The sequence below is a fragment of the Apus apus genome, chromosome Z (genome assembly GCF_020740795.1).
Source record: "Apus apus isolate bApuApu2 chromosome Z, bApuApu2.pri.cur, whole genome shotgun sequence".
NCBI classification, from domain to species: Eukaryota; Metazoa; Chordata; class Aves; order Apodiformes; family Apodidae; genus Apus; species Apus apus.
The window spans coordinates 47,407,558-47,551,736 of record NC_067312.1 but is presented as its reverse complement, the minus strand read 5'-3'; the positions used below and the strand labels follow the sequence as shown (position 1 = coordinate 47,551,736).

At 41.2% G+C, this 144,179-nt stretch overlaps 1 protein-coding gene across 2 annotated transcripts; it reads left to right on the top strand.

Moving 5' to 3' along the window:
- The first annotated feature begins 27,358 nt into the window (after positions 1-27,358).
- Positions 27,359-130,776, top strand: DAPK1 (death associated protein kinase 1). Of its 2 annotated transcripts, XM_051643368.1 has the most exons (26): positions 27,359-27,405; positions 27,843-27,987; positions 78,312-78,533; positions 85,449-85,587; positions 87,225-87,354; positions 87,630-87,678; positions 87,808-87,834; positions 88,253-88,405; positions 88,554-88,599; positions 91,192-91,281; positions 92,550-92,642; positions 94,085-94,204; positions 95,339-95,437; positions 96,243-96,341; positions 97,473-97,571; positions 98,970-99,167; positions 100,705-100,902; positions 106,009-106,107; positions 117,600-117,677; positions 119,451-119,673; positions 121,228-121,416; positions 123,067-123,264; positions 125,745-125,883; positions 126,993-127,113; positions 127,598-127,786; positions 128,379-130,776. In XM_051643368.1, the coding sequence occupies exons 2-26, from the start codon at positions 27,926-27,928 to the stop codon at positions 129,609-129,611; spliced, it is 4,293 nt and encodes a 1,430-aa protein (XP_051499328.1). In that variant the 5' UTR covers positions 27,359-27,405; positions 27,843-27,925; the 3' UTR covers positions 129,612-130,776. The 2 variants fall into 2 exon arrangements, with proteins under 2 accessions (XP_051499328.1, XP_051499329.1); XM_051643369.1 differs by lacking the exons at positions 27,359-27,405; positions 27,843-27,987; positions 78,312-78,533 and adding exons at positions 83,312-83,451; positions 84,651-84,738.
- Positions 130,777-144,179: the final 13,403 nt, after the last annotated feature.

Sequence of the window (144,179 nt, the reverse complement as noted above, 5' to 3'; positions counted from 1 at the left end):
AAGGAAAATGTGTAAAATAATACATTGGTCAGTATCCTCTGATAACTCTGCAGGATGGTGGCTGAGGAAACAGGACATGGGAGAGTGATGCATACTGCAAGAATTCTTGGAATAGAAGGACAGCAATGGCAGGAGCACTGGTCTTGTCTTGTGCAATAACGTGCTACATTTGTCCGCATATATCTCTGGACCAGTAGTGTCTGCACAGCTGTTGACACACTTCTCTTCTTGAGCTTGCACAGAGAGCAAACTTGGCTTTTGGATTTCCATGACAGTAAGAAAAATATCTCTGTCTGCATTAATTGTGTATGTTAAAATAAGCTGATTCCCTTGATTATGATACAGGATATTGTTTCTAGGAGGGAAAAAATAAAATTTCTTGCCTGCTTTAAAATGGAAGAACTTTGATAGTAAGGAAATAGAAAAATCTCTAAGTGAGCCCTAATGCCATTGCCATCCATTAAAAAAAAAAAAAAAAAAAAAAAAAAAAACGTAGGAAATTCACTATCCTTTTAACTGCTGTCATTTTAACTGAGGGAAACTATGGGAAACTATTTTTCCTGACAGCAGCAACACTGTATGTACTTGCAGAGCAAAGAATACCCAGGCTTTGGTGTTCAAAGATTCTGCAAGCTTCATTTTTCATGCAGAGTTATTTTCCCTCAACCAACAAAAATAAATCTCTCAAATATATCTCTTTTTGCTATCAAACTGTGCTGAAAAATCTCAGTGGAAAATATCTGAACCTATGTAAAATGCCCCTACTAGGAATTTTGTAAAAAACAGTAACTTAGGCTTCCCTGTAGAGATTTACATGACACTAATCTTTAAAAAATAAATAAATAAATAAATGTCCCCAAATCAGATACAGTGCTGTTCTGTTTCTAGCATGACAACTAGGATGCCAGAATTAAAGTATTTACTTAATTTGATAGGGGTGTTGAATATATATGTGAAGTACACAACATAGGAAACAGAAGCAGCATTTGGATTAATCATTAACTCAGAATCTGAGAACTTCAATTGTTAAAATGTAAAATAACTCAGCCTCAGTCTCCTTTGGTTTTAGAAGCAAGTTTGACACAATTTATTAAATATTCACACTCCAAAGCAAGCACTTGTGAAAAGAGTTGAAGGAATGCGTGTCAAGGAACAGTAATGGAATTCAAAGCAGCATGTATCTCTTATAGAAACTGATAATCCTACCTTCTTTAATGGCAAAGTTATAATACAGAGACAGAATTGCACAGCTGATACCTTATAACAGCCAAACAGAATGGTGAGGGATCAGATAACCTCTATCCGCAGAAAGCCCAAAGGTGAAGTAAAAAGGTACCTGGTGTCTTTGTATTAATCAGGTTTTCAAAGGGAGGTCTTGAGGCTGGTGGTTGCACATACTCTTTGAACCCCAAAAGAGAATGTGCAGAGGGTTTATGCTACACATTATTTTCTTCTCTCTAACAAACAGTGTCCACAACATAGATAGGGATCAAAGGGCTCATTCTCTCCATTCATCATACTAGAAGGAAGCAGCAACAACTGTTTATTGGGAGCAAACAGGGAGTAGAAAGTACAGTAGGTCTAGATAGAAACAGCTCTTCCTTGGTTGCAGAAGTACTTTAAAGCATGAAACGAGGATTACTGAAGACCCCTAGTATTTTGCATTTTTTCTGCTTTTTAGTGTATGGAGGTTAGCACTGTTTTATAAAAGCAAATCCTCCATCTCCAGTGAGCTCTGGTTCAGGCAAAATCTCAAAATCTATTAGAAGGATTTTCTGAATGCAAACAATATAAAATAAATCTCTACTTCTATAAGAGTTTTCCAGTTTTACATTCAGCTTAACTAAATGCGGCAATTATAGGGCAATAATCCCCAGTTAGTATAGATCAACCTTCCTTTGTCCTTGAATTTCCTTTCTATTAATTTGCTCTGACTTCCACTCAGGAAAAAGTGTGAAAACTTTCTTATTTCAGGTACCCATTTTCTTCAAATCAAGTATTTATATAATGAAATGCTTAGAAATACAGTATTTGAAAAATTAGTTTCTTGTAAATAATATTCGGTGCCTTTAGGAAGATATCAGGTAAACACATAATAACCAATAATAGCTGTCTAGATTATTACATTAATCTACTAGTCATTTTATTCTGACAGTTTGCAGACTATCAATTTATTTTCATTATACCTGAATTGAATTCTGATTCATTGTGAACTATTTCAGTCATATCTGCCAACCCTTGTTTTAGATTTTGGAAATAAAAATTCAGCGTTAAATTATAGCATTAAATAATCATACAAAGTTGCCACTTCATAATAGTCCAACCACTGTTTTCTAACCTTTACATCAACAGTACTGCAGATGTTTTGGACTTACTTTTTTTGTTTGTTTATTTCTTGTACTTTGAGAACAGCTGAACACCATTAATGTGTATCTTTTCACAATCCTGCACAACAAGCCAGAGAAGAAAATAACAGCTCTGAATTTCCAAGATAAATCCTCACTCAGGAATATCTGGGATTTGGCCTGGACAGTTTGTCCATGTATTTTGCTATCCAGCTATCCTTTTTTTTTGCCTGTTAAGTCTACAGTGGGTTCCATAGTTAACTTGTACTGCACTTTTTGTGACCTGCTCAGATAATCAGCCTTAAACCAACTGCCATATTTGGACTCATGAAAGAAGATGTTTTCTCTTGTCATTGGAAAGACCTTTGAGAATGTTACTTTCACTGCCATGTTTAGCTTCTTGGGCACTCTTGGGGTAACAAATGCCTCTTAGCATGCAACCAATAGGACGTGCAGGGCAGCAGTCTTGCTGTTGGAAGCAGTCACTCCCATCCCTTCCCTCCAGGAGGTTCAGGAATGCCTGTTTGCAAGTGTCAAGGAAACAACTTTTGACAGGAGGCCTCACTGACCTAGCAGTGCAGCTCTGCTGGTCAAGGTTTACCCTATATGATCAAACGTATAATAATTTGCAAAAAGCAAATCTTGTTCCACCTTTATTTGTGCCCTGAGCTATCAAACAAGAACTCATGCAGAGTCCTTTTTGAAACTGGGAACAGTTTTTCATAAAAGGCGTGCCTTGATATATCAGAGTATCTTAAAGAAAGCAGTAAGTGAGCCGTTTATTTCTGCCTGCCTACACAAAAGATCTGCACTCAGAGCTATGCCTTAAATTATTTCAGACCCCTACAAGAACAGTAGGTGTTTTTTCTTATCAAAGGAAGTACAAATTCAACAGCAGGTTTTAAGCTGTGAACTTTAGGCCATGACAATCTTTGAAACACACCGTGAATTGTAACAAAAAAAATGATGCCTTTTCCTCATGCAAACCTGAGTTCAAATCTTTCCCCATGCTACAAGTAAACTTGGACATGGGGTTCTGATCCTCTTTTTCCTCTTTTGCATACACTACAGAGCTGTTGCAAACCAGCATGACTTGCAACTTTTTTTAAAGGGACTAAATGCCAGAAAAGAGGGGCAGTTTATAAAGCACAGGATGCAGCCACAGTGAAATACCCTTGGTGAAAGGAATGTAAATGGGCAATGAGGGTGGAGGTACAGTGAGAGGGATGTAGAAAGTAAATTATTGTTCTGAGCCTTCCATAGTAAATGTTTAGACCGTTTCACCTGTGAATAACCAATTTCACATAGGGTTTATTTTTTAATACTTCAGTCAACATCCAAATAATCTATGCAAATACTGAAAACTGGTTCAGCTCACAGAAATCATAGAGAATTTCCTTTCAAATTCTGCCTGGTAGCTTTTAACATGAAGTCATGTGACCTTTCTGCATCTGGACACTAAACCAAGCTTGCTGGCAATTTGCCTGAGAGCATCAGTGCTTTGCCTTGGTCCCTTATATCCTGGGAAAATTATAGTATTAGGACTCTTGTCTGACTATCCAGAAGTTATGTATCCATCAAACTGCATGTGTGCTTCTTCATAAGTGACTGTAGCATTTTAAAAAGATAAGGAAAAAAAAGCTACTAGGTTCTGCATTCTACAGTTTATTTAACTCTTGGTTCCATGTTCTGGAAAGATGTAAACTTCAGACTATACATTTAGCTATTAGGCCAAATACCTCAGGCCTTTTCAGGTTCCCATCTCTCAGATTATTTCAGTTACACACCTGTAATGTGTTGGGAACCTCAAACCCACAAGAGTTCTGACAAGAAGTAAGTGGTATTTGGGTAAGGAATAAATGGTATTTGATGGGAAGTTTAGAGGGAAATAAAAATGCTACAATGAGCAATTTTGTGCCATCTGCCCAGCACCTAAATTTTCTCTCTCAGGTGGAGAACCGGCTGAGCTCCTGGGAAGGTCTGTTCTATTTATTTCTTACCCATCAAGGTGGATTAAAGGCTACTAGAAATATGTTCCACTTGTTTGTATCATTATGTTTCCAAGTAAGTACCTACTGGTGTTGCCACAGGGATGGTAAACAATGGTGAATGAGAAAAGAGATCCTTAGGTTTAGAAAGTAAAATATCTTAGTAACATAGCATTAACAAGTTTGAAGACCATGCTGCGCCTTTCCCCATAGCTACCACTTGCCTCTCTTTTCTATACAAGTGTGAAACAACTGCAGGGTTGCATCTTGTGTCAATAGCTAATGATCAAATATGCAAAATATTTTATTTAAAAGGCTGTTATTCTGAATTGAGTAAATGAACCTGACAGTGTAACACTAGGAGTGACTCAGAAGCAACAACTGGGAGCAGGATGACCCAGTTTCTGGAGAAACAACCGCCCTCTTTGTATTGCATAGTCTCATCAAGACACATCTGAAGTATACTTTCTTGGATAACAAAAGGACTACTGCTCATGATAGTCATAGAATCATAGAATCATAGAATCCTAGGGGTTGGAAGGGACCTCAAAAGATCATCTAGTCCAACCCCCCTGCCAGAGCAGGGTCATCTAGAGCACATCACACAGGAACGCATCCAGGTCGCTTTTGAATGTCTCCAGAGGAGACTCCACAACCTCTCTGGGCAGCCTGTTCCAGTGCTCTGTCACTCTCACAGTAAAAAATTTTTTTTGAATATTCACCTTGAACCTCCTGTGCTCCAATTTGATCCCATTACCCCTTGTCCTATCACTGGTCAACACTGAGAAAAGCCTAACTCCATCTCCCTGACACTCACCCCTTACATATTTGTAAACGTTGATGAGGTCACCCCTCAGTCTCCTTTTCTCCAAACTAAAGAGACCCAGCTCCCTCAGCCTTTCCTCATAAGGGAGATGATCCACTCCCTTCATCATCTTTGTAGCTCTGCGCTGGACTCTTTCAAGCAGTTCCCTGTCCTTCTTGAACTGAGGGGCCCAGAACTGGACACAGTACTCCAGATGTGGCCTCACCAATGCACAATAGAGGGGGAGGAGAACCTCTCTTGGCCGACTAACCACACCCTTTCTAATGCACCCCAGGATGCCATTTGCCTTCTTAGCCACAAGGGCACATTGCTGGCTCATGGTCATCCTCCTGTCCACCAGGACCCCCAGGTCCCTTTCACCTACACTGCTCTCCAGCAGGTCAGCCCCCAACCTGTACTGGTACATGGGGTTTCTCTTCCCCAAATGCAAAACTCTACACTTGCCCTTGTTGAACTTCATCAGATTTCTCCCCGCTCAACTCTCCAGCCTGTCCAAGTCCCTCTGAATGGCAGCACAGCCCTCCAGTGTGTCAGCCACTCCTCCCAGCTTTGTGTCATCAGCAAACTTGCTGAGGGTACATTCTGTACCCTCATCCAGGTCGTTGATGAAGATGTTGAACAACACCGGTCCCAGTACCGACCCCTGAGGGACTCCAATAGTCACAGGCCTCCAACTAGATTCCGCCCCATTGACTACAACTCTCTGCCTCCTTCCTTTCAACCAGTTCTTGATCCATCTCACTACCTGATCACCAAACCCATTCTTGATCAACTTATCTACAAGGATGCTGTGGGAGACGGTGTCAAATGCTTTGCTGAAATCAAGATAGACCACATCCACCGCTCTACCATCATCCATCCACCTAGTAATTTCCTCATAGAAGGCTATGAGGTTAGTCAAATATGACTTACCCTTGATAAAACCATGTTGACTGCTCTTGATGACCCCCATGTCCTTGATATGCCTAGAGATAGTGCCAAGGACAAGTTGTTCCATCACCTTTCCAGGGATGGAGGTGAGGCTGACCGGTCTATAGTTACCCGGGTCCTCCTTCTTGCCCTTCTTGTAGACTGGAGTGACATTTGCTATCCTCCAGTCCTCAGGCACCTCTCCTGTTACCCATGACTTACCGAAGATGATGGAGAGTGGACTAGCAATGACCTCCGCCAGCTCCCTCAGCACCCTTGGATGCATTCCATCTGGACCCATCGATTTATGGATGTCCAGATTACTCAACTGATCCCTAACCCAATCCTCATCTACCATGTCAAACTCCTCCTCTATCTTGACTTCTTCTGAGGCTATATGAATCTGGGACTCATGGGGAAATCCTGCAGGAGTAAAGACAGAGGCAAAGAAGGCATTCAGCACCTCTGCCTTCTTTATATCCTCTGTCACCAGGGCCCCCACCTCATTCAACAGTGGGCCAATATTGCCTCTAGTGTTAGTTTTGTTGGCTATGTATTTGAAAAAGCTCTTTCTATTATCCTTAACCTGGCTTGCAAGGTTAAGTTCCAAGGAGGCCTTAGCTTTCCTAATTGCCTCCCTACATTCTCTGACAACAGTCCTATATTCCTCCCAAGTGACCAGCCCCTCCTTCCATGATCTGTAGACTTTCTTTTTCCACTTAAGTTTGCCCAGCAGTTCCTTTTTTAACCATGCAGGTCTCCTAGCTCCCTTACTAGATTTTCTACCCATTGGGACGCTCTGATCCTGTGCTTGCAAGAAGTGGTCCCTGAATGTTGACCAGCTATCTTGAGCCCCTTTACCTTCTAGCACCTTGTCCCATGGGATTTCCCTTACCAGTTGATTGAGGAGGCCAAAGTTTGCCCTTCAGAAGTCCAGGGTTCTGGTCCTGCTGGGTATTCTGTCCTTCCACACAGGATCCTGAACTCCACCATCTCATGATCACTGCAGCCAAGGCTGCCATTGACCACTACTGGTCAATGGTTCAACAATGGTTCAATGCTTCAACAAGGCCCTCCTTGTTGGTAAGTACAAGATCCAGCAGTGCTCCTCTTCTAGTTGGCCTGTCCATCATTTGCATTAAGAAGTTATCATCAATGCACTGGAGGAACCTCCTAGACTGTGAAAGGCTGGCTGTGTAAGTCTTCCAGCAGATATCAGGGTAGTTAAAATCTCCCATAAGGACTAGGGACTGTAGTTGTGAGGCTGCTTTCAGCTGCCTGTAGAAAGCCTCATCAACTTCCTCGCCTTGATCAGGAGGTCTGTAGTAGACCCTCACAACTGTATCACCCACACCAGCCTGCCCCTTAATTCTTACCCACAGACTTTCAACTTGCCCCTCATCAGCCCCTGCACAAAACTCAATACATTCTAGCTGCTCTCTCACATAAAGAGCAACTCCACCACCTCGCTTCCCCACCCTATCTTTCCTAAAAAGCACATAACCATCCATGGCCACATTCCAGTCATGTGAGCTGTCCCACCATGTCTCTGTTATTGCTACCAGATCATAACCCTTAGCCCGCACACAGACCTCTAACTCTTCCTCCTTATTCCCCATGCTGCGTGCATTAGCGTACAGGCATTTCAGGAAGCAAACAGAGCATACTGATGGGACCAAAACTTCCTTAGACCACCTGTCTTCGGGCCCTGGTGTGTTCCTCTTGGGCTAGTCCCACGGGAAGAATGGGAATCATGCACCCCAAACCTGCACTGGCAAGTCTTTGTTAGCCTGGAGGCCAACTCCATGCACAAACACTTTAAATGGGGATCTCTCCTTCTCCTCTATTAGGTCTTCAGGCTGCATTGCTGCCTTGTTGCTTTTAACCTGGAAAAATAAATAACTCAGAAAAAGAAGAATACAGCATCTGGCAATACTCAGACATATGCAGGGATTTGAACAAACCTCCAAATTAAGTTGATATATCCACTGCCCCTACAGCCTGGGCAACCAATTGTGTTCTGATTTCCTATGTTGTTTTTCCATTTCACACATTTAAATAAGTCTTACACTTGCCTGTAGCAGAGATGTAGGCACTCCTCAGTCACTGATAATTTCCCCAACAGGAAGCAAAATCTTTGTGGCATACAGTTACCTGCGTTTACATGGTCACACAACTTAACTATGGACTATGACAGCATTTCTTACATGGATTCCTCCTCTCCAGCAGCACTGTATTGTGCTGGATATTACAAAGTCTTCTGCCAACTTGGGGCATAGGACTTCTTGAGCTTGGATAGTGAGAGGCTAATGAATGGACCACCATTTCTTAGGACTTCAGCTTCCTTTAAACTCCTTAGAAGCACATAGATATATTTCAAAGCATCTCAGTGTAAGACTGTTCCACTGCCCTTTCTCATTTCTCTTCTTCTTGTATCACATAGATTTCTTTGCACAGAATCACAGAATCCTAGGGGCTGGAAGGGATCTCAAAAGATCATCCAGTTCAACCTCCCTGCCAGAGCAGGATCACCTAGAGCACATCACACAGGAACGTGTCCAGGTGGGTTTTGAATGTCTCCAGCAAAGGAGACTCCACAACCTCTCTGGGCAGCCTGTTCCAGTGCTCTGTCACCCTCACAGGAAAGAAGGTTTTTCTGATGTTTATGTGGAACCTCCTGTGTTCCAGTTTGCACCCATTGTCCCTAGTCCTACCAATGGACATCACTGTAAAAAGCCTGGCTCCATCCTCCTGACACTCACCCTTAACATATTTGTAAACATTGATGAGGTCACCCCTCAGTCTCCTCTTCTCCAAGCTAAAGAGGCCCAGCTCCCTCAGCCTTTCCTCGTAAGGGAGATGATCCACTCCATCATCTCTGTGGCTCTGCACTGGTCTCTTTCAAGCAGTTCCCTGTCCTTCTTGAACTGAAGGACCCAGAACCTGACACAGTATTCCAGATGTGGCCTCCCCAAAGCAGAAGAGAGGGGAAGGAGAACCTCCCTTGACCTATTAACCACACTCCAGGATGCCATTGGCCTTCTTGGCTACAAGGGCACATTGCTGAGTCCTGGTCGTCCTCCTGTCCACCAGGACCTTCAAGTCCCTTTCTCTTATACTGCTCTCCAGCAGGCCAGCCCCCAACCTGTACTGGTCCATGGGGTTGTTATTCCCCAGATGCAAGAGTCTTATACCTGCCCTTGTTGAATTACATCAAGTTTCTCCCTGTCCAACTCTCCAGCCTGTCTAGGTCTCGCTGAATGGCAGCACAGCCTTCTCATGTGTCAGCCACACCTCCCAGTTTAGTGTCATCAGCAGACTTGCTGAGAGCACACTCTGTTCCCTCATCCAGGTCATTGATGAAGATATTGAATAGTACCAGTCCCAATACTGAGCCCTGAGGGACTCCACTAGTCTCAGACCTCCAACTAGATTCTGTCCCATTGACTGCAACTCTCTGACTTTTTCCTTTCAATGAGTTCACAATCCATCTCACTACCTGACCATCAAGAGCACACTTCCTCAGTTTATCTATGAGGATGCTGTGGGAGACAATGTCAAATGCTTTACTGAAATCAAGATAAACCACATCTAACACCCTACCATCATCTATCCACTTAGTTACTTCCTCATAGAAGGCTGTCAGGTTTGGTCAAACATGACTTTCCCTTGGTTAAACCATGCTGGCTGCTCTTAATGACTCAATCATCCTTGATATGCCTAGAGATAGTGCCAAGAATAAGTTTTTCCATCACCTTTCCAGGGATGGAGGTGAGGCTGACCAGTCTATAGTTACCTGGCTCCTCCTTCTTGCCCTTCTTGTAGACTCAAGTGACATTTGCTTTCTTCCAGTCCTCAGGCACCTCTCCTGTTGCCCACAACTTACCAAAGATGATGGAGAGTGGACTAGCAATGACCTCCGCCACTTCCCTCAGCACCCATGGGTGTATTCCATCTGGACCCATTGATTTATGGATATCCAGATTGCTTCACTGATCCCTAACCCAATCCTCATCTACCAAAGCAAACTCCTTTATCCTGACTTCTTCTGGGGCTTTAGGGATCTGGGGCTCCTAAGAAGAGTCTGCAGCACTAAAGACAGAGGCAAAGAAGGCATTCAGTACCTCTGCCTTATTTTTAACCTCTGTTACCAGGGCACCCACCTCTTTCAGCAGTGGGTCTATATTGTCTCTAGTGTTAGTTCTATCTGCAATGTATTTGAAGAAGCCCTTTCTATTGTCTTTGACCTCACTTGCAAGGTTTAGTTCCAAGGAGGCCTTAGCTTTCCTAATTGCCTCCCTACATCCTCTGACAACAGTCCTATATTCCTCCCAAGTGGCCAGCCCTTCCTTCCATGATCCATAGATTCTCTTTTTCCAGTTGAGTTTGCCCGGCAATTCCTTGTTTAACCATGTGGGTGTCCTGGCTCCATTACTTGATTTCCTACCCATTGGGATCCTCTGATCCTGAGCCTGCAAGAAGTGGTCCTTGAATGTTGACCAACCATCTTGAGCCCCTTTACCATCTAGTACCCTGTCCCATGGGTCTTCTCTTAATGATTGATTGAAGAGGCCGAATTTGGCCCTGTGGAAGGCCAGGGTTCTGGTCCTGCTAGGTATTCTGTTCCTCCCACACAGGATCCTGCACTCAAGGATGTGCAGGATCCTGCACTTGATACTTATGTATTAAGCCTAACTACAAGGAAAAGTGCTCTGTTTCAACAGCACTGTGAACAGGCATCAGGGATCTGTTACCAGCTAATCTTCTTCTACAGGCTAAAAGGCTTTCAGGTCTGGCAACAGCCATACTCTTATCCTTGAAGAGCATGACCTTTCCAGCTCCAACCTTTCTACTCCTTCACCTTACCTAATGAATGAAGGCAGATACTTGTTTTGGTGAGGCAAAGCTCTTTAGCTCTTTTCAGAAGTGTTGAAACAAGATTAATTATTTCTGTTGCTGCCACTGTCAGCTACACTCTCCACTATCAACCACTCACAGCAATCCAGAAGGGCAAACATCTAAAAAAGAAAGAGCTGGAGATGGACGTTACTGTGCTCTTTTCCTTACAGAAAGTCCACTGGGGCCTTCTAAGATGTATGTAGGAGGCTCTGCTGAGGAGCATGGTGTCTGAAGGAGCCCAGAGTTGAACCTGACAACCATGGACACTACTTTCGTTACCATGCTGTTTTATCCAGAACCTATACAGGAATGTACTCTCTCTTTTATGGTCTGCAAACTGGGACCATGTTTTGGAAACACCAGAGTAAATCTCTTATGTCAAGAACATTGTGTTAGCTGTTAATCTTTTATATTCTTATGTTGGAAGCACCAACTTTGTTCTCACATGAATGGTCACATGAAAACATGAGGCTCCATGTTCTGATTAATCTGCAAATGCTGAACTGAGGTTGTTCTTTGTGTCCATTACAACTACACCTGTGGCAAGAGATTTCCCATTCAAAATATATATAAGCATTATGGAAATAATTGTATGGATTTGTTTGGGGTTTTTTTACCAGCTTCCTGGATACCATATACTTTGTTCATGAGGCAACATTTTAACCATGGTCCCAGCTATTTGAACATCATTGTAAGCACCTGTTTGTCTGATTTCCACTTGTCTGTCAGCAATGTTGCTCCTGTGTTCCGTTTTAGGTCAATAAAAAGCAGGTGTAACAGTTTGCCCTCAATTTGTGGTCAAGGACACTAGCTTTACATGAGGCAAATATATTTTCAAGAGCTGCAAACAGACTATACCTTCAAAATGACTGTTATATGTCAGCGGAAAAAAAAAAAAGGTCAGGTATCTGGTACTGCCAAGCACTGCAACGTCATCAGAAATCAAGGAAATCAGAGATCAGGAATTCATCATTGTCTTCTGGAAATAATGACTGGAACAGCAGAATTAAAATAGGAATGGGCACAACACACTTTGTGTTAGGATTTTCACAGAAAATCCGGACAGACACCCTCAGTGTTCTTTCTAACATCTAGGATCACTGTGTCAAGGAAATGGATCACAGGCCAAGGCTCTGAGTTCCTTGATGCCAGATTTGATAGACCATGGGCAGTTCAAACCTGATGGTTTAAGGCCAGAGGAAGGAAGCACTGGGCTGTAGTGGGCTGCAGGTCTGTTTCTGATCTGTGGGGCCAGGGAGCTCACTGAGCTTCAGCTGCCTGGATGGAACCCAGGTGCTGGGAAATGGCTGAAGCAGAAAGAGCCTTTAGCAACGAAAAATAGAAAATGGAGCAAAATGAAGAGATATGAGAGGGATAAGACAAACAGTGAAAGGGAGATAATAACAAATATACTGTAGAAATAAAAGAGCAAAGTTTAAACTGAAGGAGAGTTACACAGCGTGAGGCTCCTACAAATAGTGCACCTGTAATTCCAGAGTGACAAAATTCCAGTGGAGTCAGGAAGGGCACATGTTCCTCCCTGGAAGACTTCTGCCAGTTCTTGAGGTTGCCCATACCTTGTTGAGAAAAAAGAAAGATAATTCAGACTGTAAGGCAGTTTACCTGCCACAGTTATCTAAAACATTTAATAAATATAACTGATGCAGCAGATATAACAGAGACCCCCATGTAGATATAATTGCCTGTGCCCTTTACCAGTTTCACATTGGCATGATGGGGAAAGAATTGCTAAAACAAGAGAGCTGTGACCACACCAGTGTTCAGCAGTGAAGTATGTTAGTACTTCCCGGGAAGCAAAACACTTGGTTCAGGCACAATCACCACATTACTCACATGTTTGGCCTCTCTGTTAACACCATAAATGAAAGTGTGAAGTGTGGAGGTGGTTTGCACATTGTATAATGCCAGGACTAATGTTTGACTTCCCACAGGCTAACTGGCCTGAAATCCTAGAACTGATGTTAATGCATACATACATGGAGCCACCACCTACTTCTGCACAAGAATGCACAGGAGAACCTTTCTTGTAGCACTAAGAAGAACATTTACATTTTGTCTTAGATTCTGTAGGTGTGATCTGAATATTTTTTTTTTCAACCTAGAATGATGTTTTATCTGATCTTCATGTTCACAGTTAACTTCTGAATTCCTGTAAATTAGTTCTACTGTCTGCTGTGTCAAATTTAGGTTATTGTCAAAAAGCTGTATTTTGAATCAAGTTTACAAATGTTCAGGTTACCAGCAACTGCAAAATACTCCTCATCCAGAAGAGTACGTACAAGTATCTCTCAGGTTTTTTTTGACATTTAGAGCATTTTTTGCCTGATAAGGTTATGCTCTTTTAAGTTAGCACTAGCTTTGTCTTTGCAGTAGTATCTCTGTTGCCACGTATCAGTAACTTAAGTTTAAAAAGGCTCTACTGGCTTATGAAAGTTTTTTGAGACATTTGATGTAATGCTCAAGACAGTCATTCAAGCCCCATTTTATTTTGCAGAAGTCAGTATGTTTTTATTACCCTATACAGAACTTCAAGAGTTTAATGGATGTTCTTCCTTTTCAGGTCAATACCATCTAACTGCAGGAACTTTCAGAACTGGTTATTTTCCATTTTGAAGAACTGCATGAACTAATACCAGTGACAGCAGAGAAAATTAAATAAGTAGAAACTTATGGCTAGCCAGTCTTTTTTCTGCTTGGTCACAGTGATGACTCACTATTTCTCTCTTTGTTCTCCTCTCCATGCAATGCTTGACACTGTGGTAGATTATCTTTTCATAGGGAAGCTGTTAATGAAAGCATTTTCTCTTGCACAGAAGTTACAGGGCCAAATGGAAAACATAGCTTGACTAAAAATCATAAGTCCAAGGACTTGAACTGCAATTATTCTTCTACATGGCGTTGTCCTTCTGTGCTCATACACAAGAGCAAATTCCAGCACCACCTTCTTTGATCTTACCTGCCACAGCAGAGACTAGAAGAGCCTCCCTATGTCGATGACACTGCTTTGCTTGTCTGGGGGGCCTGTTTTGAAGGTGAATCTCTGTTTCCTAATCCTACTGCAAGTGGTAGGCAAGGAGGAAGTGGAGTCTGGTGATAAGTGTGTGGACCTGAGGTTCCCTTCTGCAGCCTGAGAAGACATTGGTGAGCATAAGCAAACCAAATTGCTTCCTCTCAGGCAGTGCAGGAATTTGCTTTCTCCTGAGGCATGTCCTTCTCAGTGGTACGTGCAGCACAAAGAGGAAGGCCAGCCACTCATCATTACTCTGTGCAAGCATGATAACTCCTCAAATTCTTTCCTTTTCTTAGAAAAGCACATTTGGGAAGGATTGTTTTAAGTGGTATTTCCTTACTTTCTGTGCTATTGCAAAACTAAGTCTTTTCATTATTAAAAATGCATAATTGTTCAGAAAACTTAGTGGGTACTAATTCCTATACAGGCACCTAGCACAAAGTGATTCCCACCATGAAGAACTCAGTACAAAAGGAGATGATCCTTCCCTTATGATTCATGGTGAAGCCAGTGTGAGCACTTCTGCAATCCTTTTGTTCACTGCAGTGAAGAGTGGTAGGGCAGGCCCCATGCTAGCAGGTTTTTTTATATAAACAAGTCACAGAGAAACAAAGATCATGATTCATGGAGGTTGCTATGATACCTGGATCACGTAGACTTGGTGTCATTCATGGGAGTTCAATCCCTGAGTGTACAGTAGGATTTCCTTCTGCAGCTCACAGGCAGCCACAATTCCAGCACTTACACTGCAGTGTGTATTAAAACCCACCAATCTAATATGTTTGTTTGCTGACCCTGAAACAGTACCCAATGCTGCAGTAGTGTAGCCAGGCCATAAAATGTGGATTATATTGCTGATTTGGAGTTAAACATGAAAATGAATATCCCATTCCTCTTCTCCTTTCTACAAGGGTAGAGATGCAAAGAATGCTCCTCATTACAGCTGTGTTGCTGGGTAAGTGCACCATCATAATGGAATTCAGGTTTTGGATTGTCTTATGGTCTCAAAGGAATGACAGCTACCTACGGCAGATGAAATGATAACTTTAGGTAGTCCAAGAAATGGGTAATGCCTCCTGACCCTTAGGCTCTGTCTCTAATCCCAATATCTCAGCATTTATGGGAAATTCCTATGGAGCTTAATAGAGAATGACAAGCTTTTTACAGAATGCTTAGAAAAACCCAGAGAGTGCTGAAACAGGGGTTTAATTCTATATTCAAACCTCTTAGCTGCTAAATTTCAACGGAAACTTCTATGATTCTATTATTTCTTTCCTGTTGAATTCAGTAAGACTTTTTTTTAAAAAAAACAAAAACCTTCACCTTTACTGCAGCCTACACAGATACAAGGCAGAATAAATCTTTATTGTTTAACAGTTGGTAAAATTGCTACTTTTCTGTTATGTGTAAGGTGGGAAGTCCCTGCTGCATAAATTCCAAGCATTTGATATGCAACAAAAATCAGTTCATACTCAACACAGCTTGGTGAGTTAAACCAACTAAAAAGTTTAACTAACAGCAAACTAAAAGTACTCCACATTATTCAGAGGTCTGTCTAATAACTACCAGCCATTGAAAAATGGAGAGGGTGGATTTATGCCACGATAGGCAGTGCCAAGGCTCCAGCTCACTTCAGAGGCAACGAGGCTCCTGCCAGAGGGCCTGTCAGCAGGCCCTCCTAGTGTTGTTCTGAGAACAAGAAGATCAAATAAATACTAGAAGCAGATGCCAGGCCAAAAAGGTGCATGAGATTGCCCCTGTTCTTTATGCATCAAGAGCTCTGAAACAAAATTTCTTCTTTGGTGTAATGAAAATATAATTCAGTCACTCTCCATCCAGATAGAAGTGTTGCAGTTTCTGTGAGCAGTAGGCATGTGGTGCAACTTTTGTCTGCTGTACAGAGTCCTTTGATTGCAAATTCATAGTTTATAGGCAAGATACTTGAGAAGTGAAAACTGGTCTCAGGACACTTCTCAGCACCACTGCTGCTTACAGACGGTTCTGTCAGCTAAAGACTGATCCATCTCGATATGCCCTAAGAATACTTCCCTCTTTCCCCTGTCTTCTAATCTCAGGACAGCCAAAACATGCTAAGGCTTGTTTGCAGCCATGTTTGACAGCAGAGATGAGGAAGTGGGTACTCCAGAGATGTCTGAATAAGGTCAATGCCATCCACAGATTCCCATAAGCAACAGAGGTTCCCAGCCAGCTTCCCAAAATGGTCCAAAAGTGACCAATGCATGGCAATCTAATTTCCTAGATATGTATGCTATATATAGTGAAAGTATGAGACAACAGTATTCCAGCACCTACCAGCCTGATAAGTCCTTCTAAGCGGACTTTTAAACAGAATAGCATCCTTGTCTTGTCCTATCTGCACGTTGGGGAGAAAAGCCCTTAGGATCTCTTCTCTGTGTTTACCCTTGTCTTCTGTCGAAATTAATCACTGGTTGTCTTTTGTTTCTTCGTTTCGTGTTTTGAGTTTGGTTTGTTTGTGTTTTGTGTGAACTAGTCATACAGAGAGAAAATGCTTTGTTTGATTCAATGCCTCTTCATCAAATTTGTAATTTGACTACTGATGTTATTGATGTTTCCAGGGGCTATTTTCCATGGAGCTCAGGGTATCTCATAGCAGTAGAGATTGCTTTGGCAAGGTCTATGTCAGAAACAAGGTATGAAAAAAAGCATGTTAATATCATATGAAAAGTCTACAGATATTGTAAAATACATGATAAACATAATAAAAAAGTAATTATGCCTGCTGTAGAGGTAAAATAGTGTAAACATGAGTAAAGTTAACATCATGTCTGAGTAGAGAAACAACAAATGTGATTACCATAGTGCAAGTATTAAGAAAATGGAGTGAGATTAAACCTAAGAGAATGAAATGAAGATGCCTCAGGGAGAAACAAAGGAGCAGATCTTGGGTATGGGCTAATCCTTGGCTCACCTAGCTAGTAAATCATAATTCTCATTTAAATCCTGATGAAATGAAGAAACGCAGAACTGGTCACTCTTCCTCATTGCAGCAGCTTGTCTTCAGCAGACTCTAACTGGTGATCCCAGGGGCTGGGCAGGCAACACTGGCATGGAGTCACACAGTATTCATCTGGTTCCCTGGGTTTCTTTTTTGGCCTTCTGACAAGCCCCTTCTGCTTCCTGTAGAGGGGCAATTAGCACTACTCCTTCATTTAATGTTACTGCAGAGCTTAAACCTTTCTCACTAAGAAATTCTAGATTGCCTCTTCAAGCACCCACTCACCAGCCCAAGCCCCTACAGTTCCTGAAGAGAAATACTGCCAGTGGAGTGTCTTGTAATGGCCTCCAAAACCTGCTTCAGTGGTTTTAAGTAAAAGTAATTGTTCTCATTCATTCTTTATGTAGGCGGAATAGAAAATAGTGCAGGCAAAATCCTGACCTTAGTTACATCTCGTTCAATCTGGAGGAACCATTTCACAGCTGTAAATGGAACATAAACTGTAAGTGGTCTGTAGACCAAACACCATCAGGAACACCACAAGGATTTTTGCTGTGACTTCACATGTAAATAAAGCTAACACAACAATACTTTATTTCATTTAGGGAGGATTTCTGCTGGCCACAAACACATATTTTTCATCTTACAAAAGTTTCAGTAATTATACAAATGAATAAAATACAAGTAAAGAGGAAAAAAAGGTTTAAAACGTTATTACTGCTTCTGTGATGCTTTTGTATTGAATCCTATTTAAAAAAAAAAAAAAAAAATCTGTTGTTGCCATAGCAATAGATTTCCAGGATGAAATTATATCATACTGTCTTTCTTCTAGGTTTCTGCAATGTGCAATCACCACCCACTCTCCTTCATTACCGCCAATAATCAGCAAACCCTCCCTACCTCCAGCCTCTCTTCATCTCCGTATTTTGGGATGGAGGATGTAAGAGTTATTGTTTTGACAGGTGTAGAGAAGCCAAGAGAATTCTCGGCATGCTGAGGAAGCACAGGGCACGCTGTCTGAAATGTCTCCAATCCAGTCCCCTCTGACAACTCCTGTGAGGGCTGGTCCATCCGCAGCTCCATGCCCCTGCTGCACGTGAGCTGACTGCTTTTGTCAGCTCTACAACACTGCACCGTGACCTGCTGGGAGAGGTGGGAACAAGCACCTATGCCAGCCTGGCATTGCCAAAGCAATGTCAAGTTTGAAGCAGAAACCTGACTTCCTGAGGTAAAATGCTGTTAACTCAATGTGCCACCCCACAACAGCTTTTAAAATTAACACCTCTGTGGCAGATCAACAGGCCGAGCAGAGCTTACAAAACATGCACCACAGTCTGAAGATTAGAATATGATGTAATGTAATGTAACAGGCTTGTATGAGGAAAAAAAAAAAAAAAATCCTGGCCTCCACCTAATTATTCTGAAACAATGTACAGATGTCACTGTCTTGCTGAGTGCCTAGCTGTGCATTTTTCTCTATGGGTATTTCTCCAAGGCTAGAGCCACACAAGCTTTCTTAACACTAAATGTCCAAAATCAAAGGAAGTGGTTAAGTTAAACAGTTAATTCATGTTAAACACTGACATTGTTTAAGTTATCCTGGTCCCATTACTTTAGAGGACTAAGCCAATTTACTACATTGACTTACACTAGCTGAAGAACAAGCCCTGGGTACCTTTCTAACATTTAATATTACTGAACAGTTCTCTATTTTAAGTAGAGGCTAGTGTTCTCTAGTGTTTCTTCATGTTCTTCCTACTTAGAAAAAGCAATGCAGCTGCAGATTTACCTAGAGCACTGAACAGACATGAGCTTCTTTCTTCCTTCTCTTCTGTTCCCAGTCCTTTTCCATTAGGACTGCTTTCACTCCAGTATCAGAGGCCCTGGTCAAACAGCTGAGCCACCAACTCATCTTCCTCACTCAGATTCAGAAGTTCCTGTTGAACATTTACCTGGTTTTTGGTAGTAATTCTAGTTTTAAATCTGAATTTCTTTGTATGTTTTTGTTGTTCTTTCACATGTCCTGACTAGATTTTTCTCTCATTGGCCAGCTTGTAAAATGTTTTTGTTTTCTAAATATTGGCATTCTTTTGCAGAATAAAAATTTGTTTTCTAATTGAAAAAAAAAAAAAGTTTCTACTTGGCTAAATAGAATGTACTTGGCATCATAATGTGCATTAGGTCTTTGCAACAGCACAAGAGCTGAAAGTCAAAACAAGAAAAGAGCTGCATGAGAGAAGTCTTTCTTCTTGCCTATCAGTTAAATTAGCTACTAAATATGGTTTCAGGTACAAGACACATCCTTGTTAATGCATACCTTTGTTAGCTCAGGAACAAGATATTTTGAATGCTTATTGCCTATTTAGTAATTCCTTATAGATAAGATACTATCTATTTAAGCAATAAGCATGTAAATAATGTATCTTTTTTCTAATGTGAATATGAATTAATCAGAATGGTGCTTTTATGCCAAGAATACCAAAATAGCACTCTATATGTTAATGATGGACAAACCCATCTTATTCCCTATATCCTGAAGTCAGGTGGAGAGACTGGGTCTGAAAAACAGTTCATTTAAGCACGTAAGTAAGAATTTCACCCTTCTTTCTGCAGGGTGCTACATGCTCAGATGCTTAACCCACAGAGAGATTACAAACTCTCCAGCCTGTACCTATGTGAGCTACACCAGATTCAGAGTTTACAGCACTACGTCTAGCATCTAGACCTCCAGATCTGCTTTGCTGAATCTCAGATACAGATTCCTGCAAGAAATTTCAATCGTAAAGGGTAACTGTAGCAATCACTAAGAAAACAAATACTGGTTTTGGCAATGACAGCACTTGTCACACTTGTTCTATTTGTGACTGATGAGCTTCTAGGGTATTTGGACAAGGAAGGTCCTTAACTCAGCATTTGCAATCCTATTAAGACAGTTGAGTATGTAGGTACACGGCAGCCTGCTTAATTGCACAGCAAGCAAATACTCACCAAAACATAGAAAAAATAATCTATCCGTCCTAGTAGCTGAACTCATCAAATAACTTGCTCTGCTTTATCTGCAATACAAAACCAAATCAATTAAAGGGATAGAATACTAAATGACTTAAAGGCATGCTGGAAGAGACTAATTCAGCTGCGAAAAATGAATTCTACCCTCCTTTTAACACACTCTGCATCATATGATGTAGGAGGTCCTTGCTGCTTACCCTCTGTACCACAGTTGCATCCTGCCTTGCTTTGAAAATTACTGGTTTTGCCCAGAGACCTTCCTCCACCATGTTTGCTTACAGCTTACTCCCAGCAAAGATGCATTATCAGGGATACCATCGTTGACTCCCTGAGCCTCAGCAGGCTATCACAGTCATCCATAGCTAGGCAGAACATAATCAGGTTGTGTTACCTTGAGCTAACAATGTAAGGAGGGGAAATAAAAGGGACAGGGAGAGCCAGGGAATCCAAATTCAGCAGACAATGACTGGGCATCACAACCATTACTCTTTACACCAGGTGAAGTTAGTGATCAGTCTTACAAACTGCCATTTCATCAGGACAGATTTTTTTTCTATACCACAGGGAACTTCAACAGATGGGATTACAGTACTTGAACAATATACAGTATCTCTTAATCAGACAGCCAAGATTAAGTGTCACTGAGACAACAGAAGCCTCTTGTACTTCATCCCATAACCTTTTGCTTGGTGAATCCACTGGTTTGCAAAAGCTTAGTAGTGCTCCTACCTAGCTATCTGCATGGCACACGCATAAAAAGCACTCGGCAGGATCAGACAGGCAGTACCTGCGAAAAGGAATCACTTGCAAAGGAAACCAAGCATAAAATTCAAATTTCTCACTGCAGAAATTAAAGCATAAATGTTTCATTGCCTGCTGTTTATGTAGGCAAGATAGGCAGAAGGAATTTATGGGCACAAAACATGCTCAAATCCTGGACATCTAGATGATGACATCGTGCAGACATACTTGCAGATTCATCTTCCAGGATGTCTTGCTTTCAGAAATGCTCAAACACACTGAGGAAATGCTGCAAAAAAATCAAACAGACATTTTTTATATACTCATGATTTTACACAGGTGGAGAGTGCCACGGTCTTAACATTCCCTCTGTATCTATTCAGGATGCCATGCAGCTGTTAAATTCATCCCATTCCATGGTTTTCAGACTGCTGCCTTTGACTCCCCATTATTTTGAGGAAGCTGTATCCTGTACTAATTAAACAAAAGAAATCTCACACACATTTACTTTTAAATATAGCCTGCTCAATCTGTTCTGGTTTAGCACTGATCAAGTTTTGTGTTCCGAGCTGCTCTTCTACAAAAAATTATGATAGGCACATGCAAGCACCACTGTGAAGGTTTTGGATCAGCACAATATACAGATTTTGAGATTCCCATAGTAAACGTTCTTTCAGAACAGAATACACAATGATGCTAGCTATAATAATGAGGTATTTAATGTGGACTCTGCAGCAGTATATCTGTCATGCCAGACCTACTGAGACAGGAAAAATCTGAGGCAGCTGTTAAAAGCTGCCTTAGTGACTTCACAGCCAGATTTTCACAATGCATCCTCAAAGAGAACACCAACACACAGGTGTGTTGGCTCATGGGAGATGACAGAGGTAGTCTGAGGGCCTAAACAGAAGAAGGAGTTAAGCATTCGGGGAGCATCTTTTTTTCAGTCATCACCATTCACTTCAAGTGCGGTATTATGCAAGTCAGTCTGGTCCTACAGACATTCTGCATGTACAGTTTAGTCAGGTGTAGCTAGAAAGAAAAAAAAAAAATTACTTTAAGCAATTAAATACACAACCACGGTTTTGGGGTTAAACCCCATATCCAGCCTGCATTTGTAATGCCTTATCTGTAAAATGATTACAGGAAATTCTACTCAGCATTTATTTCTAAGGATAAGCCCATGACCGCCCTGTTACTGAACTATGCCAAAGGAATTTGAACCCACAAGTGGCTCTGCCAGGCAGTAAACCAAGGCCAAGTGTTAGCAAGCACATTCCCTTTTAACAGCTGACATAGGCAGGAAAGTGGTGTGAGAGCTTTGGCTGACTACAGCACCAAAATATACTGTCCTACTGACCTCCTCTGTGCTCCTCATGTATTTCTCTAAAGCTGGCTCTCATTCCTGGCAAATGCAGTGACTGCCTGTTCAGCATCTACAAGCATAATTACTTCACAACCCTTGCTCTTACAAGGTGTAGCAAAGGATAAATAAAGCAAACAATGCTTGCAAAGCATTTGGGGCTCACTGGATGAAAGTTGTAATATAATTTAATTACCCCTATCAACTTTTTTCCCCTTTTACACGTATGATTTGGTGTTGGATTTTCTTGTTGTCTTTCTCATGACTAGGACTGTAGATCCTCTTTTAGAAAAAGAAAAAATAAGAAATAGACATACAGACAGGACAGCAAGTGCTGCCTCATCCCATCATTCATTATCTCTGGAAGCTTACTGATCTGAGTAAATGTTTTAATGGTATCATATACTACTGGTAGCTCTGTTGAACTTTTACATTTCAAAACTCAGTGGCAGTTATTCTAGTGCGTATTGTACAAAAAGCTGATGCAAAGCCTATCAGTTTATGATAGTAAATGTTATAAATTATTATTAATATTAAACATGCATTTCTTAATAGTGAGATGTCAGTCAAGTTCAAGGTTTATAGTGCAATATACTGTACAAATAAGGCCAGAACTTCTAGCAAGTGCTTTCTTTACTTCTTCTTTCAAATGTATGTTTGGAATATTCTGTGGTATGACTGAAGGAAATTTACAAAAAAAGCTGTTACATATTTGATTGGTTTTTGTTTTGTAGGAAATCACATTCTTTGAGCCCAGAATTAAAAAAAAAAAAAATCCAAAGGACTTTCTCATGCTACTTTAGAATATGTATTTTGTCTCATGGAGTACGTAATGCTATATGCAACATAAAGATATATGATACTATTAAAAGTACTATTTTAACTAAACATAACAAATTACACACTAACCTTACTGAAATTACATGTTAAAAAAATCTTTGTCAAAATGTTTTGACTTGGAATAAACCTTCTTTTCAGAAAGAAATGGTTCTGCCAAAAATTTTATCATTTGCAATTTGTCTTCTATTAAATAAATATGCAGTAACACAAAGGCTAAATCTACACGGCATAATAGTTATAGGAAATCTAAGTCAAAGATGTAATTGCTATTTGGTTCATAGAATCATAGAATCATAGGGGTAGGAAGGGACCTCGAAAGATCATCTAGTCCAACCCCCCTGCCAGAGCAGGGTCATCTAGAGCACATCACACAGGAACGCATCCAGGTCGCTTTTGAATGTCTCCAGAGAAGGAGACTCCACAACCTCTCTGGGCAGCCTGTTCCAGTGCTCTGTCACTCTCACAGTAAAAAAAAAAATTCTGATATTCACCTTAAACCTTCTATGCTCCAATTTGTATCCATTACTCCTTGTCCTATCACTGGTCATCACTGAAAAAAGCTTAACTCCATCTTCTTGACACTCACCCTTTACGTATTTGTAAACACTGATGAGGTCACCCTTCAGTCTCCTTTTCTCCAAACTAAAGAGACCCAGCTCCCTCAGCCTTTCCTCATAAGGGAGATGTTCCACTCCCTTAATCATCTTTGTGGCTCTGCGCTGGACTCTTTCAAGCACTTCCCTGTCCTTCTTGAACTGAAGGGCCCAGAACTGGACACAATACTCCAGATGCGGCCTCACCAAGGCAGAATAGAGGGGGAGGAGAACCTCTCTTGACCTACTAACCACACCCTTTCTAATACAGCCCAGGATGCCATTGGCCTTCTTAGCCACAAGGGCACATTGCTGGCTCATGGTCATCCTCCTGTCCACCAGGACCCCCAGATCCCTTTCACCCACACCGCTCTCCAGCAGGTCAGCCCCCAACCTGTACTGGTGCATGACATTTTTCTTCCCCAAATGCAAAACTCTACACTTGCCCTTGTTAAACTTCATCAGGTTTTTCCCCGCCCAAGTCTCCAGCCTGTCTAAGTCTCTCTGAATGGCAGCACAGCCTTCTGGTGTGTCAGCCACTCCTCCCAGCTTGGTGTCATTAGCAAACTTGCTGAGGGTACATTCTGTACCCTCATCCAGGTCGTTGATGAAGATGCTGAACAACACCGGTCCCAGTACCGACCCCTGAGGGACTCCAATAGTCACAGGCCTCCAACTAGATTCTGCCCCATTGACTACAACTCTCTGACTTCTTCCTTTCAACCAGTTCTTGATCCACCTCACTGCCTGATCATCAAACCCATTCTTGATCAACTTATCTACAAGGATGCTGTGGGAGATGGTGTCAAATGCTTTGCTGAAATCAAGATAGACCACATCCACCGCTCTACCATCATCCATCCACCTAGTAATTTCCTCATAGAAGGCTATGAGGTTAGTCAAATATGACTTACCCTTGATAAAACCATGTTGACTGCTCTTGATGACCCCCATGTCCTTGATATGCCTAGAGATAGTGCCAAGGACAAGTTGTTCCATCACCTTTCCAGGGATGGAGGTGAGGCTGACCGGTCTATAGTTACCCAGGTCCTCCTTCTTGCCCTTCTTGTAGACTGGAGTGACATTTGCTATCCTCCAGTCCTCAGGCACCTCTCCTGTTACCCATGACTTATCAAAGATGATGGAGAGTGGACTAGCAATGACCTCCGCCAGCTCCCTCAGCACCCTTGGATGCATTTCATCCGGACCCATCGATTTATGGATGTCCAGATTACGCAACTGATCCCTAACCCAATCCTCATCTACCTGGGCAAACTCCTCCTTTATCTTGACTTCTACTGGGGCTATATGAAACTGGGGCTCATGGGGAAAGCCTGCAGGAGTAAAGACAGAGGCAAAGAAGGCATTCAGCACCTCTGCCTTCTTTATATCCTCTGTCACCAGGGCACCCACCTCATTCATTCGTTCTGATTGTGGTTAGCAGTTATTCTTAGGTCATTTGTCAGAAGCTTTCAAAATGTTAGTTCAGCTTCAGGGGCAGACCCATCCACCATAGACGTGAATCTTCCTTTTCTGTCAACAACTTGACTCTTCCAGTGGAGAAAAGCTGTCCTGCAAGGACATCATCATGGAAGGAATGGCATACAGCTTTGTAACCCAAACTCCAGAATTGCTTTGCCTGTGAGTCAGTTTGTGCTTTGTTTTAGCAAGATGCTGAAATACATGTATTTAAGGCCTCAAGTAGTTCAGATAATCTGTTGTTTGCTGGTCTAAGTCAAGCATTCAATTAATTGCCTTGCCAAATGGAGGCTCTGTTGGGGGATGTACATGATAAGCATCTCTGATGAATAAACACATGAATTAGCACATTCTAGATGAGCTGTAACTGTATTGGGAAATAAAACACCTGTTTTTATGAGGAATTGACATAAATACCTAGAGAATGTAAAAGGTACCAATCTGATGCTTTTAGAAGAGTAATACTGGTAATTTTCTATGAACTTGACTTCTGTGTGGCTCCCTGAACACAGCAATTAAATGAATTTTAGCAGTTTTTAACAAAATAGTGATTTGTTTTTTGTTTGAAATGCTAAGAAATTATTTTTTACAGCCTGCAAAACTTACTCTGCACTACTTAGTTGAGTCTAGTTATGGTGCTAAAGTATTGTGTCGTGAAGCTTCAGATTCTGCCTTCTTTATCAGCAGCTTTGGGCATTTGTCAAAGGAATCGAAGGATTCAGCCTACTTTCTGAGGTATGTGAAGCCTAATCACAAAAGTCACTGGCAAATCTGGAGCTCCCTTTGTAGAAAAAAATGCCTTGACTTTACCAAAACCAAGTGGTTTTGAGCCACCCTTCCATTTTTGGTGTAATCCTTGAGCAACTTTCAGTAACTAGTTTGCCTTGTGAGAAGTTAAAATAGGTATGAAAAATCTATGAATGAGCACTGAGGAACATCACACACACTGCAGGAAATTGCTTTTGTAGTCATGTCAAAAACACTTGCTGGTCTCTTAAAAAGAAAGCTATATGCAGAAGAAATAATATCCAGCCTAAGTAATTTGCATTCTTTGCTGTAATTAGTATCTTACATTATTAGGAGAACCACATAGAAGCACAGAGTATGATGAATTGGAAGGGACCTATCGGGATCAGTAAATCCAACTGCTGTGTCTACGTAGGGCACCCCAAGAATCACACCATGTGCCTGAGAGCATCATCCAAATGCTTCTTGAACTCAGGCAGCCTTGGTGCTGTGACCACTTCCCTAGGGAGCTGGTTCCAGTGCTCAGCCACCCTCTGGGTTAAAAATATCCAACCTAAACCTCCCCTGATTCAGTTTCCTGCCAATTCCCTGATCCTGTCATTGGTCAAAGGAGTGAAGAGATCAGTACCTGCCCCATCTCTTCCCCTCATGAGGAAGCCACAGACTGCAATGAGGTCACCCCTCAGCCTCCTCCAAGCTGAATAATCCAAGTGATCTCAGCCGCTCCTCATAAATCATCCCATCCAGACCCTTCACCACTCTCATGTCTCTCCTTTGGACACTCTTCAATAGCTTGATGTCCTTTTTACATTGTGGTGCCCAGAACTGCACACAGTACTCAAGGTGAGGCCTCACCAGTGTAGAGGAGATTGGGACAATCACCTGCCTTGATCAGCTGGCAGTGTTGTGCTTGATGCACCCCAGGACACAGCTGGCCCTCCTGGCTGCCAGAGCACACTGCTGGCTCATACTCAGTTCACCATCAACCAGGACCCCCAGGTCCCTCTCTGCCACACTGTTCTCCAGCCACTCATTCCCTAGTCTGTACATACCACCAGGGTTGCCCCGTCCCAGGTGCAGAATCCGATACTTGCCCTTGTTAAACTTCATGTAGTTGGTGACCATGTCAAGGTCTCTCTGCAGGGCCTGCCTGCCCTCCAGGGAGTCAACAGCTCCTCCTGGTTTTGCAACATCAGCAAACTTGCTTAGAATGCCTTCGTATCCTGCATTCCAGTCATTGATGAAGATGTTGAAGAGGACTGGGCCTAGGATGGAGCCCTGAAGGACCCCACTAGTGACTGGTTGCCAGCCTGATGTTACCCCATTCACTGTCACTCTTTGTGCTCCACCTGCGAGCCAGCTGCTCACCTGTCGTGCCATACACACACACACACACACACGCACGCAAACACGCACGCCGGGCGAGGCCCGCAGGCCGGTGGCCGGGCTGGGCGGAGCCGTGCGGCCGCCGGCTCCCGCGCGCGCGGGCGGGCGGGGCGCACCTGGCGCGGCAGAGGCGGGCAGGCCGCGGCGGAGGGCGGGGGGCGGCCCGCGGCCTCTCATTGGCTGGGCGGCGGCGTCGCTTGGTGCCAGCGCCGGTCGGGAGCGGCCGCGGCGCTGTCGCAGTCTCGCAGGTCGCGGAGCGGCAGCTGCAGCGGGTGAGGGGCGTGCCGGGGACCGGGAGGCCACTGGAGGGGGAGTAGGCGGCCACGGGGTCGGGGGAGGGCCCCGCTGGCCCCTGACAGGCGGCGGCGAGGGGATCCTCCGCCTCGCCCTCGGTCGGGGTGACGTGTGAGGATGCTGGGGGGGCTCCCACCTCAACCTTGGCGGCACGTTTCGGTTTACCGGGCAACGGAGCCCTAGAGGAATGCGGTGGGCGGGCCGCTGGGCTCCGGCAGCCGCCAGGGCAAGCTGGGCGGCGGTGCGGCTGCGGCTGCGGCGGCGGCTGCTGCTGCTGCGGCGGCGCCGCTTTCTTCTCCCGCCGCCCGGGCGGGGGCAGGAGAGGCGGCCTCTGGCCCGCGGGTGCTGCTTCCTTCGGGGGCGGGGAGGGCGGAGGAGGCTCCGTCCGGGCGTTCACCTTTGCGCTCTTCCGCAGGACGGGCGGCCGAGCGCGGGGCGGCTCTGGGGCGCTGGTGATGAGGGCGCCGAGCAGGGGCTGAAGCCGGCGAGGCGGCGACCATGACGGTGTTCAGGCAGGAGAACCTGGAGGATCACTACGAGACGGGCGAGGACCTCGGCAGGTGAGTGCGGGCGGGTGTGGGCATGGGAAGTCGCTACCGCTGAGCGAGGGGCGAGGGTAGTCGCGATGCCTGCCGCTTGGAATGCTCCCGCCTTGCCTTTCCACCCCTTCTGAGGTGCCCGAGGACTGGAAAGGGAGTTGGATTTTAAGCTAGGGCGTGTTTGAATTTCCAGTATGCGTCCGATGGCATGGTTGTCTCTGCGGTTCCTCATCGGTACCTTCCCGGCTGGGTGCCCATCGGGGGGCCGAGCGTAGCGTTGGGGTGCACCCGTTCGGGCCTGAGGGGCAGCCGTGGAGCGGTGAGCCTGCCCGGCGATAACGAGGAACATGGGGGGGTTGTAGGACAGAAGGTTGCATTGTGCTGGTAGTGAAGGGTTCCCTTGCTATTTCATGTCCGTTTTGCTTTAATAGTATTATTAAAGAAGTGAGATAAACTGTATTTCATCAACATTACTGCGGTGAAGATCACTCTGAGTATCACTGTTGGAGCTGGAAGTCAGATCAGGGGATTACGTAGCTGAGCGCTGCAGATGAAGCACTCACTGCTTGAGCCGTAGCTCTGGAATGCTGTGTTGTGATCTATCTCCGCTTGCCATGCTGTTTGTGTAAAGAGAGCAAGATATTAGTCATGCTGTGTTTTTTCAGTGCTTTCTATAGTTTAAAACTTTTAGTTTACACACTACTTTGCATTACGTGCTTTCAGCTTCCTTCCCCCTTCTCTAAGAGAGATTCTGATGGCATTTTAGCGTACCACTATGGCAGAATCCTTTTCTAGTGTTCACCTCATAGATTTCAAAGCTTAGGATTAAATACTACAGGGCAGTGTATGTGGGGCACATGATCTCATGTCTTCTGTGTATCTTTCCAGTGAAGGGTCCAGTAATAGCAAGTGTTGGCATAGGCAGGAACTTAAAGATTCAGCACTGTTTATTGAAAAAAGCATAACCAGGCAAGCAAAAAAGCCCCCATATTATTAGAAAGTTCATTTCACTGTATTTTAAATAAACTTCACCCTGTTTATGTACATGCTTGTTGCCATGACTTATACAGGTACAGGATGAATACATACTTTTATTTTCATGTAGTGTTCTGGGTTGGATTTTTCATACATCTAGAGTGGCAGACTGTTTTTGACAGTGATGTCATACTAACTTACTGGGTATCTTGTTAGACATGTTTTCTGCTAAACTATAAGTTTAGGTTGTGTGGTCTGAACATTTTGTTTGGACACATAAAACTCGTTGGTTGGATTTCCATTCTCTTTGGCAAGAACACAAGAAGTGTTCAAAAATTCAGGTTTAGGTTTCTGGACTATTAAAAGTAAAATTATACTTGTGCATACAGACACTGATGGATAGTTAACTTCTCAGAAGAAAATAAAAACTCAGATCTAGAAATTATCTATCATGTTTTCTCAAGGTTCTTCGAGGAAAGATGATGTCAGTATGCTGCCTCCAAAAGTGCTAAGGTTTATCTAACCTCTTGTATTATTTTTTTTAAGAGTGTCAACGTAACTTTTGGTCTCTGGTACATATTTATGTGCAAGAAATGTTTAAATAAATGGGGGGGTTTCAAAAAATACGTGTTCCAGAAGTCACATGTTGGCTCCAAAACAGCAGTGAACACCATGTATTTCATTTTTACAGTACAGGGAAGTGCAAACAGTGAATAATGTTATATAATAATAAAAAAAAAGAGTTTTCCAAATTGGCAGAATATTAGGTAAATGGAGTTCAGTAAAAAATTAATATATTCATATGACCAATTACAGAAAGCAAATCTCAGGAGAGTTATTTTAAGGTTTTGTACACTGGTGGTTGTAGCTTCTTTTTAAACTTAAATTTCTAGGGTTGCTTGAAATACTCTCATGTACATTCCACAGCTTTCCATTCCTCCTTTACCCCTTAGGTAGGTTTCTTGCTATCATGTTTGCATATAAATGTGGTTGCAAATTTCAACCCTGGGGCTCTAAACTTGGAAAGCAGTGTATGTTAAAAAACCTCTTTGACTTTAAAATTTCTTGTGTTCATTTGGGAACCAATTGTGATTTAATAATTGAGCTATGCAATGATAAGTGGTTCCATTTTTGCAAAATCAACCTATTTTTCAGCTTCTTAGGGAAAAAATATTTTATTTCGTTTTACTTAACCTCAGTCAAGTAGCAAACAGAGTGAATGAATGAGCAGATCAGTTTTTATTGACGGAGTTGCATTTGAATTAACAGATCCTGAAGTTCCGAGGCTAGCCTGGCTTTTGAGAAAGATCAGTGAAAATGCAAATACTTGGAAATTTTAATAATCATCTCTGCTTTCCTTCTAAGTTATTTAGCAGTCTTTATTGCATTACAATACCATATAATATGATAACTACAATAAAAAAATCATTTTAATAAGAAACTGATCTAAGAAAGGTGTCTCGAAGAAAGTAAATAGGTTGCTTAAATGAAATTTTTGATTAAAACTAATAAAAGACTTTAAAACATTGCTTAAATGTGTTGCTTTAAATATTGCTGATTGTTGGAAACAAGGAGGTTGGACATGCCTAGGCTGAAAAAAATGCAGTTTCTAGTTTTATGGTGTCTCACAGTGTCTTTGCAGAAAAAGTAACAAACAGTCCTCAGCATTTTACCAAAGTGTTTGAGTTTTATTCCATTCTTTGGTTTATTTTGATTTATGCCTGGGGAAAATAAGAAAAAAAGACTTGAGGATTGTGAATACTGACAAATACTTGCCCGTATTGGATTTCTTCCATCATGTTCGGAAGTGTTCAGGTTGGTTTATCTGAAACTTTTGTACTGAACAGTCTTGTGAGATTTGTGGATCAAATGTTGTCTTTAGTACAGAATGTGTAATACAGTTGGGCTGATGATCTAGTGTATGTTGCATTGCATACACTTTTTATCTGTCTTATAAATTTGAAGTGGTACTTGCATTTTTCAGATGCAGACTACCTACAGATGTGTTAAATAATCATCTAACCATGACATTTCAAGAGGTAGTAGAGATTATAATGAAAGAGTACTAATTTACTAAAGCTATTTTGTTCATTTTGATTCTGCCTGCAGTTGCAGGTGGTGTGACTACGCATTTTGAATACCCAGCTGCAGAGCTTTTGCATTAGTCCACCCAAAAGACAGGAATTCAATTTCCATCAGTATTATAAACCTCACCATGGTGAGCATGCAAGTAAAGACCTTGAAAACAGATCAGACTAATAAAAATATTTTTTTACCCTTCCAAGCCTGGCTTTACATGGGAGTCACTACAGTTCTATGAGAAAATGCACATTGCTTAAATAATTAGTGGCAGACGTACCCAAACAAAGCTTTAGTATAGATACAGATGGTGTCTCTTTTATGTGAATTGAGGAAATTTAGTACCTGGTCTTAAAAACAGCTTAATCTTTCTTCATCCCTTACACCCCTGTTTGTGTTTAGTTTATTTTTTTCTGTAAACCTTCATGTGCTTCCTGAAAGTGATGCAGTATTGAAATAGTGTTTTGGAAATGAAGAATGGTATTTGCGTTGCAGTGTGGTTTGCAGTTCTTAGATTCTTGTTTACTCAAAAACTAGGAAAATGCATCTAGCAATTTTAAACTTAAAGCTTGTTTGGACCTGTTGGACTCTAGGGAAGCACTTGCAACTTGTTGAACAAAAGCTATGATGAATCTCTGTAGTTTTTGAAACCAGTACGTTTCTGCTTGGTAGCTCACTAAGCAGAGATGCTAACATTGAAAGGCAGTAACCTAACCCTACTATCTAAGGTATCTAATTGCTTTATCAGTTGTGAGAGAAAAATGTACAGGATAACGTGCTGAAGATGCTGATAAAAGAGAACAGGGAGTTGTGCAAATATCTATTTACAATCTGAAAAATGTTCTTCTATCTCTTGTGTGTTGAATGTTGTGAAGGAACAGAGGCCCCAATATGCCGGGCTGACCCTTGTCATAGGGAAGTCTATAGTCTTCCTGAAGCCTGAATCGGGAATATCACTAAAAAACTCCCCAACCTGGTGCAGTAGTCAAGCTATTACCCACTACTGATCTTCCAGACAGGTGGGAAGTGAGCTGCACCCTGTAGTCTGAGGAGAATGAAGAGACACTTCAAGGCCTTGGGATGGTTGGTGAAAGACTGTGGGGTGCAAGTTATTTTCTCTTCCTTCCAGTTGTTGACAATGACATGGGGTGGAATAGAAGGATCCAGTCAGTAAATACCTGGCTCTGAGACTGGTGCTGCAGGCAGGGCTTTGGGTTTTTCAATCATGGTTGGTTTTGTAAGACACAGGGCCTGATGATAATACGTGGGAAAGGCTTATCTTGCAGGGGGGAAAGGGTTCTAGGACAAGAATTAGCAGGGCTCATTCACAGAGCTTTAAACTAGATTCGAAGGGGCATGGGGTTGTAGCTGGGTTTGCACCAGTGGAGCAATGTTCTAGTATTAATGAAGACTGGAAGGCCTTCCACTCCCCCTGAAGTGGAATGTGCATGCTCAGCTTGCTCCCTGAAATGCCTCTGCACCAGTGCACACAGCATGGGGAATAAACTGGAGGAGTTAGAAATCTGTATGCGATCAAGGGGTTATGGTCTGGTGGCAATTACAGAGATATGGTGGGACACCTCACATGAGTGGAATGTGGTCATGGATGGCTGTGTCCTTTTTAGGAAAGACAGGTCAAAAAGGTGAAGTGGTGGAGTTGCTCTTTATGTGAGAGAGCAATTAGAATGTATTGAGTTCTGTCCGGGGGTGGATGAGGACCATGTTGAGAGTTTGTGGGTGTGAATTAAGGGGCAGGCTGGCATGTGTGATACTGTTGTGTGTGTCTATTACAGACCTCCTGATCAGGACAAGGAATTTGATGAAGCCTTCTACAGGCAGCTGAAAGCAGCCTCACAATTACAGACCCTGGTTCTCCTGGCGGATTTTAACTACCCAGATATTTGCTGGAAAGCCTACTCAGCCATCTATCTATTCACAGTGCAGCAGGTTCCTCCCATGCATTGATGGTAACTTCTTGATGCAAATGGTGGATGAGCCAACTAGGAGAGGAGTGCTGCTAGACCTTATACTCACTAACAAGAAGGGTCTGGTTGAAGAGGTGAAGGTTGAGGGCAGCCTTGGCTGCAGTGACCATGAGGCAGAGGAGTTAATGATCTTGTGCATTAGGAACAGAATACAAAGAAGGATCATAACCCTGGACTTCAGCAGGGCCAACTTCAGCCTTTTCAAGCAAATGCTAGGGGAAATCCCATGGGACAGGGTACTAAAAGGTAAAGGAGCCCAAAATAGTTGGTTATGTTCAAGGATCACTTCTTCCAAGCTCAAGATCAGAGCATCCCAATAGGTAGGATCAAGAAAGGGAGCCAGGAGACCCATGTGATTAAAGAGGGAACTGCTGGGCAAACTCAAGTGGAGGAAGTCTACAGATCGTAGAAGGAGGGGCTGGCTGCTTGAGAGGAATATAAGACTGTTGTCGGAGGACGTGGGTAGGCAACTAGGAAAGTTAAGGCCTTCTTGGAATTAAACCTTGCAAGAGAGGCCATGGACAAGGAAAGGGCTTCTTAAATACATTGCAGACAAAACTAACACTAGAGGCAATATAGGTCCATTGTTGAATGAGGTGGATGTCCTGGTGACAGACATTGCAAAGAAGGTGTGAGTGACTGAATGCCTTCTTTGTTTATATTGCTGGAGACTGTGCTTAGTAGCCCCAGACACCTGAGACCCCAGAGGAAGTCAGGATAAAGGAGTTTGCCTTGGTTGATGCAAATTGGGTTTAGGGATCAATTAAGCAATCTGGATATACATAAATCCATTGGTCCACATGGGATGCACCCACAGATGCTGAGGGAGCTGGTGGAGGTCATTGCTAGGCCACTCTCCATCATCTTTGGTAATTCTTGGGCAACAGGAGAGGTGCCTGAGGACTGGAGGATAGCAAATGTCACTCCAGTCTTTAAAAAGGGTGAGAAGGAGGACCTGGATAAGTTATAGACCAGTCAGCCTCAGCCCCATCCCTGGAAAGGTCATGGAAGTCCTTAACTCTGTCTCTAGGCATATCAGGCATAAAAGGTCATTAGGAGCAGTCAACATGGTTTTACCATCATGTTTAACCAAACCTGATAGCCTTTTATGAAGACATAACCAGGTGGATAGATGATGGTAGTGCAGCGGATGTGGTTTATCTTTATTTCAGTAAAGCATTTGACACAGTCTCCCACAGCATCCTGGCAGCTCAACTGAGGAAGTGTGGTCTGGATGATAAGGTTGTGAGGTGGATTGTGAACTGGTTGAAGGAAAGAAGTGAAAGAGTCGTGATCCATGGAACAGAGTCTACTTGAAGGCCTGTACCAAGTGGAGTCCCTTAGGAGTCGGTACGGGGACCAGTACTATTCAATATATTCATCAATGACCTGGATGAGGGGACAGAGTGCATTAACAGAAAGTTTGCTGATGACACAAAACTGAGAGGGATGGCTAACACACCAGAAGGCTTTGCTGCCATTCAGTGAGACCTGGACAAGCTGGAGAGTTGGGCAGGGAGAAATTTAATGAAATTCAACAAGAGCAAGTTTAGAATCTTGCATCTGGGGAAGAACAACCACATGTACCAGTACAGATTGAGGACTGACCTGTTGGGGAGCAGTGTAGGAGAAAGGGACCTGGGACTCTTGGTGGACAGGAGGATGACCGTGAGCGAGCAATGTGCCCTTGTAGCCAAGAAGGCCAATGGCATCCTGAGGTGTATTAGAAAAGATGTGGTTAGTAGGTCATGGGAGGTTCTCCTCCCCCTCTATTCTGCCCTGGTGAGGCCGCATCTGGAATATTGTGTCCAGTTCTGGGCCCCTCAGTTCTAGCAGGACAGGGAAGTGCTTGAAAGAGTCCAGCACAGAGCCACAAAAATGATGGAGTGGAACATCTCCCTTATGAGGAAAGGCTGAGAGAGCTGAGCCTCTTTAGCTTGGAGGAGATTGAGGGGTGACCTAATTAATGTTTATAAATGTGTAAAGGGCAAGTGTCAGGAGGACAGAGCCAAGCTCTTCTCATTGATGTCCAATGATAAGACAAAGGGCAATGAGTGCAAGCTGGAGCATAGGCGTTTCTCACAAACATAAGGAAAAAGTTTTTCACTATGAGTAGAACACTGGAACATGCTGCCGAGAGAGGTTGTGGAGTCTTGTCTCTGGAGACCTTCCAAACCTGCCTGGATGCGTTCCTGTGTAACCTACTCTAGGGGATCCTGCTCTGGCAGGGGAGTTGTACTAGAGGATCGATTGAGGTCCCTTCCAACTTGTAAGAATCTGTGATTCTGTTTTTTTGATTGGTTGGAGTTGATTTTTTTCTGGACATTGTAAACTCTTTCTGTAACAAGCAGGGAGTATGAATATGTAGGCAGAACATACATACATATATGTGTATGCGTGTGTGTATTTTTTGCCTATTCATATATTAGTTTTCAGAAATGGTGCTTTTTAAAGCTGTGAAGGCTGTCATCTGTCCACACACTGTAAGTAAACTACTTTTTTGTTCAGAGGAAAACAAAAACACCAAACAAAAAATACTTGAATGGCAATTAGAATTTTACGTTTGTGGCAGTTTTTAGGCTTGACAACCTAACCTGATCTTGAGAACAAGCCAGTTTGCTAAAATCGTCTGAGTGTTGTCAGACTTTGTTATTAGATGTATAGAATGTGAAATTCCTTTAGGTGTTAATTCATTTTGAAACAGTCACATTTAAAACTATGCCGACAGTCTTTAATAATACTATAGTGAAATATTTTTTCCTATTAATTACCAGATTAGAAAGTCATATGGGGGAAAGGAGCAATGTGTAGTAAGGCAGAAAATATTGCATGTAAGGTATAAAAATGTTAAATGATACACTGAAATTTGTGGGTTTTGCTTTCTTGTTTTTTCTTGCTATGAACTCATCTCTATAGCTCCCTTAAAAGACACGTTAACCTTATCATGTTCCGGTAGAGCATGATAATTAATTACAATAAATTGAGTGAACTGTAGTAGTTTTTCAGGGACAAGGGCCTGGAAGGGAACCCTGAAGACACTAGCCCCAAAGTTGCTGTTTGGGCAGAAAATCTGCTTGATTGGTGTACTAGTGTGCCTTTTTTTTCTCTTTTTTTTTCTCTTTTTTTTTTTTCTCTTTTTTTTTTCTCTTTTTTTTTTTCTCTTTTTTTTTTTCTCTTTTTTTTTTTCTCTTTTTTTTTTTCTCTTTTTTTTTTTCTCTTTTTTTTTTTTCTCTTTTTTTTTTTTTTTCTTTTTTTTCAGTTGGAAATTTTGACATTCAGATACAGCAAAGAACCCTTTCTGTGCTGTTTGTGAACAGTGTAAATGTCTTGTCAGCTCTCACAGAAGTTAATTATTCTAGGTTTATGTGCAAGTCTTAGTCATGTGGTTGCATGGGTACTGAAAAAGAAGGTCTTGTAACTGGAAAGTTTGTTAGGAGGAACTACTCATCTGTGCCTGAAGTCACTTTGCCTCCCAGCCATGCCTCAAAATATTTCCTTTAATAACCTGTGAGATGCTGATGGCACAGGCTGCATGATACTGTCACTGTACAAGTGGTACTGGTGACAATTACTGCCTTATGTTCTGAGAGGTTTACTACATGAAAAGCGTAAGAGTGGCAGATGCTTTTTTGGGTATAACTGCTTGGTCCTGCTTAGTTACTTTTTCGCTCAGGGGAAGAACAATGCCTGCTTTGTAGTTCTTTTAAAATTAAGTGTGATTAAAACTAGAACTTGCTGATTATTCTGTGCCTTCAGTTTAAATGCACAAATATCTGTAAATCTAAACTCATTGGGAAGCAGATAAAAATGCTGGTCTTTGATTTATTTTCTGGCCAGCCTCAGTGAGTCTCGATCAGTACTGAAGCTGGTAGACTAGAGGTGTGCTGAAACTTTCATTCCAACACTGGGCTTTGCTATTTTGGCTTTCTGCGTTTGTGATTTTCCTTTGGTGTTCTGCTTTTTTCTTGAGGTTATCTCTCTTTACAGATGTTTGCGTATGTCACTTCCTCTACTGTGCAGAACAGAAATTGGCTCCTTTAGCTTAGGAAAGAGAGGCTGTATTTTCATGAGAGCTGTGTGCCAAGCTCAATCCATTCTATTGGTAGCGAAAAGGAGCAGTTATCACTTTGCTTTGTGTGGTTGTTTTGTTTGTTTGTTTGTTTTGGGGGGTTATTTGGTTGTTATGTTGTGGTTTTTTTAATGCAGTGATTCTGTCAAGGGAGCAAAAAACACTTTGTATTTAACTTACGGCAGCAGTACGCACTCAGATCAGCTGAAAGCAGTGTGAAATCTCAGCCTTTGTCAAGTTATGACTGCCTCCAGAAATCTACCTCAAGTTCAATCTGTAGGAGGGAAAGAGATGGAGTTGTTGTACTATAAAGACAGAAGAACATAAATGGACAAGAAGGAAGTTATGGTGGAAATTGGGAGAGCGATAGATGGTGCAGTGGTTCTTTAGTAACCGCAATTAATGGTTGTTGCAATTGGTCACACATATTCGAAAGTGTATCAGTTCTTGAGGGAAATTGCATGTTTCCACAGGGAGGCTTGGTGGCCAGGTGTTGTGTTTTTAACTAGCTTGGTTCAAAAACCTGTGCAACTTGTTGGCACAATTTTATATTCCAAAGAAAATAGGCTAGTTAAAGACCCGGCTCGGTAGTTTCTGTTTCCCAGATGATACTGGCTTGCACAGGAGCTCCATCTCAAATGATACTTATTTCTCAAGCTGTATTTTGACCACATTGCAGGAAGATACATGATGCAAAGAAGGATTATCCAACAAACTTGAAAAAAGTTTGTTAACTTACCATGCAGTATAGTAGATCCTACTTAGCTATCACTAATTAATTTCTGAGCTAGGTGAAAGCTGAGAGAAATGTGGACAAAGCCTAAAGATCTTCAAACCTGAACTGTTTTGTTGCATGTCTTTGTTATGCAGTGAATTTTGGAGTAACATAAATGATGTGAAATTTAGTAGAACAGGGTACAAAGGCCTGTCCCAAGGAGTCTGATAAAAGTAATGTTAAACTCTGAAATCTCATTCCTTAGGGGGTAACACAGCAAGAGCAGAAGCTGCATGTTTTGGTTAGTTGGTGGGTGACATTCCTGTTGGTTTTGGTGCAGTGGCTAATACCAGAGATTAATTGTACGAACAGATGTCTCCTGATACCCTTGTGCAATATGTTGCTACATCGTTTAAATGATACTCACAGCTCTCGTGCCTCCAGTGCTGTTCTGTCCTAAAGTGAAGAAGAAACCCTAGGATGGTGAAGCTGTGGGAAGAAACTTTTTAAGAGAGAAGAGTTAAGACTTTGGCACATTTATCCTTGGACCTCAAAGCTTGGGGGCGTATGATATTTAAATACTGGAAGAACGAAAAAAAAAGAAACTTGAAACTAGATTTACATTTACAGTGTTCACAGATGAATGTGTAGGCTAGAAATTGGAAGGCTGCTTGCCTCCAGGAGAGTGAACTTTGGGATTTGACTTTGAGGTTAAGCCGATGTGAAAGGGAACCTAAATTATATCAAGACTGAGCTTGTAGATTGAGCATGTAAAATTAAAGGAAAGGATGGTGTGGTGGGGAAGGAGGAAGCTGGTAAGAATACAACTCATTATAGGTATCTTAGCTCACTTTTAGTTCTGTCTTTCAAAGCTTCCATGCACGTTGTCCTCCTTGAGTATGTTGTCCTTCTGTACTAAAGACATTCTATTCTTAGTGTGTTGGATTTAGGTGGGGCTTTTTGGTACTGGCAGACATTGATGTTGAGGAGGATGTCTTGCAGTAGGTGCTTTCACTCAAATCCACAATAGTTCACATGGTTTAGGATTGCTGTAAAACACTACACTGAGTAATCCATGTGATGGTCTGCAACCTTATACTCTTGGTTTTGATGTTTGGTTTTTTTTCCTTCCACTTATTCCTTCCTAATTACACAAGCAAATGTGACAGGCAGTTTCCACTTCAAGAGGCAATACTGCTGAGCCATTGCAGGGCTGCCCAGACCTCATGCATACATTGACCACGAGCAGCAGGGGCCTCACAGTGCACTGGTGTACCACTCTGCACTACACTGAGTCTTCCCCAGTACTGTCTGCCTGCAGGTGCAAGACTGTTTGTTAGGAAGCTTAGATTATCTTGCCTGTATATTAACACAAAGAAGAACTATTTCTTACCGGGTGGTCACAAAGATAAGCGTAGAACATATTTGAAGCTTGGAAGAGTTCACAGTCAGTGTAAATTATCACTGTGTGTACAACCTGATTGAAAGGTATAGTTTAATTGAGTTTTCTGCTGAACTATCAGAAGCATGCGCCTTTGGAAAGGGAGAAATTTGCTTTGGGCAGTAGTGTTCTGCCTGTGTGCTTCTTGCTTGAACAGGATTCTAAGTTAGCCTGTAACTGAATTGGTGTACTGGAAATATTTGATTTTCACTGTAAATTTATTTGTGAGCAATTAAGACTGCATTTCTAAGTTTTCACAAGTTACTTGAGGAGCCCTACTTTCTATCTGGTACGTAAAGTGGCTTCTGTACTCTTGTCCCTTTCCTCGGTTTTCTCTCAAGAATCAGTTAAGTAGTAATTCTACAACTTGAGGTACTGGGTGGGGGGTGTGTGCCGGTAGAAGTGCTCAGAGTACCTGTGCATGTGCCATGAGAACTGATAGCAGAGCAACGTTTTCCTCAGGTCATGCAGTCTGTTGAAGCTGTGATTCTTTGGAGTTGTTGCTTCTATGGGGCAGAGAAAGCGTGTTCATTTTCTGGAGTCTTTGGTGACTTTCAACAGTCTTGTGATTATAGAGAAGCAGTCTCTCTTCTCCTTCCTTCTTTCTCTGTTTTTTGAAATTTTTAGTCTCGTTAACTGTTGCAGAGTTGTCTGCAGCCTAAGAGGATTGGATTTAAGTGCTTAGATGGTCCTTTGTAATCCTGTGTTTCTAAACAGCACTAAACTAATGCTTACAATGTAAAATCATATGCACTCTGTGTGATGTGTATAAAGTGTATACAGCACGGTGCATGCATAAGCTAGTGTGTTTAGTTTGCTTAGCTATGTAGGTATTACTGTATTAAGCTAACTTTTATGTTAATTGATTTTATTGTGTTCTGTTCTGGCCTGGTTTACAAATAAATCATTCTGACATGTTTAATTCAGATTAGAGTGTGAACTTTTTCCTCTTTATCCACCAAGGAAAATAATAGTGGGTATTTTACTTCGATCTTACAGCTTTGTGGCCAAGAACTCAGCGCTTTCAATAGCTTCATCAACGAAACTCGCAGTTTATTATTTCCTAAGAAAAAACAGTACATAGGAGTCTTGGATGGTAATGAATTTTAGCTTTGTTTTGATACCTTTCGTCTTGCTGACTCTGATCCTTTTTTGGGACACTTGGCTCCTGTTACCTTTAATTAAGATGATGCAGATGTAATTCCAGAGATGGAAATTTTACCTTGTCTCCTCTGTTTTATTAATCTTTTTGCTTTGTGGAGGGGGGGTTGAGATTTTTTTCTTTGTTCAGGGTTTTTTTGGGGATTATTTTTTTTTTTCCTACATGCATAGACTTCAAACATTTTGGTACAGGAGTCAGGACTTCTTTGGTTCACCATCTGTCTGGCAGTATTTTCTTATCGCTGAGCAGGGCTGTCTGCACAGAATTGCTGTTCATTCCCTGAGAAAGGAAAGCACATCAGGGAATGGCTTAGTTCCTTATTTCTCATCTTTCCTTATTGCCTTTTATTTGAAGGGCCTTCTGATACAATATACTTCACATTCCTGCCTAAAAGAAGGTTGCCAGTTGCAACAGTAGCTAGAGAACAAACCATTCCAGATTGTGTCTTACAAAGTTGGTCCACTTCTGCTGACCCTTTTGTTCCTCTAAAAATAAACCTTTACATTACTTCCCCTCCTAAGGGTGTATTAGTTCCTGATCAGTACTGCCCTACTTGTGTGCTGGCCTGCCCGGGTGTTTTTACAGGGTGGCTAAACCAGCCTAATGAGAGGGCCAGTGAATGGGACGATCCTGCTCTTCACCCACTGAGATGCTTTCTCCTGTTGCTTCTCCTATGCTGGCCCTGGCACCATCCCAAGTGCAGGATGGAAGCAGGAGGGGATTACGGACTGAGCTCCCTGAACTGGGTCACTGTGGGCACACGGGGCAAGTATCAGTGCCAGTTGCCGGCACAGTGTAGGAGTGCATGGCCAGAGGGATGGGGAAGCCTCTGTTTGTGATGGATGCTGACTCAGTCTTCTAACACACATCATAAAGCCTGCACCCTGTGCACTCTGTGTCAGGGCCATGCAGGTGTCCCCAGCTAAGACTGCATGCATGGAAGACCTGCTCTGAACTTTGCTAGACAACGAGGTGGGTGACTGCACAGTCTGAGTATGTTTTCCTGTGGCAGCAGCTGTAGCGTAGCCAAACAAGCCCTGCTTTGCACAAGGGTCAGAGAGGGCAACTTTGAATATTTTTTTTAAATGTTCTAAATTCCTCAGTGCCTGAGCTTGTCTGTTAGTGTGAGTAATTTTGAATAAAGGCTACAGAGCTAGGGAAGTGGACAATTATTTGGCTGTAAATAGCAGCTGATAAAACAATAATGTGTATGGACAGTTACACACTTGGTATTAAATTTGTGTAGAATCATAGAATCATTAAGGTTGGAAGGGACTTTAAAGATCATCAAGTTCCACCCCCCCTGCCATGATCAGGGATCCCTACCACTAGATCAGGTTGCACAAAACCTCATCCAACCTGGCCTTAAAAACCTCCAGGGATGGGGCATCAACAACCTCCCTGGGCAACCCATTCCAGTTTCTCACCATCCTTATAGTTAAGAATTTCTTCCTAATATCTAACCTAAATCTCCCATCTCTGTTTAAAACCATTACCCCTTGTCCTGTCATTATCTTCTCTGATGAATAGCCCCTTCCTAGCTTTCCTATAGGCCCCTTTCAAGTACTGGAACACTGCTATAAGGTCTCCCTGGAGCCTTCTCTTCTCTAGGCTGAACAGCCCCAACTGTCTCAGCCAGTCTTCATAGTAGAGGTGCTCCAGGCCTTTGATCATCTTGGTGGCCCTTCTCTGGACCCTCTCCGTCAGGTCTGTATCTTTCTTGTGCTGAGGGCACCAGAACTGTACACAGCATTCCAGGTGGGGTCTGACCAGAGCAGAGTAGAGGGGCAGAATCACCTCCCTCACCAGCTTTCTGGGCTCCAGCACACACTGGCAGCTCATGTCAAGCTTCTCATCAACTACCACCTCGCAAGTCCTTCTCCTCAGGACTGCTCTCCAGCCATTCTTCCCCCAGCCTGTATTTGTGCCTGGGATTGCACCAACGCAGGTGCAGGACCTTGCACTTGGCCTTGTTGAACTTCATGAGGTTGGCACTGGCCCATCTTTCCAGCTGTCAGGGTCCCTCTGGATGGTGTCCCTTCCCTCCTGGGTGTCAACCACACCACACAGCTGGTGTCGTCAGCAAATTTGCTGAGGATACACTCAATCCCACTGTCCATGTCTCCAACAAAGATGTTGAACAGCACTGGTCCCAGTGCTTACTCCTGAGAGACACCAGTTGTCACCTGCCTCCATTTGGACATTGAGCCATTGACCACAACTCTCTGGGTGAGGCCATCCAGCCAATCTGTTATCCACCGAGTGGTCCATCTGTCAAATCCATGCCTTGTCAGTTTGGAGGACAGGATGTTATGTGGAACAGTGTCAAATGCTTTGCACAAATGCAGGTAGATGATGTCAGTTGCTCTGCCACCATCCACGATCTCTGTAGCCTTGTTGTAGAAGACCACCAGTTTGGTCAGGCATGACTTGCCCTTAGTGAAGCCATGTTGGCTGTCACCAATCACCTCTTTATTTTCCATGTGCCTTAGCAGACTTTCCAGGAAGATCTGCTACATGATGTAGACAGGCACAGAGGTGAGACTGACTGGCCTGTAGTTCCCTGGGTTTTCCTTTTTCCCCTTTTTAAAAATCGGGGCTATGTTCCCTTTTTTCCAATTGGCAGGAACCTTTCCAGACTGCTATGACCTCTCAAATATGATGGACAGAGGCTTAGCAATTTCATCCGCCAGCTCCCTCAGGACCTGTGGGTGAATCCCCTCAGGTCCCGTAGATTTGTGCACCTTCAGGTTCTTTAGATGGTCATGAACCTGCTCTACACCTACAGTGGGGGGTAATTCATTCTCCAGTCCCTGCTTTCACCTTCTGTGGCCTTTGTGTTGAGGTTGGAGCACTTGCTAGAGAAGACTGAAGCAAAGAAGTCATTGAGAACCTCAGTCTTCTCAATATCCTGTGTTGCTACCTCACCCGTTTCCTTCAGGAGAGAGCCTACACTCTCCACGGATGTCCTTTTCTACCAACATACCTAAAGAAGCTTTTCTTATTTTTCTTAACATCCCTAGCAAGTTTTAATTCTATCAGGGATTTGACTCTCCTAACCTGATCCCTAGCTGCTTAGACAACCTCTCTCTAATCCTCCCAGGTACCTGCCCTAGCTGCCACCTCCTGTATGCTTCCTTTTTCAGTTTGAGCTTTTCTAGGAGCTGCTTGCTCATCCATGCTGGCCTCTTGGAGTTTCTATCTGACATCGTCCTAGGTGGGATGCAACGCTTTTGGCCCCGGAGAAGGTGATTAAATATCAGCCAGCTTTCATGGGCCCCTCTACCCTCCAGGATGTTATCCCAAGACACTCTCTTGAGCAGATTTCTGAAGAGACTGAAATCTGCCCTTCTGAAGTCAAGGGTAGTAAGCTTACTGTGAGCCCTCCTTGCTGCTCTAAGGATCTTGAATGCCACCATTTCATGGTCGCTACAATCTAGGCTGCCCTTGAGCTTCACATCTCTCACCAGCCCTTCCTTGTTAGTGAGGACAAGATCCAGCATAGCACCTGTCCTTGTTGGTTCCTCAATTACTTGGAAGAGGATGTTATCATCCTTGCACTCTAGGAACCTCCTGTATTGTTTGTGTTTAGCAGAGTTGTTCTTCCAACAGATGTCAGGGTGGTTGAAGTCTCCCATGAGGACCATGGCTTGTGAATGTGAAGCTTCTCCTGTCTGTCTATATAGTGCCTCATCTGTATTATCCTACTTCTCAGGCAACCTGTAGCAAACCCCAACCTTGATGCCACCTTTGCCTTTCTTCCCCTGAATTTTAACCCATAAGCTCTCTGTTGGTTCCTCATCTGTCTCCAGGGAGAGCTCCATTCACTTCAGGCTGGTCTTTGACATAGAGGGCAACACCCCCACCCCATCTCACCTGTCTGTCCTTCCTAGAGAGTTTATAACCCTCCATTCTGACACTCCAGTCATAGGAGCCATCCCACCAGGTCTCAGTGATGCCAATAAGGTCATATCCTTGCAGGCTCACCCTCATCTCTAATTCCTCCTGTTTATGCCCCACGCTGCATGCATTTGTACAACGGCATTTAAGCTGGGCCTCCAGTGAGGTTGCCTGACTAGCTGACCTGACCACCACACCACCCCTAGGCTCATCTGTAGTAAGCCTGGCTTTGTCCCCCACCCCTTCCAACCTAGTTTAAAGACCTATCAATGAATCCAGATAGTTCCTGCCCTAGTACCCTTTTTCCCCTGTGGGACAAGGTCTTCCCATCCAATGTCAGCAGGCCTGGTGTGTATGTGACACAAACTGCTTTGTTTGTAATGTGATGTCTTAAAAAGCTGTCTTCAGTCAAGGAAAAAAAAGCAGTATTTACATCACTGGCTAAAATTTTTTTGCTTAAATGATGAGTCTATAGATTGCATTGCTTGGTGAGGTTTTTTTATGTATTTAGCTAATAAAAATGTAATGATTGGAGGAATAAAATGAGACATTTTCCCATGCAAAAAATGACTTTGCCAACTTCTGTGAAGTATAAGCTTAAGGTTGTATGTTTCTCCATGTGTCCTGGTACTGAAAGGTTAGTAAGGTATCTGTGGATTTTACAGTGATTCTTCATACCTGATGAAATTTATTCCACACCTTTAACTCTCATTTCGTGGGAAAGCTGAGTCATAGCCTGTTGGGGTTTTACAGTCCGTCCTTACTTCTGCTTTTAGTGATTAAATTTTACCCTATTTCTAGACAGTGTTTGGTGAGTGATCCATACCCTATCACTGTATTAAATTATTTTTCAAATATACTGGAAAAGCAACACTTTCTTGTATTAGCATCATTTAATGTATCTAACGGGTACAGCTGTGCTATGAGTGTCATGCAGTTATTATTTTTATTTGTGGTAATTCAGTGTTCAAAATCTGCATAGAAATGCTTCCTAGAGGCATATTGTTATTGCTTGTTAAGATCATAGATCGTATGCTATAAAAGGTGCAATAAAGGGAAGTTGCTCATTGTGATCAAAAAGTGGATGGCATAACTTAGATCTGTTCACCATTGTCACAGGACTCTTCCTCCCCAAGCTGAAGAGCAAACACCTATTTCAGACATGCTTCAAAACTCATTGCTACAGAAGAGATGCAGGAAGCTCAAAACATGTTATTTCTGACATAGCAGCAACAACAGTCTTAAGTATCACCAAAATCAAATGTTTTTCCTGCTCACTAGTTTAATATTCAGCCAAATGAGTACTGAAGAATAAGAGAAGCATTAAGACTCAAACTCTGGTATTAAGTACTGGCACGGTATATTATCTTCTTTATTTTTATGGATATGGACTTAAGCATTGATGCTTTAAGTACTTCTATGTACAAGCTCTTTTGAATACTGTAAATAGCAGTAAAGGTAGCACTTCACTTGAAAATCTCTGCATTTCTATGCATTATTTCACCTTATTGCTGACTTTTTACTTCCCATCATAGATGTAGTTATTACTTGAACTGTTTACAAGTGTGGTTACTCTGTTTTTCATACTATATGGTGGTTTCTGAAAAGACTTTTAGCAGATGTATTCAGACCAAATGGGTTTCAGCAAGCTCCAGTCCAAGCATCATTAATAGGAAATGACTGACAACCAGCTGCTTTGGAAGCTTTACAGCTGTACATACTCCACGAACTTACACATGAAATACAACTACATCTCAGCATGAACTTCACATTGGAATTTTAAAATCACTGTGTCTACGAGTAGACTTCTGTCTACAGCACTTCCTTGAGTCCTTGTTTGGGCAAATAATACCCTGTTCTTCGCAGTCTAGGGTTTGATAATAACTTCAGTGCTTGTGTTAAGGGACTTGAGGCATGAGACTTTCCTACATTTTCACTTTTTTTGTTGTTTTTTTTTTTACTATTTCCCAAGTTTTATAAGAATGGTACATGTGTGTAATAGACTGAGTTCACTTTCATACTGGTTGTGTACATCATCTTATATTTGTCATATGAGATAAATGATACCACATTTAGTGAATTATTTTTTTTTCACTGAATAATGACAAAGGACCAGTTCCAAAGTCCTCTAGAACAGATCAGTACATTTCTCCTTTTTTTTATAGGGTTATCAATGGGTATGTCAAAAGATCAGTGTCTTAGAAGTGTTCATTGAGAGAGGACCATGAAATACAGAGGTTCAGCCTATTTGACACTATGCTTGTGTTTTGTGAACTGTAGAGTACAAATGAGAAAAACAGAAAGTGAATGCGAAAGTGTGGTTTAGCACTGCTGTTGTCCATATACTAAGCTAAGAGCTCAAGCTTTGCAGTATGGCTTAGTTCCATATTAAAAATTATTTTTAAAAAAAGGTTGAGCGTACCGTGGAGAAGACTTTAAAAACTAGTTTTGAAACTATATGTATAATAACTGTGCACTTTGGCTGTGTCACATTGCACTGTATCAGATGAAATTTAATAGTAAAAAGTAATCATATGTTAAAGTGAATTCTCAACAAGGAACCACGGAAAATTGTGTATCTCTTGAGCAGTAAGTATTAACAGTTCTGAAAGATAACAAGGTACAGCATTTAGGTTTTGTATTTTTTGCTTACAAAGGAATAGGTAACAATTTGGTATTTTTTTTTCTGTTGTTGCAATTGCTATTTCTGCCTAGGCAGTAACTGGAACAGAGAACAGGAAAAAAAAAATAGTGTCTGGCCCTTGCTCAGCCTCTTGTATAAAGTTTCAATGATGTTGATAACTTGCATTTATTGTCTTGTCTACTGGTGCAGTGACAAGCATGCATGTCTGGTGTTACTCAGACTGTACAAGTGAATGTTGGGTAGATAAAATGAAACTGAAGACAGAGCCAAATTGTTTATATACATACAGGAAGCAGGGAAGGTTTTGTCTGTGCCTGTCTGGTGCTTGCTTCTCACCCACCTTCTAACTGTTCAAAGCACTGTAAAAAGTAGAAAAGATGATTGTCTTTGTTTGGCTTCTGTCGTGGTTTAACACTGCACCAGGAATTAAATAAATGACAGATGCTCTCTTTTAACCCCTCTTCCTTTCCAGAAAGGGAAGGGAAAGACAATAAGGGAGAGACACTCACCATTTAGCAACTAAACTACACAGCTTTAATGAAACAGTAATGATAAAAAGAAAAGAATAAAATATGTAAAATATATACAAATAAAACTACTATAGCACTGGCCTGCCGATAACACCACTACTAAGGCTGAACTGGAATCAGTGGCAGGCGGGAGCTGGATGCAGGAATACACAGGCTCAGGAACACACAGATGGGGGGATCAAAGATGGACAAACAGATGGGGTCCTCCCAGGATGCCAGCCATGGGCACAGAAAGCCTTACACTGCAATCTCTCAGGTTTATACTGAGGGTGATGTGTATGGGATGGAATACATAATCTGGTTAATTTAGTCACCTTTCTGGTCTGCTCCTCCCCACAAGAGGGTCATAGGTGTGACCTCTTTACTCCCCTTTGTTTCTGGAGCATAAGATCTTTCTGAGATCCAAGCAATGGCCTTGGATCAGCACAACATTCTCTAGTAGTAACTATAAACACTGTTACTAGCCCTAGAAGCAGACATGGACTGAAAAGATGCAGTTAATTTCAGCAAGTGCATCTACTTAGAAGGGACTTAACTGAAAAGTAAAATTACTACCAAAAATTCGTTCCATCCTGGCTCAAATGAGGACAGTCAATTTCCGGTTGAAATAAGTGAGTGAACTTCTTATAGCAATCTGTAAAGTTGTTTGTATGTTTTTGTTATGTATCTGCAATAGTTTAGGGGTTTCCAGGAGGACAGAATCATCAAACCTTCAGTAATCCTTCCAAACTTTTTCAGTGTGCCTGCTCTCCTGAACATCTGCCAAAATAGACCCAGAGTACTTTATTCATTCAGATTTGCATTTGAAAACCCAAATGTGAATAGAAAAAAAATACCTGACATCATAATTCCTGCTCATGCAATATAATACGTTTTTTAAAAATAGAATTACTGAACTCCGTAAAAGCATGTATTATCTCTTTGTTCTGGTTAATAACAACAAAAATCTGCTTATTTACCTGACTATTAAGCTACATCAATGCATTGACAAAAGTGTAATTTAGAATAAACAAGAGTGTACTGGTGAGCACACTGATGTAAAGGAGTTCCTTTTTGGTTCTGTGTACAACTTGTAACACAGAACAACACTTTATTTGTACACAGTTGCCAGTTTTTCAGTGCCAAGAATGTTCTTTTCATAGACTGTAAAGTTTTAGCTATAGTGCAACTTCTCTTTCTGGCAAGGGCTTTGAACGTGCTGGAGGGTTAATATAAATCTTTCTACTCCTTTTCTGCCTCATCTCCCCTGCATGCTTTCATTGCTTGACCTTCAGCTGCACTAAACTAATTTTAAAGAGCAGCGTTTGACCTAATTGCTTAGTAGAGTATGATCATGGAGAAATCCCATATATTGTCTGCTAACCCTGTGGTCATACCTTCTTTAAAGTCATGTGCTCCTTTGAAAGAAGACAGTCACATTTATGGGAGGGAGGGATGTGTGCTGGTGCTGTCTGTGAAGGATTTAGCAGCTGCAAGATCCCCTTTTTCTTTCGTTGTCTGAAATACCATTGTTAGTGCCACCTTTTCTTCCTGAAAACCCTTACCCTTCATGCTGCTTGGCACTGAAGAAAGAGACAGAAACTTGAATCTGTGCCTGACTGAATAATGAATCTGTACTTTCTTTTTCTAACCAAATGAAAAATACCTGGGCATATGTTCCTGCATATTTACCTCAGAAGGCTTATGTCCAGGCATAGTGTAAATTTTAAATGCTCCGATGATTTGGAAGCAAATAATGAGAGACTAGAAAACAAAGCAAGCAGGAGATGCAGTGATAGCTATTAGGCTCTTTTTTTCTGAAAACCTTCAAAGCAGAGCACTAAGCAAACGTGGTAACAGACAAGTGCGACTGGCTCTTGTATCAGTGGTCATACCCAGGCAGCCTGTAGTGCCTTCCTTACTTCGCCTTGCTGCAAGCCTTCAGCCTTCTTTTCAGTACTGCAGATACTTCTGTCTAGCTCATCAGCCAGGCTGCCACTCAAAAACTTGAAGCTGTAGCCAGCTGCAAAGTGAATCCTCCATCTGTTGAGAACTGTTTCCTGCTGTCTTTCATTACAGGGATAAATGAAAGGCTATACTGTGAAAATGCTCTTAACACACTTCTGGTTTAAACTGTGCGTAATGGTAACATACATGAGAGTAATGTGAAGAAATGTTTTCTCTGACTGTTTTGTGAGGCAGATAGAAATTATTTCTGAGTACCTTGTGTATGTCTATCTGTACTAATAAAAGTCCCGATTTAGTGGGGTTATGGGAGTTTTTCTAGCCTATGAAGTAGCCTAGTGACAGGAAAATCCACTTGCTAATAACAAAGACCTTCACTGTCAAGTGGGAAGTTTATAAGGATTATTGAAGTTAACGGTCTGCAAAGCATGGTGCAGGAAAAACATCGGTGTCTCCTAGCTGCAGTTGGAATAATTAGCTAAATAAATTATTTCTGAGCTATTAATTTTTATCTTTTCCTGGAAGACTGATTGTGCCTCTATAGGAGACCTCTGTATTGTTGTGCAACTCCTGCTGGATTCAAAACTCATCTGAGGCATCACTTAGTAGTATGCTTCATTCTGCTGTCAATGCCACTTTTTTTTTGAGGGCACAAAGCAAGCTGAGGTGGAAAAGATCTTTGGACTGTCATCAGTTGAAAATTAGAATGGCAACTACATTGATTTTTGTTGTTTTGGGTTTTTGTGTGTTCCAGTATTAGTTATCCCATCTTTCTGTCCTTTTTTGTAACTTAAAGTTAGGAAACAAAAAGCTGACTTTTAGATAGCCTGTGTGTACTGTGCCATGTGTTGTCAAGGGTGCTTTTTTAAATTAACATTCTTTTCATGCAGTTCTATTTTTCTGTAGTTTATACTGTAAAGTTTTATGGACCAAGATCCTTGACATTAAGTCCTCCTGCAGTGGATCTTTTGGAGGCAATGAGAGGTAAAGGCAAATGAGAATTTATTTGTGAAGGAGCTTACTCACTTTTTTCTTAAAAACAAGGGTGGAAGGCAAGGGGAAAAAAAAAACTTGTCTGTGAGGACATACAGGATGTATGGTATTTGGATTTCTGTGATTGTTTTTTCTTCCATTTTTTTCTTCACACATAGGTTGTATTGTAACTGGCATGTTTTGAGAGTTCTGTGTTTAGTCAGTTGCACAGAATGACTTAATAATAAAGTTCTCTTTGCTTACCCAACTCTCTTGCTCATTTTGGGGGCTTGGGAATTTTTAAAAGCCTTGTAAGCTCATTTTGAATGCAGTTTTCTCGTATCTACTAAGTAAGGTATTTGTCTTTGTAACAGAGGTGCTCCAGCCCTTTGACCATCTTTGTGGCCCTTCTCTGGACCCCCTCTGTGTCCTTCCTGTGCTGAGGGCTCCAGAGCTGGACACAGTACTCGAGGTGTGGCCTCACCAGAGCAAAGTACAGGGGCAGAATCACCTCCCTTACCCTGCTGGTCATACTTCTTTTGATGCAGTCCAGGATCAGGTTGGCTCTCGGGGCTCCAGCACACACTGGCAGCTCATGTTGAGCTTCTTCTCATCTACTACCACCCCCAAGTCCTTCTCCTCAGGGCTGCTCTCCAGCCATTCTTCCCCCAGCCTGTTTTCCTGCCTGTGGTTGTGCCAACCCAGGTGCAGGACCTTGTACCTGGCCTTGTTGAACTTCCCGAGGTTGGCATTGGTCCACCTCTCCAGCATGTCAGGGTCCCTCTGGATGCCGTCCCTTCCCTCTAGAATGTCAACTGCTCCACAACAGCTTGGTATTGTCAGCAGACCTGCTGAGGGTACACTCAATCCCACTGTCTATGTCTACAACAAAGATGTTAAACAGCTCTGGTCCCAGTACTGACCCCTGAGGACCACCACTTGTCACTTGCCTCCACTTGGACACTGAGCCATTGACCACAACTCTCTGGGTGTGGCCCTCCAGCTAGTCTCTTATCCACTGAGTGGTCCATCTGTCAAATCCATGCCTTGTCAGTTTGGAGATCAGAATGTTGTGTGGGACAGTGTCAAATTAAAAGATAATGTAATCTAATGCTTGTTGAAGTAAGAACTTAATCCATCCTTTAGGGAAGGGATGAGCTTTATCAATACGCTTAGTATCACCTGGTTGACAGTTACAAAATGTGCATGTGTGTGTTTGTGTGGCAGGTACCTCCATGGAGGTAGTAAATAATGCACATTTTTCAGAGATATCATGTAGCCTTATGCTGAAGTGAGAGCAGGTTTACTCTAGTTTTACAGTAATGGCTGTGTCCTTGTACAGTGTGGAAGAGGGCACTTACACTAACATAAGTGAAGCAGAGCTGCAAGTGTTGGGTGCTACTTGGAGTGCTGCTGTTCACCTTACCTTTTCAGTAGCTTTCCCATGTGTCAAGGTTGCACAGAGACAAGCTGGTTAATCTTCATAAAGCTCAGACCACATTGTTAAATATATTTGATGGCTTGTTTATATGTGTACTTTTGTTTAAATCAATTGTTTTCTATGCTTTCTTTTCTCTTGCTTCCTTCTTGTATCATGGTTCAGTTGTTCTATATGCCATCAGAAACAAGATATAACTGTATTCTGGTCTATTTCTTGGGTGTTATCTTTCTTTGCATTTGCTTTTTGTCCTTTGCACTTTGTTAGCTATTCAATCTCAACACTTGTTTCCTGCTGCCTTTTGGATTTTTATCTTGACTTTATCTTCAAGTGTCAAAATGCACTATGTTATCCTTAATCACTTGAGCAACACCCAGAACCTGGGGTTCTTCCAGGTGTTCATAGTCATGAAAGGGTGGCAAGGTCTTCAGTTTTAATCTGAAGGCATCTGCTTTCTTTGTGGTGTTCTCTTAGCCTGTCGTTCTCCATCATCCTGACTATATCATCTGCCTCAGAAAGTTGTGTGGGTAGTAACAAGCTCACCTAGGTACGTGGTGGATTTTCTCAGGTGATTTTTTATGTAGTAGTATCTGCTTTAAGCAACAATTATTGGAATAAGGTAACTTCAGCTTAAAAAGCAGTCATGAAATAACAATGAAGCTGGAATCATTAGTATTGCAAGACACCTTACAGTGAATTCTTGTATCCATCTTAATCAAGATTGCTAATTGTTAATACTTGTCTTTTCTCTGCATATGTAACTGTTGGAAAGTTTCATTTCTCTGTAGCCATTTAGAATTTTTATTTTGAAAATTTTAAGTAAGTTAACTGTGTTTTTACATAGGGTAGGAAGATGTTGAGAAAATAGTGTAAATGTTGTAATGTTTTTCACATTCATGTGCTTTTGAGATGCCCCTGAAGGTCAATTTACTGTCTTTTCCTTGCCATTTGTAGTAGCTGTATTGCTTTTAAGCTCTTTTTTAGGTCTTTTGCATTTAACGTTAGAGGAGGTTGCTCTGAACCTGAATTAAAAACTGTTTCACAGCTGGGGCTATAATGTGGCCTTTTTATCTGTTCATAATGAAGAAACAGTTGAATTAATAACTTACTTCTTTGGAGACATCAAAGCTGGTCCTGCATACAACTTGACTGTTGTCCATACAAACCTTTCTGCTGAAATTCCCAAGTGTTCAAACTGCCTACCTGTACTTCTTTAGGATAGGAAAACTACATGGTAAAGGAGTGTATTTAATAGCGTATGCATATTTACTGGATTTTAGGTTACAGGGACAACTGTGACTTTGGACCCTTCTGCTCACTTGAAGTGGCCTCCAGAACCATTGCAGTGTGACACTTTTGTTTGTTTCTGTGGAATTTGGGTGTAGTTCGCTAGTAGTGAAAGCTGCTGAAAATGCCTTTTACTTTCCAGTTTTTCCCATAGGTGTTTTGGTGCCCCTGCTGGAAAGGTAGTGTAACGAAGTGTAATGTTTTCTGTTCTGTCCTCTGAACTTCATATGTCAGGGAGGAGGTAACTGATGGGTAAAATTTTCTGACCTGTTTTGCTTTTTTTCTCTGTATTAATTCAAAACAGTGAGCTTATATTTCATTTTAGGTACTCCGTCTTTGTAACTGCCCTATATACAAATCAAACTTGATGTTTCCAGAATAGTATTCCGAATGTAATGAACTAGCAATAAATTATTTCAGTTTTTTGGTTTTTTTTTTTATACCTGACAGTAGCTAATTTTCTGTAGTGGGAAGAAACTGAGCACAGTGGAAGAATACTGGAGTTTTTGTCTGGCCCCCATTAAGTCCTAGAAATCTTTCCTTAACCACATCATATTGCGTGATAACTAACTTCATCTTTTGCCTTTGGTGGAGCAGAAGACTTGAGGGAGAGGTTTTGCTATCACGAATGAAAACCAAGGGAGCAGAAAATTAGTACTCTGTAAGTATTTGCAAACAACCTTTTCTTGCTAAAAAATTGTAATAATAAAAAAAAATTACTACAAATGAAGTTGAAAGCAATCTATTAAAGTTCTAGTCTATTAGCTTTTTTAAAGTCTCTCCTGCCTCTTTTAGAGTATTGACTTTCCAAATCTATCTGCAGGATATAGAGCAAGACTGGTTCAAGGAATTTCAGCTTATTGCCATTTCATCCCAGGACGTGCAGTGGCACTTTCTTCCATTACTTGTGTGAACATTTTTTAATCTTTTAAACTGGATCATAGACCGTTAATGGTTAGAGGAAAATTTTTATTTTGTGAGATCAGTTGATGAAGGGGTATGACAACAGGAACAAATAGTTGGGTGTGCAGGAGACGAGGTAAGGTATACACAGACATTTTTGAACCAGCTTCACTTAAGTGACAAAGGATAAACATGTTAGAGACCCTTTCTTCATTGCAATATGCTGCAGAATTGCAACTGTGCTCACAATCCAGCCCAAGAAATGTATGTAAAGTATATGATGAAAATTAGTTACACTGAACTATGAAAAAAACACTATTTCGGGAAGACTATGAGTGGAGAAAATCATAACTGCATTATAAATTGCATAGATGAGTTTCCTGTTCTTCATAGTACTGCTTTTAAAACTAATTTTATATGATACTTTGATTTTCTTAAGATGTTTGTTTAATCTTCCTGCTTTCATTCTTAAGAGTTCCAGTGTTGGCCTTTTTTGTGCTACCCTGGTGGTGTTGACTGAAGATTATTTTGCCTGCTAGTCATATGGCAGATGAGGAAAAGAGTTTCAGCATTATAGCATGAAAAATCATGTGAGGCCAGAAAAACAGTGGCTATTTCTTGGTGGTGTTCTTGTTTCTGTATAGCTGTGGGTTTCCTGTAACATCTTTGGAAGAGGGTAGTGTCCTGTGTGCTCACTGTAATTCCAGTTCCCCCTGCACATGCAATCATGAGAAAGCTCTGTTTGTGCTTAGGTAGAGCCAGCAGTAGCGTTTACAGCCCACTCAGCAGCAATCACATTATCTTTCATGTGGGTGTTCCTTCAAGCCATTCTGTCTTCTGGTTTTGCCTTATCATCACATTCCCTCTGATAAACGATCTTCTTCAGCACCACAGTGAAATGGTTATGTGCAGGGTTGTTTACAGCTGCGTCATTACTTCTGTTTTTCCTGTGCAGCCACCACTGTGTATGTCTTCCTAAAAGACATGGATTTTTGAGGAACCTTTCCTTGGAGAAGTCTGTACTCCCTGTGAAGACAGTTTATATATGCATCCCTGACAAAGGCTGTGTCTGGCTGCTTGCAACACTGCCTGTACTTCTTGTTCACTACCTAGTGGAAGCCTGAACTCATGCACTTAAGAGGATTTCAGCTCGTTTTCTCAAATGTTCTTTGAGTCAAAGCTTGAGATAAACTGCTTTTGAATGCTGACCTCTTGAGTAGCAGTCACTCCTGCCTTCTCTGGCTGGGAGTGAGACCTTCACAGAAGATGAAATCAGAAAATGCTACTTGCCAGATTCTTTCTCTAGCAGCACAGGTTTTCTTAAAGAGTACAATTAAGTCCTTCTTAAAGACCTCTTTCCAGGGAATGAAAAAAGGCAATTGAAATCTGTTGTTCTTCATGAGACTATTCTTCAAGGTCAGTTGTGGCAAATACACTGCCAGGCTGATCTCTTGCTCTCTTGTAGTTCCTCACTTACATTTTTTCTCTATATAAAGAGCTCAGAGAAACCCCTCGTGAAAGGAGTTTTTCTTTTACACTTTAACATGAAAAAGAGCAAAATTAAGCATGACACTGGAGAAGAGCGTATTGTGCTGGCCTCCCTGGGACAATCTGTATTGAGCTGAAAAGCTAGTGGCTGACAGTAGGAAAAGCAGGCTGCTTACAGTTACACTGGCACAGGAGGTGCCTGCGGAAAGCCGTCTAGAGGCACATGGTTGTCTGACGTAACAGTTTTTATTAGAGATTCATGCTTCTGTGAAAGGAGCAATAGCAGTCGCTACTAAGCGAACCTTGCTCCAGGTGGTGTTCCAAGCAGATGCAACTCATGCAGGTGAATACTTCTTTGTTGAAGTATTTTGACAGGAAAAAGAAGGGAACATAACTGGAATTTGTGTTGAGGCCAAAATAAAATGCCTCTGTGATCTGGATTTGTAACAAAAATGCACACAAAAAAATGAGTTACAGCTTTATTTGCACTACTGGAGCTTGAGTCTTTCCTGTTTCCTTAGGAAATCTATCTTTGTCAATAAGGAAAAAGATAAAAGAAAATGCTAGGTATGAGTGCCCATTTAATATTTTAAGTCTTTACTCAGAAATTCTGTATCTAGAAGATCAAATAAAAACATAGGCTGTGGCTTATGAAGTTGAGTATTTGAGGATTCTCTGGAAGTTCAACAAAGCCAAGTGCTGGGTCCTGCACTTGGGCCACAACAACCCCATGCAATGCTACAGGCATGGGAAAGAGTGGCTGGAAAGCTGACTGGCAGAAAGAGACCTGGGAATTCTGATAGGCAGCTGAATATGAGCCGGCAGTGTGCTCAGGTGGCCAAGAAGGCCAACAACATCCAAGCCTCTATTAGAAATAGTGTGGCAAGCTGGACCAGGGGTGTGATCATCCCTCTGCACTTGGCATTGGTGAGGCCACACCTTGAATACTGTGTCCGGTTTTGGGCACCTCAGTACAAGAAAGACACCGAGGTGCTGGAGTGTGTCAAAAGAAGGGCAACAAAGTTGGTGAAGGGCTTTGAGAACACATCTTACAAGGAGCAGCTGAGAGAACTGGGACTATTTAGTTTGAGGAAAAGGAAGCTGAGGGGAGACCTCATCACCGTCTACAATGACCTGAAAAGATGTTGTAGAGAAGTAGGTGCTGTTTTCTTCTCACAAGTAAATAATGATAGGACAAGAGGGAATGGCCTAAATGGCAGGGGAGGTTTAGACTAGACATTAGGAAGAACTTTTTCACTGAATGGATTGTCAGACATTGGAACATGCTGCCCAGGGAGCTGGTTGAGTCACCATCCCTGAATGTGTTTAAAAGTCATCAGATGTGGCGCTCGGGAGAATGGCTTAGTGCTGAACTTGGTAGAGTAAGGTTAATGGTTGGACTCAATGATCTCAAAGGTCCTTTCCAACCTAAGTAATTCTGTGATCTATGATTTATTCCCATGTGCAAAATATATAGTAACTAGAACAAATGTATCTTCCATAAGGCAGGCTGTCCCTGTAGACAACTTAATTTTATTAGCATACCATGTAATACTGAAACATCTGACCAAAACTTTTTCAAAAGAGAACTTTGATACAGAGTTAAAATTAACCCAGAGCCCTCTGGACCCTTCCAGCATGCCAAGAGTACTCCACCCTAAGCCTCTGAAACCTATTATGTAAGAGTTGGTGCTTTTAGGAAGTTAATTTCATGTTATTTTTAAGGAAGTCATGACATCAAAGGGGGTGCAGTAAAGTACCTTTTGAAGGGTGGAGGGGGAAGTGATATGCAGAGAAGGTTTACTGGAAATACCAAAATGCTGCTGGATGGCTGGTTCTGCTTTTTTTCCTAGGCTCTGCCCATCTTCATTTGGGATGCAGTGAGGTTTGAGGTAGAGGCAGGATGAAGAACTGAATCTAGGGAGCACACTACTGGTGGCAACTGAGAGGAAACACAAATCCTAAACTTCCTTGTTTATAACTGTCTGGAGCAGCGCATGGCTAAGGGATGGATTCATACAGCTCTTTGCAGGGGTATTGCTCTCTCATTTGCTAGCTCTAACCAGAGAATACCAGCTCTCTAGAAGAATACTCTTATTGAATTAAAAAATGGTTGCTTTATTTTGGAGCTGTGTTGAGACACACTTCATCCCTTGACCAAGTGTTCCCAAGTTATCTGACTTGTTTTATCTCTGATCTAGTATTAACTATCTGTAATATACAAAGCCATAGGTGGGCAGAGGGGGGGCAAGACCAGGCTATGTGTGATGATTTCTAATTCTGCAATGCCAAAGTCTACAGAAAGGCCCCCAATTAAGACTGTAATTTCTAAAATGTTTCCTGTAGTTTATGCACTACAATCCTTTTAACAGAGTTAGAAAGGATTTCAACTGCAGCTTGCAGTGACTGTTATGCTGATGTCCATGTGACTGCATTTAAATTCTAATGACTAACTCTACATCTGAGTAGACAGAGCTGCAGCACCGAAAGCTGGAATTGATGCATGGAAGTCTTTTGTAGACTGTAGAAGGTGAAACTTCTCCAGTGCAACATCAGTGATTATAGATACATAACCGTGTTGAATGACAAATCTCCTTGAATCTTGTTATTCAAAACCAAGCTTAGAAAACTGTCTGCTTTGGCACAGAAGCTGAATTTTAGAAACAATTTTTTTAAATAATGATAATAGGGACCTGCAGCTCTTTTTCCAGTTTCTGTTTAGGTGTATTTATTCTCATGGTTGATATTCATTGAGCATACTGCTTGTATTCATGACACTGTGTACATTGCTTACAGCAGTCACTGACCTTTCCTTCCATCTAATGGTTTTCATAGCTTTCACAGTGATCATCAAAGTAGGCATGTGCATTTTGGTCTGCTTCAAAATACTGATGGTTGAAGTAAGAAATCAAGGTGGTGTTAGGTCAGAGCTTACAGGACAGAATTTTTGTGCTCAACACCCACTTGCAGAACTGCAGCTAGAGTAGGCATTTAGTGCCCACAGAATATCAATGAGAGAGAGCTGCTGTTTTGGACTGATGGCTACCTGTGCACACGCTACCTTCCAGAGTAGCCCCAGTCAGCTGTGCAGAAGCGAGTTGCTTTCTCTAGCAGGTTTAAGCTTAAGAGCAATACAGTAGATTATTCTTTCATCCCAAGTACAATTTAGAGTGAAAATAAGACATCACTTGCCACTCAAGGAACTTGATCCTAAAGTAGGTTGTACTGTACAGGAAATACGGAAGTCTGTGATTTTGTGAAATATGGAAGTCTGAATCCCTGGTCATGGAATTCAGGTGAGATCTGGGTGTTGCTGAGTGCTGCTGTCTCCAGAGATCCTTTTGTTGAAATAACCCTAACTTTGGATCACTACCTAATCTGTATCAAGGTACAGTGATTTTTCTATCTACATGAGTAAAATGCAGATTTGCAGCTTTCGGAAAAACATGAATTTTTAACATTGAGATGTTTTATGACATCACTAGGAATCAATTTGGCTGTTTCTCTGCTTCAAAAGATCAACTCAGCTGCTTAGGAGTATAGAAAAATGTTTATGGTATTATCTGTGGAGCAGCACTAACGCTGAAAAATGAAGCTTTTCCTACTCTTTTCTTAACTAAGTACATATTGCTGCCTTTTTCCATGATGTTTTTAAGTAAGTGCTTGTAGGCAGAAAAGCATATTAAAAACCATGCAAGGTAATCAGATGTTTTTTTAAGAGGAAGTGGATATCATTCAGAATCTGGAACACATATTGATGGAATCCCAAGGGACAGTGGTGGTGTTATTTTAGTTCAGACAATTAAAAGAGGGACAATAGATTAACAAAATGATGAGACACCTGTTTCTTGTATTAATTTGATACAAGATTTTTAGTTTTCAGTGATCTGCTGTTGTTTCTCATTTTTAAGTTCTGAAAAAGTTAGCAAGTCAGCCTTGCAAAGACTTGGTATTTTCCTCTCCTCAAATTCCATCTGGAAGTCGTAACTAGAAACCTTGTTCTTGTTCCACAAGGAGCTCTCATGCAAATAAAATGCATGCTTAACCTGAACCCCTGTAATTATTCAGTAGTGCTCCAAATTTGCTGTCTTTCTACTGCTGGACAAGAGCACTTTCAAATCTCACCAAAGGAAGAGAACACTGTGTTTTTCATGAAGGGATCAAAGTGGCTGGTTCTGGCACCAGTGTTTTTCATCCATTACTTTCACAACTACACTGGGATTGTTTCTGTAGCACAGAGTCCGAAACTAAAATATTTCCACGTTAAACAATACCAAAGTAACAAAAAGCAGTGATCTTCAGCATCTTTCAGTGTTTTTATGTTTCAGCATAAAAATGCATAGCTTGAGTTGCTAGGTCACAGGCTTTGTTTTCCCTGAAAGGAAAGAGGTTGGAGAGTTACGTGTTAAGTTAGAGAGTTCCAGGGATTTAGGTAGAAGTGTTTTGTTGTGTTTGTTTTTTTTTTAAATAAAGATGCTTGTGACTGTTTTCTCCCTCCACTCCCTCCAACTATTAAATCTGTACTGTGGACTCTGATTGGAGAGCGTATAATGTCCCAGCCCTTTCTGGCTTTGGAGTAACTTTAAAAAAATATTTAGGTGCTGTAAATGAGAGCTATATGCAGTAAGCCAAATAAAAAAAAAAAAAAAAAAGGAAGTAGAAAACCTAGAACAAACCAGTAGAAAATATGCTTACTTCTTTGGAAGATTAACATCTTAAATAACAAAATTCCTGAAAGTAAAACATCTTGATAAATACAGGAACTTCAGATGGTTTGTACTTTAAATGGGGCAGCACTGAAAAGTGGACTGACCTGGGCTGAAAAATAGATGGGTAGATAAACGTCCAAGAATTTCCTGCTGAAACACCGTTACCTAAGGAGCAGAATTGTGTGTGTGTGTGTGTGTGTGTGAAATTGGGAGAAAGGGAGAATACAAGGTGAGGTGAGGGGGAAGGAAGATAGGTGATGGTTATGCAGCAGGATTTGTAGTTTAATCCTTTTGCCGTTACTGCAGATTGATAGGTAACCACATGTTGTGCCATCTGCCATTTAGCTGTTAAATTAAATTTAGACTTTGTGCTTAGATTTTTTAAATTGTTCATTTCTTTCTTAAGGCATTTGTTGAAAGTGTTAATCAGCTATCTAAATATAAAGGTAACTTTGAAAGTACCATATTTGTATTTTTTTAATATGAAGTATGTAGAAGCTTTAAATTATTAATTTACAGTTTACTATTTTATTCCTTCATTTAGATTATAGTAAAAAAATTGTTTAAGGCTCTTGTGTTTTAACTTGGACATGCTGTGAGTCCAGCCGTTTTTATACATCTGTAGTTGAGAACTTAATAGGTTCTGTTTAATTGTTTATCTCTATGTGATAAATATGCTCTGCTGGTGCTGGGACAGTGTGAATGCCGCATTAGGGTGCAGTATTCTGTTTACTCTAGAAATTAGGCATAATTGTCAGGATAGTTTGGGTTTTGTTTTCCTTCCAAGTATGTTTCTTTGGTGTGCTCTGCTGTTTTATTAGAAAGATATTTATAAGATAGACAACTTGGAAAGAAACCAAGTGAACATAGTATATGCAGAAAGAGGGTAATTTGGAGAAGGGCATCTCTCATAGGAGAGACTTTGTGGGGAATACTAATTTATTTATTTAATTGTGCCTCAGGAAGAGACCTCAGCACCCAACCATCCCACTGGAATGAGGTAAATGTTTTAGCACACAGAAATAAAGAAGAGAGCAGAGTTGGAAGAAGTGGGGACGAATTTATAATTTTTCCAAGTTTTGGACACCAGGGCATGATGCCTAGATCAAGGAAGGTACACTAAAGGCAGACTCAGGTGTGCTGAGGTTGGACGTAAGGGTGGAGATCATAAAAATCTGGAGTTATGAGGGTCTAGCAAGGAAAATAAATACAGTGGGCTGAGACTTGAGAAAATAATGAGGAAACCTTTAAATTCTGTTAGAGGAGCACAGCAAATACAACAAAGAGTGCTGAAGGTGCTAAACACCACAGCCTGTGAAACCATGCATCTTATTTTAAAAAATCAGTGTTTCAAATAAAGTCAAAGGCAAGCAAGTGGTTTTTCATTTGTACTGCAAAACTTTGATTGAGAAAGACTATGGGCAGTACAGCAAAATGATTGGTGCACATTGACAGAGTCTCACCAGTGGGCCACCTGATGACAGCAAGCCTTGTTTATTGGATGTGTTGTAACCAGGAAATCAACTCATGATTGCAGTGGAAGAAAGGAAAGGAGGATGTGTAGCAGGAGATGCCATGTCCCAAACTCTCTTAAATCTTGGACTTGACAGTTTTCTTGCCCCTGCCATTATTTCTAATATGGAGATGGAGTTAATCACAAGGGGACATCACGGTCCCAGGTTCTCATCCTGCTGGGGAACTTCAACCACCTTGACATCTGTTGGAAAAGTAGCACAGCAAGCTGTGGGTAATCCAGAAGACTCCTGAAGTGCCTCAATGGTAACTTCTTAAGACAAGAAATTGACAGCCCTACCTAAGGAGATGCATTATTAGACTCTGATGGTCACAAATGCAAGTGAACTCATCAGGGATGTCAAATTGAAGGCAGCCTGGGCTGCAGTGATCACACGCTAGTGCAGTTCACTGTCCTAAGAGGTATAAGGCAGATGAGAAGCATAGTCAGGACTCTAAATTTTAGGTAAGCAAAATTCCAGCTCTTCAAGGAGTTAGTAAATAGGACCCTGTGGAAAACAGTCCTCAGGGACAAGGGAGCAGAACAGAGCTGGCAGATCTTTAAGGATGTTTTCCATAGAACACAAAAGATCTCAATCCCCAGGTGTAAAAAGTTAGGCAAGGAAGGCAAGAGACCAGCATGGCTGAGTTGAGACCTGCTGGTCAAACTAAAAGGCAAGATGGAACTAAACAGGCAGTGGAAGCAGGGACAGGTATCCTGGGAAGAGTACAGGGACATTACCTGGTTCTGTAGGGATGAGGTCAGGAAAGCCAGGGTGCAGCTGGAAGTGAACTTGGCAAGGGATGTAAAGAAAAACAAGAAGAGCTTCTACAGGTATGTAAACCAGAAATGGAACATTCAAGAAATGTGCCCCTCTGATGTGCAATAGTGGTGAACTAATAACATCAGAAAAGGAGAAGGCTGAGATTCTCAACATTTTTGCCTCAGTCTTCACCAGCAACCCCTCTCTTCATGGCTATCATGTTGATGGCCCACAAGAAGGAGACCGGGGGACAAAGTCCCTCACACCATAAGTGAAGACAAGGTACATGGCCATCTGAGTAACCTGAACATACACAAGTCCATGGGACCTGATGAGCTGCGTCCCAGAGTCTTGAGGGAATTGGCCATTGCCCAGCTGCTCTCCCTGATACTTGAGAAGTCTTGGCAGTCAGGTGAAGTCCCTAATGGCTGGAAGCAGGGAAACTGGATGGTTGCACCTAGAGGGTAGTGGTCAATGGCTTGATGTCCAGATGGAAAACGGTGACAAGTGGTGTCCCTCGGGGGTCCATACTGGGACCAATGCTGTTTAGTATCTGCCCCTCTAGTCTGCCATCGTGAGAACTCACCTGGAGTACTGCATCCAGCTCTGGAGACCCCAATTAAGAAGAATGCGGACCTGTTGGAGCGTGTCCAGAATAAGGTCATGAAAATTATCAGAAGCCTGGAGCACCTCTTACGAAGACAGGTGGAGGGAGTTGGGGTTGTTCAGCCTGAAGAAGAGAAGACTCTGGAGGGACCTCATAGTGACCTTCCAATACCTGAAAGGAGATAGATAAGAGGGCTGGAGAAGAGGTGTCCACAAGCGCATGTAAAGATAGGACAAGGGGTAATGGTTTTAAAGCTAGAGAAGGGTAGATGTAGGTTGGACATTAGGAAAAATTCTTTAATATAAGCATGGTGGATCACTGGAACAGGTTGCCCAGAGAGGTGGTGGAGGCTCCATCCCTGGAGAAATTCAGTGTCAGGCTTATTGTAGAGGGGTTGGAAGAACTTCTAAAGGTCGTCTAGTCCAATCCAAGGCATTCAGTGATTCTATGGATCTAACTCATGAGACAGTTGCAGCTTTACATTTACATTCAAATGTCTTCACTGAAAAGCAGACATGGTATTACATTTAACAGGTGAGACGTATTTCCAGGAGTCTTCAGTTGTTTCCCAAAATTATTCTATTGTATCACTGCTGAAAAGAGAAATACTACCCAGAAAAAAAGTTTGAAGACTTATGCAGGAGTGCTTAAATCTTCTGAAGTGTCAGTGTGAAGTCTTACACATTACATAACTTTTTGTATAAGGTTGTGTTGTGTCTTGATCATAAAGTAATGATTTCATGTATGGCTTTATTACTTATTTTGCATCCAAACTGTAGAAATTCCTCCTTTAATTGCTATGACAAAGGAAATTATAAGGTTTATTTTTAATGTCATAAGATACTTGAAGACAACTTGGGAAAACAGAACCTAAATTAATTTTACAGTTACTTAAATTAGGGAAATTAAGTCATAGGAAAATTTCCTTTCCCTTAAAAAAGACGAAAAATCAATGCAAATGTGAAACTGAATGTAAGACTAATGTAGTATATATAGAAATGCACAACTTAGGCAGCTTCAAAGTTTAAGTTTCTGTGCAAAGACTCTTAAGATGCATCTTTGTTGCAAAGCATTTTCTTCTGAGCAGGCAGCTGCTTTTGAAGGACTTAGTGAAGTCCTCTTACACTCTTGAGTTTTTATCTGTCAATTTGAGTTTACGGATGTTAACTTTTGTTTAAAGTCCTAGGTAAACTTTGTTACTTAGTCTTTTTAAACAATGATGAAATACCTTGGTATGCCTTGACTGTGTCTCACAATTACAGGCTTTGCATGGCACTTAGTTTAAACAGAAAGTATTTGCTGAAGTATTTTATATAGAAAAGACTCATATCTGTATTGTACAGGTCTTTATGTTCTTCCATCTAACTCCCATAGTCTTCTTGGTCATTTTTTTGTATTAAGACCAGTGATGTCTTTAGAGACAAATCTGTGTTCAATCCAGATAGTCTTCGTAGCTGATGTTCTTCATGTGATTTGCTTAAATTAAATTCACTATATGCGTTTCTATTTTAATGGTTGGTTATAAATTAGTATCTTTGCCTTTATTTTAGGTAATTGAAATGTTCTGTCACAGCATTTACATTTTCCTATGCTGCAATGTGTGATGCATCATGACTCAAGTATTTATCTAAACATCCCTTTAAAGTGGTGAGGTAAACTACCGTTCAGTTACATCTAATTAAATATCCAGGAGGTGGACTACATAAGGAAAATACAAATGGCCTCTGTTTCAAACAGAACCTATGCAGCTATTTTTTTCAAGTGTTTTTGTAAGTGTTTTCACATTGAATCATGCAATAAAGCATCTCTAACTTTGCTTTTCTTAATTCCTTCCGCTCTTCTCCCTGCTCTGGGATGATATGCAAATAGTTAGGAGTCATGCAGAGCAGATATATTTGCAGCCTCATGGGGAGATCTGGTGTTACCCAGTCAGACCACATTTTGCACACTTTAAAAAAGCCCTGACTTGAAACATACCCATACTTAAAGGGAAAAATTGTAAAGGCACTCTGCTTGGATAAAAGAGAGGACTGCTCTCTGATTTGGTTACAGAGCGGTTGTGCTTGACAAGGGCTGTCTATGCGTTAGCCTTCAGGAGAAGTACATCAGCAGGACACAAATGTTGCAAGCTTTTCACACACTTAATTTCTTTTTCAAGGTGCTGTGTTTCTAATTAAAACCCTTTTCAAGGGACATTAACTTGGTTAATACTTACAAAGACAAAATATATCAAATATCTATTCACTCCACAGTATAGTGTATATAAAATAAACAAAAATCATGTAGCCATATTTTATATTTATATCCTGTTTTAACAATGCTCTTGTGATGTATAGAGACATACTGATGTATTTATGCATACACAGAGTGGGTGAAAGCATTTTACATGTATTGCATGTAAACAGAAGGGGAAGAGATGGATTTTTCTTTTTAACTTGTCCTTTGTTCCACTTCACGAAATAAAGGTTAAGCATCACAAGGTTGCGTTTTTTCTGAACTTCTTGTTTATAAATGTGAAGGATTCTTCAGTCATCTGCAGTTGATATTTACTGTCAAATTGCTGATATGTAGGATCCATTTTTCATCATCTGTACATGGTGGACTGAACTAGTTAATAAGTACTTTTTAGCTCAGCAAATGTATGCACAGGTGTTCGCATGCATCCATGTTCCAGCAGTTTAACTTGTTTCACATTAACTAAGTTGGAAGAACTTTTACGAAGTTCAATTAGTAGAATGACAAGTGTTCACACAGATGCAATCTTGGTAGAATTTGAGCATTGATAACAGACTGTATAGTGAGCTTTTGCAGTGCCAGTCACACTTGATCACTTGTGGTTTTGAATGTGTGGCCCAGAAAGCAATATAATTCTATGGAAAACAAGTATTATGAAGGCACCCAGTAGAATAGTTTTCCATTCAAATACTGGACACACGTACTTCTCTCATGTATTTATATGTAAAGAAGTAGTCTTCTGTATTTCTATTTGTCTCTCACTCACTTTTCTCTCTCTTTTAGGCCATTACACCATGTAATTATTCCTCTAAAATTTATCATACTTAGAGCAGTATAAATTGCAAAAGCAATAATAATAAACTGTAAACAATGTGATATCCTTCTTGTGCTCTGTCATAGAAAAAGTTCTTTATCATGCTGTTATGTCTTCCCTTAGGACTAGTGGCTAGACTTGCCATCAGAGTGGCTTCATCTGGGTTTGTAAGGAAACAATTAAGAGACTGAAAAAACATTTTTTTGTAAGCTTAGTAGACATCTAGAGAAGGACATTGGCAGCCTAATGCAATTGCAGAAAGCAGCAAGGCAACACAGACCTCCAGTTTCATGAGTGTCATGTGCTGACAGTACAAGAGGATTTCTGCAGGACATAAACTGTAATGTATGAAGACTTGCTTTTGAAATAACCAAACCACAAGAATATGAGGCATGAGCTTATAAAATGCAAGAGAAAATAACAGATTGGACAAATTCCCTACTTTTGTGATTATTCATGTTCTGGTCCATCCTGCAATGTGGCTTCTGTTATACAAAGTTATGGTAGGTAGCTTAGTCTTAGGCTATGCTTAAAAAAGTAACTTACCCCACCTGCTTCTTCCAGTGTTTGAAATCTCAAATTCTGACTACTTCATGTTCTGATACGATCTGTTATAGATACTACCAGAGTGTTTCTCTTTCTATAAATTTCATTAATAAGTTTGCAGTTATACCGTTTGAGGATTTTACTAGGTAGTACAGTAGAGGTTTAATTGATTTTTACAGACAAAAAATAGTATCTTATAATGCAGTGTTTTTTTCTAACTGGAAGTGTTTTGTGGAGTAATAATCGAGATTATTTGGAAATTAGTTGATTTTAAGGTTTTGCTTAATGTATTACATAAAGGAATAAGTCTTTTTTATACCTTGGGTGTTTTGGTAAAATAACTTTAAGTGTTTCATGTATTCTTGTTGAAAGATAATAAATCTTTTATCATCATGTACACTGGGTCACTCTAATGGGATCAGGGTACTCTTGAAACTTGGTAAAGATACTCTTAAGTCAGAAATAAGGAAAGGGAATTTAAGAGGCAATTATGTAATTCACAAGTATATTAACACATCTGTGCATAACAAGGAGCTCAAAAGTTAGGAAATATCAGGTGTCAGTACATTTGTTTGTTTCTGCTTTTTAAATCTGATTTTCCCCTCTGCTTTGTTTTATAAATCTGTTTTTTCCCACTGCTTCCCCTTCCTTTCTGTCCTTGCTCTTTTTGGCTTTGCTGCTTTTCCAAAATATTTCTAAGTGAATCAGGATGCACTTCACTGATGGATGTACATTACAACTTTATTTAAGCTCCATATGTACTGCAAAATTGCTCAATATGTGTTATTTTGCCTTTATACTTACAGCACTCTACTATTTATAGTTTCATGATTAATTTTAACTAAGTACTTGTATTTTCTTTTCTCTGTTAGTAGTAGTTGGAAAAGATCAGTCCTAACAATGATCACTGTGGTGCACCATCTGATTTCATCTGGCTTATTCTCCTGCTTAGCTGCTCGTACAGCATCAGGGGAGAGTTTTCTCTTTAGCTTAAATGCATGTTGTTTGCCATTTCTTTTCAAACCCTCCAGTACTTGGAGGGCTTGCAGCTAAATGATAGTTTTGGCATTCTCTCAGTATCTGTGCTAGAGGATTAAACATAGCAGGGCAAGGGAAAGAGCACAAACATTCTCAGTGCTGTACAAGTTTTTTAGACTTTCAGAGCCTGAACAAACATGGTGCAAGCTTATCAGTCAGTCCTGCATTGATTCCCTATCTGCCTATACTCTCTGCTTGGCTCCAAACCAAATTTGGTGATCTGGGGAAAGGGCATTTCTGGTCTTTAGCATGCCTTCTGGGAGGTTAAAGAAAAGATATGCATACACACGTAGGAGAACTCTGCCTGGCAAGATACCTTGTTTTAGAGTATCCCAGTTGCTTTGTCTGTTCGTATCAATGAAGGTTTTTTTCCTTGCAAGCCTAATGCTGGTAGCTAGCACTAGAGCTGCTATTCCTTGAAACAGGTTGTCTTTTGAGCTTGGTACACATTAAACCTTACTGCTTTCCAGCTTCATCTTCTTCGAGTGTTCTATTAACTCCAACTTGGTAATGTTAATAACGGCTTATTTCCTCAATGGTGTGAGTGCAACGTTTTTTGCTAGTGACTCAGTTGCAGAACTGTAAGCGTTATACATACAAGAGAGGCTCTCAAGTACCTTGTAAAGTTTACAATCTCTTACAAAACAATAGAGGGAGAGAGGAAGGAGAGGGAAGAGGTAATTTCCATTTTGGCATTCCAGCTGTACTGAAAATGTTGTTTTGCTTTATTTAGGAGCTGGAGAAGGACTTAATGGAACTATAAACCCTCACAGTTTGGGGAAATGTCTTCCTTTCATTTGGAAAAGACTCATTTAAGTACTGCTGCCTCACCAGAGAGTTTTCTGAGAATAAACTCATTGGCTCTGGCTAGACAACAGGTGCTCACCAAAGCTGCTCTATTGCTCCACCTCCTTGGCTGGGGGAAGGTATGGGGAGGGGGAAGAAAAATACAGTGAAGTCTCATGGGTTGAGAAAAGGACATGGAGTGATCACTCAATGATTACCCAGCATGGAGTCCCTCCTGTGGGAAACAGTCCTTCCAGCAGATGTGCTCTAGCATGGGCTTCTCTCTCCATGGGGTCCCAGGTCCTGCCAGGAGCCTGCTCCAGTGTGGGCTTCCCACAAGGTCACAGCCTTCTTTGGGCACCCACTTCCTTCAGCATGGGGTCCTTCTCAGGTTGCTGCACTATGAACCTCCATGGACTGCAGGGGGACAGCCAGGCTTCACCACAGTCTTCACCACAGGCTGCAAAGGAATCTCGCTCTGGTGCCTGGAGCACCTTCCCCCTCTCACATGTTCTTATTTCTCTCCTTTAGCTCCTGTTCTTGTGCTAGAAATTTTTTTCCTCTTCTTTGTTATGTTATCACAGAGGCTCTACCACCATCACTGATGGGCTCAGCCTTGGCCAGAGGCAGGTCCGCCTTGGAGGTGTCACTGGTTCTGTCAGACATGAGGGAAGCTTCTGGCATCTTCTTACAAGGTTTTGTTATAGGATATTCCCTTCTGAAGGGAACTGAGGATTCCATATGCTACCTGGTCCATATGCTGGTCCCATGTTCTGCCTCCCTAGGGCCTGGGTTAGGGATATAAATAAGAAACTTCCTGGTCTGATACAGCCCTCAGATTACTACCCTCTTTAGATCTTTCAGGTAGGCAGCGATGAGGTAGAGAGAAGAAGTCTGAGGGCAATGAAGAAAGATTTCAGGGCCTTGGGATGACTGATCAAGGGATTGGGAGCAAAAGTTGTGTTCTCCATTATCCCTCCAGTTCCGAGGAATAATGAATGGGTAAAAAAGAAGACCCACTAGAACAACGCCTGGCTTCAAACCTGGTGCTACCATCAGGACTTTTTGATCATGTTTTGATTTACAGGACACTGGGCCTGCTTACAACGGATGAGAAAACCCTGTCTCACAGAGGAAAGGATATTAGGGCAAGACTTAGCAGGACTCTGGGCTGGACAGGGCTTTAAACTAGATGTGAAAGGGGAAGAGGATAAAACCAGGCCCACCAGAGATGAGCCTAGGGGTAAAGTGCCAAGGAAGGGGTTGAAATTGGTAGCCCAGACTAACTGCATCTACACTAATGCACATAGCATGGGCAACAAACAGGAAGAGCTGGAAGCCATTGTGCAGCAGGACAGCTATAACGTAGTTGGCATCACAGAAACATGATGGGATGACTGTCATGACTGGAATGCTGCAATGAATGAATATAAGCTCTTCAGAAGGGGCAGGCAAGGTAGGGGAGGTGGTGAGATGGCTCTATACGTTAGCAAGTGTTTTCAGTTCTTAGTGATGGAAGGAGGGGAGTTAGCAAAACCTCCTCCCCTTGGACTTCCAGAGGGCAGACTTCAGCCTGTTCAGGACACTGGTTGAGAGAGAGAGTTCCTTGGGAGACAGTCCTAAAGGGCAAAAGGGTCCAGGAAGTCTGGACAGGCTTCAATAAGGAAATCTTAAAGGCCCTGGAGAAGGCTGTCGCAAGACTAAAGGGCAGGGAAGACGACTGGCCTGGTTGAACAGGGAGCTTTTTCTGGGACTTAGGAAAAAAGGAGGGTTTACCACTTTTGGAAAGAGGGACAGACAACTGAAGACGAGTACAGAGAACTCATTAGGTCATACACAGAGGAAATTGGGAAAGCAAAAGCCCAGCTGGAGCTCAGCTTGGCTACTGACATAAGGGATGACAAAAAAAGTTATTACAGATACATCAACATTAAAAAAGAGCCAGGGAGAATCTCCATCCCTTACTGGATGCAAGGGCAACATTGCTAACAAGGATAAGGAAAGGGCTATGATACTTAATGCCTTCTTTGCCTCTGTCTTTAATAGTCAGATCAGCTACCCCCAGGGTGTTCAGCCACCTGAGCTGGAAGATAAGGACAGAGAGGAGAACAACACCCCCATAATCCAAAAGGAACTAGTTAATTATCTGCTTCTGCACCTGGACCCACATAAGTTTATGGGGCCTGATGGGATCCACCCTGAAGTACTGAGGGAGCTGGCAGGGGAGCTCGGTAAGCCTCAGTCTGTCATTTTTCAACCATCTTGTTCAACAGCTGAGGTCCCAGATGACTGGAGGGTGGCTAACATGATGCCCATCTACAAGAAGGGCTGGAAGGAGGATCCAGGGAACTATAGGCCTGTCAGTCTGGCCTCAGTACCAGAAGAATTAATGGAGAGACTTGAGTGAGCTCTCACAGCAAGTGCAGGACAGTCAGGGGATCAGGGCTGGCCAGTATGGTTTTATGAAACGGAGGTGTAGCTTGACCAACCTGAGCTCTTTCTCTGACCATGTGACGCACCTATTGGATGTGGGAGAGGCTGTGGAATTTATCTACCTAGACTTTGGTAAGGCGTTTGACACCATCTCCCACAGCATTCTCCTGGAGAAGCTGGCAAATCATGGCATAAATAAGTGTACTCTTCACTGAGTAAAAAAACTGGCTGGATAGCTGAGCCCGGAGAGTTGTGGTAAATGCAGTCAAATCTAGTTGGTGGCCAGTCACCAGTGGTGTCCCTCAGGGCTTAGGCTTGGGGACGTGTTGCTGGAGAGCTGCCTGGCAAAGAGGGACCTGGGGGTGCTCGTGGACAGCCAGATGAACATGACGCAGCAGTGTGCCCAGGTGGCCTGGAAGGCCAATGGCATCCTGGCCTGGATCAGGAATAGCATGGCCAGCAAGAGAAGGGAAGTGATTGTCCCCCTGTACTCAGCACTGGTGAGGTCACACCGCAAGTGTTGTGTTCAGTTCTGGACCCCTCACTACAAGAAGGACATGGAGGTGCTGGAGTGTGTCCAGAGAAGAGCAACCAAGCTGGTGAAGTGTCTAGAGTGCAAGTCATACGAGGAGCGTCTGAGGGAAGTGGGTATGTTTAGTTTGAAGAAGAGGAGACTGGGGGCAGACCTCATCGCCCTCTGCAACTTCATAAAAGGAGGTTTTAGGGAGGTGGGTGTTGGTTTGTTATCCCAAGTGGATAGCAGGACCAAACAAAATAGCTGAAGTTGCAGCACGGGAGGTTCAGATTAGATATTAGGAAGAATTTCTATACTGAAAGAGTGATCAGGCACTGGAACAGCCTGCCCAAGCTGGTTGTTGAGTCACCATCCCTGGAGATATTCAAGAAACATGTAGATGTGGTGCTTCAGGGCATGCTGTATTGTCCAAGGTTGTGAAGGGTTTTGTGGCTGGTTTTTTGGTGGAGTGTGTGTGGTTGTTTACATTCATTTGGGGGTTTTTTGTGTTGACAGTTGGTCTCGGCAATCTCAAAGGTCCTTTCCAACCATGATGATTCTGTTAGTCTGTGATTCTCACAGAAGCCACCCCTGTAGCCTCCCCCGCTACCAAAACCTTGCCACACAAACCCAGGACACAACCTTGTTAGCAGAAGAAGTGCAGATGCCCTTGATGACAGGCAGCAGTATGTGGGTGGTGGTGGGAGTGGGGACTGACGGAGTTAACTGACACTGAGACACTGCTGAGAGAGGGAATCACCTGCTTCATTGGCCTTTCCTGCTGCAGATCTCTTAAGGAAAGACAGAGGTGTCTGCAGTCTGCTAGTAACTGTTTTATTGGGAAAACAAATGGCTCTATGGTTGAGTTTTAGTTTCTTTCACAGTCTAACATAATAATATTATCTACATCTTGTTTTGTTGGAGTAGTATAATTTTAAAAAGGAAAGCAGTCAAGCAAATAGCAAAAGCAGTTGGGTCTTAGTGTATAATATTTTCAGAGTTGAACAGTGAATACAGACATTTTATAATAGAAAAAAAGTGCTCATGTCAGAAACATTTCAAGATGCCTTTTCCTTATTCCTATGCCCTGCACCCATTAAACTTTGTCTTTTGAGTGTAGTCCTCCAAAAGTAGTATGGAGAATTTCTCTTTCCTTGCCCTATTGTGGCAAGAAATACTAGAAAATTGGTTCCTGGGGGTTACTTGAGCATCTCTTGTGTTCCACTTGGACCTCTTTTGAAGGGTTCTTGGGGCAAAAGTTTCAGTCCTTGAAGAAGAAGCAAGCTGTGAAGAACTGGTACAGAAGGCTGAGAATGGGGAGGATCAGAAGGTGTCTGCTACCCGTAATCACTGTGATAATCCTTCTGAAAAAATGAAAATACTTAATTGCCCTTTTGATTCTAAAACTTCCTTCTCAGTAGTTAAAACTGTCCATAATTCATGCAAATGAGTAGTTGTTTTGTTACAGGAGCAATAAAGGGTGGGATATAGGTGCTTTATTGTTGATTCCATCAGCTCTCTGTATAGCTGTTGCATATATGTGTATGTATATGAATTGCAGAGAGCACCACGTGCCTTTTTATGATGTAAAAGAGGTGGAGAAATGTCATGATTAGGTTATGGCAAAAGTACTTGTTCAGAAGTGAGTCTGGAAAATCACTGGCAAAGAGTAGACCTAGGATGGTAATTAACTGTTTGTTGAGTAAAGAATTTCAAGATCACAAAACAAATTAGTATTATTAGCGGAAGTATTTGTTCTTGCATCAAGCTGTCACCCTGCTTCACTGTTTAACCTGTTTTTGCCCCATGGAAGATCGTTATGTCAGATACTTCTTTAAGTGTGAGTTTGGAATTTACTTCTGGGTTTTTTTCAGTGTTATTGTCTCTTATAATTTAGTTGGCAGCTGGTCACAAGTGGTGTTCCCCAGGGCTTAGTACTGGGGACAGTTCTCTTTTTCATCTTTGTTAGTGATCTGGACAAGGGAATCAAGTACATCCTCAGTATGTTTGCAAATGAGACCAAGCAGAATGGGAGTGTTGATCTGTTTGAGGGTAGGAAGGATCTACAGCAGGACCTGAAAAGGCTGGATCAGTGGGCCGAGACCAATTGCATGAGGTTCAACAAAGCCAAGTGCTAGGTCCTGCATGGCATCCTGATTTGTATCAGAAATAGTGTGGCCAGCAGGACCAGAGAAGTAATTGTTCTTCTGTACTCAGCACTGGTGAGGCCACACCTTTAGCACTGTGTTCAGTTTCTGACCCCTCGCTACAACAAGGACATTGAGGTGCTGAAGCTTGTCCAAAGGAGGACAACAAAGCTAGTGAAGGGTCTGAAACACAAGTCTCACGAGGAGCAGCTGAGAGAACTGGGATTGTTTAGCCTGAAGAAAAGGAGGCTGAAGGAAAACCTTATCACTCTATACAGCTACCTGAAATGAGGTTGTACTTCTCCCAAGTGATAAACAATGGAACAAGAAGTGGCCTCAAGTTGTGCCAGGGGAGGCTAGGATTGAATATTAGGAAAAATTTCTTCACCAAAAGGGCTATGAGGCACTGAAACAGATTTCCCAGGGAAGAGATGGAATCACCACCCCTAGAGGTATTTAAAATACATGTAGATGTGGTGGACCTAGCAGTGCTTAATTAATGGTTAGACTTGGTGATCTTAAAGGTGTTTTTCAGCTAAAATTATTCCATGATTCTATAATTCTAAAATGGCAGTAGTTTTTATACCCCACCCATGTTAAATCAAACCTGCAAAAGCAAGAGAACTTAAGAAACTAAAGGTCTTTCCTGGTTTTGAAGATGCTTTATGAGTGAATGCTGGATCTGAAACTGTAGAGTAGGAGAGAGATGACCTACTTGTCTTACTTGATCCCGTTGTTTCAATAGGTCAGTATCATGTTGTAAAGTCATAGTTCACCCATTGCTAAAATAAGTTTAAACAGTCTTAGCCTTAAAGGCATCAGAAATATGAAGTGGCTTTGGGGAATGGTGTAATTAAATACGAATGATACTGTGGAAAAATCATCTTTATTTAGCTTTCAAGGACACAGCCAGTTCATGTTTTAAAACACTTGCAGAATGTTTTTATTTAGAAAGAAGCCCAGAATGCATTACACTTTTTAGTGAAGACTAAAGTTCAAAAATTCAAATACCAGAATTTTGCAAAAGTCAATGGATGATACATGCATCATCAGTGAAATGGAGATAACACTTAATCCCAGTCAACTTTTATAATTAAATCTTCCTGGATATCAAAATGTATTATATGTCCATGTACTTGGGACTTTCCAGTTCCTTCCTCTCCAGAGATTATTTTAGCAGTACCTTTGATTTTTAGTGTACTAGGTTTTGCTGTTGTCTGTTTTGTTTGGTTTGCATTGTGTGGCTTTTTTCACAGATTCACAAACTGGTTTGGGTTGTAAGGGACCCTAAAGATCATCCAGTGGCAATCCCACTGCACAAGGAGGGACACCTCCCCATAGACTAGGTTGTTCCAAGCCCCATCCAGCCTGCCCTTCAACACTTCCAGGAATGGGGCATCCACAGCTTCTCTTAACAACCTGTTCCTGTGTCTAGCCATCCTCACAGGAAATAATTTCTTCCTAAAATCTAATCTAAATCTCTCCTTGTTTTGTTGTTTGTTAGTTCTGGGGTTTTGTTGGTGGTGGTTTGGTTTTGTTTGTTTTTTAAATAAAGTGGTAGCTGTTGCCAGACTTAAAAAATAAGCATCAATAAGAAAGTGGTTAACCACACAGGATTCAAGCCTTTGGATGAATAATGAGCAGAAATATTTTCCTTCCTCTATCAGACAGTTTAGGCTTCCAGCCTGAAAGCCAGCCAGGTGGCCAAAAACTCAGCAATGGCCTGTTACTTCCTTCTGACCTGTGAGGTTGAGTAACTGTTTGGAGTTGTGGTGATGCCTATGTCTGTCTACTGCCCAACTTTGCAGTTTCTCTGGAACTGTGAACTTTCTGAAAAGCTGATTGCTTTTTCAATAAAGGTGAATATCTCTGGGGAGGTGTGCATGTGAGGAGAAAGAGTGAGAGAATTGCTGCTTTTCCCTGCTGTAAGCAGACACAGCAGTATTCTGCAGCAGGGCAAATACCAAAGTGCATGCTCCACTCTGGCTGGCTGCTCCATAGTGCAAAATTGCTTAGACTTTGGAGATCAAAGAGCCACAGTTGCAGGAGGAGTTGTGGAGTTGAACAGAGCCAAGCAGAGAGGCTTGGTATACCTTAGAATATGTTTCTAGCCCTCTGCTGCCAGTTTAGGATGATACAGATCTTTCCCATATCTGCCAGTCCCATATTAATGTCTCAGGTGTCCAAGAGCATCTCAGATAGCACTAGCTGACTAATTTTAGGCAAATGAAGCAGGTGTTCCAGTCTGTGTGTAATGAGGAAGAGGATATGGTGAGGTCTAAAGCACTGCTCTGTTCACGGTGGTTTGTATTAATAATATGTTGGGCCCTGTCTGGTGGACCTGGCCCATAACAACTTAGTGCAGAATTTGGGCAAGGTGAGATAAGGGTGGGAGCAGGAATTCAAGGCAAAGATTTCTTTCATGGAACTTGAAGCCATCTCACAACTTCATAAACTGATTTCATGAAACCATTAAGAATTAAACTTGAATGGTGATTATAATATGGACATAAAACCAAACCTCAAAAATTAATACTGACTACTTCTGTCCTGAGTTTACTTCTCTTACAGCCCATGGCTGCATTCAGAGGCTTCCCATCTGGTGGTTTCTACTCTTGGAGTCCTTTTCTAAGAATTCATAGAAGAGTATCCATCTGTGCCCTCCTTTCTGCAGGTTACAGTCATTTAGCCTTGCCCAACTTTCTGTCCCAGTTCAAGACAGTTTGTCCCTTGAGGTTCTGTATGGGGTCAGCATAGAAATGGTGGCAGTGATGACGCAGCAGCATAAAGTTTTCTCAGCTGCTCAGCCCTCTACATTCAAAAATCATTACTGTTATTTTCCCTTACAGCATTTTATTATCTTTGTTTATTGCATAACACTGCTGCTGATTGGTTACAGTATTTTATTTTCTATCTGACACACATTCCTTAATTGTTTAATTACTTTGTTAGTGTTATTTGTCACATGTTCATTCTCCAATAAAGTAGTATTATGCATTGTGTTCACACATGACATACAAAGCTTTGAGCAATTCCTACTTGCCACTTAGTAAGTGATGCTCCTTTTGCAGGTGATGCACTTTCCAAGAGATCTCTCTATCGGTTGTAATTAATTAACCACTAATGGAGGTTAGCTTCTCTTCCAGGTGCTGGGTGGAATTACACATATTACATTGTTGTGTAGACAGTCAGGCCTACTAAGCTTAGCTTTGATTTAACTACTCTCTCTGCTTTAGGGGATATCACTTCTTCAGTTAACAGGGTGATAGGCTAACTTCAGAAACTTTTCTTATTGGTATCATTCTGTAATTCTGTGAATTTTCATAGAATCATAGGGTAGTTTTGGTTGGAAGGAACTTTAAAGATCATCTAGTTCCAGCCCCCTTGCATGGGCCGGGGCACCTCCCACTGCACCAGGTTGCTCCAAGACCCATCCTACCTGGCCTTGAACACTTCCAGGGAGAGGGCATCCGCAGCTGCTCTGGACATCCTGTTCCAGTGTGTCACCACCCTCATAGTGAAGAATTTCTTCCTAATGTCTACCCTGAAATATACCCTCTTCCAGTTTAAAGCCATTACCCCTTGTCCTATCACTCCATGCCTTTGTAAAAAGAATTCATCATACAGTGAAGTTAACCAAGGGTGACAACCCTCAGGAAGAGATTAAGAAAACTTAAAAGAAAACTCAGTAGTATTAGAAATCCTGTTCTTGTTTTAAATTAGCATTACATTCCTGGAGATTTCTGATCGGAATCCGTGTGTATGTGTAGCAGCAACGGGCTTTTATACATTGATGATAACATGCTGGAATCAGCAGCTTCTTGGGGTTTCTTCTGGTTTGTCATACAATTGCAGGTTTTTGTTCCTCAGTGCTTTTCTCGCCTTTAGATTCTTCCTACTTAACAAGATGGTACAATAACTGTAATTCTTTTTAGTCAACTCTTTTAAAAGTAAAAATGAAAGCGGTGTCCTCAAACCTTCTATTATTATAAAAACTTTTAAAAAAACAAACTTGAGGATAGAATTAAATGAATGGTGACATATCGTATAGATTGGAAGAAGCTAAGGACTGTCTCTTGCAGAACAAAAAAAGTTATCCTCAAAATGCACATGGAAGGAGAAATCCAGAAACCATTACTTTTCCCCAGTAACCGCTGATGCACGTATTAGTCAAAAATCCAATAGTCTATACAGGTGTTATCTTTTACTTACAGTTATGCTTAAATGTGTGGGTATATGTGCATGTGAGGATGATGAGACACAGGAACATGTTGCCCAGGCAGCTTGTGGATGTCCCCTTCTGGGAAGTGTTCAAGGCCAAGTTGGATGAGGCTTTGAGCAACCTGGTCTAGTGGGAGATGTGCCTGCAGGGGGGCTGGAACTAGATGAACTTTAAGATCCCTTCCAACCCAAACCATTTTATGGTTCTGTGATTCTATGTCTATATGTTTGTGTGACGTAACAATGGTACCTTATGTTTTCTGCCTTCACTAGGGTGTTTTTTTTTTTTCAGATATTGTTCTAGATTGCAAAAAGGGCAATAATACACTTTTGTGGAGTTTATAACTCAAAGGTACAGCTGTTTTCCCTCACAGTAGTGAATAGAGGATACACTTACCTGTAAACTTCCTTGAACCAAACGCTCATCTTCATTCTTTTCCTCTTTGTTTTTTTGTTTGTTTGTTTGTTGTTGTGGGGTTTTTTTCAGTGGGCAGTTTGCTGTAGTGAAAAAATGCCGTGAAAAAAGCACTGGTCAGCAATTTGCAGCAAAATTCATCAAGAAACGAAGAACAAAATCCAGTCGACGTGGAGTGAGCCGGGAAGATATTGAACGAGAAGTTGGCATACTGAAAGAGATTAGACATCCTAATGTGATCACGCTGCATGATGTTTATGAGACCAAAACAGATGTCATCCTCATTCTGGAACTGTAAGTATCTCTAGAGACCTGGGGTGGAGTAACAAAATATTTGTTTGTTCAATTTAAAAAAATTTACAGTTTCTCTGAGAATCACAGTGATTTAATGGATGTTCCTTACCACCCCGAAAGAAGATAGATAATAGCCTGTGAATTCTATATTTTTAAGTCAGTGTTGTAGCTTCTTGATGTCTACATGTATTTTTCACTGTAAGTGACTACAAAGGTTAAAAAAAGTCTGGTATATTTAGGAATTTTTTGTGCTCAATACTTCATTCATTGTTGATGTTTTGGATCCAGAAGAATAGCTTGGAGCTAAAGAAACTGATTTGAAGATAAGAACAGAGGGAAATAGAGATTCTAAGTGGAGGTTCGTTCAGTAAATTTTACTGTGTTTTGTATTAGTGTAAAGTCACGTCACTGGATGCTTTTTCTCTTTTTTTAACCCACGTAACAGAGAACATAATATTCCCAGTTCTGTCCTGTTGAAATGTAAACTGAACTTTCATATCCTTGTTTTAGTTCCCTTTTTTCAGCCAAGATTATTGGTAATGGATTAAGGTAAATATGTTGGCAGAGAGCACTTCTGCATTCTTTCAAGTCTTGCTTCAGGTTCCTCAAAGATTGCAAGTTTAGAAATTAAGCATTACTCACCTGTTAGACTTTGTCAGTGTCTGCTGGTGGGACATACATGTCTTTACATTGTTTGCATGCCTAACACTGTTATTGCTATGCTTGTTCTGTATGAGTTAAATGTGCTTTAGAATAAGTATTTCATGGAAGCAAATTATTTGGTACCAGAATCTTGGACAGCACTTGTGCCTCTTCATTGGCTGTTCATTTTATTTCTCTTACGTGGGTTTACGTCTTCCTGTTTGCTAACTTTGGTAAATGATATTTCCACTTAACCTTATAAGGATACTTTAATGTTGCATGTTTTCAGTAACGTGTAGATTTACAATATAGATTTCAAAAGAAAATTAGGAAGTAACTTTTGGAGTTTTATCTTTTCTCTCATATATATACTGCTTTGTTATGTCAGAAGGTACATTTATACTTACAGTCCAGCATGTGATTGTTTACTGTAGTACTTGTGTTACTTTGGATTATTTTTTTTTTAGTTCCAAAAGTACACACTGGCATTAGTTTGTTAATTTAAGATAATTTAAGCAAGTATTTACTTAGAAAAGCTAAATTATCGTCCTGTATGAAGTAAAACTTCTTTATTATCCTGTTAGAATATCTACTACTCCTGTTTTTTGTTCAGAACTGCTTAGATGTGTCATGAATACACACAGCAAAATTAGTGTAATGCTTCTTCCTGTCCCCACTTGGTATTAGCTCTCACATTCTTCCTGTCTATAATCTTACTGTCAGTGTATTGCTGCTCCTGTAGCACTTTCTTTCTTCTCTGCAGTCTGTCCAGATGAAATCAGGTCAGTTGTCAGAACTTTAGAACTCTGAGCAAGACTCAGTAATCATGGACAGTGGGTAGGAGGAATGGGACTGTTCCACTCCTCCCTGCCTCCCTTTCTACATGAGCTAGGAGCTTTTGGGCAGCAGGGTTGCTCTGTGTGTCTTTGTGCACCCACTACCTTTCATTGAATGGAAGCAGGTATTGCTTGTGACAATATGTGTTAATATTTCATATGCTTGATAGCATGAAGCTTCGAAAACTATCTGCATTGCAGTTTAGCTCATTGTTTTGTCTAGGTAACAATCCCCATGTAGTTTCAGATGGAGGCTTTTTATCACTTTTCCAAACTGCTATGTGAGTCTTCAAGTTGAAGAAGTGCTGTTTGGGGTATCACAAATGTAACACATTTATTTATTTAAAGGATTGAAGAGGAAAAGATTGCATATTAGTGATCATTTTGCAAAATGAATATACTAATTGCTGTAAAGTTTTTTAATTATCAAAATCACTATTATATTATGTAAAGCTATTGAAAAGGCAGAAGACTGTAGTTTTAATCGCAGGCTTAGGCATTTAAATATGTAATCCTGGTTTTTAAGGTTCTAATAGTCACATTTTTCCTAGGGACCTAGTCCCCTGACTTTCTTTGTTCTTACAGACCAAAACAGAAACAAAGCTGAAAGCTCATTAAATAACCCATTTTGCAGTCCTCAGAATCCATCTTAAGTGACCATTTTCCCTTCTGATTAGAACATAGCATTTTTCCTGGGACTTGTGTTCATTTATGACTTTAAGATGAGACAGCATGCCACATGCAAGATTTTGTGTCACTTATTTTTTCTAGAATTTAAAGAGAAACTAAAAATCAACATTCCAGTTATGTATGGAAAGTTCATTACACAACAAAAACCCAGAAGAAACACTTACTTCTTAATAGTAAGCCAGTGTAATAAGGTGAGCAGTGATGAGGAAAAGTGTCTCTGTATAAGCTGCAGCTCACAGATGTCAAGCCACTGCAGCTGCCCTTTTGGTTGCTGCCAGTAGATGTTAACGTGCTCAGTCTCAGAGCAACAGCATCAGTTGCCTGTTCACTCTGTTGCATAGTGATAATGCACTTCTTTCTTGAAGCACGTTTCTGCACCAATTTTACTAGACTACTGGTAATCTTGGATGCATAATATCTATCTCTTTTATTTCGTTTTTCATTTCACTTTATTATATCTTCATTTAGACTGCAGACCTACAAAATATACTTGGTGTGGTGCTTTGTTGAGCCATGGTTAGGGTTCCTGGTTGCAACTATAAAAAGATAAATATCCTTATCCTAAATCATATAGTAGTTCCTTGGAATGCTCAAAAGTAATGCAGATGGTCTTGCCTGTAAAATAGTTTGATAGCAGTAGCTGACTTATTTCACTGGGAAGCTGTGGATGGAGTTAGGTATTCATACTGCTCTCTGTAAAAAAACATACCTTCGTTTCTGAGTTAGAAATCTTAAATTTAAGACCATTAGCTCTTGTAGTCTAGTTCTCAGTGATGACTATCTCTTTTTAAAATTTAAAAAAGGAGAAGAAAGCTTTGAACATCATAGCTCAGAAAGAGAGGAATGACATTAAACTACAAGCAACTATGCAATAATTGCAAGGTTTTATGCTTTTTTAAAAAGGCTAATTCCTTTATTATTTCTTCAAAATTTAGTCCTGTGCTTAGAAAGAGTTGCTGCCTTATTGGTACCTTCATACTTTTAACTAAAACAGAACAGGGCAAGGAGAGGGTGATAGATACATGTATAAAAATTCTGATGATGTCACGAGTTGTTCATTAAAGAGTAAATAAGACCAAAGAATTATGAATTCTTTAAATTCATCTTCTGTCTTATTGTTGAGTTAATTTAACTTGTTATGTTTGTAGAAGCTTGGATTCCAGAGAAGCTTGAAGTCTGCACAGTGTTTCTTTACTTTTTTGTTGTCTTTTGATAGAAATAGCTCAGACGTTTCTGTTAATTTTACCAGTAAGTTATAAGAAAGTTGTCCCCAAGTGGCCTTGCAATGAATTTTGAGAGGAGGAGTGAATCTTTGCTGCTTATGGGGATGTAACAGCAGGTAAGCAAGCTCTGCACTGCTAATTTGATTTGATTTTGGTTTAAAAATTCTGAATTGTAGGCCCACAAATATATGTGCAGAGAAAGCGCAGGCAGGTAAGAATGAGGGCTTGACAGGGCTGAAAAAAAACAAGGTAATGCCAGTGTGACTCTGCAACACACTGACCCCATCTAAGAGGGAGAGCACTTGGCTTCTGGGCTCTGCAGTCCCTGAGCAAAATACATGGCACTCTTGTATGTTAACCTGAATGTTCTTCCTATGTTAAATTTGAAAAACTAAGGTGGCATCAAATACTAAGGCACTTCACTGGGCCAAACTTTCTGTAACCATGTGCACTATCCAGTCTTGAGGCACTTGGGTAACTTCAGTGATGACATCATAAATATAAGCCAGTTTGGGTGCAGGAAAGATGCACAGGAGTGTTCTGGTCTCTTTATTGGGATTTAACAGCTTAAATCTTAGTCTTTGTTTTGGTGCCTTTGTTATTTTGGCTGGCCAGAGGCAAATGCTTATTGAGTGTAACTGAAGAATTAGACACACTAAAGAGAGGATTTCATGATGGCATCTCTGATAGAAGCTGGAAAAATGAAAATGACAAGATGTAGTGTTGCACTAATGTGGCTTGATTTTTCTGGTAGCTAGGTGAAGAAAAATCTCAGTACGTTGTTGCTCAGCAGGTAGGCAACATAATGAGTTAGCAGCCCTGTTCTGCTTTTTCAAAGTATTTTATACACTTAGCACTTCTGAGAACTGAGTTTGTAACTCTAAAATTCATAAAGGCTATGAAATGAAACAGATGTAAAACCCCTTAACCTAAAATAAAACAAAAGCAGAAATATTTCAGCCTAGTTCTGGGCTGATAGCTTGTTTCAAAATAGTACAAGGAGTCATACAAGAGACACTGTAGTCCAGAATCCTTAGGGAAAACATTTATTTTGCAAGACGATAAAGGAAGTTTTTGGATCAGAGAAGAATTCAGCTGATTATCATATTGAATCTGCTTTAAAAATGGAATAAATTGGTTCTGAAGTCCTTCTGCAACTCTACTAATTTGTGTTGTTTTGAAATCTAAGCAAGGTGGATTAAACCTTGTAAGCTTTAACTTACTAGGTTAAGTTTCTTTAGACTTAAGTTTTAAGGTTTGTTTGTGGTTTTTTAACTTCACCAGAAATCCTTAGATAATAGTTAGTTATCATTTAGGTGCTATTACAATATGAGCAATGTCATCAGCATGGCATGTGACTGTGTTGTTACCGGGTGACCACAGTGACTTTGAAAGTTAATTGGTTCTAAGTTCCATGTGTAGGTTCCCATAATTGCTTCCTCTGAGATCCGGTTATCAGTTCCCTTTCCTGTTGAAGAAAGCCTGGCAACTTGCAAAAAGGACTGTCCAGAGATCCTTTTTCTGCAGGTATGGTATATTTTCTTTCCCAGAGAGAAGTGTGCAGATTGCAAACTCGTCTATCAGCCTTCCTTTGGGAAGGCTGGGAAATGCTTTTACCACTGTTGCATTTTATCAGAAACAATGCAGTTGGCTTAAAGCTTTATTTATTTTACTTGGATCTGGTCAGTAAAGCTATCACTCCCAGCTAGAAATATCAGGGAAGCAACATGTACCAGCTTTGCTCTTAGTAAAAACGTTTATACAAAATATTTCTAAGAACATACGCTCTGCTACTCATAAACAACACAAACTGTAGTCGTGTTGTAACCACAAAACCACCCTTAGCTCAGTAATTGAGAATGAAGAGAAATGGCAGCACTGTGTCATCACCCAGGTTTGTGTTCAGTATTGTGAAGTGCTGCAGGGGTACAAACCTTAGCCTGAAAACCTTTTGCTCTTTTTTCAGTCAGAAGCAAAGAATTAGTGAATCTGCATATGTATGTAAGATGTTTCTGACTAGCCTCTGTAAAACGATGAACGGTATTTAATCTTTAGAAATTTCATTTTATGTCTTTGTTGAGAGCCGTCTTCAAAACAAAACAAAACAAAAGATGATTAAAATTACTTATCTTCCTTTCATCCTGTAATTCTTGTACTTAGTAGCACTGTTTCAATAATTGCTTTCATGCAGAAAATATTACAACACAAATAATACCCAGAACAGTACTCTCATTATTGTCTAGGCAGCTCAGTGAAAGCTCCAAGAACTCATTAAAATACACTTTTCATGCAATTTGCATTACAATAATGCAGATTAAGTCTCTTGAAAAGTACAAATTATAAAGAAGTCAAATGTGTTTCCAGAAATTTACCCAGACTGTTTAGCTATTGCAGTATTGTAATCCCATATTTTTTCATAATCAGAAGTTTAAATAGAGAGATTATTTTTTCCCTTCAGAAAGGCAACATAAATTAAGGTGTAGTTACTGATTTATTTATTTATTTAGTATTGATACAATGCAAAATATAGAGAATAATATGACCATCTTTGTGCGGTCTCAGAGATTTCTAGGTAATTGTGCTGCTTTTATAAATAGGCAAAGCAGTTTGCCACAGTGGACAGTCATCTCAGTAGACATCCTTAAACTGAAAGAGATTGGTTGTTTTTTAAGAGTAGCTGTAGTTGTATTCCCTGTTCACTTCAGTATCTCTTTTTCTGTTGACAGTTATCATCGCTCCTGCCAGACTGCTGACAGAGCTGAGGAAAGGGTCGTCTTCAGTTTATCCCTCTTCTTCAAATGCAAAAATCTAGATGTACTTATGTACCCTCCTCACTTCTTACCATCTTCTTTCTGCCTGTGCAGCTAAAACACTGGAAAATAGTCTTAAGGGCAGTAGTGGCTTTTCCTTATAGAAAAGGTGTAGTAATGTTAGAGTGCATATAGGACATATGTGCTGAATGTAATACAGTATTTCAAAAACCAGAATATCTTTCAAAAAGTTAAATGCTTTGAGGGCTTTACAAACAGAATAGTAACACAGCTGCCAGTAACTTGTTTCAAATTAAGTTTTATATTTCGTATTTTTCAATGGGCCAGGAAAAGGGGGAGCACAGAAATCTGATGATACTGGTGGAAAATTAATGTTTTCTTTTCTAGATGTCCTGTTACATGAGTATGTTTTGAGTATTCTTACTTCACATTTAATTTTATTCTGTGAAATATGTATGCAGAGAGTAGGTAGGTTTTACTTCATTTAAATTTAGATGCAGTGAACTGTGTTTGTTCCAACTTTAAAACCTATTTTGTTCACAAGTAAGACTATTGTATTCTTTTCAGAGGAGGAGGGGTTACTATTTCGGGTATCGTGTTAAGTAGTTTTCATCTTTTGTTCATCCTCTTTGCTGCTGTTGACAACAATTAAAACATTTGGATCCTTTTCAAGGCTAGTCTGACAGTAGCTACACCATAATAAACCTGTTGGTTAAAGCAAGCTCGTCAGTAACTCTGCTTCTGTTCTTCAAGTGTTGCAGGTGGAGAGCTCTTCGACTTCCTGGCTGAGAAGGAGTCTCTGACAGAGGAGGAAGCCACAGAATTTCTCAAACAGATTCTTAATGGTGTTCAATATCTCCACTCTCTGCAAATTGCCCACTTTGATCTTAAGGTGTGTTGAGCAGATAAAAACTTCGACAACTGTAAACCACATCCATTGGAAGTCTTTTGTAACATCAGCCACTAATCGGTCATCATGCAGATCTCAGTTGTAGTTCTGTTTTGCAGGTTTGTGTAGACTGGGGAAAGCTCATCCTTTGAAAAGAAATTACTGAACTGTAAATAGCTCTCATCTGGTTTTAAAGTAAAATTCTTAATGGAAAATGGCAGCTTCCAACAAAATGAAGCCATTTTGAGGAAGCAATCTTGAAATTAAAATTATAATGATTTTATGGAATGTGCGTGGGATCTGTATGAAACATTCTGAACAGAATGCCTTTTTCTGACCTTTTTTTTTTTTTCTGTTTTATACATTTTATGTTCACATGAATGTTATTTATAGATACTCAATTGAAATAGTACAGAGTTAAGTACAAAGATTCCTAAGGAGCAGACAAAGCAGATAATTTCCTCTTTTTTGCTTTTGGACTGTTTGGGGTTTTTTTAGAAAAGTTGTTAGTTGCATCCTTTTAGTAGTGAAAAGAGAGCCTTTGTATCTAAACTCAGTTACTGCTTTTCTAATGTTTCAATTTCAGAATGTTTTCTCCATAAGATTATTTTCAGAGGTAGGCAGTTTAACAGTCCCTGAAATCTGCTGAAGTTGGCAGCTGTGTCTGTAATAGGAAATGGAGGCATAATTATTACATTGCAGTGTAGTTCTGAAAGGGATGCTGTGTTCTGGGAATGAGGTAAGGAAGGGAATGGTTTTCAGGGTAAGTGTCCATTTTCCAGTCTTATCCCTATTACCTACAGTAATATATTTGGGTTTTGTGTGACAAGCAGCAAGAGAAAAGAATTGTGAATCTAGTAAGAAATACATTTCTCACAATATTAAATGTAAATTTTTGCGAATTTACTTATAATTAAACAAAGCATCCTTACTCTTGATACCAAAAATATGTGAATTAAAGTATGCAGAACCATAACTTACTGGTTGAACTGATTAAGTGCTGAAGGGTCCTTTGATTAAACTTGATATTTCCTCTTCTTTATTGTGTTTTAGCAAGTCTTTGTTGTAAAAGAATCCAAATTCTGTACATTAAAATATAGCTAGAAAGACATGAGAACACACTCTTAATACTCAAAAGTATGAGAGCTGGGTGCTCCTGAAGTTTCTCGTGGAGATTCAAAGGCAAAAAAACCACCTCCCCGTTTATGCAGTGTGAAAGAAACCTCTTTCAAGAAGTAGTTTTGACCAAACCCAAATACTAGTTTATTTGACTTTGTATCTTGCACGCTCACAGCACTGGCTGTAGTGCAGGGCCTGTCGTCTTTACTCAAGACAGTGTGTTTCACTTAGGGTTAGTCCACATGAAAACTGCAACTCTTGTGTCTACAAGAGACAAAATCTGGGCTTTGGGAAAATCATAGCACTCTGTCCTTGACATGAAATCCTAACTTACTGTAGTTAATTTCTAGCATATCTTAGATCATAATAGGAAAAGGAAGGATTTTTTTCTGGTAAAGACACAATTCAAGATGCTGAAGGAGGTAAGGAGAAGTGTTCAGAGCTGAAGAATGCTGGTATATGTCAGACATTTAATACATATGTATAATCTCTCTTCCTGTCTGCCTTCCTCCTTCTCAAAGCCTGAAAACATAATGTTGTTGGACCGGAATGTACCAAAACCCCGAATCAAGATTATTGACTTTGGTTTAGCACACAAAATTGACTTTGGAAATGAATTCAAAAATATCTTCGGAACACCAGAGTTTGTTGGTGAGAAAACTGTTGTTTCTTCAAACTGTTCTTTCTCAGACTGTGAAACTTGGCTTAGCTTGGGTTGGCTGAGTTACAGATTATGTAATTTTTGTGTAATTCCTGACATTTTGTAATTCAAGTAAGCAATTTGTAGCATTCACTTTCAACTTAGACTTGCAATAAGCTGTTTTTATCTATCAGCATCTTAGCTTATTATCACTGAGATATATAGGCTCAAAGTGACATAAATCTGTTACTTAACTAGGTACTGATCTTCCTGCTTTCTCCTTTAGCTCCTGAAATAGTAAATTATGAGCCTCTTGGTCTTGAAGCAGATATGTGGTAAGTTATTTGACCTTACTTGAAATAAGTCTCTTATGATTGTTCTTATGTACTAACCATTTTTATTTTCCTTTCTCTACCTCTCCCCTCTCCATCATCCTTTTTTTTTTTTTTCCTCCTTCACTCCAGGAGCATTGGTGTAATAACTTATATTCTGTAAGTACTAAAATCTACAGATGCTTCTTACAAATGCTGTGATTTAAATTCTATCTTCTGGGTTTCTGGTGATGTCTACACAAGTCAAACCATTTTGATTGCACATCATGATTGAAGTTGAATGATCATAAAAGCAATAGTACAATTATTGAAAGAATGGCCATTAATCAGCATTGAGAAAACATGGGAAACTGTCTTCAAACCTGTAGGTGATTTTTCCACAGTGGCTTTATCTTAATTCATACTCTCTGAAATTACGGCAAAGTTTTTTGCCCTGCTAGATCACATCTTCCTGAAAGTATATTTGCAGTCTTAAAGCAGAAAATAAAAATGTTCACTTTCTTACGTTATTTAATCTCATAGGTTTGAAACAGCAATGTTGAAACATTTAATAACAGGAATATTGTCTTTCTTGCAGTCTAAGTGGTGCATCACCATTTCTTGGAGAAACCAAACAGGAAACATTAGCAAATGTGTCTGCTGTGAATTACGAATTTGAAGAAGAGTTCTTCAGTAATACCAGTGCCCTAGCTAAAGATTTTATACGAAGACTTCTAGTCAAGGATCCAAAGTGAGTTGTTTCTCTTCTGTACACACTGTTGCAGCCTATGTCTCTCGTATGTCAAATAACATGATATTTTGCATTATTAGTTTAATAGATGTATAGCAGTATGTATTTATTACTATCTAAACCAGTTCTCTCTTTTCTTGTGCCAAAGGAAGAGAATGACTATTCAAGATAGCTTGCTGCATCCTTGGATTAAGGTTAGCATGTAATGCATTCTCTGTTTTCCTGGTTTTAATTATTCTGCATTTCATAGTTTGCTTTCATTTTTCAAGTTCCTTTGATTTGGCTTAATTGTGTAATATAACTCACCATTTTGGAAAGCAAAACAGTAACTGAAGAATGTTGACTTCATTAATATATCCAGTTATCATGGTTTGGGCCCAACACTTCAACAAAGGAGCACCCCTGTGACTGCTCACTCAACTCCCCTTCCCCCCCACACACACACACCATGGGAAGGGGACGACAAAGGCCAACTAGAAGCTCATGGGTTGATACAAAGGACAAGGAGGGTTCTTTACCAAATAAGGTCTCAGGCAAAACAGACTCAACTTGGGGAAAAAAAATAGTAGTTTAATTTCACACTAATCACACACACCCAGGACACAGACACACACAGAGCAGGGCTTGCATATGTTACCCCACCCCTCCCTTCTTCCCGCACCCAAATCACTGTGTTCCCGGTTTCTTTCCCTCCTTCCCCCCAGCAGCACAGGGGGACAGGGGATGGGGTTTAGAGTCAGTTCACAGGCTGGTGGTTCCTTCTGCTCCTTCCTCCTCAGGAAGAAGGATTCCTTACAGTCCTGCCCTGCTTCCCCACGGGGTCCCTCCCATGGGAGGGAGTCCTCCACGAACCTCTCCTTCATGGGTCCTTCCCACAAGGTCCGGAGCTGCTCCAGCCTGGGCTTCCCACAGAGTCACGGGCTTCTTCGGGAACAGCCACCTCCCCTGGCACTGGAGTCTTCCAAAGCTGTGCAATTAAAGTCCACTTGCAGCAAATCCACTGGCCACAAAATCCAAGTCCACTGGCCAAGTTCACCCCTCCTGGTGCTCTCAGGCAATGTTCCACCATGTTCCTCCGTGAGTGCAGAGGGACAGCTGCCATCTCGCCATGGGCTGCAGGGAAACTTCTGCTTGGGCACCTTCCTCCCCTTCTTCCTCACCAACCACCAGCACTGCTCGCCTTCCCCAGCACAGCTCTTCTCCTTTTTTAAGTGCCTCTGTGTTCAAGTGTTATAGCTGTTCTTTTGTATGTTAATCACTGAGGCGCATCTGTTGTCCCTCTAATGGCTCTTTGGCTGGATTTTGGAATCAGAGGGAGCTTCTCAGCTTCTTATAGGAGCCACTCCTGTGGCCCTTCCCCCGCTACCAAGAAACCCACCAAACCAAACCAGAACACCTGTGTAGAAGGTAGCAATAGGGAAGTATCCCACTCTTGAGACTGAAATAACACTTAGGCAGAGAAGCTGATCTTCAGAGAGTGTTGTGTTGACTCAGATACATTCTCTGAACCCAGTCAGTTTGCTCTTACACTTTTCATCTTCCAGTCTCATTCAGATTGGGCGAAAAAGGATCATCTCTTTTCTGTCCTTCCTCTTTAGATTTAAGAAATAAGCTCTTGCAGGCCAGTGTCCACTACTTCTTTCAGTGCTCCAAGGTGTTTGGTTTGGATCACACTTTAGTGGTGCTGCTAGGTTGACAGGGAGAAAACAGGACCCATCATTCTTCTTAATGTGTGTAGTAATACCTGCCACTTATTTTTTTCAATTTCTTATTGTATTCTGATTGTGTATAGGAAACCTATGCAGTGCCTTTGATTTCCCAGGTCTTGGAGATGCCCAGTGGGCATTTGACCCCACTCCACTTCCTAGAGAATCAATTAACAGAATATTTATTCCTGCCACAGCTACTCCAGTTCACACTTCTGCATCCTAGGTTAGACATCTTTACACCAGTAGGCCAAACTACAGCTTTGACTGTGCTTTGCTGAAGTTTTGGTGGAGTAATCTTACTCAGTTGAAACATGTTGGAAGGATCTTTTAAACAGCTGAAGCAAGCATTGTTCAAGTTTGTCTCTTAGGGACCAAGGAGTCTGCACTCCTGCAACAAAATATGTTGGTTTGTATCCTGTTAGGTTCCTCAAGTTTTCAGACATTTTACCTCAAGCCCTGGTCATAACCTCTTTTCTGCCTTCCCATCACCACCTTGACATGCATTTCTCTGTAAAAATGAATTAAAGTATGAGATCATATAATGCAAAATTTTGTATACTCTGCTGGTGCTTAGGGTTGGCTTATGAGAATGCACAAAGGATACAGCCTTGGAGTTTGCTGCACATGTAGGTGGGATGTGATTGCTGGGGATTTTTTGGGTCCCAGCAGTATCTAGCTGACTACACTGAGACTGGGATAAAGACAAAATTTAAATAGGAGAGGATGATCAATGCCTCTGTCAAAGAAGGAGGAGAAGAATAAAGCTTCGTGTTCTGTTGACTGTTGGGTTTTTTTCTTTAAAATGAAAACAAGAATTAGTATTGCATGAAATGTTCATAATCCTTAATTTTTTTTAGGGCATTTTCTCAAGAAATTCCAAGAAATTGCATCCCCCACTAGGCTGTGAATGTTGAAATTATGTGCTTACAATTACTTTAGTGTTATTATAGTGTGAGTACAGTATTATTTGTAAGTCATCAATGAAGGATAGTCTTAGATATAGCAATGTGCGTTATGGAAGTTCTGGTTCTGATTGTGTGATATTTTACAACAGCTATATTTTTCTTTTGCTCATAGCCTAAAGACACCCAGCAAGCACTTAGTAGAAAAGCATCTGCAGTAAACATGGAGAAATTCAAAAAGTTTGCAGCACGACGAAAATGGAAAGTAAGTCATTCAGTAAGTCTTCAAAATGTTGGTGACATACAAATGCAATAGAGTTACCTGCTCCAGGGAAATACCAGTGCCTTTAAGAGTGGAAAAGAAGGAAGAAGAAACCCATTCCTCTGTCATTTGGCATAAATAAGGTTATTTAGAGTGGTGGTGTGGGAGAAGACTTCTTTGTTAATGATCTGCATACAAGTGCTTGTGTGTGGATTGTTTATCTTGTGCATCTAGCTGTATGCTTTATCCTGTCAATGTTTTCAGAGAAAAGGCACTTCTAAGTGTAGGTGCATGTTTTTGTGACAGGAATCCCAGTAATTAAAATATAACTTAAGTAGGAATCACAGAAGTAATTATTCCGGTAGTTGTGCCAAAACTTAAGAGAGTAGAAAGGAAAAACTAGTCTGTTTTGCAGATGACTTTTGGTCTTAGACTGCCAGCCTGTTTAGAACCCTGATATCACTTAATCTCTCCAGAAGTGGGGCAAAGTATAAGCTGAAAGCATGATGCATGCAAGGAATAGTTCAAGTCAGTTATCCCTCGTCCTTCAGGATGCACGTTGGGGAATTCATACTGGTACTAAGCAAGGACAGGACTGTTGTGTGCGAAATCTGTTTATTATGAGGAGAGATGAAACATGAGACAGCTGATGTCACTATTATTAGAAAAGGAGTTTTATTAATTGTCACTGAGGCCGAGTAATAGGACGATTTTGCTAAGCTGTGGACCAAAGGCACAAAATAGCCAGCTATGCAATGCAATTTTTGACCACAGTTTTGTGTCAGTGTTAAGTAAATTCTATGATATTTATAAAATATAAGTACAAGTCTGCTGGCTTAGAATGAAATGGTGGTTATAGGAATATCTTGAACTCTTCAGTAATACTGCGTTCTTTAAACGCATACTGTCAGCTAATTTGCACTCCCTCTAGGTTTTCTGTGTATTGTACATACTTGAAAATATGTACATTTAAATTTTTCCAGAGGACATAATACAAATCTGTTTTGCCTTCTGTTTGAACAGCTTGGTGACATAGCAGCAATGAAAAAATATTATGTAGATAAATTAACGCAGAAAATACCCTATTTGGATTTTAAATGTCAAAAGTAATTGAGGGTTTAAATGCAATTGAAAGTATTGAATTCAAAGTCCACTCTGTTTTGCTAATACAATAGTAGTCCTTTAAAATATCTGCAATAGCATCTTATCACAAGTATTCTGGTTTGATTTTTTTTTTACATATAGCTTTTTTTCTTATTATTTTTAATAAGCAATCAGTGCGTTTAATATCCTTGTGCCAAAGATTATCAAGATCTTTCCTGTCCAGAAGTAACACGAGTGTCACTAGGAGCGATGATACTCTGGTAAGTGTGTACTTAAATGCTTTAGAATGCTGTACCACATCTGTAATTCTCTGATTCTGTGATTTTCTGAAATGATTCTAACAAAAATAATGTGTTGTTGAAAATGTGCATAATTAATTAATATGTCTGCAGAGGTCAGTTGTCTGTAGTCTGATATTCTTCATGACACAAACCTTGAAATTTAATTGAATAATTACCATGATGAGTCTCATAGCTAGTGCCATAAATTAATCAATCTTGGTTTTGAAGTTTGATTCAGGAGTAGTTTTTATACTATAGCAATTATAATGTGAAAAAGTTTCATTTTAATTTTTCGTGGCATTGTGTAGAATAATATAGTATTGCATTTTTTTAACAGAATATTCCAAAACATTGAGACCCTCTTATATCCTATGCATGCTAGACAGCAGTATCACAAAAAGTGATCATTCAAGAAGGAAATTTTAAAGCTGGCCACAGATCAATTTATGGTATTATATATGTCTACTAAATTTAAGTAGTTGGTAGCAATTGTTGGATAACCTCATCTTTTTGAGCATTAATAGGATCAAACTTAAAAAATTCTGCAAAGCCCTTTCAATCCGTATTATCTTCCCTGTGTCGCTCCTGTGCAACTCCACACTCTCATTTTCCGTTTTCCTCCTCTTACCTTTCTACTTCCTTACTCTCTGTTCTCTCAGTCTTGCCCTCCTTTCCATGCCTCCCCCACCTCAGCTGTCAGTATGCCTTTTTGCACTGGATCCACGTTTCACACCTGTGTTTCAGCAGAAAAGATTGTAGCCTAATGTTAGTGTTCTAAAAAATATGAAACCTCAGGTCAGAGGAGGTGAGAGTGATCCAAATATTTGGCTCCGTGAAGTTCAGTTCTTTGGTATTTTAGTGCATGGGAAGACTAAAGTTACACCTACAGAGGTATGTAGGTTCATGACTCGTGTTCTAGATTTTTAGCTGGTCCATTTGAATAAATGAAGTCTTGGTCCAAACAATGTCTCCTGTGTCATATTCCTGCATGGCACAGAACTTGATGCTCCAGATCTTAGTTGTGTACCTCTTGGTTTTTTTTAATGTTCACATCTATGTATGGAACTAGTTAGATTTCATGCAAGTGTTGCATTTATTGAAAGTCCTAGGAGGAAAAAGAAAATGCACCTAGTATAAGAAACCTGTTTGAAATCTCAGTGAGTAACAAGCTTGTGTGTGAAGTAGAGGGAAGCACATTGTACTAGAAAAAATGTGGGGGTTTTTTATGTGGGTTTTCAAATAACATGCGTACATGTTAGCCATATGCTACACAAAGAAATGCAACTTGCATCTGAACCACTCTTAAAACACTTCAAAAATTTCACTTTTTTTGGCTTTTTAAATGTCTTGGCAACTGTTGAAATAGAGATTTTTTTTCCTTGAAGCTAACAATTTTTCTTTTTTTCTCATTTAATTACAAGGATGAGGAAGATTCTTTTGTGATGAAAGCTATTATTCATGCCATCAATGATGACAATGTTCCTGGATTACAGCACCTTCTGGGATCTCTGACAAATTACGATGTCAATCAACCCAACAAGGTAGTGTGGGTCTGTGTTGAGGTGTGTGGGGAACTAGCTGTCACCCTCTTGAATAGAGCAGCATGGTTGTAAAATAAAAATGTAACACCTGAAATGAAAAGGAAAGACAAGTGGAAGGAAAATAATTCTGCCTTTCATTAGGAGAAATGTTAGTGTATTCTGTGTTCAGTCTTCTAAAACTACCTGAAAATGGATCCCAAAATGCTGTTTTTTGCCTAGGCCTTTGAAAAAGTTTTAATTGAATCTGTTGTCAAGAGCTGTGGTATACCAGTTGTCAGCCTTTGCTTTTGTTTGCAGTTGTTTCTTGTGGCAGATGAAGATGACAGAATATATAGAAATAACTAGACTACCAAAACTGACTTTGCAAAATCACTGTTAGAAACAGGTCCCATACTGCAGAAACTGGTTATGTGAACATAATGTTAGATTGTCTTTTATTTTCAGAAATGACTTGCCTACAGTATTTCAGTGTACTGCTGCTGTACTAACAGGAGTATTGGAACTGGGACCAATAGACCAAAGTTAGGTTGCTCACTCTGCTCTTTAACCTTGGATAAATCATCTCCACTCTAGTTCTCACTCTTCTGAGTGGTTATACTAACCTTCATTATCAAGTATTTTGAGAAATATTTGTGAAGAACACTATAGAAGTAAAGCATCTGCTATTTTGTTACGATAGGATCTTGAACCTTTTAAGAAGGTATTTTGTTATATTGTTGCAGTCCCTTTCAGCATCTCCATATTGTGCTGGTGGCTTGTCTCTTTGAGGTGGTGTGGGAAACACCTCAGATAATCTGACTTTAAATGTAGATACAAAGAAATAGCAAAGGTGAACATCCTTACCAAACTGGGCTAATGAGAGCTGAACATTCATATTGCTAATCTGAAAGCATGTGTTTAGCATGTGATGTATCATTTAGTAAGTGTGAATCCATCTAAAAAAATATGGAAAATTGCTGTGCAGTCAGTTTCTTTGGACAAAAAGACAAACTATTTTCTATACAATATTATCTGAAAACTAAATTTGAAACTGGAAGTCCAGTGGTGTCATTCAATGCCTGCATTCTTTTCCACTCTTTTTTCTTAGTCCTTCAAAAGTTAATTATGTTGTTCTTGCTTGTACTTCACTGTTAGCATGGAATACCTCCACTACTGATTGCTGCTGGCTGTGGAAATATTCAGATGCTCCAGTTGCTTTTAAAGCGTGGATCCCGTATTGATGTTCAAGATAAGGTCAGGTTCTGCTTTGACACGGCTCTGTATGAATTTTTCAGTATACTTAACAGAGGATAAGCAATTCAGACCAAGTTATGTTACAAATGAAAAAATCTGGCCTGTAGAGCCTATTTTCTGTTTTCAACAGCAAAAAGATAAAAGCAAATCTTCAAGAATTTAAGTTATTACTAGTGCATATTGTCTGATTTTGGTCACTTTATTAGCTGAAGTAATTTTAATGATACTAATCTAAAAGCATAGTTCGTGCTTACGAAATTGCCTCAATTAGTTTAAATTAGTGACTGCCATAAAACACAATGGTGTACTTCATTTAATATGGAATAATAAATGCACATTTTAGCAATGAGGACTATCACAAATAAAACGCATTTGTCATGGAGTGTATGCTTCATTACCAGCATTTTCAAAATTTTATTGTAATTACCAGGGGTTCATTTAAAGCAAACTTAAAGCACTGTCTGCTCCTTTGTCTAATAGATGGTAAAGTAAGCAGCAGAAGGGTTTTCATCTCATGGTCGTTCTTTCCAAAAAACCTCCCTTACAAAGGAGAAGTGGTTTATCCTTTCAAACAGTTAGTGATCCTGTTAATCATCCATGTGTAGAGGGCTTTTTTTGGTCATTGTTGATATGTGGGATTGTTGAACTAATATCAAAGTGGGTTTTTTTAAAAGGTAAGTATGTGAAGCTCCAATAGCTGTTCAGTACATCTCTCTGAATCTAAATGCAAATATACCTCAATTGAAAATTGAGAATTAGGATTTTAAATTGATTAATAACATCTGTAATCAAATATGTTTGACAGGCTGGATCTAATGCAATCTATTGGGCTTCTCGACATGGTCATATAGAAACACTGAAATTTCTCAATGACAATAAATGTCCTTTGGATGTTAAGGATAAGGTAAGAAAATAAAATTATTTTCATTTTTCATACAGAGAACTTTTTTCTCATACATTTATCTGAGGAAGGAGAGAGGTCATTCAATGGGAATGATTTTTAGCGGTGCCATAATTCCAGTAATTTGACTGGCTTTTCTAAGTCAACATAGAGGGCTGTGATAACACAGCTTCGAAGTAACAATGTACTGATTATTTTCCTGACAAATGTTAACCGAGCATACATATTCAATGTAGTGAGTACATGGTGGGTAGGTGGGGAAGTACAAACCTCAATTAATTTTCCCTTGAAGATTAGGTTTCTCGTTGGTGCTCAGGATAAAATCGTGATTCTGTTTTTCACTCCTCTTGACTGAAAATCATTTTTGTCTGACAATTAAATTTGACTTTTACTAAGTTGAGTATAATGAAGCCTAACAATTTGTAGCTGATGAGCACTTATCTTGTCTCCAGCATTGTTACTTGAGTGACATTTGTCCTGGAAACCATTTACTTTTAAAATCTTATACCATAGTGATGTTTTTATACTAGCAAAGCTCCAGTACAGAGGCACTTTAACTTGTGAAGCATTTTGGGTTGTTGGGGGAGCTAGTGCAAGGTAAGGCACCTGAGCAAAATTGTTGTTCAACTCCTGATAAGGCTACTAGGAAAAAGTTAACTCTCTTAAGAAAAATACCATTTGTTTTTCATGTAATTTCAACAGAAGATTACAGGTAATTACATTTAGTGACCAAAGTATGCCAGGATATACCAAAGTGTTAGGCCAGCTGTTTACATTTGTATATACAGGGCAGACAGGTGGCATATGGAAATTCTATGAATAGGAATAGAATGCTGGTGTCAACATGAATTGCACACACAGCTGGCTCCTCATATTGCTCAGAAATCCCACTGTGGCTGTGACCTTGAACAAGTTCAGTAGGAAAAAAAAGTTCTGGAAAAGGAAGGCCTCTGAAGAAATAACCTGTCAGATGGTAGTATACCTGTCACATACAACTACAGTTTGTGAGTTGGGGCTCTCTGCTAACTGCAGTTGTGCCAGTGGGCTGCAGGGAGGGAGGAATATAAAGCTGTACACAACAGTGTGTATCAAGGGGAACATGTGAAATTACACGGGCGTGTTCTGTAATTGCAGTCTGGGGAGACCGCTCTTCATGTCGCAGCTCGGTATGGGCATGTGGATGTGGTTCAGTTTCTCTGTGGCATTGGATCCAATCCAGACTTCCAAGACAAGGTGAGTCATGGACACTTGTCTGTTTTTTCTTAAACAAATAAGGTTTTATTATGAGTTGTCAAAACTCTTAGTCTTCCCTTGCAGCCTGTGGTGTGTTTGCATTTGAAAACATAACAGAATCATGGCAGTTTCAATGCCTCTTAATAGAAGATTATGCAGAAACAGTGTGCATGAACCAACTGCTTTTAAAAACACAGGTTCTCTCAAAAATGAAAGCTTTTCTCCATCTTATAGATGGAGAAACTCAAAACCACAAACATTTGGGTGGTGACATATGCTCTGTGAGTTCAGCTGAAGTTTCTTACTAGTTTTTACCTTGAATTCAGCTTAGTTTTAGCTGTCATGGGATTTTGCTCAGGTGTCAAGCACTCCTTTTTTAAAATGAGAGGAGGACTTAGGAGGGCTTCTTTAGACCTCTGAACTCTAGTGAGAGAACAGGAAACAAACCCATCCATTTGACCAAAATTCAACTGTGTGTAAGAGTTCCACAAGCCTCCCCAGGTACTGCATCTTCTACCTCTATATTGTTCAAGTAGCAAAAGTTCAAGGCCAAATGGACCACACAACAGGCTGTTCAGCTATTTTTTTTCCCCCTCAGATTTTTACAGAAACCTTTAATACAGTCCAAGTCATCTAATACTATCAGCATCAGTTGTCTCTTCACTGTTATTTGCATATTTTTGTAAAACATTTGAATTTCTTAGTGATGTTCCACGTAACTCTTATGAAGTACAAGGAGATGGAAGGTGACTATTTTTAAGTTTCCTGGGTTCAAGCAAAAAAGCAAATTAGAACTTCAGTCTCAATGAACTCCAAATGCCTACAGTTTCAAAGGCTTGTCATGATGTAATTTAAATGACTCGGGTTTCTAAGTACTCAAGTTGCTGCCTACACCTAATCATCAGAATGTGCTCTTTGAACATGATAAGCAGAGTGATCTGCCTCAAACTGCAAGTCTAGTGGGATTTGCATCTCCTTGGTGAGCCATGTACTTTAAACACTGGCTTAGTTCCTCAGCACATAGGATGTAGAAATCATGTATGAATTAAGAGTAGTTTTCCAGTGAGAGAACCAAGATGGTTAGCTTCAGAAGGATGGAAACATCTAAACTAAGATTGCTGTCACGGAAGGTGTTGTCAGTAGATACAGAACATGGACTCTCAGAATCCAGGTAATGATGAAAATCTAGCATGTTACCATAACCACTTAGTATGTCAGCAGGAGTTGTTCTTGCTTCGAGAAAATCAGCATTAGAAATTACAACATCTTTTTATGGGGCTTACTTATTTGACTGTTTGGTTTTTTTTATCATTTTCCTGTCTTTCTAAGTTAAGCTTCTCTTCTTAAGATTTGGTTCAGCTGTGTTCGTTTTGGGTTTTTTGTTTACCATATTAATAGGAAGAAGAAACCCCACTGCATTGTGCTGCTTGGCACGGTTACTACTCTGTTGCCAAAGCACTCTGTGAAGCAGGTTGTAGTGTGAACATTAAAAACAAAGAAGGGGAGACTCCGCTTCTGACAGCATCTGCACGGGGTTACCATGATATTGTGGAATGCTTGGCAGAACATGGAGCGGACCTTGATGCAACAGACAAGGTTAGTTTGGATTGCTTTTGGTCAGGAATTAAATTCAGAGAACACAGGTGCCGCAGAGCAGTATATCTGAATTGCTTAATTTGAATGCTGCAATCCAGCATTGTTTCCATGACGTGGGTTTTCTGAGTAGTTTGCATGGAGACTGTTGATGACTGCAGTAGTTTTTAAAATTGCCCACTGATTTTTTTCCACAATTGGGTTTTTGCAGATTCATTATCACTTTATAAATCATCACGTTAAGAGTAACACTGCAAAAATTGGTAAGAACATTGAGTTCTGGGATGTGCAACAAGCTATTAACTTATGAGAAAAAAGGTGAATTTACTGTTTGTCTTTGATTCCTATGAACTGGATAAATCACACCCATTTCCAATAGGCTAAATTTCAGGTATTTAAAAATACAACTCTTATTTGATTCAGAATAATTTTTTGTCTTTCATGGTGTGATCCCAGCCACTAAATTTTGCATTTCATTGCTGATACTTTTGGTATACTTGTCCTTTTAGCTACCTTTATTGTTGATAGAAGCATAGAACCATCATCAAGGTTGGAAAAGACCTTCAAGATCATCAAGTCCAACCATCCGCCCTGCAGCCCCTAACCCCTAAACCATGTCCCAAAACACCATATCTATCCGTATGTTGAACATCTCCAGGGATGATGCCTCCACCATCTCCCTGGCCAGCCTGTTCCAATGCATCACTACCCTTTCTGTGAAGAAATTTTTCCTAGTATCCAATCTGAACCTCCCCTGGTGCAACTTAACCCATTTCCTCTTGTCCTATCACTAGTCACTAGGGAGAAGAGACCAACACCCACTTCACTGTAGCCTCCTTTCAGGTAATTGTAGAGAACAGTGAGGTCTCCCCTCAGCCTTCTCTTCTGCAGACTGAACAGCCCCAGCTCCCTCAGCCTCTCCACATAAGACCTGTTTTCCAGACCCCTCATCAGCCTAGCTGCCCTTCTCTGCACCCTCTCCAACATCTTGATAACCTGCCCAAGGTGTGGACTCACCAAGGCAAATAGTTACTAAATACTTATTAAAACAAGTTCAGAAAAAAATCTTTTGCTTCTAAAAGAATTAAATTGTATCTTCCAGTCACATTGTCTCTTTCAGTTGTTCCACAAAGAGGGAAAGCTCTGTCTTTAAACTTACTGATCACTAAGTAGATTGCATACCTTCTACATCACTAACTTCTGTCAGTAAACACTGGAGTGGCTTACAGTGTTGAAGCAGATTGTTACAGCTGGTCACTCTCACATCTCTTACAGAAGTCCATAGGGAATGTGTATTTGCATTTCATCCATTCCACTGCAAAGCCCAGTGGCATAATAGAAATTTGCTTTCAACCTGTCCCTGATTTGTTCTGACATATACTGTGCATCTCCCTGCCTCCACCATCAAAATAAAAATAAAACAATTGTGATTCTTGAGGCAAGGACATGCACCCAGTTACACGAAATGACTGTGACTCTGCAAAATGCTTTCGTTTTTAGCATTATTAAATCTCACTTAGAAACTGTCTTGTTTTTTCAGGATGGTCATATAGCCTTACACCTTGCTGTGAGAAGGTGTCAAATAGAAGTGGTTAAAACTCTCATCACTCAAGGATGTTTTGTAGATTTCCAAGACAGACATGGGAACACTCCATTGCATGTGGCCTGCAAAGATGGGAATGTTCCTATTGTGATGGCACTCTGTGAAGCAAGTTGTAATCTGGATGTCACTAATAAGGTAAAATTAAATACTGGTGCTGAACTACTTTTTAATATCTCACCTTCCATTTGATTACTTTTTTCAGATTGCTGATATGAAAAATACTTCTCCTTTTTTTTTTCTTATTTCTCTAAGTGGCCCAATGCAAAGCATTAAATGACTTCCAAATTTACCTAAGTTTGTTTCAGCTGAATAGATGATTAAAGATCAATGAAGAGCCCAAGTGAATGATCACATTGTATTTTGCCACTCAGATCTAATGTTTATGTATATGCCAAACTTCCTAGCTGTATATTTTTGCTTTGTGCAGATTAAATCTGGTCATTGAAAAATGGATGAAATGAATTGCTGCTGGCCTGAGCAGGTGTTGATTTGATGTGATTTCATAACAGTAATTTATACACAGAATTTAAGACTGATGCATTTTTTATGAAAAATCTACTTTGAATTCTTCCAAATTACGCTAAAAAGACCTTAACTGTCACCTAACAAGGAATCTAAATCAACTGCAAGTTCTATTCTCAGTTACAAAAATAAGTGTCATATTGGATCATGTATGTTTTTATGCATTGAGCTGATTTTTTAAAATATATCTTAATCAAACATATAATAGTTTAAATTTATCTACTAAACAAGCTTTCACTGGCTGGGTACAGGAAATCTCAGAATTAAAATGCAGTCGAGCTTTCCAAACAGAACATTTAATAGACTTTCCCAAATTTTCAGATGCTAGTGCCTTGCTTGCTGCTTCCATTGTGCTAGTGTAGTAGTGTATGCGATAACTGAATGTAATGATTTACAGGCTTAACATTCTGTCTTTCCTTCCAGAGATATTTAAGGGAAAAGGAAGTTTTTGTCAGGAGACTTTCCTTTGGTTAGAATAGGTTAAGGTCAGCCATTGGACTCCACTGACAGACTCTGTGGCTTAGGGCTTGATATTTAGCTGTGAATGTCTTTTTCTGCCCTATTTATTCATAGGAGTCTTTATCTTGCTATCTGTAATTTGTTTGAATCAGGTGTTGTAACTTCTTTTTTCTGGAAAAGTACATATTCTGGCAATAACATTTTGCTAGTTAACGCTTCCATTTATTACCATTTGTGACCTTCTCTATATTAGCCAGCTGAAGAAACATGAGGCTTTTAGCTTGAGGGTTGTCCAGTGCAGTCACTTTGGTTTTAATAATTAAAATAATCAGCTACGAACTGAAAAAACTTACAATAAAGAATTCCCCAGTCCTTCCTCTGAGCTTAGACCTGATTGACTAAGCAATTAAATCTACATCCACAGCTGAGAACCCATTTTGGGGAAGGTGAGTTGATGCAGCACAAGTATGGATTAGCATCTCTTTTCATAATGGAGAATGCTGAGCTAGGATTGGTGGCCTGGTCGCAAGTATACTGTGGGAAAAATAATCTTAAAGTGCTCTAAGAGAGTGGGATCGTGGCTGTGGTTAAAGTTTGCGCCCCGTTATTCTTTCTGGAGTCATGTATGCTAGAATGATTTTTCAGTGATCTTTATTTGAAAAGGTGGATTTGTGTCTTACCAAACAGAGAATTTCCATTTTAGGCATTTGTTTGAGTTGAGATTTAGGAGTCAGGCTTCTTTTTATTTTCCAGTTGTCAGAAAGTTAGCTCTGCTTTCAAATACCCTTTTGTTGTGAGTTTGCTTCTGAATGTAGGGTTGAAACAGGGAGAACAGCATTGAAGGTATTAAAATGTTTCAAGTAAGAGTGAGAGTTAAAAGCAGAGAATATATGATAGTGATATTTGTAACAGTAGCTCTGAACATGAAAGAACAGAAGTGGATATCGTGAGGACCTATTGTCAATGGAGAGATGCAGGGGTAAAAGCAGAAGTTGAGAAAGGAATACTTACGGCACTCCCTCTGTCACTGCAAGCACAAATTCCTTTCAGGCTAAATTCTTGCAATCATCCCTTTAATTGCTTTGGATGGAAAAGGGGAAGTCTGCAGATAAGTAATCTTCAGTAACACTTGGAATGAAATAGAATCCAGAGCTTTAAAGGCTAAGGACTTAGTTTTGCTTAACTGGTTCATATTTAATTAAGAAAAATGCAATTAAATTTACTAGAAAATTACTACTAAATTTACTAGAATCACAGAATTACAAAGGCTGGAAAAGACCTTTGAGATCATCAGGTCCAGCCTATGACCAACACCACCACATTGGCCAGACCATGGCACTAAGAGCCTCATCCAGCCTTTCCTTAAACACATCCAGGGACAGTACCTCCACCACTTCCCTGGGAAGTCCATTCCAATGTCTAATCATCCTCTTTGTGAGGAAGTACTTCCTAACGTCCAACATAAGCCTCCCCTGGAGCAGCTTCAGGCCATGCCCTCTTGTCTTGTTGCTAGTTGCCTGGAAAAAGAGCCCAGCCCCCATCTGACTACAACCTGCCTTCAGGTAGTTGAAGAGAGTGATAAGGTCCTCCCTGAGTCTCCTCTTCTCCGGGCTAAACACGCCCAGCTCCCTCAGCCTATCCCTATAAGACTTTCCCTCTAGTCCCTTCATCAGCCTTGTTGCTCTCCTCTGGACCTGCTCCAGCACCTCAATATCCTTCTTGAACTGAGGGGCCCAGAACTGGACACAGTGCTCGAGGTGAGGCCTCAGCAGTGCTGTGTACAGGGGGAGAATTAAATCCTTACTCCTGCTGGCCAGACTATTCCTGACACAAGCCAGGATGCCATTGGCCTTCCAGGCCACCTGGGCACACTGCTGGCTCATGTTCAACCAGTTGTCAACCAGAACTCCCAGGTCCCTCTCTGCTGAGCCGCTCTCCAGCCACTCTTCCCCCAGTCTGTAGCACTGCCTGGGGTTATTGTGGCCAAAGAGCAGGACCCTGCACTTGGTCTTGTTGAATTTCATGCCATTGGCCTCAGCCCATTGACCCAGCCTGTCCAGGTCCTCCTGCAGCTTCTTCCTACCCTCTGGCAGATCAACACTCCCCCCCAACTTGGTGTAATCTGTGAACTTACTGAGGGTGGACTCAATCCCCACATCCAGGTTATCAATAAAGATGTTGAATTGGACTGGGCCCAGCACTGATCCCTGGGGGACACTGCTGGTCACTGGACTCCAACTGGATGGAGCTCCATTCACCATCACTCTCTGAATCTGGTCATCCAGTGAGTTTCTGACCCAGCAAAGGGTGCACCTGCCCAAGCCATGTATTACCAGCTTCTCCAGGAGGATGCTATAGGAGACTGTATCAAAGGCCTTGCTGAAGTTGAGGTAGACCAAATCCACAGTCTTCCCCTCATTCACTGGGCAGGTCACCCAGTCATAGAAGGAGATGAGATTGGTCAGGCAGGACCTTCCTTTCTTAAACCCATGTTGGCTGGACCTGATCCCCTGGTTGTCCTCTACATGCCACTTGATGGCACTCAGGATCATCTGTTCCATAATCTTGCCAGGCACCGAGGTCAGGCTGCCAGGCCTATAGTTCCCTGGATCCTCCTTCCAGCCCTTCTGTGGATGGGGTCACACTGGCCAACCTCCAGTCCTCTGGGACCTCCCCAGTCAGCCAGGACCAGTGATAAATGATGGAGAGTGGCTTGGCCAGTTCTTCTGCCAGCTCCCTCAGCACCCTAGGATGAGTCCCATCCCAACCCATGGACTTATTGGGATCTAAGTGGCACAGCAGGTCCCTAACTGCTTCCTCTTGGATTACAGGAGGGCGATTCTGCTCCCTGTCCCTCTCTACCAGCTCAGGAGCCCAGTTGTCGTGAGAGTAGCTAGTTTTTTTGTTAAAGACTGAGGGCAAAGAAGGTGTTGAGTTCCTCAGCTTTTCCCTTGTCTGCCATTACAAAGTTCCACCCCTCATCCAATAAGGAATGAAGATTTTCCCTGAACCTCCTTTTGTTATTAATGTATTTATAAAAGCATTTTTTATTACCCTTTACAGAGATGGCTAGTTTAAGTTCTAGCTGAGCTTTTGCATCTCTGTTTCTTTTTCTGCGTGACCCTGCAGTATTCTTAGATATTTCCTGATTCACTTGCCCATTTTTCCAAAGTTTCCAAACTTTTTTTTATTCTTGAGTTCTTGTAATAGTTCCCTGCTCAGCCAGGCTGGTCTTCTTCCCTGCCAGCTCACTTTTCGGCACACAGGGACAGCAGCTCCTGCACCTTCATGATTTCATTCCTAAAGTAAGCCCAGCCTTCCTGGGCTCCTTTGTTTTTGAGGGCTGCTTCCCAAGGGACTTTCCAAACCAGCATCCTGAGGAGACCAAAGTCAGCCCTCTGGAAATCCAAGGTAGAGATTTTGCTGACGACCCTCCTAACTTCACCACATATTGAAAATTCTGTCATATCATGGTTGCTGTGCCCAAGACAACCTCCAACCACTATGTCCTCCACCAGCCCTTCACTGTTTGTGAGCAGTAGGTCCAGCATGGCGCATGGCACTACCCCTGGTAGGTTCACTTACCAGCTGTAGCAGAAAGTTATCTTCCATACATTCCCAAAACCTCCTGGATTGCCCCCTTTCTGCTGTGTTGTACTTCCAGCAGACATCTGGTAAGTTGAAGCCCCCCAAGAGAACGAGGGCTAGTGAATGTGAGACATCTGCAAGTCATTGAAAGAACGTCTCGTCAGTCGCTTTATCCTGGTCGGGTGGTCTGTAGCAGACTCCCACTAGGATATCAGCCTCATTGGCCTTCCCTTTTATCCCTACCCATATACATTCTGCCTTGGTGTGTCTAGTATTGAATTCTAGGCAGTCAAAGCTCTCCTTAACATACAACACCAACCCACCACCTCTCTTGCCTTGCCTGACACTTCTAAAATTAGAAATTATAAATTAGACATTCTTAAGTGTAGCTAAAAAGCTGTAAAGGATTTCTCCACGGTTCTGGAGCAATCTGGCCATAAGGTTGTTTCCCATTTTTAAAGTAGTCAATATAGCCTTTGTTTTTAATCGAGCTTTAAGCAGTTGTGCATAAACTTTTTTCTTAGAGTTTTAGCTTCGTACTTTTTCTTACACTTTTTGCAAGACCTTTGCTGTATATCAGTAGTATAATTGTACTATATGTTTGGTTGTTAGTCATAAAATTTGGAATAGATTTCTTTGACTAATGTTATGACACATTTTTCTTCATGTTAGTATGGAAGAACACCTTTACACCTGGCAGCAAACAATGGCATTCTTGATGTTGTCCGGTTCCTGTGTCTTACTGGTGCCAACGTAGAAGCTTTAACATCTGTAAGTGTTGAGGGATTACTTTTATCTGTAATAGTAGGAAACAAATTAATCTCTTGTTGGGGAGAGGGGAGTGTAATTGTTTAGTAGAATTACATTTTGAAATTTAAAAAAAAGAAAAAAGTTAGGTGCTGTTGAATGTCCACAGTTTGAAAAGCATTCTCTTGTCCACTTGTTTCTTCTTACAACTAAATTTGAAATTGATTCAGGTACAGGACAACTACCACTTCATCTACACCTAAGAATTTCTTCGTCCAAAAATTACTTGTAGCACTGTGTTTTCTGTAAGCACACTGGGCCTCTGGCATTAAGATGTATGTCATTTCACATCAGCTAAAGTTAACATACAAATACATTGTATTTATCTTAAATATTTTTCTTGCTTTTGGGGGATTAAAAAGTTTTATTTTGTGAGTGCATGGATGAGTGAACTAGCATACAGGTATCCTTGTGAAACAAATAATTTGTCTGATCAGTCAGCACCATTGCTTCCAGTTAGCACCACTGAATGTGTTTTTCATTGTTACAAAAGTGAGAAACATCCCCCTGGCTGACATATCCACAGCAGGAATGAAGTGTCTTTCATTATGCCCACCTCATACACACCATACATCATAGGCAACATACACACCAATTCCTGTGTTTTGAAGAAACTAACCTTGTTTTCTTCTAACATTCGATGAATCACTTTACATTGCTACTCACCCTTATTGATACATTCTGCTTAGAAATAACTACTGCTCTGTATATTGAAATAATATTTGGATTAGATTTTAGTCGATGGTTTTCATAATGTTCTTCTCCATGCAAAGTATCCATGAGACAGCTGAAACAGAGGGGAAAAAGGGGGAAACTTCTGTTTCATTTGCTTTACCCATTTGGTAGAAAATACAAATGTTTCTATTGTTTTCCTGTACATTTAGAATGTTTGGTTTTTTCTCTAAGCATCTGTCTCATGTGGCAAGAGGAAGGATTCAGAAAGTAGTCGTTAAAATGAATTAACTTTGAATTGTGTTTAGTGTCTATCTAACTGATTTGCATCAATTTGAAGTTTAGCATCTAAAAATGACTTTCTGATAACTACTAGATTTTTAGATTGCCATGGCTCCTATTAATAACGATAATGAAATGTGCATGCAGTGGACTTTATGTAGGATTTTACATATTTTCCTTTGTCACCTTTTTTTCTCCCCTTTCCTTTTTTTTTTTTTCCTTTTTCCCCCCCTTTTTTTAATGTATGTCCTGTTGTGTAGCTGTGCTTTCACTTCTACATGCTGTAGAGATAAAGTACAACAAAAAGGTGGTGATGGAATTCTTGAGTTGTGTCACTTAATTTTTGTAAAGACAGCTGTGTTAGTATAATTGCCTGTGTAGACCTTATCCTTCCAAGAGAAAAGTACTTTTTATCTCTGTAGTTCAGATAAGCTTGAAGGGGTTGTGCTGATACTAAATCTGGCAGGAGAAACAGACTGAACCTACATAACTATGAAATATTCCAGTTGTGTTGTGGTGGAGAGAAAAGGAGGAGAGGAAGGGAGGACATGCATGTGGTTTAGCATTTCAGTTTTGCATTAGAGTGCTAGGTGGATGTTAAACTTTTCTGGAAAGTCTTATTAACAGCTTTTTCTGAGCCAGTGCAACAGAATTATTTTTCTTTTGCTTCTCTCAGAATACTATTTCTGAGGAATTAACTTTTTCAATGCTGTTAAGTAACTGGGCTGCAGTGTAATTTCTCTGTCTCCTTCCCAGGATTAAGCCCATTTTAGGACTAGTTTGATTTTGAATTTGAATGCATGGATGTCTTTAAATGACCTTAGAAAACCTTAGGCTATTGGAGTATATAATCATTTCCAGTGGTTTAATATCCAAAAAAAGTTTACTTGTTCTCACATGCTAGCTGGCACCATGTTCTTGGCTTCTCCTCATGGAAGTTTCTAAAATTGTACCAAGTTTGAAATTGTCGGTTTGCCTGAAAACTGAATGGTGCTCACAAACAGCCAGTTAAACTCAGGACCAGCTCCTGCAGGCACAGCTGTCTGATCTGCAGCAAAGGAGCCAGTCAGCAATTGTGATTAAATATTACCAAGAAGTGTGAAGTATGCTTTCATGGATGCTGGAACCAAGCCCTTTTCAGATGCCAGCTTGGATTATGCATTACTATTCTAGTGTATAGTTGTCCTGTACTTTTCAAGAAAGCTTGAATAGGAAAATAACTTACTGAAACCCATTTGCTGTTTTGTTTGTGTGTGCATTTTCTTATTGTTAATGTGCTCTACAGTTCATCCTGCAGTGAACACCGAGAAAATGAAGCAGCCTCATCTTGTTCAACATTTTGGACCAAAAATGGGAACTTAGTTCTATTAATTTCTGTTTCATAGAAGTCTACATTTTCAGCAGATGCGTCAAATTAATTGCTGACCTCTTTCTGTGTAATATCTCAAAATCCTTTTTTAGGGGTAAATTTCATCTAGATTTCTTTTTACTGTTCTTGGTGCTTGTTAACAATGCTCTAGGTTATCCTTCACCTACTATGCAGGCCTTTCTGACTGTATTGTTCACTGTGTGTGGTCTGATAACCATGGACTTCAAAAAGTATGTTTGTCAGGCAATGCCATTGCTAAGGCATTGCTCCACAAGGGAAGGTGAGCTTGGAGCCAAGAGTAAACAACACCACAAGCAGGGACTGTGTCCTCACCAACAAGAGCTCAGTCCCACAGTACCCAAGCAAGGCAAGCAGACCATGTTCTGTGATAGCAACCAGCTTCAGACAAGTCTAGGTTGCTGTCCTGGTTTGAGCCAGGATTAAGCCAATTTTACTGATTTTTTTTTTTTTCCTTCAGTAAGCTTTCTTTTAACTAGTAGCAGAGCGTTCCGAATAAGACTAATAATGGTGGAATGTTTTTCTAACTGCTGGGTCTTCAAGGTCTCAGCTTTACTCTGCCAGCTCAGACACTACCAGGAGATCTGTGACCCCCCGTAGGAGGCTGAGTTAGACAGACAGCAAAACTGGCCAGAGATATTCCATTCCATATATCTACGTAAGCTCAGAGGAAGAAGGTCAGTGATCACAGAAGACAACTTCCTTCCTGCTTCTTCTTCCCTTCTCTTCCATCTATGGCCAGTGTCTGGGGAGGACTCCATCCATCCATCACCCTTGACCCCTAGGCTCGAGCTCTCCTGACCCTCGTCACACTCTGCTTTCTTCAGGAGCTCCAGGATTTTTCGGGACTGTTTACAGCTCAGGAGATGCTGTGGGAGTTGCTGGGGGTGGGGGAAGGTGAGAGGCTTTTGCACATATCTGAACACATTTGTATATATTTGTATGTATTTTCTTATATCATTAGTGTTTAATTAAAGCTGTGTAGTTTAGTTTTCAATCCAGCCAAGTCTCTCTCTTTTTCTCTCTCTTTCCCTACCTGGGTGAGAGGGGGAGGGGATTGAGAGCGTTGTTGTCGGACCTGAGTCAAACGGTGACAGCAATTTATTGGTGCCCAACGTGGGGCTCAATTTTAAGCCCAGACTATACATTTTAATTAATTGGGAGTGTTCAAAATTCCATCTCTGATGGGAGGAATCCCTCAGATAGCAATGGGCATTTGTGAAAGCCTGATGGCAAGTGGAGGCTGACAGTGGACTATCGTGGCCTGAATGAGGTTACACCACCACACAGTGCTGCTGTGTCAGATATGCTAGAACTTCAATATAAGCTGGAGTTGAAAGCAGCCAGGTGATGTTGCCACTATTGACATTGCTCATGCCTTTTTCTCTATTCCTCTAGCACCAGAGTGCAGGCCACAGTTTGCTTTCACCTGGAGGGGAGTCCAGTACACCTGGAATTGACTGCCCCAGGGGTGGAAACACAGCTGATTTGGTGGCCTGGCACATTAGAACCACAAAAGTATAAAGCTTTGGTTGATACTGTTGCACAGTGCACCCTAATGCCCTTGAATTATAAAGGAACAGGCTCCGTCACTATTTCTGGAGTGACAGGGGTGTCTCAGCAACTGACTGTTGTGGGGACTGATGTGAGCCTCACTGGTAAGGACTGGCAAATTATCAGGACTCCATTTAAACTCACTCTTCTTTTGGGTCACCTCATAGAGAGGTTTCACAATTTCACTGTAACATGAAATATGCATCTCCAGAAACCACAGTCCCTAAAAAGGTTTGAGAGTCCTTTTTAGTAGATGGTGGGGCAATACCTGTTACTTTGTTAATCACACCCACTGAAATCTGGCAACATCCATCTTGCCACCTGATTCCCAGGAACTGGATCTCTCATGAAAGTCCCTTGACCTTGCTTCTTTTTATAGCAAAACCAGCATCCAGAAGAATTTGGATGATCTTTTTACCTTTCTCAAAAACTACTTCTGGCGTGTCACCCCACACAATGATGTCATGGATGTAGTGCAGGTGTTCTGGAGCTCCACCCTTCTCTAGTTGGGTTGCTAAAGGTTGAAGACCAGCAGGTGCCAATTGATTGTTCTCACCATTTGACTCAGGTTTGACAACAATGCTCTCGATCCCCTCCATCTCCCACCCAGGTAGGGAAGGAGAGAGAGAAAAAGAGAGAGACTTGGCTGGATTGAAAACTAAACTACACAGCTTTAATTAAACACTAATGATATAAGAAAATACATACAAATGTGTTCAGATACGTGCAAAAGCCTCTCACCTCCCCCCACCTCCAGCAACTCCCACAGAATCTCCTGAGCTGTGAACAGTTCCTGAAAAATCCCAGAGCTGCTGCTGGAGAAAGCGGAGAGTTAAGAGGGTCAGGAGAGCTCGAGCCTGGGGGTGGATGGTGATGGATGGAGTCCTCCCGGACGCTGGCCATGGACGGAAGAGAAGGGAAGAAGAAGCAGGAAGGAAGTTGTCTTCTGTGATCTCTGACCTTCTTCCTCTGAGCTTATGTAGATACATGGAATGGAATATCTCTGGCCAGTTTTGCTGTCTGTCTAACTCAGCCTCCTACGGGGGGGTCATAGATCTCCTGGTAGTGTCTGAGCTGGCAGAGTAAAGGTGTGACCTTGAAGACCCCGCAGTTAGAAAAACATTCCACTGTTGTCAGTCTTATTTGGAACGCTCTGCTACTAGTTAAAAGAAAGCTTACTGAAGGAAAAAAAATACCAGTAAACAGAAAACTGGCTTCATCCTGGCTCAAACCAGGACAGGTACCAGATAAATACGTAACAATGAGGCAAGTCTGAGATTATGTCAAGATCAGGAATTGGACTTGGTGAGCGTAGTCATAGAATCAAGGTTGGAAACGACCTTCAAGATCATCAAGTACGACTGTCCACCCTAGAGCCCCTAACCCCAAACCATCTCCCAAAACACCATATCTACCCGTATGTTGAAGGTCTCCAGGAATGATGCCTCCACCATCTCCCTGGCCAGCCTGTTCCAATGCATCACTACCCTTTCTGTGAAGAAATTTTTCCTAGTATCCAATCTGAACCTCCCCTGGTGCAACTTAACCCATTTCCTCTTGTCCTATCACTAGTCACTAGGGAGAAGAGACCAACACCCACTTCACTGTAGCCTCCTTTCAGGTAATTGTAGAGAACAGTGAGGTCTCCCCTCAGCCTTCTCTTCTGCAGACTGAACAGCCCCAGCTCCCTCAGCCTCTCCACATAAGACCTGTTTTCCAGACCCCTCATCAGCCTAGCTGCCCTTCTCTGCAGCCTCTCCAGCAAGGTCAGCCAAGGGTCTAGTGATTGCCAAGCAACTCCATGGTGAAGAGGCAGGTTCATAGTCAAACCTGGAAGTCAGGGGCTGGGTCAATGGGATACATGGCCACACAGAGGCATACATCTGTATTGTTGCTCAGGTGAGGACCAAGGGCAAAAGCCTCAGCCTAAGAGCAACACATGAGCAAAAGGTAGTGTGAAAGCCTCTAACGATGCTACTTTTCAGGTCTTCTTCACAGCAGTCTGAACTAAGATTAAACAGCTGTATCAGACAGATAGTCTTGAGTTTAAGAGCCTGTTAGGACATGGAGAGGGAGTTCTGGGTCACAACAGTGCCATCCCATTGTTAAAGTTAGGTTTGCTCCGTGCACACATTTGTTCAGACTTGTAAGCAATTTGAACCATTCCTGTTGTCGTTTTTCCGGTTTTGGAAGCAGTCACCTCCATCCCTTTATAATCATGCTTACCAGTCAGTCTCTGTCTGATCTACTGCCATCCACACTTTTTTCCACGTGCTCACCAGATGGTTGTTTCCTTTATGTTTGTGCCCCAATAGCTATGACTGAGCTAAAAAAACAATGCATTGTCGACCAGACCCATCCCACAGGGAGGTCTGTTGCCTCCCTGGGGCTTGGATTGGAGATGTTAAAAGGAAACTCCCTAGTCTAGTAGATTCCTCTGATTACTACCCGCTGCTGATTTTTCAGGTTGGCAGTGATGAAATTATTACAAGAAATGTAAGGGCAATGAAGAGAGACTTCAGGGCCCTGGGACGGCTAGTTAGGGGGTCTGGAGCACAAGTAGTGTTTGCCTCCATACCTCCTGCAAGAATGGGTGGAGAGGTAAATAGGAAGAGTTTACAGGTCAACGAATGGCTAAGAGACTGGTGCCAAAGACAGGGTTTTGGTTTTTTTTAATCATGGGCTGCTGTATGAGACACCTGGCCTGATGGTGGCAGGTGAGATGCACCTGTCCCAGAGGGGGAAGAGGCTTTTGGGGCAGGATTTAGCAGGGCTCATTGAGAGAGCTTTAAACTAGATGTGAAGGGGGAAGGGCAGAAAACTGGGTCTGTTAGTGACAAGCCCAAGAGGAACACACCAGGGCCCGAAGACAGGTGGTCTAAGGAGGTTTTGGTCCCACCAGTGTGCTCTGTTTGCTTCCTGAAATGCCTGTATGCTAATGCACGCAGCATGGGGAATAAGGAGGAAGACTTAGAGGTCTGTGTGCGGGCTAAGAGTTATGATCTGGTAGCAATAACAGAGACATGGTGGGACAGCTCACATGACTGGAATGTGGCCATGGATGGTTATGTGCTTTTTAGGAAAGATAGGGTGGGGAAGCGAGGTGGTGGAGTTGCTCTTTATGTGAGAGAGCAGCTAGAATGTATTGAGTTTTGTGCAGGGGCCGATGAGGGGCAAGTTGAAAGTCTGTGGGTAAGAATTAAGGGGCAGGCTGGTGTGGGTGATACAGTTGTGGGGGTCTACTACAGACCTCCTGATCAAGGCGAGGAAGTTGATGAGGCTTTCTACAGGCAGCTGAAAGCAGCCTCACAACTACAGTCCCTAGTCCTTATGGGAGATTTTAACTACCCTGATATCTGCTGGAAGACTTACACAGCCAGCCTTTCACAGTCTAGGAGGTTCCTCCAGTGCATTGATGATAACTTCTTAATGCAAATGGTGGACAGGCCGACTAGAAGAGGAGCGCTGCTGGATCTTGTACTTACCAACAAGGAGGGCCTTGTTGAAGCAGTGGTGATCAATGGCAGCCTTGGCTGCAGTGATCATGAGATGGTGGAGTTCAGGATCCTGTGTGGAAGGAACAGAATACCCAGCAGGACCAGAACCCTGGACTTCCGAAGGGCAAACTTTGGCCTCCTCAATCAACTGTTAAGGGAAATCCCATGGGACAAGGTGCTAGAAGGTAAAGGGGCTCAAGATAGCTGGTCAACATTCAGGGACCACTTCTTGCAAGCACAGGATCAGAGTGTCCCAATGGGTAGAAAATCTAGTATGGGAGCTAGGAGACCTGCATGGTTAAAAAAGGAACTGCTGGGCAAAGTTAAGTGGAAAAAGAAAGTCTACAGATCATGGAAGGAGGGGCTGGTCACTTGGGAGGAATATAGGACTGTTGTCAGAGAATGTAGGGAGGCAATTAGGAAAGCTAAGGCCTCCTTGGAACTTAAACTTGCAAGCCAGGTTAAGGATAATAGAAAGAGCTTTTTCAAATACATAGCTAACAAAACTAATACTAGAGGCAATATTGGCCCACTGTTGAATGAGGTGGGAGCCCTGGTGACAGTGGATATAAAGAAGGCAGAGGTGCTGAATGCCTTCTTTGCCTCTGTCTTTACTCCTGCAGGATTTCCCCATGAGTCCCAGATTCATATAGCCTCAGAAGAAGTCAAGATAGAGGAGGAGTTTGACATGGTAGATGAGGATTGGGTTAGGGATCAGTTGAGTAATCTGGATATCCATAAATCGATGGGTCCAGATGGAATGCATCCAAGGGTGCTGAGGGAACTGGCGGAGGTCATTGCTAGGCCACTCTCCATCATCTTCAGTAAGTCATGGGTAACAGGAGAGGTGCCTGAGGACTGGAGGATAGCAAATGTCACTCCAGTCTACAAGAAGGGCAAGAAGGAGGACCTGGGTAACTATAGACCGGTCAGCCTCACCTCCATCCCTGGAAAGGTGATGGAACAACTTGTCCTTGGCACTATCTCCAGGCATATCAAGGACATGGGGGTCATCAGGAGCAATCAGCATGGTTTTATCAAGGGTAAATCATGTTTGACTAACCTCATAGCCTTCTATGAGGAAATTACTAGGTGGATAGATGATGGTAGAGCGGTGGATGTGGTCTATCTTGATTTCAGCAAAGCATTTGACACCGTCTCCCACAGCATCCTTGTAGATAAGTTGATCAAGAATGGGTTTGGTGATCAGGTAGTGAGGTGGGTCAAGAACTGGTTGAAAGGAAGGAGGCAGAGAGTTGTAGTCAATGGGGCGGAATCTGGTTGGAGGCCTGTGACTAGTGGAGTCCCTCAGGGGTCGGTACTGGGACCGGTGTTGTTCAACATCTTCATCAACGACCTGGATGAGGGTATAGAATGTACTCTCAGCAAGTTTGCTGATGACACAAAGCTGGGAGGAGTGGCTGACACACTGGAGGGCTGTGCTGCCGTTCAGAGGGACTTGGACAGGCTGGAGAGTTGAGCGGGGAGAAATCTGATGAAGTTCAACAAGGGCAAGTGTAGAGTTTTGCATTTGGGGAAGAGAAACCCCATGTACCAGTACAGGTTGGGGGCTGACCTGCTGGAGAGCAGTGTAGGTGAAAGGGGGTCCTGGGGGTCCTGGTAGACAGGAGGATGACCATGAGCCAGCAATGTGCCCTTGTGGCTAAGAAGGCCAATGGCATCCTGGGGTGCATTAGAAAGGGTGTGGTTAGTCAGTCAAGAGAGGTTCTCCTCCCCCTCTATTGTGCATTGGTGAGGCGGCATCTGGAGTATTGTGTCCAGTTCTGGGCCCCTCAGTTCAAGAAGGACAGGGAACTGCTTGAAAGAGTCCAGCGCAGAGCTACAAAGATGATTAAGGGAGTGGATCATCTCCCTTATGAGGAAAGGCTGAGGGAGCTGGGTCTCTTTAGCTTGGAGAAAAGGAGACTGAGGGGTGACCTCATCAATGTTTACAAATATGTAAGGGGTGAGTGTCAGGGAGATGGAGTTAGGCTTTTCTCAGTGTTGACCAGTGATAGGACAAGGGGTAATGGGATCAAATTGGAGCATAGGAGGTTCAAGGTGAATATTCGAAAAAATTTTTTTACTGTGAGAGTGACAGAGCACTGGAACAGGCTGCCCAGAGAGGTTGTGGAGTCTCCTTCTCAGGAGACATTCAAAAGCGACCTGGATGCGTTCCTGTGTGATGTGCTCTAGATGACCCTGCTCTGGCAGGGGGGTTGGACTAGATGATCTTTTGAGGTCCCTTCCAACCCCTAGGATTCTATGATTCTATGATTAGAGCACAGCTGCTTAGCCAAAGCCAGGCTTTTGAAGCCAGATCAAGCCTCCATGGCATAATTACACCAAGCAAGAGTGCTAAGTTACCCAAGCCATGCCAAGGCATTTGTGGTGTACCCATCAAGAGGTGTGGGACCTACTCTCATTTCAAGGGACTGTGCCCTTCCAGGGATCTCTTGCTGCATGCATGCTTGGTGCTGGAGTTTGCCAAGCCATCTGCAGCCTTACGGTATAATAGGAACATCTTGTACTCTGGAGAAGTGCAGGACCAGGTTGTAGCAGTCATGCTTTGGCCAGAGATTAAGGGGAGGCCACTGATTTGGGAATCCGGATAAAATTCAGACTTCAGGTGGCTAAAGGCCACATTCTGTCACCACAGGAATTCTCAGGAAGGGGATCAAGGTTTCTTCTTTATTTGAAGGTTTTTGGATTCCCCTGGATGTGCCCAAGTCTGGAAACTCTGGAAGCACTAGAAGGTTTAAAGGAGCTCACCTGAGGGCAGGCTAGCAGGCCAGCCACGAGACCACTCTTCCTCCCATACAGCAGGCACTCTGGATTAACTGAGATTTGGAGAGTAGGATCAGCACAGAGATAGAGGTTCTTCTCCTTTAATACATCTTCTCTAAGGAAAATTAATTAAAAAAAAACAACATTTAAATGTTTCTTTAATAAAGTTGTGATTACATGTCAACTGTGGAAGGAATTTAAGGGTATTGATTCAAATCTAGTCACTTCACACCAAGAATACTGGCTGTTTCTTGCTAATGTTCTAATCCTGTTCTGTCTGAATTATCTGAAGTTCTGGAGCACATAGTAACTTTTATGGAAGCCTGAAAATGGCTTCTGTAGGTGGACACTCAGTTGTCAAAGATACTTATTTCATATGTAAGGATAATTATTACAGTAACCTCAGGAACTACTTAAGACAATGTGGATTACATGTGAAAAACCAGTAAAATCAAAGATTGAAACCCAACAAAAAGGTATTAGTTTTCCAGTACTTCATTTTAATAATTAAAAGCTTGTATCTGAGAGACTGAAAGAAGCAATGTGCTCATAAATTAGTTGGGTGTTACCAGAATTTAAAGCAACACAATAGCATTAGTGTAGTTGTAAGAATGAAAGTACTATGCAATTTTTCTTTCAGCCTTTTTAATATTAAACTACTCACCTGTGAAACATGAATAATTAAATGGCAAGTACAGAATACTGAAGGCAGCATTGCTTTTCCTTTTAAATTTGCTGATGCAATGTAAACCACATCCTTTGCAGTGTCCTTGCTTTCTGAAAACCTGCCGTCACTGATAATACAATGTCATTCTTTATCCATTACTAAAGAAAATTTGCCTGCTATTCATGTGAGTGGGTATGGTGATCTGTTCCCTCTTTGTGAACTGTTTAAACTGTTGGATCTGTTTAGTATTTTTAATATCTAAAAATCACTATCATCCTCTAATTGGTGAAAAGTGAAGAGGAATTCAGACATGGAGTAGTGGTATTGCTGTCAGGCTCTGAATTAAAAATATCTTGTTACATTGGCATCTGGATGCCAATTTATAAAAGAAATGCCATTGTTGTACATTGTATTGTAAAAAAACAGGGATTCTGGTCATGAGGGGTAATTGTTGCTGGTTGTTGGTTTTGGTTTGTTTTTCTTCTCCCTATTTTATTTGTATCTAACAGCAGTTCTCTTACTGCCTTAAGCAGCTGAGCTATGTTGCATGTGATTTTTTTTATTGTGGGGAAAAGGAAGGAACCATCGCTAATAATTTGTGGTTTGACAGGATGGGAAAACAGCAGAAGATCTCGCCAGAGCAGAGCAGCATGAACATGTCGCCAGTCTGCTTGCAAGACTTAAAAAGGTTGGGAATCTCTGAGTTTTAACTGAGGTTTTCATGGTTTTAAGATACCAAGAACAGTATGACCATGGTAAATCACATGATAAGATAGTCCCTCAGTTAAATCTAGTATGTACATACTAACAAAAATGGCTAAGCTACTCTACACCACTGATATATTTTATCCTGTCTCAGACAATGCTTAGCAAAATAATAGGTTTAGGAAGAAACTGGTAAATAAACTATTAAGAACTAGCACTTCCCACAACAGGACTTATTTCTCAGCATCACCATTTTAGTTTGTTAGGGTTATGAAATATGAGGACTTGTGTCCTTTCTGGAAACTCTAATACCATCTGGAATAGTTGCATAAGTTCTCAATGTCTTTTTTTAACTCTGCAATTTCAGTATCTCCAAATCCCCTGACAACTAGAATGCAAAGCTGATCTGGACTTGTTGTAGGGCAGTAAGTCTGACATATCTGGTATGCATTGATTATACTGGATAGGCAACATCACTCATGCCATGAAGATTCAGAGACCACTTTGCCTGGTGATTCCAGTCAACAGCCAGACCAGTTAAAACAGTCCTGTTTTAATTATGCTGATGGGTCTGTGGAAAACTGAAATAAGTTAGCATTTCAGAGCAGCAGTAGAAGATGGTGTGTACCAGACATTGCCAGGGTCAAAGCAGAACCATGTCGTTTAGTCCTGTCAGTAAATCTGTACTTGCTAGAATTGTAAAATACATCAGTGAAGATGTCAGGAAGTGCCAAAGTTCAGGCTTCCTTTGCAATTATAGCTTTTGTACACGTTTGTCATAACAGGATCCATTCTGCTTAGTTGTATCCCTGCATTGAACATGTGTATCCCTGCAATGAGCAGATTTCCTCTGCATGCAAGTGGGTAAATTTGTCGTTTAGTTATGATGATAATATGGAACTAACACAAATTGACCTAGAACAAAAGGGAGGTCAGATAAATCTCTTCTGAAATGTTACTAGCTGTACCTCTTCTCCTGGTAGCAGAGTGTATTTAATTCATGAAGGCCTGCCTGTATATATGGGGAAAAATGTATTATAATTATATACTTCATCAGAATATACTTTGCAACAGACAATCTGATCAATTGAGATGAATAAACTACGTCAAACAACTGGATATATTCTAGTACTACTCAAAATGATCAACATCATCTATTTCAGAATGTACCTGACACTGTGGTCAGTTTTGTCTCTAATAGCACACATGGCAAACCTACTGTCATAGTGGCTTTTGCGGAGGATTCAGTATTGGCCATGAGAGGTGCAGTATTTGCATTGTGACTAGCTTATTTAAGGAGTGCCTGTTAGCAAGGAAGGAACAAAATTACATGCGCTACTATTTGTGTCAGAATTCCCAGCTTAAGTGCTGCATGCCTACAATTTTGGGGGGCTGTAGGTACTTGTTTAATGACTCATCCTATATGTAAAGCTCAGTATAAATGCAGAGCCTGTCTCAGCTCCAAGTGAAGGAATGAAAGAAGGGAGGATGAAGCTAAGTCCTTTGCCTTTCCACCCTTCTGCTCTCTTCCGGTTTCTTTAAAGCAGCTCTTTCTGTAGCGAGAGACACTTGATAGTCTGCTGTCCTGCGCTGCATCCCCGTGTTTAGATGATTTTTCAAGGTCAGCTTTTGTGGGAAATATAGCATCCATGTCTGATTGCCTCTTGCTGGGCAAAGAGAAGAGACAGATTTGATTTGCTGGGACACAGAAGTTCACTGCCACACATTCTCATTTCTTCTTTGTGCTGAATTTTAGGACACGCACCGAGGGCTTTTTATCCAGCAGCTGCGGCACACGCAGAATCCACAGCTCCGGATTAAACTGAAGCTGTTTGGACATTCTGGTGCTGGGAAAACAACCCTTGTGGAGTCTCTCAAGTGTGGCCTGTTAAGAAGCTTTTTCCGAAGACGTAGGCCTAGGCTCTCCTCCACAAACTCAACCAGATTTCCTCCATCTCCTTTGTCTTCCAAGCCTTCAGGTATGGCTTTGAAGCTGTAATGTTTGAACAAGAAAACATTTTCCTCTTAGTCTGTTTAGCTCCTAAGGAAAAGGTGTTGGCTTTGCTGCAAAAGATGAGACAGGCTGAGTGTAAAAAAGCAAAGCACAGAGGGTATTGACTTCTCTGTGTGCAGGCTTGTACCTAAAGTAAGAGCAAAAACGAGAAGCAAGTGGAGGTTCTAGAAGTATTTAAGGTTTTTTTTACTCATGTACTGTGTAAGTGAACTTGGAGAGTGGAGGACAGAGCTTTTGAACACGGGCATTTGTTTTTCACAAAAAGTCATAGGCTATGAACACCACTGTCATGGCCAGATTACACCATTGTGGTTCTAGGGATAATGTTTTGTCAGCCTTTTTGAGTAGCTTCAATAAACTCTGTAAAATTTAAACAGTTTCTGCACCTTTATGTGAACTCTAAGTAATAACAGAGGGTTCAGAACTGCCTCTGAAGTCTTGGAGTGCTTTTTTCTGTAAGGTGCAAGAGTGGATTAGACCAGTTATAGCTGTCTAAAGTTGTTGTCAAACAAGATGAAAACAAAGGTTTTCTGAACCAAAGTAAATGTTTGAAAATAAAAGGGAAATTTCATCCATGTAGCACCAGTTTGCCTGTGTGAAATGAGAAGAGCTGCAGGATGTGGAGGAACTAGCTAGATTTACACTTCAATACGTGCTCAGCTTTGGAAGAACCTACAGTTGTGGCAGAGGGACACAGGAAAGAGTAATAAACTGTTTGTCCAGGTCCCTTTTCTGATAGTGAGAGGCTGTGCAAGCTAAGCAGATACTTTGTGGAGCTCAAGTTTTAAATTGATGTTTAGAAGTAGTCTTACTATGAAAGTTTTAGTTGGGGTCAGGGGTGCCTTTTTCTTTGAAAACCTCTAGGTTTTGGGTTTCATTCATCATTGTTAAGTAATGTTAGAATAGTACTAGTAGAGGTTTCATCTCTACTTTCTCTCCAGTGACCTGAGATCTTTACTTTCTCCACTAGATGGTGCAAGTCAATTAAAAAGTCCTTTCTCATTTACTCTTAGGGACTCTGAATTAAGCATGAACTAAAATTGTTTATTAGTAAGATAATCTTAGTTAAGAGCCTGCTTTTCTCCCTCATGTCCCCAGAAACAGTTTTTAGACCATCATATTTTTATCCTTATTTACAGGAATCAACTACATGAATATGTAGCATTTCCATGACAAATCGGCCAATACTATGAAATTGCAGCCCTTAGCTTAAAATGCAGCATATCTTTGTAACACAGAAGAACTTTAGCTGTTGAAACCTTCCGTTTTAAATAATTCTTTTTTTTCCTACACTTGACACCCTGCAGTGTATCTGCTAAAGGGCAGTAAATGCTATATGGCATAATTCCTTTTTGTTATTCAGAATAAGGATGTAGTTGTGTTGCTCACAGCTTGGTAGTCATCTCCTTTCTATGAAGTGCAGCATGTATCAGCTTTTATGCCTTGCATATTTATTTTGAAGTGATCTGGTTGTGATTTTCACATGGTTTGTAATCTCATTTTCCTTTTCCTGACCCAGTTTCAGTGAGCATTACGAATCTTTATCCTGGTTGTGAGAATGTCAGCGTGAGAAGCCGTAGTATGATGTTTGAGCCAGGTCTGACCAAAGGGGTATTAGAAGCTTTTGTTTCACCTGCTCATCACTCTCACTTCTCTACTGATGACCAGTCCACGAAGGCCATTGACATTCAAAATGCCTGCTTGCATGGTAAGCAGATCCTTGGGCTCATGTGCCTTAATGCTGCAGGATGGTTAATGCCATGTTGCTTGCTTTTAAAAAGAAAGTAAAATAAATAAATGATAAAAATCTGACTTGGTATCATAGTAACTTGAGGATCCAACACTGGTGGTGTTTGATTTGTTTAAGCAGGAGGTAAATCTGCATAAAGTTCTCTATCTGTAAGATACAGTAATCAGAGCGGATCATTATACATAGAAATGTTTCTGAGATGGGTAAATGGAACAGGAGGAAGGAGGGATTTGGTGAAGTAGGAGCCAGTTGGCAGATATGCTGTAAAAGTGTGAAAGCACTTTCAACTATACTTTATGGTGTTTGGGGATTTTAACAGATTTAAACTGGTCCTATAGACACAAGTGTCCTCACCATGTGAGTGGTTTCCAGCTGTACGAAGTACCTACCATTCTTTCCCTATTACAGGGCTGTAGTGTGTTTGGTTTGTTTGGAGTTTTTTGGTATGTTTTGTGAAACCAGTGAGCAGTAACAGGAGTCGTTCAGATAAGTTGTTTTAAGTACATATATGGCTTTTGACTGTGAAGAACATAAAACTAGTGGATATACACCACCAACCATACTAATTACTATATAGACAGTAAAATCTCTCTCAGTAGGATCTCTGTATGTTTGCATACATTAAGCAGCTGCAATTTTGAGGCTGAGTTAGGAGTAATCCATTTGTTCTAGATGCTGAAGAGATTGGTGTGGAGCTAAAGCTTGTTCTTTGTCCAGGCTAATTTCCTCTTTTAGTGTAATTGGAAACTAAGTAAAAATCAGGACTGAAAAAGAGTTTTGCAACAGACTGTCAGAAGGGGTTTCTTTTTTTTTCTTTGTGCTGTCTTGATACAGAAGGAAAGTGTGCACATGGTTAAATTATGAATAGCTGTTCTCATAACAACAGATTTGAGGTTTCTGTTTTCTAGTAGTGTGAGGTACATCTTAATCAGCATTTATTTAAATAGAGGTAGCACAAGTGCATCAAACTTCACCCTCATCAGATGGTGAGTCTGGGAAGTGCAACACACTAATACTTCTCTCATCTGAAGCTAAAGGAGGAGGCTAAAAGAGGCATGGTGCTGTTGAGATCCTTAATATGGTGATTCTTTAGCCCTGACTTAACGTGATGTGAGTAGTACAGTTCTGTAAAGCAAAGTAGCTTCTTTGAGAATGTCCTTAATCTGTTTTTAATACCAGCAGTGGCAAGTTAAGAAGAAAAACTAAAAAATGTCGAGCTTTGAAGGATGAGCAGGGAAAGAGTGGGAGCTGTTATTCTTGTTTTTTAAGGGAATTAAAAGATCCATTACTGTTGTGCAAGACAAAGGCTAATTAAATGTGTAAGGCTTCATGTGTTTAACACACAGGTGCTGCCATGTGGCATCCAGCTGAGTGTCAGATGGATGAATGTGAGAGAGGAACAGATTGTGAGGACCCAGCTTCTCACCCTCTTGCGACTGACTGAACCCTTTGTTCATTATTACATTTGCAGTCTTGCTTTCTCACATGCATGCAATTTATCTTTGTGAAAGCTTAAATCAGAGTAATACTTTTGTTTGTCTTTCTCTGAAAGATGTTTCGTGCTTACTGACTAAGTGTGATCTCTTCATCTGTTTGTCTGTTTTTCAGGAGTTGGTGATTTCAGCATCTGGGAATTCTCTGGAAATCCTGTATATTTCTGCTGTTATGATTATTTTGCTGCAAATGATCCCACTGCAATTCACATAGTGCTTTTTAGTCTTGAGGAGCCTTATGAAATACAGTTAAACCAAGTGACCTTTTGGCTCAGTTTCCTGAAATCATTAGTCCCAGTTGAAGAGCCAATAGGTATGCTCTTCTGCCTGTTCATGAAATATTAGGAGACTATAAGATAAAGCTTTTTGTGTTTCTCTGCAACTTCGTACATCCTCTGTGTTGAGTGCTGTTATGTGTCTTCATCCCCACGTGTTCAAACAAACTTCATACAAGACTTCTTAGAGAATGGTAATTTTATCTATGGAACAAGCCTGAAGAGTTGTACACACCACTTAGTCCAACTGAAAAGGGTTCTAAGGTACAGTGCAGCCTCACCAAGATCATGGAATCATAGAATGTCTTGGGTTAGAAGGGACCTCTAAAGGTCATCTGGTCCAACCCCCCTAAAATAAGCAGGGACATCTCCAACTAGAAGAGATTGCTCAGAGCCCCATCAAGCCTGACATTGAATTTCTCCAGGAATGGAGCCTCCACCACCTCTCTGGGCAACTCGTTGCAGTGATCCACCATGTTCGTATTAAAGAACTTTTTCCTAGTGTAAATCTGCCGTTCTCTAGAGTAAATCTTTTGTAGTGTAAATCTACCCTTTAAAACCATAATCTCTTGTCCTATCATTATATGGCCTAGTGAACTGGTCTTCCTCAGCCTTTTCAGGTACTGGAAGCACAAGAATGATGTGGACCTGTTGGAACATGTCCAGAGAAGGGCCACAAAAATGATCCAAGGGCTGGAGCACCTCTCTTATGAGGACAGGCTGAGGGAGTTGGGGTTGTTCAGCCTGAAGAAGAGAAGGCTCCAAGGGGACCTTATAGTGGCCTTTCCAATACCTGAAGGGGGGCTACAGGAGAGCTGGGGAGGGGCTTTTTACAGGGGCTTGCAATGAGAGAACAAGGGGTAATGGTTGCAAACTGAAAAAAGAGATTTAGGTTAGAGATCAGGCGGAAATTCTTCAGTGTAAGGGTGGTGAAACACTGGAACAGGCTGCCCAGAGATGCTGTGGGGGCTCCATCCCTGGAGACGTTCAAGGGCAGGTTGGATGGGGCTCTGAGCAGCCTGTTCTAGTGGGAGGCTGATGCAGGGGTGTTGGAACTCCATGATCTTCAAGGTCTGTTCCAACTCCAAACATTCTGTGATTCTGTGATTTGGATCTAACCAGCATGACATTATTTCTGGAAGTAAAAGCTCAGAAATTTGCAGAAAAGGATCAAAGCTGAAAATAAGTTGATTTACAAGTGCTGAAAGCTTTTTACAGCTCCTTAGTCAAGCAAGTTCTTGGTTTGACCAAATTAGAATTTGAGTTAATAGTTTCTTCTTGGTTATCTAATTATCAGCACTATTTGAATACTATTTTAAATACTTTTAAATCAGTATTTATACTGGTCAGCTCAGTTTGGGAATCCATGCATTTTTATACTGTTACGAATAACTCAAGTAATATATAGTGATTAAGGTTAGCAGAAAACTTAAACTTTTGGAATTACTTTCCAGTTATTTTGTCCAAGTCCTTCAGCTGCCAAAAAAATAAATAGATTATATATTTACATTTATCAAATACTTACATTGGACTACCCTGCAGAGACTTGGGAAGATGTGGCTTTTTAAAAATAAGTCAAGATTCTGTAGCTTTTATGTGACGATAACTGAGCAGTGATGTAAGCATATTGCTCCCATGTGAAGTGTGTTAGACAAAAAGAACAGGATTGTATGCACAGTCTAGTCTAGTACTAGATAATAATAATAATAGTACTAGTCTAATAATATATCTTCTTTTGTAGAAGATCAGTTTGAGAAAACATTGAAAACTGTGTATTACATAGTCATCTCATTCATGCCATGCCTGCTTTCCTCCTTCCCTCACTCCCTCCTTCCCTCACTCCCTCCTTTCTCCCTTCTTTCTCCCTCCCTTCTCCCTCCCTTCTTTCTCCCTCTCTCCCTCCCTTTCCTTCTCTCTCTCTCTCTCTCTCTCTCTCTCTCTCTCTCTCTCTCTCTCATTCTTTTTCATTCTTTTTCATTCTTTTTCATTCTTTTTCATTCTTTTTCATTGTTTCTGCCAGGCTCTCCTACTTAACTCTCACCTAAGTGAGAGGTCCTTGTTTGTGTAAGTACTGCAAAGTAGCATTCATACCAACCTAATAATGTTGTAGACATTTTGTGTTCTACTTATAATCCTCTACTGTAGCCCTGTAGTGTTAAAGACTATCCAAAGACTGAGAAACCCTTTTTAATTCTTTTCCTCACACTATTGTAGTTTGTAGGTAGTAGGCTTATCATTAGTTTTATTGATTAGTGCCTTTGTTAAAACAACAAAATAATGTAGTATCAGTGTATTCAAAGAGTGACTGTTCAAATTGAACATTTTATAGAAAATGCTGTAGACAGATAACAGCCAGATAAAGCACCAGCGGTGCAAGCACAGTATGAGTTTATTGGTAAATCAACTGAAAAGTGATTGGTATGAAGAGTGTAAGATGTGTTGTATTTTCCCAAATCAGTAAGACAGCCATCTCCATAGGCATGTTTCATAGTGTTTCATGTTCTTGTTTCTCATCTAGCATTTGGTGGAAAGCTGAAAAGTCCCCTATTTGTTGTTTTGGTCGCCACACATGCTGACATAGTGAACCTTCCTCGGCCTGTCGGGGGAGAGTTTTGGTATGACAAAGACATGTCATTGTTGAAAGAAATCAGAAACAGGTAAGTGGGGAGTGTATTTGTGGGTAGTGTTTAAACATGTCAATCGGAAAGAAAAAAAAACTAAAATGCATAGGAATATGTAAAAAGTTTTTATCTGCCTTAAGCTTTATGATTCTGTGATGTTTTGAGTATCTTCAGGGAGCCTATATTGTGCAAAAATTGAAATGTATACCAATATTGCAGTGAGTGAACTGCCTTAAGTAAGCTAAAGTGAGCCAAGTGGTGCAAAAATGAGTTGAAGCTTAAGAAGTCTCACCCTGGAAGCACTGGAAGAGACACCCTTTGCACTTCTTTGATTTAGAATGGGTACGGAAAAAACTTAAACCAGGCCTGGAGGTACTCCATACATAGTTTGTGAAGGCTTGACATAGTGGAGTCACACAGGTGACAAGGTCATGCAAGAGGTAGCTAGAACTTAGGGAAGCTTTGAGCCTTCTTCAGCAAATGTGGGGAGAGGATGCTAATTGTAGGTGGAAGCAGGGAATTTTTCATAAACATGCTATTGTGTAAAGTAGTAATAATTCATAGTGAGCACACAGGGAGGTCATGGGGTACGAGGAAGCATCCATATCTGTGAGCATAGGCTTAGGGCAGTCTCTTAATCAATTGAAATAGTCCAAATACTTGTGTGTAATCTTTGTTGTTGGAATCAACTCAGATCTAGGAAAAAAGTATGTGTGATTGAAAAGTCAAAAGGAAGTGAGAAAGAGAACAGGTGTCAATAGCAATGACAAATGAGATATGTAAAGTGCGATGGAAGAAAACAACAAATATTAACACCCTAAAAATAATTAATTTCTGCTAGCCCTTCTCTAGTAAAATGTTCATATTTGTAATTGTGAGTCCTGTCATGCAGTTATAATTTTCTTACATGTCTTCAGCCTTCTTTCTTAGGAAAGACTTCAGTTTTCTCTCAGTATCAGTATTCATTTTAAAGAAAATCGGACAGCAGCTATACTGTCTCTGCTTAAAAAATACCTATAATCAGTACATAACTTTTTGTCATTCCTTGAAAAAATACAACTCTTAAGTAATTGAAGTACAACTGGATTAAGAAATAAAACTGGATTTGGGACTAAGTCAATAATAGCTCACTTTTTCATTTTTAGATTTGGAAATGATCTGCAAATTTCAGACAAGTTATTTGTCTTGGATGCTGGAGCATCTGGGTCTAAAGATATGAAACTTCTCCGGAATCACTTGCAAGAAATAAGAAGCCAGATAATTTCTGTAAGTAATGTCTAATGGTTAGGGTCAGGCCAGCCAAAATGCAAAAATGTTGTGTAATTACTGTAAATGTAGTACACTATTGAACTATTGATGTCATCACCATGAATCCACAAAAACTTCCCTAGGGCAGGTGACCAAGTCACATGATTATATAGCCTGTGCTAAATGGATTTAAATTTCTTCATGCCAAAGGCCTTTTTACTCTTGTGACACACAACAAAACTTTCTGCAGCTACTTCTGATCGGTTGTTTTTTTAAAATCAATTAAAAGTGAATGTCTTAACAGAGTTAAGTTAGATTTTACAGCACGCGAATGCCAGATGGAAGAGTAACAGTCCATCACAGAGGGAGCTCTTGAGACATGAATGTATTTCATGGATACATTAGACCTTATCACCTCCATTAAAAACAAAAACAAACAATGATAGTACTGTAATTCTAGACGAGCAGAATTACAAATGGCTGTTTTCTGTGCTTTTGTAAGACTTGCCCACCTATGACTCATCTATGTGAAAAAATAATTGCCACACTGCCTTCATGGAGAAAAATGAATGCACCCAACCAGCTGATGTCCTTGCAGCAGTTTGTATATGATGTACAGGGACAGCTTAATCCCCTAGCAAATGAAGATGACCTACGGAATATCGCACAGCAGTTGCATAGCATAGGAGAGGTAAGTGTGTTTACCTAAATTGTGTATCTTTATTAGCAAGTTACTGCTCTGGTAGAATGTTGCTTAATGGGATTTAAGCCAATATCTATAGTTGCTTTTTTCCTCCTCCCTTCTAAGATTTTATAACAAGTAGAGACTGGTTTAAAATGTTTGTTGTTATTTTGTTGTGGCTCCTATTTCATTCAACATTATTGCTTTTATATGGGCAGAAATACAGTTTACTGCTATAGTTGTAAGAATATAAAACACCCAGAAAGGGTAAGTATGCTATCAAATCAGTTAGTGCCTTGTTCTTCCTGCATAGGAGAAATGTGTGTCCATTAGACATTGAAATAGAAGCTATCACCTCTGAATAAATAGATTGCAGGGCATGACTAGGCTTTACTGATATTGGGCTCTAATGGTTTTGTTACTGGTGAAAATCAAGAGCAAATCTGCTCTTTGTTCTGAATACTTAAATTAAATTGCACTGATTTTGTCCTTTCAGCAGTGTTAATTAAATTATTGGCTCAGTAATTTAGGAAAGAGAGGACAGGGGATATCATCTTGTACTTTTCAAGGTGTAAATAGTAACTTTTGTATTTGTAAACAGATTAATATTATGCAGAGTGAAACTGTCCAAGATGTTGTGCTTCTGGATCCTCGCTGGCTCTGTTCAAATGTCCTTGGAAAAATCCTGTCAGTGGAGAACCCAAAAGCCCTCCATCACTATAGAGGTCGGTACACTCTAGAGGACATCCAGCGTCTGGTGACAGATAGTGATGTGGAAGAACTGATACAGATTTTGGATGCTATGGATATTTGTGCAAGGGACCTTAACAGTGGAACAATGGTGGATATTCCTGCACTCATAAAGACTGACAATCTCCACAGGTCTTGGACAGATGAGGAGGATGAGGTGCTGATTTATGGTGGTGTTAGAATCGTTCCTGTGGAACATCTTACCCCATTTCCTTGTGGAATTTTTCATAAAGTTCAGGTGAATCTCTGCAGGTGGATTCATCAGCAAAGCACAGAGGGAGATACTGATATACGTCTGTGGGTAAATGGATCAAAGATTATGAATCGTGGAGCTGAGCTTTTAGTGCTGCTTGTCAACCATGGTCAGGGTATAGAGGTTCAGGTTAGAGGACTGGAAACAGAGAAGATCAAGTGCTGTTTGCTCTTGGATTCTGTATGCAGCACCATTGATAACTTAATAGCCACAACCTTACCAGGCCTTCTGACTGGGAAATACTACCTTAGTCCACAGCAGCTGAGGGAACATCATGAACCAGTAATGGTCTACCAGCCTAGAGACTTTTTCCGTGCACAGAGTCAAAAGGAGACATCACTAACTAACACTATGGGGGGATATAAAGAGAGCTTTAGCAGTATACTGTGTTTTGGGTGTCTTGATGTCTACTCCCAGGGAAGCCTAGGAATGGATATTCATGTTTCTGATTTGAATCTACTTACCAGGAGAAAACTAAGTCGACTTCTGGATCCACCTGATCCTATGGGCAAAGATTGGTGCCTTCTGGCCATGAACTTGGGCCTTCCTGATCTTGTTGCAAAGTACAATACAAATAATGGAACACAAACTGACTTTCTCTTAAGCCCAGTCTGTGCCCTTCTGCAGGAGTGGAGTAATGCTCCTGAGAGCACTGTGGGTATCCTAATGTCTAAGCTGAGGGAATTAGGTCGCAGAGACGCAGCAGACTTTTTACTGAAAGCATCTTCTGTATTCAAAATTAGTTTAGATGCTAATGGTCAAGAGGCTTATGCTTCCAGTTGCAACAGTGGCACATCTTACAACTCTATTAGTTCTGTAGTGTCACGGTAAGAGCACATGTTTTACATGGACATTTTTTCAAATTGCAGAAAGGATAAAAGATACAGTACAAGAGTTTCTGTGCATTTTCATTTAGGAGGTTTTACATGAAAGGATTTTTGTCCTCCAGCACCACCTTTTTGTGCATAAACTTTCTACTTCTAACTGTGAATTGTTGCTCTTTATCTATTAAAAAGGCTGGTGTATTTCTGGTGTTTTAAAATTATACCTGATTAAAAATGTGCTGCTTAATACTGCCATTTTAACTGGAAAGTTTTAACTTTTGGATTACATACTGTGACTGTTTTATAAAATATTTGATTCTCCCTGTAAAAGGTAGGGGGAGAGGAATAGCACATGTTACCTGAAATGTGTCTTGCTTACACCTTTTTTTTTTTTTTTCCTTTTAATTGTGTTCTCTGCTTAACATTTTCTTTATAAGGAGAGAAATCCACCATTTCTGGTCAATCTGACTGAATTTAAAACCACATTGTTTATAGCTGAAAAAGCGAGTGCCTTTTGCAGAAGGGAGGGTGCCGTTGATTTGAATGACCCTGCTGGAGATACATTCTACCTCTGTTTCACTTAAATTGTCTGCATGCTTATCATTTAAAGTGGTGCTTGACTTTTAATTTTTGCTGCATTTCTGAGACATTGGTGATGACTCATGCAGAGCATTCTTCTGCCAGTGCTATGGTTATAGACGTGTGATAGCTAATCAGCTTCAATTACTGTCAGATCATAATGTGAAAATTTCTTAAACTTGCCAATTATCATGCTTGATTATTTCCATGCACCTCAGGTAAAAGTTCATATCATTACAGAGTTCAAAAAACACACAAGTGTTGGATACTGCAGAATAATATTTTATAGCTGTCTCTTGTAATTTGTGTATAACAAAGGTTTTCTACTGTTAGATCCTGCATTACTTACTTCCTGTACTTGAAAACTTTGATGGGGATAAAAACAAAAAGGAAGCAAGGTTTCTTGCAGTGATAACTTTAAAATTGACATGAGGGAATATGATGCATTCTCTGTTTTAAAAAGCATGTAATGGTGTGGTGTGTGTTTGTTCATATATATTGTATGTACATATATTAACACTATTTTTTCCTTAATCTTACAATGTAGTAAAGCTTTAAAGGATTTTTCTACAAATAAATTGTTGCTTGTTGCATCCTTGTCATTCATACTTTGTAGCTGACAGGGACTGAAACTTCTTTTTCTCACAGTCACAATCCCAGAGAGGCAGGGCCTGGTTTCTGAAGGTCTGGAAACCTCCCGTCTCACTTCAGGGGTTTTTCTCAGTAAGCTGGAGAAATACTTAATTTGTTCACTGCAGAGGTGATCCCTCTGCAGCAGAAGGACTTGCAGTCATTTCGACAAATGGCAAGCCAAAACTGTTTGCTACATAGCTTTTCTTTTGTGTTTGTTTTTGGTTTTTTTACAAGGAGAACCAAAACAGCAGATGCAAGTCTTTGATCAGGAATCCTCCAGACTATGCTGTGTTGCAAAGGGGGAGAATACTACGTTACAATCTGTGCTGCAGTGATGGCCCTTTGCACTAAGGATCGCCACATCACACGAGGGACTCCACTGCTGCTGCTCATTTAAAATCTCAGCAGCACTCGCAGATAGCCGTGTCTTCTCTGTGTAGCACTCTGTGCAGGCAGCTCTGCACAGTAACTCCTCCCTCTCTGTGCTGGAAAGGAATTAAATTACCTCTTCTTAAAGTGCTAGTAGCCATTTGCCACTGTCTTTCTTTGCATATTTTATCCTTGCTTTATTAAATCCTTTTCCGGGCTCCTTTGTTAAATATTTTTTGAAAGTCTAATGCTCAGCAAAAAGAATGGTTAATGAGCAGTCCTACCTGGAGGTGTCTCTGTTGATATTCTGCCTCTGACGAACCAAGTTCAGCATCTCCCACCACTACTCAAAAGTGCTCAGAGAAGAGCCCAGCTTTACGTACCCTTATTTGCCTGTGTTACTTCATGGCCACCACCAAGTTTCACCTTTCAGCTGTGGATGTGTTCAGCACTTCTGTCAGATTCTGGTCTGTGGGAACGTTTCTCATCTCATAAGACTTTCTTCTTTTCTAGCTGGTTTCTTTAGGCCTGTCCACTAGGCATCAAACTTGTAGTTACCTTCACAGAGTCTGTGTGACTGCAGAGGAGTGGGACTTGATATCATAAGTCCTGTGAGAGCAGACTACTGTGAGGTGCTTTCCCGATGCCGGCCTGACAGTGGTGTCTGTTTGGGATTTAATTACCACTGTACTGCTTGTGGAGGAGTGGCAAGATTTTGAGATACCAGCTCCTCCCCCTGCCTGTCTCCCTAGTGTGCTTTATGCACACTTAGTATGCATGGTTTGCTCACCAACATTGATGTAGTAATCTTTTTTCTTTTTTCTTTTTTTCTTTTTTTTCCCTTTTTTTCTTTTTCCTTCTCCCTTGCACTCCATGCCCCACCCCCAGCCCCCCACCCCCCCTCAACAGCATGTTCCTGGCAGTTGTCTGCTTCCATTCCATGTAAAATGCAGCGCTGGGAGTATGGATTACTTAACAGATGCTTTGATGGATCTTTGAATGGCAGAGCAGCCTATTACATCACTTACAATTTTCATGTAAATTATTCATTTTTCAGAAAAATGAATCACAGACATGATAGTTTAGGATTGCTTTCTATTAATGATGTGCCACTGACATTAAAAAAACAAAAACAAAAACAAAAAACCAACAACAAAAAAACTACCCACGTTGTTCTAAGTGACAGTTTTGACAAAAAAGTGTTAGCAAAGTGATACAAGTAGGCATACCTTCAGTTGCTTCATTTTACTCATTTCCTGTTTAGTTCTGTGAATGCAACTAGGAGCAGGGCTTCATTCCACAGTTTTTAGAGCTCTGTTTAGAATGCACCGATCCTGCTTGACTCACTTCAGACATGGAGGAAATGCAAGTTTTTGCCAGATTAAAAAACTTTAATCATGGGTGTAAATTGTGTATATTTTGTGCAAGAAACGTACAAAGTGAATCTCCTGCCAGTGAGATAAGTGAAGCTGGACACTATTAGGAGGCTCTCTTCCTTGCACTTTGTAGCTTCAGATCACAGCTTCTGAAGCACGGTTTTGAGGATGAAGCAGATTAGGCCTGACAGTTTGTTCTCAAAATCCATAATTCAGACAAACTCTCAAGCTCACATCACAGTTGCTCAAGGCCGAGATGCATTACTTGCATCTTGCAGTTTGGAAATGGATGTTACTGACATCTGGGCTCAAATTCTGCAGAAGTTTTCTGGAGAAGATAGGAAGGGAGTATTTTGGTCCAAACCATTTTTTCAAGTAGAGTGTTTCCAAGGAAGTGTTTCATATTGCTGTTTGTATTAGGTTTTACTGGTTTTACTCCCTGTGGGAGTTGTGCTGCTGAACTGACTGGTGAGTTTGGAAAGCCACAAGAGATCAGTGGCAACATGCAAATGATCTCATGATTGGGACAAGAAGGGCATCCAGTGGTGACCTTGGGTGGAGGTGTGTATATTTAATTCTTCTCACCTTATGAGGATGTGAACTGGAGACAGCCACAGCTTTTAGGTTAGTTGTGATTCAAGTGATTGAGAAATAGTTATGAAACTATAGGGGTTCAGCAACTCCCAAGTGTCATGAGATGGTAGAGCCAGGAGGCTTAGAAAGGAGCCAGGGCACAGTTTTTGCAATGGTTGGGTCTCCTGAGAGAAGAGCAGTGAAGCTGTTAGAGCTGGCTGTGCTGGAGCCAGTTCCCAGTCCTAAGCCTGTGCTGTCTGCACTGCCCATTCCAAGGAGAAGTTAGTTACCTGTTAGTTCATTGCAGCCTTTGTATTCCAAAGATACTGTGTTGCAGCATCCTGTTTAAAAGAGATCTGGATCACCTCAGTACTTCAGCTTTGTCAGTGAAATGGAGGGGTAATGCCCAAGCTGTAACTCCAGACAAAGTAAATGAAGCATTCTGGAGGCTGAAACCTCCCTTTAGGTCAGAGGAGATGGAGCAGTGCACTATCTTCTTTGAAGGTGGCCCAAAAGCACTATGTACAATATTAAAATTAATTTCTATTTGGCTTCTTGATTAAACTGAGTCCAATGGTTCACAAAAAACTTTAAACAGAACCACAGGTTCACTTCCATACCTTTTCAGTCTTTGACTTTGAAGGCAAGGTAGTGGGTAGAAAAGAGAAAGAATATCAGTTTTCAACAGTGCCTGCAGTACTTGGTTTCCAAAAAGGTTACAGACGAACACTCAGACTTTCCAGGCAGAAATTGGGTCTCCCATTCAGATGAGTTGTAGTTGGGAGAGGACTGATGTTACTCCTCTGGGTGACTAAAACATCGATCATAACAAGCTTTACAGGCACAGTGGGGCAAGCAGCTAATGCAGTCTCAAAGCCAGATGAGGGTCTTGGTGGACCTGGTTCTGGTTTGCATTAACCAAATTGATCTAGTGTTTCTGGACCAGCCAGACTGCCCTGGGTGAGGTCCAAATCCCAAACATTCATATTTAAAGATCATTCTTCAGCAACCATGTTGCTGTGTCAGTTGGATGTACCTTAAAAATCACAGCTCTTCCCTGAGACAAGGCCACGAAGATTATCAGAGGGCTTTAGCATCTCTCCTATGAAGACAGGCTGAGAGATCTGGGGTTGTTCAGCCTGGAGAAAAGGCTCTGGAGAGAGCTTATAGTGACCTTCCAGTACCTAAAGAGGCCTACAGGAAAGCTGGGGAGGCTCTTTTTACAAGAACATGTAGCAATAGGGCACGAGGTAATGGATTAAAAATGGGAAGAGGGGAGATTTAGGCTAGATGTTGAGAAGAAATTCTTCACTACGATGGTGAGACACTGGCACAGGTTGCCCAGAGCATGTGTGGATGTCCTCTCCCTGGAAGCGTTCAGCACCAGGTTGGATGGGGCTTGGAGCAACCTGGTTTAGTGGGAGATGTCCCTGCTTATGCAGGGAAGTTGGAACTAGATGACCTTTAACATCCCTTCTAACCAAAACCGTTCTGTGATTGTACAAGGCACACCTGGACTGTCTAGCCCAAACAGGGTCCTGCTGCCACTAAGCTTAGGACATCTGCACAACTAATACACACTCACATCTCTTGGGCGAAGAGGAAGACTATTTGTGTGCTATAAATGTTGAAAGTACAGCCAGGATGCTTCTTTCTTTCTGCATTCATGGAGGCTGAGGGTGAGCCTACCTACCAAAGGAGCTGAAATTTGCTTGAGTAAGGACTGGGTGAGACATCAGCATGTGGTGCACAGGGAGGGGAGAACAAAGCTGTGCTTTTCTAAACTGTTTTCAGGGAAACATGGGAGGGAAGTGAGGGCTCTTGCATTAGGGAGTTATGGTGCTGATGCTGTTAAAAGATCTCGTGTGTGACTGAGTCACTGTGTGCTGACTTTCTGAGCTAAGTGCATTGCAAAATCTGCTGGTTTAGCCTTGCAATGAAGAAGTGTACTTCAATCATTATAGTTTCTTTTTCTCATAGAGATGAATCAGTCTCACTTGCACTCCCCTGTGGGAAACTGTTCTTTTCTTCCCCACATAAGTCTAAACAAAATGTCTTTTAAGGCAGCAAAGGCCTCTCCTGATTATTCCCAGCTAACGGACTAAAATAAAATTGCTACTCAAGGACAAGTGAGACCAAAACAATAGATGTGGTACGGGACAGAAAGGATGGGCAATGTCATACATTGCCCGTGATAGTCACTTGGGGCTCATGGATGCTCATTGGCTCTGGACAGTGACACTGACTGGACAGGTGGGTCAGGGGGTATCAAAGGCAGCGAGTGCAGCAGGTGGGCCCTTCCCTCCTCCCTGAGGCCCTTTTGGATGCTTTCTGCGTGGGACACCCCCCTGCTGCGGACATTGGTGCTGGGACCCTGCCTGCCTGCCTGCCCGGGTCCAGCCTGGACCTCAGCACTGAGCGTGCCGGGGTCCTGAGCCCTGGGGTCGGGGCCGAAGCCCCCTCACCATGTTGCTGCCAGTTGACGGGAAACCGCCACAAGAGGCTGCCCCTCCAATACCACGGGCTGTCGATGGGCTTCCTCCCTCCTCCCTTGGTCCTTAACCCTCTCTCAGAGAGAACACCTTAAAAGCACAGGACCTTTTGCATTACCTCCATAAAGGACACTTTCTTACTGCAAATATATATTTATATTTTTTTTTATATATGTATCTCCCTGGTAGCCATTTATGTTTTCCCTAAACCTCATTCCTCAGTTTGTGTTGACCCTTAATGAACCGGTTAATTCGCAAACTAACGCTGGTCTCAGCAGCAATGTGTGGGCGCGGTGGGGCTGCATTCTAACCTCCCCTCTAAGACACGGTCCCGCAGCAGCCGCTCCTCTGTGGGAGGCAGCGCCACGTGTGACCCTCGGGCTCATCCAACAGCCCCTCCAGACTGGGGGAAGTCGCAGAGGCACCTGACAGCTTGTAGCCCCCCCGGCATCGGCTGGTGACACCCCCCTGTACAGGACTGCTTACATGCCAGAATGTTTGTAGCAGAGTGAGCGGGTGAAGCAAAGGGAGTGCAGAGAGATAGGTCATCTGCTGGGAGCATTGGGATAATATCAGCAAATTCTGCTATCACTGTATGTGCCTACAAAGGACTACACCTCTCTAGCACTGGCATCTTTTTTGAGTTCTTTCTATTGGTTGCAAATGTGAAAAACCCCACCAACCTATTCTGCAGAGTGCTAAGTGTAATCAACTACCGCTAAGCCAAAGGTTTCATTACTGTGGGAAACAGAACAGGTTGTGAATTTTGTGCTACAGGCAGTATGTCAGTGTACATGAAAGGCTGTGCCAAACCCAGGTGACTTGCAGGACAGAACCAGGTCCCACTTTGCTAAGCTTATATTCTGCATTATTTCATTTTTCGTAGAAGACATTGGGTAGAAAAAGCAGGAGAGATTATTTTGGAGGTATTTCCACCCATTAAAGGCTTTAGTAGTTAAGATTAGATTATTTTATTTGGTTACGCATATGGAGTTAAACCACCGTCCTCTACAGCTGGAACACTGAATCAAAATGTTCTGCAGATCCCTGGGGATGGTGTCAACAGCTGGAGGATGTACCGATTGGCCTGGGAATCCTGGAAGGGGCTGAGTCAGTGTAACCTAATTAGCTTCAGATAGGACAGGCTAAATTTCCTGGATTGCTCAAAGTCAGAAAGAAATACTACTTGCAGCTGACGTGGCAGTCGAATGCCAGTCAAGATTTCAGAGGATGCTGCAGGCCTGTAAGTATCAGTCTGCTTACAGAGGTTCAGAATGGACTTGCACGAATGTTTAAACTGATGGATTAACACAGTTTCCATGTATGCTCTAGAAACTGAATCAAGGCCCAGATCTTGGCAGTGCTACCAGGATGACTTCCAGACCTTTCTATCGCAGGTATTATTAGCTGGCTGAGAAGTGCTTTGCAAAGCCTTTGTTGCTGCATTCCCAGGAAAACATGAGAAAGAACCTAATCTACTGGTGTTTGTTTAGATGTATAGGATGGGTGTAAACAATGAATGCAAAACTGCCGAGTGATCTCCCCATTTGACATACATTCTCCAAGGACCAGGATTAATTTGTTCTTAAAGAAATAGGCATTTTTCCAAGAGTGGCAGGAGATAAAGGAGAGTTACAGGAAGAACCACTTCTCCAGCTGTGACTCAGCTTAACTATGCAGTTATTGCACTTCTTACTGTTGTGGCTAGAAAAGCTCTGTACAAACTCCCTAGCCAGGGAAGAGAGGTGTAAGTGGTAGAGAGAAATTCTGGCTTGCTTTATGTATTCTACTTTGCTATTTTTGATATTCAATTGTTCAAATATTTGAGTCTTCCAAGACAGTGCTGTATTTTCACAATTCCCCTGTCAGACCTGCCTTTCTGTTTTAAATTCCCACAGGAAAGGGCACCATGTCACTGAGGTGACATTCTGTCTGCACTGCCAGTTGAGCCAGGTGTTGCATGGAGGAGGAGCACAGTTCAAGGCAAATACACTGGGTAGCTGCTGTCACTGGCCAGAGAAATGAGTATTTCTTATTATGGTCATAGGGCCTCTCTCTGCTGTCAGTCAAACCTGGCTCCTGGCTCCAGCAAAGTTCAGCTGTGCAGGGTGGATGTGATCTCTCTGGATTTCTTGTGGCATTAGCAGCAAACACACAATATCACATACATTAAAGAGAACAGAGGGGAGACCTGTCTTATGCTTTTCTTTATGGTGAGATTGAACTGAAGCATCTTTCACATTCCACCAGTGATCTCAGAAACAGGCATTGCACAAAGGAGTCTCTCTGAAACTCAGATTTGACATTCGTGTGTGTTTGTATAAGACCCAGCACCTCTGTGTTATGCAGTAAGGGGGACACTCCTGCCTCGCTCAGTGTTCATGGGGCTCCACTTTTTCTCTTGTATTCCCAGAAAGGAAGCTGATTTCTGTACAAGTGCTGGAAACTATTGGTTTTCAGCAAGTGTTTATCATCTCCACTTCTGGTCCACATTGTTTCTAGGGTGTGGTTTGAATGAAACCTCTAAAATAAAAAATTTTCCCCTGTTAAGAAACAAACCTCTTGGCAGCAATTTTTCATGGAAGCTATTAACAGAGATTGGCGCTGACAGTTACTTTGACTGGTAAGTGAAGTAACATGGAAATTCCTTCTGTAATTAGAAGAATTTGTTTAAAACCTGATAGAAGAACCTCCTTTAATCCACCATCAGTCTGGAGCCACAACTCCTTGTTATGCATCTGCATAGTAACGAACCACATTGGAGTCATGACTTATGTATGCCTCTGCATAATAGATAGAAATTAATGATGATTACCTTCCCTAACAGGTATTTGGAGACTTGTACAACTATGCATCCTCAGTAGACATGAAGCTTGTGGTTCCTTCTATAGGTGTTCAGACCTACAAGGACTGCTTATGCCATTGCAACATTATTGTTAATATCCATCAGGCGCAGAGCTGCATTTTGTGTAGGCTGAGCCAAGATTTCCATTTGTAGCTTGGAGGAACTGACCACAGACCCAGTCGTAGGCCTACTTAAGGGCTTTTGTTTCTCTGCCTGTCCCTTTACTCCTGTTATCTGCCTGCAACTCTACATGTTTACCTAGCTGAGGTGAGCCTCAGAAAGTAAAATGTGCTAATTATGATTTTGAGAAGCTGTAAGATCAGCTGTAAGATCAGTAAGGTCATTTCAGTTGCAACAATAAGCTGTTTTTACTCACTTTCTGCAACTATCTGCTTAAAATGAAACACACACATACACACAAATACCAACCAACCAAGCAAAGAAATGCAAAGTAAAACAGTTGGTCTTTTTTGAATCCAGGAAATGTAAGAGTCTGGAAAGCTTGTAATGTTAGTGATTTGGTCTATATACTGAAATACTACTGAAGACTTTGGCTGGAATTCCTTACTGGAAACATTATCCAAGAGCACTGTCTCCCTCTCCAGGCAAAAGTCTGATTTCTCTCTCCTCTAGTAGAAATGTAGAAACGTTTCCTGGCTTTGGCCAGAAAAGTCTGTACATCAGACTACTGATGGCCAACAGAATAATCAGAAGATAAATATATCTCCTCACAAATATAATTATTACATGTGGCTCTGGGTCACTATTAAAGCTTGAGGGTGCTTCCCAATGCTTAAAAATGCCTGCTCGAGACATACTGTGCAGGTGCACATTTCTGTAATTCAGAGAAGGCCTCCTCTAGCACTGCCAACAACAGCAACTTCTTGACCTGTGGTGTTGCCATCAGGCAGGGTGTGGTTGTGGTTATTAAACTGCCTCTGCCACTTAGTTTTCATCTGACACATGCTTAATTGTCAGGATGTCCTTCCTCTTGGTGTTTTAATCCATCCAACTATTGATGAGGGATGTTGTCCAAATCTTGTTACAGTAAAAATTATTTACAGCCACAGCCATAGCATTATGACAGAGCCAAGTTCAGACTCTTGACATGTTGTTTCCTCACATTTCCCAACATTAGCCATTAGAAGTGGCACCATCTTCTTCCTGATGGGCAGAGACGCAGTAGCTGGTGTGGCCAAGGGACTGTCCTGGACTTCCTGATGAAGACATGAGGACTGCAGTGTAAGGCATCAGCGAGCAAGTCTTTATTTGGTGTACTCTGTAACCTCAGGCTATTTCTACTAATTATATGAAAGGGAACTGGCGATGAGGGTAGAACAAGAATGTGTAAAATAAGGACATCTGTTAAATCAGTGGTTTCCTGAATTTGCCATGTGCTTAAGTACAACTGTTGATGCCGCGTTCAGATGCCAGGTACTGAAGTTAGACTCCAGGGTCAAAAAAGGTTGGTGTTCTTGCACTAGGAACAGATTTCACAAGATATCTGGCTTTGCTATATCACAAATACTATAATTCTTCCTTCTGACTTCTAGTCCACTGAGGCAAGAAACTTCAGGAACTTCAAATCTGGGAAGCTGGATATACTTCTCCTAATGTCTGCTACCTGAAGCCTATCTGTGATTGCCAGGTCCAAGAAGCCAAATAAATAAAACATTTGGGGAAGCGGGAATGTAGTAATTAAGTGTTGAAATAGCCAGATTAGAAAGCATATTGATGGCTTGCACCTTTGCATACACTGCTTTCTGCAGGGAGCAGAAACTGTTTTAAATGGCAGTAGGAGAGAACAGCAAATCCTCTTCATTTCTTTCCATGACACATCAGGGAGTTAGGAGAGGGAGGAGCTGGTTCATCCATAGTCATAGCAAACAAGAGGTGAGTGTACCTGAGAAATAAAATTAAACTCTTTCCAAAGCCAGTCCATGTTCTGGTACAAGTTCCTGGAGAGTCCTGCACGTCCAGTTCTGGCACAGCCCCTGTGCACTGATTGTGAGAGAGAGTCCAATTCCACCAGCTTCATAAGCACTGTGTTCAGTTCTAAGCTGTCTTGGAACAGAGCAGGTTAGCAGAGGTTAGCAGGAAACGGTAAACAGAACTAAGCACGCAGCAGCTAGCGTAACTATGTGTTTGGGGAACAGAGAGAGGAGCAGGTGCTCTTCTGGCCAGTAGCCACAGCTCAAAGCCTTAGTCCATGTATTTTGGTCAGAGGACTGCTGGCAACTGATCAGCTAATCCATCAAGGCTGATGGATTTGCAGGGTAGTTGGTGCGTGCATGTGTGTGTGGTGCCTGTGTGTGTGTAACTACACTCAGGACAGCTGATGCGGGTTAGATACCCTGTTGCAGCAACTTCTGTGTTTTGCACATTCTGCTTTTTCTTCTTTTTATGTTTAATCTAGAGTAATTTTGCAACAATGGAGAGAGATAAACAGAGAATTTGTGTATGCAAGGGTAGGTTAACTTCTTCACCAAAAGTGTAAGCAAACACTGGAACAGGCTGCCCAGGGAGGTGGTTGAATCACCATCCCTGGAGGTGTTTAAAAGACATACAGATGTGGTGCTTAGGGACATGGTTTAAGCACTGGACTGGGTAGGGCTAGGTTAATGGTTGGTAAAGTTAGGTAATGGTTGGTAAAGTTAGGTTATGGTTGGACTCAATTATCTTAAAGGTCTTTTCCAACCAGAATGATTCTGCAATTTTGTGATTCTGTGAATTTGATGCTGATGCTGGCTAATGCTCAGCTTGACACAACAGTGACCTTAACCAAGTTCTGCCACATCTCAAGATCACTCTTATCTCCACACTGTAGGATCTTTTCCACACTTTAGTCCATTTTCTCAAGTATTTCAAGCTAATCTGAAGCTGTGTTCCACTGAATGGGGAAGTCCTGTCCTCTCCACCTTGGCACTGTAGTCTTTTGGCCTTGCACTGCTACCCATGTGGTTGCATGCTCAGTCAGTTCATCTCACTGATAAAGCTGGAAGCCATCACTTTGTTTTGTAGGCTTTATCTGCAGCCTGAGGAGCTTGCTGCTATCGAATAGAGCAGGAATTAGAAGTCAGAGGTGAGGGGAAGAGCCAGAATCAAGAGTTACCCCAAAGACAGAAACACCAGCAAACTTGAGATGGTAGAGCCCCTCCCCTGGGGGGCATTTGACCAGGAAAGAAAGCCCTGAGGAATATTACAGCTGCTCTGCTGTGGAGGGGAAGGCACTACAGCAAATGCACTTCTGTAGGATTCAGAGCTCCTGTTTCTTGGCCAACCCTGAAGTACCAGGAATTGCAATTTACTTTACTCCTGTTTGTGAATGATGAATGCTATCTATAGCCCTCTTCTTCTCTCCTCAAGCTCTTTGGGTGCAGCTAATACTGGTCCATCTGCTGATAAAAGCAGGGTTTGTACTGAAGCATGGAAAACGGAACTTGCTATGCTCCTGCCAACACCTCAGGATTCCTGTGTGGCATTGCTGAAGTTGCTAAGTCTATCCTTGACTCAACCCTCTGTGGGATGCAAGCAGGTAATAGTACGTCCCTGCCTGCAAGGGATGGGCCATGCCACCCTAGCTCAGTAGGACCTGGGCTTTACAGGCTGTAACAAAGCAAACACTAGGAAGAGAGGGGCTAGCTGGAGGACACAGAACACGAAGAAGAAATATTATACTACTCTCGCCATTAAACATTTCTAGGTAAAACTCATTTGTGTGTCATCTGACCCGTCATCTCTTTCATTATACTCAGCAGATATTTTTAGACTATTGGCATTTGGATTTTTTGTTTTCCTCTCAGACAGAAAAGAAAGGAAAATAACCCCTGATGTTTTACAGATATCTAGCAGCTGCTGTAAATGCTGCTTCTCAAACTAACATAAAGAGCAAATTGAATTAAAAATCAAAGTCCTGTTACAAAGCAAGGCTCAATTTTCCACTCCTTGCACACAAAATATTACTGTTGGGTTCAAGACCTGAGTCTTGAACCTGTCTCTAAGTAGTCTGTATGTGTAAAAAAGGGGAGTACAGAAATATATTCACAATTCTATTCGCCTGTAGGCTTTGTCTTTTATTTACTGTTTATGGAAAACCCCATTAATTTAGGAGGGCCTGGAGAATCTCTATTTTCTAATTATTTTGCTTCTCACGTCTAAAGTAACTGTAAGGATCCATGAAAACAAATAAGTAGGAAGGACTGGGCTGTGCTTCGGGGAAAAGCTGTTCAATATGGTCATGCAAACTGTCACTGCTTCAGATGTAGGTAACACTGGCTTTCACATACCCACTTCTGAAGGGCAGATGTACAAACTTTTACCTTTCCCACAGTTTAAAAAAAAAATAAAAATAAAAATGCACTGGCTGGGATCTGAGATACGTTTACATTGACTTAGGAGATAGAAAGTCATCTTCCTTTCTGAAATGGAAAGGAAAAGAAAAAAAAATTCCTTCACGTGAAAAATTCAAGTCAGGTGAGAAAGGCAAAAAAGTTCCCCACATGAAGCAGTTCTTCCAGTCTTTTGGGCAGGCAGTTGTCTATCTGAACTAACTGGTTTTTTTCTTCTTTTTTTTCCCCCTAAGTATTCAAGGGTGTTTTGTTTAAACTGTTCAAAATTAGCTCCAGTGATTAAGTACAGGGAAAAACCAACAAAAGAAACACGTAGTGCCAAGCAGAGGAGTCATCCAACCAGCCTGTGTAAAGACGTTTCACTGCAGTTTCAAGTATTTTAAGCACTTGTAGGAAAACACACTGAGTACCTTTGAGGACTGAACTGAGAAGTCTGTGCATTGAGGATTTTGTTGGAAGCAAAGATCTTCCTGGAGGAAATACTCTTTGGACACTTGCTTTTCTGATACCATTTTCCCCCGGTAAGACAGAGTAAGCCAGGCATTTTCAGTAGCTCAATATTTAGCAGTGGTCTTAAGGCAAGAGTGGAAGTACAGTCCTGTGTTCTGAAGCCTCCATGCTGTGTTTCTGTAAAAAAACAGAAGCTTGACATTTTGATTGCCCAGAAGAGCTGTTTTTCCAGTGTTATTGTGCAGGTCCCTCAAGTGTCCACTGGAATATGCTGAGTTTCTAAAAGCAGATACACAAGCTGCCTTCAAATAGCATCAATACGGATGCATAGAAAGCAGACACCATCTCTGACCTCTTCCTGGCTGTAAGAGTTTGCTTATCAATAGTGCTAAGACAATCACATGCGACAATTGCTGTAAGGAGGCAGCCTGAAGCTTACAGACACAGCTGGCAATCTAGCACAGACACAGATAAGAGAGTTTAGACCTGTCATCATGGAGGTTGTGTCAGGGACTTTTTGAGAGCATCCTCAAAGAGCTCAAATGTGGTATAATACATGCTAGGTAAGAGTTCAATGTAATTGCATTACTGCGTAAAAGAGAAGAGATTGCAAATGAATACAGAGACCATTTGCAGCTGTGCAGCCCCCTGTTTGTCATCAATCAGTTATAAGCAAGCTGCACCTTTCAGTGGAAAGATGTTCTAGCCACCTCTTACACCAGTCCTGCTATAAGTTAATGCAGTCACAGAGCCAAAAGGGCCCCTGATGCTTGTTTTCTCTTTCTCAAATGTTAGAACAGTATTTGCTGCTGCTTTTATCCTGAAAGTCACCCAGACTAAAACTGCAGGTGCTGCACTTCAGTATGAATCATAGGATAAATATCACCACAGTCTCTGCTCATCACAAAC

Excerpts from the sequence above, each read along its gene's own strand:
- DAPK1 (XM_051643368.1), top strand. The coding sequence starts at position 27,926 with ATGACGGTGTTCAGGCAGGAGAACCTGGAGGATCACTACGAGACGGGC. Across the intron at positions 88,600-91,191 it reads TGCTGCATCCTTGGATTAAG|CCTAAAGACACCCAGCAAGC; the intron begins GTTAGCATGTAA and ends TTTTGCTCATAG. Across the intron at positions 100,903-106,008 it reads ATCTGGATGTCACTAATAAG|TATGGAAGAACACCTTTACA; the intron begins GTAAAATTAAAT and ends TCTTCATGTTAG.